The 121,541-nt window shown below is 39.1% G+C and overlaps 5 protein-coding genes across 5 annotated transcripts; 3 read left to right on the top strand and 2 right to left on the bottom strand.

The window, feature by feature from the left end:
- The first annotated feature begins 19,997 nt into the window (after positions 1 to 19,997).
- On the top strand, positions 19,998 to 44,475 carry LOC107186258 (sushi, von Willebrand factor type A, EGF and pentraxin domain-containing protein 1). Its single transcript, XM_015574088.1, has 36 exons — positions 19,998 to 20,069; positions 24,309 to 24,342; positions 29,085 to 29,166; positions 29,534 to 29,700; positions 30,413 to 30,553; positions 30,624 to 30,853; positions 31,103 to 31,456; positions 31,541 to 31,915; positions 32,007 to 32,175; positions 32,256 to 32,618; positions 32,682 to 32,864; positions 32,956 to 33,132; positions 33,197 to 33,399; positions 33,463 to 34,086; positions 34,161 to 34,284; positions 34,357 to 35,679; positions 35,760 to 36,212; positions 36,317 to 36,534; positions 36,605 to 36,857; positions 36,937 to 37,778; positions 37,847 to 38,730; positions 38,813 to 39,060; positions 39,134 to 39,265; positions 39,340 to 39,505; positions 39,566 to 39,817; positions 39,895 to 40,436; positions 40,524 to 40,736; positions 40,816 to 40,971; positions 41,049 to 41,172; positions 41,349 to 41,411; positions 42,372 to 42,562; positions 42,659 to 43,296; positions 43,396 to 43,745; positions 43,835 to 44,037; positions 44,134 to 44,247; positions 44,421 to 44,475. The coding sequence occupies exons 1-36, from the start codon at positions 19,998 to 20,000 to the stop codon at positions 44,450 to 44,452; spliced, it is 10,695 nt and encodes a 3,564-aa protein (XP_015429574.1). The 3' UTR covers positions 44,453 to 44,475.
- Positions 44,476 to 46,842: 2,367 nt separating this feature from the next.
- LOC107186196 lies at positions 46,843 to 51,988 on the top strand. Its single transcript, XM_015574018.1, has 6 exons — positions 46,843 to 46,865; positions 47,408 to 47,474; positions 48,814 to 48,888; positions 48,969 to 49,275; positions 49,360 to 49,823; positions 51,230 to 51,988. The coding sequence occupies exons 1-6, from the start codon at positions 46,843 to 46,845 to the stop codon at positions 51,773 to 51,775; spliced, it is 1,482 nt and encodes a 493-aa protein (XP_015429504.1). The 3' UTR covers positions 51,776 to 51,988.
- Positions 51,989 to 54,027: 2,039 nt separating this feature from the next.
- On the top strand, positions 54,028 to 84,682 carry LOC107186255 (cyclic AMP response element-binding protein A). Its single transcript, XM_015574084.1, has 7 exons — positions 54,028 to 54,129; positions 57,423 to 57,629; positions 79,232 to 79,568; positions 81,531 to 81,862; positions 82,843 to 83,118; positions 83,220 to 83,363; positions 83,940 to 84,682. The coding sequence occupies exons 2-7, from the start codon at positions 57,564 to 57,566 to the stop codon at positions 84,123 to 84,125; spliced, it is 1,341 nt and encodes a 446-aa protein (XP_015429570.1). The 5' UTR covers positions 54,028 to 54,129; positions 57,423 to 57,563; the 3' UTR covers positions 84,126 to 84,682.
- A 5,057-nt stretch (positions 84,683 to 89,739) lies between these two features.
- Positions 89,740 to 96,994, bottom strand: LOC107186195 (protein amnionless-like). Its single transcript, XM_015574017.1, has 6 exons — positions 96,722 to 96,994; positions 95,257 to 95,561; positions 95,052 to 95,175; positions 94,521 to 94,755; positions 93,372 to 93,525; positions 89,740 to 90,115 (listed from the first exon to the last, which is right to left on the bottom strand). The coding sequence occupies exons 1-6, from the start codon at positions 96,992 to 96,994 to the stop codon at positions 89,752 to 89,754; spliced, it is 1,455 nt and encodes a 484-aa protein (XP_015429503.1). The 3' UTR covers positions 89,740 to 89,751.
- Positions 96,995 to 98,995: 2,001 nt separating this feature from the next.
- Positions 98,996 to 113,421, bottom strand: LOC107186265 (allatostatins). Its single transcript, XM_015574096.1, has 3 exons — positions 113,231 to 113,421; positions 100,010 to 100,288; positions 98,996 to 99,421 (listed from the first exon to the last, which is right to left on the bottom strand). The coding sequence occupies exons 2-3, from the start codon at positions 100,274 to 100,276 to the stop codon at positions 99,170 to 99,172; spliced, it is 519 nt and encodes a 172-aa protein (XP_015429582.1). The 5' UTR covers positions 100,277 to 100,288; positions 113,231 to 113,421; the 3' UTR covers positions 98,996 to 99,169.
- Between the last annotated feature and the right edge of the window lie 8,120 nt (positions 113,422 to 121,541).

Genomic DNA, 121,541 nt, shown 5'->3' with positions numbered 1-121,541 from the left:
TTTCTAAAGCTGTTTGAACGTTTCATAATGTCGATTTACACGGTTTTCGATAACGACTGTCGAAATCCCGTTCACGTTCATCAGAGGCGACGATAATTACGTTTGCCCCGTACGTACATAGCGAAACGTTCAATGATTTAGAAAGTGTAACGAGATTTGTCTTCAATGACCAAGGAATAGAAATCACAGAAAATGTAAACAGCTTTTTCTAATTATCATAAGCGTTCCGTGCTACAGTTGCCAACTACTTTTTACCTCGAAAAAAAGTACCGACGATTCAGCTGAAAGTTGTGTCAAGTGGCTGAGAAAAACCGCTATGAAAACGGCGGACGGACCTATACCGAGACAAATTAAATACACAGAATGGGTCGATGACCCAGCAAGATACACTCAACTATGACCTTGTGCAAACGACAATTATTATACCTAATGATTTTCTCGTTGCTTTAGTTTCGAGACACGTAACGGTATGATTGTCTTAAATTTTGCCGTAAAGTTTACTTAATTTCCATAATTTACCTTAACTTTATATAGTAGTCGCAGGCAGAAGAAATAAATGGAATTATATTTCTTTGTTTTTTTTTTCAGTAAAAGCCGAAATTTCTCAGGAAAAAGTGTCATTCTTCCCTTTCAAATTATTTCATCACTAAAAAATATACTCTTGCATCCCACTACCACATTTTTGTAAGTTAAGATAACGATTTAATTAATTGAAACAATATAAAGATCGTTTTTTTCTTTTTTCTAGGGCGACTTCGACTTATCTGAATAGGAAACGAATTGTTTCCGCCTCTACCATTAATGAATTCTACGGTAACATTGAAATTAAAGGTGTGCAAATACCTTGATAATTGTTACGACTTGTTATCCTCCCATTAACTTCATACCGGATGTATTCATGACAGCGGCCCAGGGCTAGAAGAAAGGAAGACACGTGAGTCACGGTGCTTTATTTGAATCTCGTCGTAGATGACGTAATGAACCGAGCAATAAAATCAATTTCAAACAGTGTATGAACAGTTAATCTCTGATCGTATAAAATTTCTTTGAAAACGTAGCAAATAATAGCAGATTTCAAAAATCCATGTAGAAGATGTAGATTTTCGAAGCATTTAAGTTACAATATACGTAATGACGATAGATTTTACGAAAATTTGCATAAACGATTACTGTACTAACAAATATACAAAAGTTAGTACACTTTCGTTCTCGCTGTATATTGAGAATCGCGAGCTGCACCATCAATACCGCTGAAGAAAGTCGGGAAAGTGCGTAACTGACGCACATCGGGAGCCTTTGGTGGCCGGACGAAAGCAGTGATGCAAAACGAGAGCACCTTTCAACTTGAGGGAAGTATTCTTTCCAATAACCCTCTACGTAATTTTACTGAATCCGATAAAATTCATTTAAAATACATTTCGGTATTAAACAGTCGATTCAAGTACAACGATTTAATAGAACAAAGAAATAACAAATATAAGGGAATATAGTACATACTTACTGTTGCGACTCTCTTCGTTGCTCAATTTCATTTAACATCACCGACAATAACAACAATAAATTAGTTATACTCAACACAGTAAATATTAAATTAATTCGATCGTTCAGGACTGTAACTTCCGGTGACGTCTGTTCTCGACGAGAGCTGCCGAAGAACAATCGCTTCTATCAAATTGATATTCTTCTAGTCCATGAAGATTGATTCGTTCTTCTCGATTTTGTCTTGATACAAATAAGTCTTGATGTACGTATAATCTATACGTTGAAATCCATTAAAATCCTTCTTATCTGCGTCCCAATTACAACGGGCGTAATACTTTTTTTTCCATCGGGGGTCGTTTAGTTATGCAAGAGAAACGGTGCTCACTGGGCTGCGATCCAAAGCAATCATAATTTAGCTTTAATGAGGAAACGAACTTCGTTGGGGCCGAACACGTCGGGAACTCGGACATGGGTTGGACAATTCCGCGACAGAATGGCAACGCGTAAAGTGCATTCCGTTACCGGCTTATCGGGTCTGTTGCACTCGGAGGCGTTCAACCCGGCAACTCGTTGCACGCACGCAAGCTCGACGAATCTCAGGGCTGTTTTAATAAATAAAACGGAACACGTCTTTCATGGCTTGCTCGCCTAGCCGGAAAACATTGTCTGCGGAAATTGAATCATATTCCCTTTCTTTCTTTTTTTTTTTTTTCAAAACGCGACTTTTCGTCTCGTTGTCACTTTGTTCTCATGCCATTTATGAATATTGGATCGTCCCAAAGGTAAAATGGCTTTCTTGTTATGTGTGTCAGTCGAAGGTAAACTATTATTGTTCAGAATTAGATGGAAAATGGTATTTTATTAAGTTACTCATGAAGTCCAAAAATATAACTCAAATATAACTCAATTACTGCAAGTTCAAGATAATAATTTTGTTTACCTATTCAAAAATATCGAAAAAGAGCTCGGGTCGGATCCAACCCCACCTTACCAAGTACGCCCTTAAAAGCCACCTTACCATTCGACGATTAAAAAGACATAAGACAAAAATAATGAATAACATAGAATGTTGTTGAATAGTTTCAATCCCTGTACGCTAACTTAGAAATTAGAATCTAATACGCACGTGACACTGGTAGCAACCATATTTAATGAACTTTCAACTTCTAAAAGAAACTCTTCACTACTTATTCCGAAGTCATTTACATCCACAACCACTTGTCCCAGATAAAAGCTAATCATTGCCCATAAGAAAAAAATAGGATGGACGGTTATCTTCGATCGTGAAAGTGTAAAACAACGTTACACGGACACACGGTCGTCACGTGGCGGTGAACCGCGTAATATCGATTATTCGCTCTGAAAAAGAAAAAATGCTCCACCCGTTATGCAATTAGTCCTGGCCTACACGTATCTCGCGATCTCGGTGCTTCGAGCAACGGGCCTAGCCAGCTATCCAGTTAAGCCAGAAATTAATCGGTCGGGTTAAAGTTGCCCGACTCGCCTCCGGCTGATTATGACGCTCTGTACGTGCAACGATGCAACCCAGAGGGGATCGTGCGCGATTCTGCAGTGATCGGGGACAGACGTGAAACTATAACGCTGCCGTGGAACATCGTTCGATCGGCAACTTTCATTCGTGTTCGCCGGGAAAAAAGAAATCCTTCGTTAATATCGCGACCGCATCCAGCCGGACGACCTTTCTTATGCGTGCGTCGATGTCACCGTCTCCAGCGTTCGCTTGCCCGCACCACTAGACTCCAGTCGACTAGATAATACCGTGTTAATATATTTCATTGGAATTCCTGCATACCTTGGGAAGTGAGTCCCGGCAGTTTCATGTTTAATTCAAGATAGCACGTTATCCGCGGAGAGTTGATGTTATTTTGAATTTCAGGCCTGGAATAGAAAGGAATTTTCTCGGTTTTCTATTGTCTAAACTTGTTAACTGATGTATAGATGATGACTATATTGTGGATTTTATGGTTTTATAGTATACATGATTGTCGAAAATTCAGTGCAGTCCAACTTTTTATAAACATTACGAAGGGTTTTATTTTTCGTTGAATCTTCTACAAGCCTTAATAGATGCTACCATATTTCTGTTGCATTCAAGATCAAATTTTGTTAAATATTGTAATAGCTATTCAGTAGATGATATTACAGTGTTTGATTATTTCACTATTTTCCTGCTTTTATAATATTAAACTTCATAAACTTTAAATTCAGTTTTCTCGGTTTAGAAACTAGTGGAAAACCAGAGCAACGAATTATCGATGTACACTAGAATATTAAACTATCTCCGCTATCTTAAAAAAAATTCCGTTTTCTTTTCGTGGCAATGAGAAGGTTGGAGGATGCCACACAAAATACAGTATGCATCACGGTGCATCGGAGATACAGCCCTGGCTCAGGTTCCACACGATAAACAAACAAGGAGTCAAGTGAGCTCGGTCGTCTTCGTTGACGCGACGACCGTAGCCGAGCGTTCTCCTCCACCTTTCCCAGCGCCTACGTTCACGGTCTGGCTTCCTTTTCTCTCTCTCCATCTTTACCGTCGTCATGTGGAAGGGTATTCTTGCTCAGGTAACTCGCGCCGTTCACCTGGAGAGAGAGAGAACCGGGTCTTCAGTCTCGAACCGGTGGGCCGGAGGGAAGGAGCTCCGTGACCCTGAATACATTTTCCGATTGTTCTACGTTATTATTTGTTATTTCCTTCGTTCGTTTCATCTTCCAATCAGACACTATCGACGATCCCTCGTTGGAAACAGATTCGAAACGTGATTACAATACCTGTTCACACCACGTCTCCGTTGTCTTTTCGATCAGTGTGGTTCCAGGAGAGCTCGGCCGGCTCGTGAATCTCGGTTTTCCGTTTTGTGCAAGTGTATTGTCGTCGACACGCGGGCGTAGACCTTCATAGTGGTGTTGTACATGTACGTGGGACAAGGATCACGCCGTGGAACGTAGGGGCACCAAACAAAGTAAGTGTGTCCAGCCGACGAAAATGAAAAATCGACCACTTCCGGGCGACCGTACCACCGGAGAACGTCTGGAGGGAACACCTGCGCGGCTCTCGACCGAGACACCGACATTCCCCTTGTTGGATCTGTAGTGGCTCGATGTCGGGCCATCGGGCGTGAAAATTTAATTGTGATTCCGATTCCTTCGGCTGCTTCTTATTCAGTGATTTGAAACACCGGTATTGGGAAAAAGTAATGTTAGATATATGTATATTTCCAATACGTATTTTCTTACTTTCTATTTAGTAAAGAGAATAATACGAGAGATAATGGTAGTGTTGGATGTCAGATGTCTCGAATAAATAATTCCTTACTTTCTATTTAATAACGGGGTACAGTGTCTTATTGGGCTTTAATCGTTTCGATATTATGTAGTCTATGAATTGAATGTTTTGCAGGGAGTTTACAGTAATTTTCTGAAGGAATCTTCCTTGTACTTTGCAATGTATAATGAGTATTACGATGGATTGTCTATGGAGAATTCTGTAATTCTTAGGGTAAAAATTGTTAGATTAATAGACACGACGGTATTCGATTACGTTCGTATCTGTCTGGTTTAATTGAAAAGGAAACGATGTTTCGCGATTACCAATTGAAGGCTGTTCGGCGTTTCCTTTTGTTCTATTTCGAGCGATGCTAAACGGTACTCTGTTCCCTTTGGCTTCTTCTGGCCGTAGAATTTACACGATTTACGTTCTGCTCAGTGAGCTGTCGTATTACGTTCACGCGTGGCAACGCGAAACAGTGATCCCACAGTTTTTTGTAAATGCTTCTACGTAACAATTAAAAGACAAAATTTCAAGTAAGAACTTCAATTTACAAAGTAAGAAATATTCTAAAATACGAAATACCTATTTTCCATCGTGAAAAACATTTATCTAGTTTCGCTTTTGAGCACGAAACTTTAAAATCCATTTATTACGAACGTAGAAACACCGTGGATTCGCAGCACAGAGTGCACGTAAGAATGGTGGAGCTGGATTTATGGAAGAGAAAGCTCGTTCCTCGAATAACGAAATTCACGGTGCCCACGGCGATCTGCGTTCCACGGACACGTGAACCGGTAATGGGCTATGAAAAAATGGAGGAAATTGCTGGCGAAAAACGTTCCATTCGCCATTCAATTGATTGATCTCCTCGAGATTCAACTATTTATTTCCATTGGGATTCAAATGGATTTCCTTTATAATTTTCTTTGAAAGTTCCCACTTCCTATTTCATCGATTTATAAAATACTGTATCCGTTTTCATGCCAGTAATGTCCATGTCACACGATAATCACAGACGTAATACGGAAATGTTTTACTTGCAAATGATATTCAATTCGAGGATTTAATTACCATTGGTCACAAAGTTATAAAACTGTTCGTCGTACATAATTCATAGGGAGCAGTGTCTAAGATAAAAGTAAAAATCTTCTGTATGAAAATTACTTGTCGAGAGGTGACCAAGTAGAAAGACAAGTAGAGTAAACCGACCAGTAATTGACTACATACCACTGAATGACCATCAGGCAAAGACATGTAAATTATAAATCTAAAAATGATTAATATCCCCTATTATTAGTTCAGCGTATTAAGCAAACATTAATATGTACAATTCTTATTAAAAATATGTCAAAAATGTAGCAGTCACTTACTGGGCTTTTACAAGTTTTACACTTTATAAATAATTGTTTTTAAATTGCGATAAGAATCAATAATTATTTTTATATAAACTTCAAGAAAAATAAATGTAATTGCAATTCCAACAGCCGTTGTGTTGTTATAAATAAATACATTCAAGTATTAATCTCAGACGTCCATAAATTCCACTATTCAGTCATTCACTGGTTGGTTTACCCTCCTCTGACATTGTAATCTGCGGCATCATCGATGTAATTGTCCCGAGAAATTTCAAGTGAACGTTAAAAGCTCGAAGAAAATCACAATAAATGGGATCAAGACCTTAGATACGCGCTTCTTCGTATACAAGCTCGCATTACTGATCCACCTACACGCGGCCACTCTTGGTTCCCTACCTGCCTACCTACCTATCAACCTAACCTAAAACCTGCATAATCCTATCTTGCTTGTTACGGTCCTCCTATAATGGTACCCCGTTGCCCACGTCTGACCCGAGGAAACCAGAACTATGGTTGTTGTATCCAAGCCACGGAATTCCGTGGCAATTTATACGTCGTCCTATTTTCGCTACCCTCCTCTTGTCGGTCCATTTTCTCCAGAAAACCATCATCAGAAGACGAATACAAATTTTTATTTACATCACAAACATTAAAAAAGGAACAAGAAATTTAAAAAAATATTTTCCTCATTTATTCGTTAAAAAATAAGCACATTTCACGAACGTTTCAATGAGTCGATAATCCTAATTAGTAGACTGCGGATGTTTATGCATTTACAACGTCCACTGATTTACGAAACGTAGCAAAATAAAGATTCCAATAAAATTTAATATCACTTATGCATTATTATTATCAGATTAAAACGGATAGTACAGATAAGAATTTTCTCTGCAATTTTGAATTTTCTATATTAGTTTCCAAAATTAGAGAGTCTACTAATCAGTAACGACTTATTGACATATTTACAGTCCAATGTTTACCAATAGTACAGTGAACTCCATGATCGTTTCTTTTTTTGCGTAAATAGATGCGCGCTCGAGATTGTCCGATTTACCTGCCAATCCAGTTTTTCATTGGTCGACAAAAACGACCGATAAACGATTGGTCACAGCCGGCAGAAAATGCACCCTATGAAGCTTGAAACTCGTGCCTGGACAACAGATTCACGCGAATCAAGGCGTAACTTGGTTGGAGTACCGTTACACCTTCTGACAAGCTCCGACGTCCTAAGAAATTCCGATCGCATAACAAATTTTGACGCTCGTGGTCCGCCATCACTGGCATTCTCATTCGTTCCACGCTGTTCGACGGCCGTTTCTTCTTAATAATGCTCGTGAATCGGCTTCTACCACACGATAAACATTATTATCCAAGAAATCATAGAGTTTATTGCCGGTTCATGCAGCGAAGTTCTCTTATGGAATTATCGTTGGCACACACAAATTATCGTTGATCGTTAAACATTTTTCGCCAGAAAGAAAATAGCCGTTCCTGGAACTATATAACCACGACCACGCCCTGTCGCTACTGGTGCTCTATTCAGACTATCTATCAGAGACCCAACCGGTCCCCGTGTATCGTAAATTCGCGTGAGTGTCACACGCGATGTGTTTGAAAGACACTTAGCGATTACGGAAGCCTTGAAACGGTTTTCATTGACCAACCATTAAACCTTTAAATACAATTTACAGAGTCTTCCTTCTCATAATTCGTATTATTTATTGCTGATTGATAGACTGCATATGTTTATGCATTTATACCGCGCCTTAACTTGGAAAATGCAGTCAAATGATGATTGGCGTAAAGTTTACTACCGTTAATGTGATATTATTAACGTGGTAAAGTTTCTAGTGTAAAATTCAAAATTCCCTCCATTTTTAATTTTTAGATACTAGTAATTGAAATTGTTAGTTTGAATGGACTTCCGCAGGCTACTGATTAATGAATAAAAAGCAGAAAAATCAAATGTATATTGAACTCGTGTACGAGTTGCATTCAGGGTTAAAATCGAAATTTCCGAGGGAACGAATGAAAATGTTTCTCTTTGTTAACTTCTGAAGTGAAATAATTGAATTTTGAATATTTATAAGGAAGATTGTAATATACATAAAGAACTTTTAGATCGATAATTCAGATAGTTTTCACGTAATAAGATTTTAAATGTAGCGTCAGAACGCACGTCGCTTCGGTGATTTCAATGCCAGGGGAAAACATTGTTCGGTGATTTCAACGCGTGGCAATAGTACCTTATCTAAAGCGCTAGTATCGAGCTTTCCAATAAACTGATAACACTCGTAAAACATCAGTTTATGATGTAAGTAAATCTCAAATTGACAGTTGACACCTGACATCTAGGAAAAAAATAAAAAGTTGGTAGCAAGATGATTCCCACTGCCTTACAACCATAGGTAAACAAAAAATAATTATCCTTTCCTAGTAATTCCTTTTTTAAATACAATACTATTATAATTTTAATAATTATCAGATTAGTCCCACTTTCGTGAAATAACCTATTCCTCGAGCAAATGTGAATCTCAAATTGACAGTTGACACCTGACGTCTAGGGAAAAAACCAAAAATTGGTTGCAAGATAATTGCCAATGATAATCATAGGTAAACGGAAAAAAAGAAGAAAAATCAATGACAACATGATTGCCACTTGTCTTGTAAAGGGTTAACAGGGATAGAAATCATATTGTAAAAAGTCTCCTCGGGCAACGTTTAAGGCCGCGAAAGAAAAACACTGGTACCCCGCGCAGTTACGAAATATTTCAGCGAGATAAAAGTGCAATGCGGTCAGACCGCATCGCGACGCAATCCAGACACACCCCGTATAATACATATGCACGGTATTCGCTGCTTAGGCGCTCCTCTCGCGCGTTTCCACGTCTCCTTGTCCTTTGTGCCGAGTGATACCACGGCTTTCCTCGCTGTCGTCCACGTGGCCGTTTGTGCCAGCAGCCGCTGCTGGTTTATCGGTCGACGAACCACGAGAAATGTGAAACTCAAAGGCCCACGGATGCCTACAGTGTTGTTGCAAAAGTGCTGGGAAACGCGAAGTTTTCGTTGCTTTAGCCGATCATTTGATAAATTACCTATTCGACTTCTTAAACCTTTCGTACCGACTTGGAAATTACTTACCTCGGTAATATTATATACACTACCTGTTCTAAGTATTAGAACACCTGGTCTGTATGAAGAAAATATGATATTTCGTGAAAATGATCTATTTTAGACCGCTTTTATTAATTTATCTATATATACAGGGGAGAGTTGCCTATATTGGACGGGCTCTTAGATTGGACCATTTGTGTATCTCTATAAAGAAATATATTTACAGATTTTCCGTTGGGTATATTGATTTAAGGAGCGGAAATAAAATGTGCGAGAACAGTGAAACAGGTAATTAATTTGTTTGTCGTTTCATGTCGTCGAGATATAGAAATACGTGGTGCGTGATAAGTACCATAATTTTAAATAATACTAAAGCCGTGGGCAAAAAACTAGTAGTGTCAGAAATATTGTCCATTGGGTTTCAACGTTTCTTTCAGACTTTCAGCGATTTACTCATGCCCTATTACATTCACTGCATATTCGATAAGTGTCCTAAGACTTATACACGGGAGTGTATATATTAGGTCACTTGGAAGCTTCGCAGATAGAATTGCTGTCTACAAGTTTTCAATTTACGTGGCATCCTTATTTTGCACTTATTCCCTTAAATTATTCCAGTTATCTAATCTTATACAACAAAAACTTCCTTAAATAATGCTCTTAGCATCAATGATTTCCGGCGGAACTCGTCCAATGGTATCAATTTTAAACTTTCCTTTTGCCTTAAACCTAATTGTGAACTTATTCCCTTAAATTATTCCAGTTATTTAATCTTATACAACATTAACTTCCTTAAATAATGCTCTTAGCGTCAATGATTTCCGGCGGAACTCGCCCAAAGGTATCAATTTTAAACTTTCCTTTTGCCGTCAGTAGTGCATACACGTGGCAGTCGGTGCGCCAAAAGCGTCCGATATCACAGAGAAAAGTGGGCCACTTTTCTGAAAAGGAAACACCACAGGGACAGTCTGCCTCATGATCCTTTTTCTATAATCGTGGGAAACCGGCAGTCGTGGAAGGCGAATGAACGGGTCACTGCATGGGAAAGAATGACACGCTTCGAACCTCGACCCTGAATTTCCAACGGGTATTTATCTTTCACTCGCGCGCCCGTCGTGCTCGCTCGACGTTCACCGGCGAACGGTAAATTCACCATTTTCAAACAAAAATTCCGACGAAAGCCGTAAAAATTTTAACAATATGGAACATCAGAAATAAAAAATTATTTTCTGCTTCTTTATTCGCTTCGACGAGAATACGTCGCTCCACGTTGAGTATACAGTAAATCCTCAATGAATGTTTGAAGGCTCCTCTGTATTGATAAGGAAATGTCTCCGGGTGTAACGCTGACTTTTTCATGAGGTTTAAGAAAGTGATAGAGTTTGGAATTCTAAGGCCAATGATATTTGTTTCAGCCGCATATGGTTATTGATTTTTGAAATATTTAATGTTCAGTGGCGAGAAGCCTTCGAACACTCATCGAGGATTCACTGTATACCGTTCGAACGACAATGATCATGTCGAACTAGTCGTCACTAATGAACCAAACCTTAATGTCTTAACGGTGGTACCAGCTAATCAGGCTTCGTGTAATCGAGCGAAAGACGAATGAACGTCTAACCGTGGCAGGTATCAACGCAGCTAGAATCGCACAGACCACGATAATTGCACTGTGGAATTCAACGAGAATTTATCTGTCACATCGCTGGGTAATTATCTAATTAACCTGGCTCGAACGAGCTGTCTATTAAACTAGATGCGTGTCTGCGGCTTGTACACCTATCTGATAACTACGCTTTTTAAATGTTGCAAATTGATGAACAAAAAACGATAGATCTGCGTTCGGCTGTTAGTGGAATGGCTTCTGAACTGAATACGAGACCGTGGAGCAAGGAGGTAGAATGTGCTTACACAATTCTCGACTGCAAATTATCAGAAGGAATTAGAGTGATTTACGGTCGATCGCTAAATTCTACGAATACTAGGTTTACGCTTAATTAATTTCCGTTTCAGATGGATGAAACTTAGCAAATAATCATTATCACTCGTTGATTAAAGTAAATTGTTCACTTTTCTAAAAATTAAATCTAACCCAGACCTTGAAAAATAGATTCGAACAGGGTTAAAAAAACAATCATGCAGATCTGGACGGAAACGTAAACTCGGTGAAAATCAGAACGGCAGCAGATTTTCCCTCGAAAAATAGACTCGAACGATGTTAAGTAAAACAGTCCTGGAGATCAGAGTGGAACAGGATCAATCTGCTCCTACGTGATCTCGTAAACCGCGAAGAAAGCCGATGGTATTCTAATTGGAGTAACGTTATAACTTCATAGCGTGTCATTAAGACGATCACGTTTTTGCGAATGATAACCGGAGTGGCATCCCGTTAGGGAGGTAAAAAGACGTCGAACGACGGGATCAGGACTAGATCGATGATAACCGGAAATTGGATCACATCCTCTGACGTAGAGGGATCGCGTACCTACACTACCGACCAAAAGTATGAGACCCAAGTTCGTGATGAATGGAACAGTAACTCATTATTCTGTTACGATATACAGACTCAACTCGATTATCATCTGGTTTGTTCTACACGATTATTGTCCCGGCGCGGAACCGAGTTCGGGACGATAATTGAGAGTTTAGCACCAGTTTTAACACATCACTTGTATCAAATCTTTGTAGAATAATAATATTCTCTTTCTTTAATTATCAGATCTGGTCCCACGTTTTTGGCCAGAGATAGGGAAACTAATTATCTAGATAAAGAGTTTCGAATGACAAATAAAAGATTAAAAAAAGGTGTTTCGTACTTTTCGATCGATTAAACGTGGAAATTCCAATATTTGTAATAAAATAATATTTCTTCTTGGAATGAGTAGACACTTGGAAAACAATTATTTAAACTCATTAACTGTTTGAAGGTCAAGATGGCGATCCTTAGAAACTGTACTACTTTTCAGTGAAAAGTTTTCACTCTGCATTGTTCAAATAAAATTGTGCCCAACCCTGCTTTTGACTGGTAGTGTATATAGGGGGGGGGCGACTCGAGAAGGGTGCTTATTATGTAGTGTTACGGTAACACCGCAGGGTAATTAGGCCAGGTTGCCCTCCTATTCATGGAAAGAGGTGGAAGTCTTCACAATGGGCCATTCAAATAATCCAGTCTCGTGACTTCAATTTGCATGTCACGTGTTATATGAGGTAATATTGGGGCTACGTGGAGGATAGGTCCCACGATTACGAGTTTAATTGTGTTCCCGTGTTAGATGATACCGCTTCTTACTAAATATCATTCGCAGAAACTGACATGAATTATTAAGCTACATTAAGAAGTGGATCGTGTTGTTCACATTGGTAATTTGGTGAACGGTACTCTCTGTTTCACGAAACCCTCATCTAAATTAACACGTTCATTACGGCAACTCTTCTCGTATTACTATTATAGTCAGGTGGGCACGTCTCAATTAATGTGATTATTTAATTTCTATCGCCATGAACCGTGTTAATTTTTTTGTTGTTTTGAAGTTAAAGTGTAATTCTACCTTTCTTTAGTAATTTCGATGCTCAGTTTTCCGCTGAAGTACAAAAGTCAAAGTACAAAAATGACCGTTGTTTATTTACTTAAAACCTGTATTGTTTTTTTGCTTATAAATGAGAAGAACATCGGAGTAATAAGAGAATATGACGTAAAAGTTCCTGCAGGGATAATATTACTGTATGATATAGCTTGTAATATCCAATACGGTTATTTTTGCGGTGAAATGGGAAACCAATACCCAAGCGGATGTGTACCTACGTCGATCGAGTTCGCCAATATCCGCAACGAAAGTGAATATAAACGTCTTCCTTTTGTCGGTTGTTCATTCACCCGTGGGAGAATGAAATTAAGATCCGTTCACGGTTGTATAACTTGTACCTAAGTATCCACGTCTTATGGCTAAAGTAGTGTACAGTAATTAGAATTCTGAAACGAAACGCAAAGATCGGATTTTCCCTTAGAGTTTCATGTAAATATAATTTTCAGGGTGTTAAAAATAAAATAAATCAACGAAGAAACCAGAGTATACATACTATACATATAATCGTTCCATTTCAAAGCACAGCTATTAGTTCGATTAAAACATTCACATGTTACGGTAATAGTTTTAAATAGAAGATAAAATCTGAATTATTCGACCGAACTTTCATCTAGATTGTGATGGACATGGAATTTTACTCATTACTTGTACAAACGTTGTCATGGACTGTTTGCTAAGACATTGGGAAAAATCATTGCTATTATTTCGAAGAAGTTCGTGTGAACACAATATGAATTATTTAAACAGTATATAAATTAATTAAACTTACTGTTCGAGTTGAAATACGACACAGTAATGATTAATTAAAAAGCACAGAGAAGATAATTCATCTTAGAAATCTAAAGAAAATTTTAATTGGCAAGAAGATATTGCGAGTATTCCATCGAGTTGGATCATTAATGATTATTTAATGATTAATAAAAAAAACTTTACGCTACAGGTCATTGTCCGTATGAAGTTATGTAAAAGTAGCCATGAAGACAGTGTCTTCGTGCTTCGAATCGCGATAATGCGCTGGAACATTCTATTGTATCGATCACCAATTCAGTCCAGAGGCGGAAGTCGAGAAAGTCCATCTATGGCGCCGGAAGCCATTGCTGGACAGTACTAACCGGTACAACGCTCCGTGATAACCGTATTCGTAAAGTTCGACGACATTTCAGTGTCAAGGGATTACAGATCCAGAGACAATAACTAGCCTGCACGGAACAGATATCAACAATTTTAATGAATTATTACTGTATTTGTTATACAAACCACATCTGGTTTAAAGCAATAAATAAGTAAATAAATTTAATAAAGTACTTCTTCTATTCTTTTAGTAAAAACTTGAAGTGACCCTCGAAGGTAACAAACAAGAGAGATTAAGACTATCTATTATCTTCGAAGATCTTCTGAACGCTATCGATCGTAATAAAAAAAATGTCGATCTGTCCGTTTATAAATATAACAAGAATATCTAACTTGAGTCACCCTGTACATCGAGCACAAGATTTAAGGTAACTGTCGCCATTTCACGTTGAAAGATAGTGAAAACTAACGGTGTCGATCTCCATACAGACATTAAAGTCTCTGGCATTAGACTCGAAAAAACGCATTAAGGGGAAAGTGTGCAACAAAAGAGACCCTTAACGGCGGCTATTAATTCGAACAATTTACCCACTATATAATTACACCGTTGATATACTTTCACGATTAGACGTATGAAAATACCACGATAATAATCCAATCACGATTATGTCCTATTCGAAAGGAGAGAACGCGTGCGTTTGGAGGGAGAAAAATAGTTTTATCGTTTCTACGATTAAACCCAAGGGGATATAATGTTTTTCTGCGTGAGTGTATCAGATTCTTCATATCATCCGAGAATATAAGATTGATTAACGCCGCGTGTCGGCCGATTTACGCCGATGCAACAGCTGTGCAAAATAATATCGCCAGGGGATCCAGTTAGAAAGTATGTTTCTAGTATCAACGTAATTACCGTTTTACCAAGGCACTTCCTGGTTACGTTGAAACCGTTATTTGGCACAGTGTCTAGGAAAGATAAATTTACCCCCCTCCCCCAACAGGATGCAGATACGATACGCTGCGAGCGGCGGTGAATCGATAAGTACACCGCGAGCCTCGCTCACGATTTGCCGCGATAAGCTGGCATTGAAATCACAGAGGGATGTTCTTCCGTTAGTATTCAAGATGTTAAAGCATACTATGTAAATTCCCGTACTTTGTAACAATCGTTATAGTATCAGATTCGAGTTAACATTAAACTTTTAACATTTTGTGATCGACCAAGTTCCTATTTACCTGGCATTGAAATCCCCATGAATATCCAAACATTTTCAATTCCAAATGTACACCTGTCCAATATTCTATTCGTTGTTTATTTCCAAAAAAAAAAAAAATGTAGTCCAATCTTGAAAACATTTCCCATCACTTTCTACGCATTTACCCTATTTCTGAGCCAGTTGGCGAATCCCCTCTCGAGAAAGTGATAGCGGTCTTGAGTCAATAATTAATTGTGGGTGCCATGAATTAATTTGTACACCTAATATTTCGTGTTTCACAGAAAATAATGAATTACTTATTGGTATACACCTAACATAAGTTCTCCAGCTTCGATTACGTCCGCCATTTAGGTAGCTACCTGTTCTCCCCTGGTTCGCACAATCCAGAAACGTTTCCGTTTGGCCAGACGATCGCACGAACCGTTTCCACGAATCCAGTGAAGCAACAACGATTGTTCGGCACCGCGGGATCGCGTTTATTCGGCCCGTTTTCACGACGACGCAGCGACTGCCATGTCGAATCCACTGGGAGTCGTCAGTCGGTTTTTACGTGCGCGCGGTTCCGTGCCGGCGGCCAGGAAATCCGAATAACTTTCTATTACTGACCTACAGCTCGCGATTTCCCGACCCCCTATCTTCGATTCACTCCCTCTTGACGAACCTTCTTCCCCGTAACGAAACGCGATTACCGTGGCCCGTTAATGAACTGTGAAGGAACGAAAAAAAAAGGCAGAGATCACCTATATCCGTGGTTTAATTAGTTTTTACCTGGTTTCTTGCCCCTCTCTCGTTAGCTATCGTTGCTTCTTGTGTTTCAAAATTTCCTCTGTTACGGAACAGCCATCGCGTATCGTGATCCCTCGCGCACGCCTCGGCTTTATTATTTCCCGATGCTTATAATGGGCTAGATGCAAATAAAATCGGAATCGAGAATGGAAAGAGCATGCATACGCCGCAGCAACAAGCTTAATTTGATATACTCTGATTAACGGGGTAAGTGTGTGTTTCTGAGGAATGCTTTTCTAGCCTACAAAACGTTTATATTTTTCTCGCGTGATCGTAACTTCTACCGATCAATTATAATAAGCAAGGACTCACAGATGTGCATGGAAATGTTAATTACCTCGAGCGAAGTTTTAATGGATTTATGAAGCACGCGAATCTGCGAAGTACAATGCAACAGGAAGGCTAACGGGGCTTAATAAACTTTTATCTAATTTTCAACGCGATAAACCTGTTTCCTGGCCTGCGAGGAGCAGCCGTAGACTATTCATCAGATACTTTGACTCGCTGGCGGCTAATATTGAATGTGATTATTAACTGGCCGTATCTAATAAGAGACGTCATACACGATGATTTTTCTGCAACTTTGCTCAACTGTTTATGGGACCAACCCGAGAATTGGGTTGCTTGATTGGTGCTACTTTTAGACTACAAGGGATAAACCGTCTCAAGGGAAAAAACATCTCCGAAGTGTCCCTTTTACTTATTCGCTTGTAACTCGTAAACTACGAAAGATAAGAGAAAAGAGTTTAAATAAATTTTCAAAACAATTTTTTCAAAAAAAATTTTTTTTTTTTAATTTTTTCTTACCGATATATAAGAAACTAAAAACGATATAAAATTGATCTAAACTTTGTTTCGATACCTGTCATAATTTACTAGTTACAACCGAATAAGTAAAAGAGAAATTTCGAATAAAAAGGGTGATTTCTCCCTTAAAGTCTAATAGTAGCACCAAACAAGTACATCAAAATTCTTCGGTTGGTCGCCAGAAACAATTGGGCAAAGTTAAAGAAAAATCTGGGCGTATCACTTTCGCGAACGCATCCCTCGTAAGCTAAGATCACGATGAATACCAGTGGAGCGGTATGGAAGAATCGTTAATTACACACCGCGTATTAAGATGCAAGTCCCATCCAGATCGTCGATCAGCGACTTTTAAGACTCTCAGGAAACGAGTTATTGCACAAGGGGGCTACCCAGCGAGCCGATCTCAGAACGAGAATCGCCGAGCCCCGCGAGAGTAAACGGAACGCGGATTGCACGTGCACAGCGAAGGCAGGTACGCACGTTCGCGCGACGAGTTGCGGCTAATTGCGTGGAGGGATATATACAGGTGACGCAATCTCGTCTCGCCGTGGATAGGACGAGCGAACTCGTGGGAAATGCATCATCGTGTACACCCACAAAGTCGCATGCGCCGCCGCCGCCGTCGATGATGCGCCGTGGAAATGCCGCAGGAGAATCGCGAAAGTTTATTATTTCGCGGCACGGAGAGTTCAGCGCCGTTATACGGTCGCCTTTTATGCAACACGCTCCATTGTTCCGACTCCGCCGCGCACGGTTGCGCCGAGAAACGCCTAATCGACCACGTTTGTTTCCTCGCTTCATAGGGAAATTGAAACTATTGGACGTCTAAGCTGGACAGTTTTTAATTTTATTTTGTATCTTGAGGTTAGTTTCAGAGATGGAAACTATTCGAGTAGAATTTTACTTTAAATACAGGGAATCCTCGATGAGTGTTTGAAGGCTCCTCGGCACTGAACATTAAATATTTCATAAATTAGTGGCCAAGTGGGGCTGGAATAAATATCATTGGGTTCGGAATTCCAAGCTCTATCAGTGGGCTAAACCTAATTAAAAAGTTAACCTTACAGCTGGGGACCTCTCCTTGTCAAGCCTTTGAACACTCATCGAGGCTTTACTGTACAGTATTACTGTACAAGTCTCCTGAATCCTGAAGCGATATGTAAATCGAGTAAAGATGAAATTTTGATGTGATACTTTTATTTTGTGAGTTGCATAGATAGACTGTGGATTTTTAAAGAAAATAACATTGTATAAAGTGATTCCTGGAAACTAGAGCAAAAGTAGGAATTTCTTACCTGTCTAAAGTATCTTATTGGGTTCAGAATAAAATGTATAAAATCCTAATATTAAATATATTAAATCTAATATATGTTCAAATCCTTGGAATAATCCCCTATATTATTCTGTAATGAGTATTAATCAAAGAGGGTTGTAGAATCATTCGAAGGGCAGATTAAGTTAGTAAAAATCATCCAGAAACTGTACAGAACCAATTACAGAAAGTGAAATCGTCCAGAGACCAAAGACAGTTTCGCAATAAAACGAGAGGAACGAACGAATTACAACGAAACGTCGAGAGATCCTGCTCGAATTCAACGAGACTTTTTCGTACGATGAAAATCACGGGACAAGGTAACGTTCCACTGTGTACAGAATGTATACACCGGTTCCCATAAAATTCCTTACGGTTTCTGCGGCTGAATTGTGGCACACACCAGTTGCATACCTTGCCGCGCGTAACCGAGAAGCGTGATAAATCTCGGCAGGCAGCCGGAGTTATTATTTAATGGATGTTGCACCGTACACCCAAGCATCGTCGATAAAACGGGGTTAATCGACCTCTAGACGATAATTTTCTACGGCAAACAAAACGAAATGAGGCCTTAATCTGTCTGCAAATATTTCTCCAACTTTATAACATTTTCCTTTTCTCTCATTATTTTCTCCTCCATTATTACATTTCCTATGTATTCCAGATAATTGAATCGGTATTACTAATCAGTATCATTGATCATTATACACTGTGCAGCAAAACTATAAAACCACCCTAAAAGTTTCAGTCCTTATTTATTGTGGTTAAATTAAGAACGAACCACTTTTTTCTAAGGAATATAATTTATCCTTTTCTCAAGAACCATTATTTCTCAACACGGATTTCATACATGGCATACTTGGTTCTTTTTTATTTCAACCATAATATATAAGAATTGGAAATTTTAAGGTTGTTTTCAACAAAAAATTCATTGACAGTTTCATTATCAGATTGGACGACACATAGGGACAATGACTTCTGTTGCCCAAATCAACCCACCTGTAAGTAGGGTACGAACAATAGAGAGCTGAAAAGAATCCACTGATGATCCCCAAGAGTGAACCGTTATGCCAGCTCCGTTCGATTATGAACGGTCACCTGGTGAAGAAGGTGACGTCGTTTAACTCACATACCCAATCCGGCCAGATTTCCTGCACGCGTATAATCGTAATCCCTGGCGTGGCCAGCTTAGACGATGCAGACTTCCTGTCGATTGCGTCTAACGGGTCTTCCGGCCCGGTCGAGCGATCATCACGTGTTCGTTGAATGGCTACGCACGCCGTTCCTCTTGCACCTTGCAAACCGTGGGGGCCGTGGATCGAAGAATCCGCGACTGAATCGACGATTAGAGAAGCGACCTAATTACACGTTTCGTAGGAGAATCGCGGTTCTTCGGGGTACCGTTAATGTGATCGACCGCGCTACCAACGTGTTGCAGCTCCTTCTCTTAGCTGTACCAATAATCCACTACTTTTTTTTACTGAAGCATATAGCCTGATAAAAGGGTAAAAAATGGCCTTAACTAAATTGGAGTGGCAAGGGACAATTGTCCATTGTCATATTCGATAGCTTATCAAGAAAAAATAATTTTTACTTGTTTTCAACCCTGTATCTCGACTGGGAGGGTAGTAACTAAGAAAAACCGAATTCTCCATTTTCACACTATTTTCCCTTATTCAGTCGTATATAAAAATAGGGTACTTTTGACTCTACGTCTGTCCACACCCTCTAGCATTTATTTTCATCTGTGAAAGACGAGTCAATTGGTCATTTGTACTTGTTTCGTGTTCTCCGATACCCTAACTCACTTTATCAAGGAACACATTTTGTTCGGTTATCAAAGAAACCTACTTACCCATTGGTACACCTAACAGTTAATTCAAAAGTCTTCATTTTACTGATGAAAACGTTCAACAAATTCTGTAAAACATTCATCCGAGAATTTTACTAATAAACTTTTCCTCTTGTTGCAGGAATATGCTGATAAGAGAATTGGCGACCGTGCTGGTCGCCGTCCTCTTGTGCCATCTTCAGCTAACGGAGTCTCAGGTGAGCTTATTATTATTCTGTCAGGCTGATCGCATCATGAACAGCATTCCCCGGGAACCACCGCTGTTCATCGATCATTTCACGCTGGTTTCACTCTGCGGTTCCGGTCGTACCATTACGATTCTAATGTAATAAACAACAATACAATTCCAAGTGGAATTCACGCGTACTATTCGAAGATTGCGGTGGAAGGGAATTCTAACGGCCTTGTGTACACGATATACCCTCTAACGACGCAACAACTAAAACATTTCAATCCACAAAACCCTGTAAACGGAAACAGTCTTAAAGTGCGTATCTATTTGTTGCGTACCTCGTATCGTATCACCGTTGCATATCATCGTATCGTAACAAGCGGATACGCACCTTTAGGAAATTGAACAAAGCACCGAAAGTTGTAAAAAAAATGTGTTTGTAACAGTATGATTTCTGTGACTTCAATACGATTAAACTTTCATCTACACACTGAACTAACATTCTCTTTCTTATTACATCTCCTGGAGTACCAGTTTGTCATTTTCATCGGGACAATACCTTTAACAAGTCGAATAGGACTTCGATTTCCTGGATCTTAACAGTACGCAGTCTTGTTTACTTTGAAATTTCTCCTAAACTTTGCCGAGCCTTTCTCCGAGACGAACACTTCCTATACACAAAATGTTGCAATTTATAGACACACACACACACACACGAAACATTGTTCGCGCGTCGTCGTTCAGGGCGCACGCGTGTATATTTACCATCGAGACCGCGCTGAAATTCACTTTCACCTCTCGTAAGCCAGAGACCCACGGTTGGCCAGTGGTAGCTCCTTGCGGAGAGACTACATGCCAATTACTTCATGATCCGTGCGCGGTTCAATTTCTCAAGAATTCTAGGCAAGCTCCTTATCTCGGCTGTACGAGAGAATTCTCTTCCTTTTTTCTCTTCTATTCGCGATTTGCAATTACTGTTGCGTGAAGGCTCGCGCTCGCACGCGAACAAGAGACAAGTTGGAATCATAATTTAAAAGAATATTCTTCTTCTCGTCGGGGGAGTTCTGTTTGAGTACATTGTTGTTACACAGTTAGTGGTTACAGATACATTTTTAATAACAGTACAGTAAGGAATGTAAGAATTGCTAACTTAATACTCTTTTACAACTCGTATTCGTTGTAAGTAAATCTGTATTAGGATCTAGAGTCCAGAATTTCTTTGTGCGTTACATAGGTTTCTTAATAAATCTAGGATTGATCGTATTTAAATGTTAGTAATTATGTTACACTCAAGACTCTTTATATTTTAATATGTCTATGGTCTTGAGTCAAGCTTTCAGTCCTTTCAATAAATATATTTAACATACTATGATATAAGGAAGATTCTTTTACTGTCAGGTGAGCTGGAGTAGTCACTCGAAGGTCTCACCGTATTATTTTCACTGGTCACACGAGATTAAGTTAACGCGAGACGTGTAGATTACTTATATAACAACGTGTTTTTAATGTACACTTATGTAATAGTAGTAATGGTGTAATTAAGCTTATAATTAAAGACTACGAGAAGATATCAACTTTATCAACGTGTATAAAGTAAGAATTCTATTACACTTAGTAAGCTTTTACACATCCTAAACAGTGTGATTTGTATCTGGCGAGACGTGGTTCCCAATCCCATTGAGCAAACTCTTTTTAATGAAATTCCTAAAAGGGTTATATTACAACAAAGAGCACTAGTAATTTAAAACAATTAGACTCTTCTGATTGATGCTGTATCACGAGCACAGATTAATCGGCCACGATAACAGAAAAAATACTACACACTAACTCACGAGTTTTATGTTTCTAAAACATTTACTATCACTGAACACAAAACAATCGTATTCGAATTTTTACCAATAAACTATACAATAAAAATACACGATTTCAACATCATTTACTCGTCAACGAAGTGTTGTTCCCACATTTCTAACGCACATGATCTGAAGTTCGTACAATTACATACTTTGAAATATCAGGTTTGTCAGATGGTCCCTTCGTGTCTCGTACTTCCCATTCCATTCGTGGGTAGGATGTCAGTGTATTTTAATGTTAATCTACTTTAAACCCGCTCCCGTAGCGGGACAACCGGCTCTCTTATCGTGTCATAAACATCGAAGAACCAGGTTACTTGTGTTACTGCGTGCGTAAAAATTCGAATCCAAACAGGGTCGGGATTTACCTACACATGGGTGGATAGAATGTGGCAGCTAACGACCGGCACTTTCAGTGTTGGTTTTTATAGCGAAACTAATGAAAACCGAATTTAATAGCGGCACATTCTACAGGCTCTCTGTGAAATCCGAGACAATTTATTCCTTATGTTTCTGAAAAATCATTCTGGAATGTGAAAATACTTCTACAATTACACGAAGAATGTTACGAGTCAGCTATAATTTGGCCACTACCTATACGAGGTCTGTCTGGGATAAGTAACGAGACACTAGCATTGTTAACTTGTCTACAAAACAACATTATCACCTTCAAGATAATTCCCTTGGGAGATGCCACAAACCGTTTTTGTTATAATTCTTTTAATTTTCAAATTTTTCTTCGGATACATGTATGTATATAAAAGTAACTGAAAAAGACAGAAAATTAAAAAACACTAACATGGGGTCCAAGTCCATTTCCCAAGTTTAAGCGACATGCAGATCCAATTTATCAGTTTGGCAGCGCAGGTGGACATTTCGGTGGAGGTGAACCCCATGTTGATGTTTTCTGTCTCTAATTATTTTACTCACGTATATCCAAAAAAAACCTAAAACATCAAGCAAATTATGAAAAGAAATTGCTTTATATATCCATTTTTAGAGCTGCATATGACAGACTTTAAGGCCACTCAAACGCATATAATCATGAAATATTTAATGTTCAATGTCGAGGAGACATCGAGCACTCATCGAGGATTTGCTGTATTTTTCTGGTTACCGCTTAGTTTAGATAAGTAGTCCCAAATTTCTTTCTTCTTTCATTTACTAATCCAGAACGGTATCCAACTGGAGACACCTGTTAACTCTGCTCGCGGATATTTATCGGCATTGGGTGGATTTCAGTGGCCGCGTTGCGGTGCTGCACCCAGCAGGCGTTCGTTGTGACTCGCGCCTCTCTCTCAGGAATGCAGTCACCGTTATGTCACTGATATTCCGGTATACATGTACCCACTGGGGGACACGGATGAAAAGGAGTCGAGAGAACAACCCGTCGCCGGTTTCCACACGTACACGAATCGCGATAGAGTCGGCTGCCCTGTCCGAAGATGGGCGCAAAACCAGTGAGATCCAACGGCAGATTGCTGTGCGCCTCTTCACTTTCTCCATCGTAGGGGAACAACAATACTGCGCGGGCTGTATGTGTGTTTCACTTCAAACGGACCCGCGGATCCGCACCATTTCACGATAGCGCCTCTACGCGCTTTCGTTCGTTTTTTTTTTTCGCCGAACAAGAGAAGATCCACACTTTCTTTCACACCTCTTCCAGCGTCCCCTTCGGTTTACGTAATTTTGTCGCCATAACGACGGTTTCCCGCGGTCCTTCCTGCCTCGATTCATTCCGTTTCCCACGTGATTAACGTGCTGGATTTCGACGTTTCGTCATTGGATAATTGGGCCCCGGGCTAATTGTTCCCGGGTTCGAGAATCGTGGAAATTATGCATCGTGGCTTTAGTAGAGAAATCTGTGCTAGAAACGCGAATCGACATGTGAGATTCGTGACTTCTCGTATGGAACTAAAGTTCGAAACGTGCGTTTCGTGAACTCGCGTAATTATGTCGGGTATTTACGAGTAATTGTGTAGGTACTGTCTACTATGTAGGTGGTATGCATTTTCAAATTTAGGTACTACGTGGACTGTACAACCAACAGACGAAACTGCATTTCATTTTATTTCTTCATGTATTAGTAAATGCAAATATTTTGTCCCTAAATATAGAATTTTCCAATAGGGATGTTGTTTCGCACTGTTCTATACAATGGCAATATATACAATTGTACATGTCACATCTGAAATAATAAACATTCCTGTGAACAAAGTCAAGAATCTTTACCGATTCAATTGATATTTGAAGGTCCATCAGACCAGTACTCATAACAGAATACCATGATTTATCGCAACGTGTTCGAGTCTCTGCAATAAATTATCCGAATGTACGCCGAACGGCCCAAGTTCTTTGAGCTACCACGCTGTAAACCGTTTCCAATGCATTGGTTTTTCTTTTTGTTGCAGATTCCAGCCACGAACGTCTTCACCTGTCCGAACGGTGAGTAACAGCCCAAAAGTTTCTCTGCTTTTCTATAGAGACCTGCGTCCAGGTAAACTGGTCAGATGAACCTTCTGTTGCCTTGAAAAGGTCGCATCTGGTGGTCCTCTCTACCTGGCCAGGTAGACAGTCGAATATGTAGACCGAGGTCATACTTTAAAATGGCCTTTAGCCAGTTTCGCCTTGTGAAAATTTCTGTTCCATCGGGACATGTTCGCTCTTCGACAGTGTTTTAACGCTATGATTTATGCTACGATTACGAATTAAATTTTTAGAATTTCGTGTTATCACAATCGAGGAAAAATCTCAAGGTAAATAATGCCCAGCAAATAAATCACGCAAAGGACAATGAGGATAAGTGTTCGGCCGTTCGTAACGTTGCTCCACTTTTCCTCGTTACAGCCGGTGCAATTAAGTAGGTTGCACGTATCAGTACGAAACTTCTTGACTGTTAACCGTGTCCTGCATTCGACATACATACTTACAAGTTCGATCGACTGCCTCTAGACACGAATTCGAAAATATTCGCGGAAGAAATGTTTCAGCTCGTTTGTCGTTGGACAGACGGAGTTCCAGCATACGAAAACAACTTTATTTTAATCGAGTGCCCTCGGTCGCAGGCCTTGAAAGCGAAATGTTCTCTTTGGCTTTTAATCCTCGAAGGTCTCAGCCGTCGAGCCGCAAAAAAAGTGTAATGATATATTAAACCCGTATAATTTGCCATATCGTTGTATTATTTTTAAAGTCTAGATACATGTCCAGAATTTCCGTGACACTCTGTATAACATTTCTCAAGCGATAGTATATTAATACGTTTTGAATTCTGAGAAGCAATACTACAACACGCGTTCAAAATCTCCCGCTCGGTATTTCACCAGGCATTCAAGTCTCCGATCTCTTCGTTATGCGTTGATATCACCATCCAAAGGCGTTGGTCATGATTATTTAAATTCTGATTTTTATCACTTAATGCTAGAGTATGGAATTTTAGGCAAAATGAAATTTTAGAGAGTAATACCATAAAAGACAAGAGCAAGCAAGAAGAATTTCTTTCTTCTCGTAAGTACCTTATCGAGGCAAAAATAGAATACAAAACTCTTGTTTTGTCCTTGCTGTATTTCACACACTTCCATAGGTTATAAATGCATAAAATCCGCAGTCTACTGACCGCTGTCCTATTGTTATCGTAACATTAGGATTCAAATTTTCCATCATCTGGAACAGAATTCACCCATCCACCAACAATTAACCCTTAAGGACGATCGTGAATAGGTCATTTCTTTTTTCATAATTGTAATTTAACAATTTTCTATTTTTAACGGCAGATACTTAAAATGGAAAAAACATTTTTCGAGTCAAAAAAATTTAAAGGAATAGAAGTTTCTTTAAATACTCCGTCGATGTCCTTGAGGGTTAATAATCCCAAAGTGTGAAGTCATTTGTGCCGAGTGTCTATTAGCGTAAGAAATTCTGGTATTTATTTATCCGTACTGGCATCTTGTACCGTGTACAATCAAAGACCCGACCATCCCCGGTCGTTCCCTTCCCTCTGTGAGTGGTCAAAACCTTTGAGAGATCTGAGAAGAATCGCCGTGGATCGGCTACGCTTACGCAGACGGCCCAAAATTCTCGACCTGCTACACAATAATAGCATACCGATGCCACGGGGGGATCACACAGGTAGGTTGCACGGGTAAATGGGGAAGGAGAGAGGAAGGCCAAGAAACGAGACTGCATTCCTAAACCGTGATTCCTTCTCCTTCTCCTCCATCGCGCCGCCGAGGCGCATCCTCGTCCTGCTGGGGAACGATCCTAAAAATACACCTCGCGAATTCGCCGTCACGGTTATCCACCTTCCTCGAGGAAACTCGAACGTTGTGGTACACATAAGCGTACATTGCAGCTCAAAAGTTTCGGCACACCACTGTTTTGTATTCGATTTGATAGTTTCGCATGAACTGCCTGATTTTATTGATTAATGACTAGACTGCGGAAGTTTATGGAAATTAAGAATTTTAGATTGTAATATAGAAAAATGAAAATTGGGCACACCTTTATTTCCAGCAGTAGGGGTTTCAGTATGTTAATGGTGTTGACCATTATTAAAATCTTTATGCCAATATACTTTGCAAATCTGGACAGGAATGATTCGTTGTATTTCTTATGAATGAAAATTTTTATAATATTATAATATTATTGAAAATATTTATAAATATTAACGACAATCAATTGGTAAGATACCTTGTTTTCTGTTGAAGAATCTCTTGGTGAATTCATTGTATCTTTTGAAACCATGCCTGAATGAAATAAAAACAAAACTAAACGTATATGGCAGTATTCCTGAAGTGGTTAAAGTAAAGGGACGTGTACAGTGAATTTGTGGCAAATTTGACAACTTTATTACGCGGAATGATATTGAAAATTGTAATTTAATCTTCATACAAGAGTTTGCAAGAAAATCATTCACTGATGTGACCATCACTAAAAATGACTTGGCAGATAGGTGGAAATTTCTTCACAGAGTGTAATTACCAAAGTGAGTCTGCAATGTATCAAGGTTCTACTGTACATTTTCTGGCAACTCATTCCGAAACTTTTAAGTGGTACTGTATACATTTCCATACGCACACTGTGCTGGAACGGGATTCCAAAAAGTGGAGCATCCGGAATGTTCACGCGACAGATCATCGTCTTCGTCTTGTCCTTAACAACCTATCGGGTTGTTTTTTGTTCTTTGATTCTCTGTTTTATAAAATGAAAAACAGAACTGATTCCTGGGGAACTTCCATTCTTAGAGACCTTAAGGAACCATAATATTTCTTTCATTTTCTTGTCTTCACTACGTGTGATTTTTTTAATTTCCTTAACTTCAGACTGTTAACTTCTGTAGTGTAAAATGTTGTCGAAAAAAGTAAATGGAAGGACAGAAGCATACCGAAGCATATTCGTCGCTTTCTAAAAATAGCCGTCCACATTTTTCTAACTTCAAACTACTAAAGGACTCAGTCTCCCGATGAGGCGATTAAAAGTCATCACGCACGTTAATATCGCCGCGGAACATTCCCGCGTTGCCTAGTCCCTCGAACATGAAAATGCTAATAGCCGCGAGAGAAACAGCGTACGCGGTACCAACATGGCCGTTTGACCTTTTAAAAGAAAGGAAGGCCGTCGGTGTCTATCGCGGTGAGGCCACCTCAAATTGCATCGAGGAATCATTGGGTAAACGTACGTCGATGTGTTTTATGATTCGTAAAATATACACAAGAAAGAAAAAAATATGAAATTTATTACTCAAATATTAGCCTCGTCGCTATCTTATATAAACGGTTTCAGAAGATGAATAATGACTGATAATTACTAATGATAGATGAATACTATATTATTATAATATTAATATTATTTATCAGTAGTACATGAGTTTGTAGAAAATCATTAACTCAATGAACAAGATGAAAGCTACTGAATACAGAAACGGCGAGACACTCGTCGTTCCGCAAAAAGAATCACGGTTATTCGTGGCACTTTTGATTTCCAAAGCAGTCATCCTCTTGAGGAGACACAGAACAAGTAGGATAGTCGACGATCTCACATGACACCAATCGATTTCTTGGTAGCCAGACTGAAATACCAGTTTCCTAGACATCCGTGTGTCAGATTGACACTATCATCATCATTCCCGTTCTTTCAGAGAGCCTTGCAGACTTCCCAAAAATAAGTGAGAACATTTCGTTCAATGAACTTTGCGTTCGAATTATAAATACTTGAATGCAATGACAGTCAAGTTAAACAGTCGGGAATAATTAATATCAACATTTTGTATCGTTGTAGTTCAACACTAGAACTACCGAACAAAATGATGGATTGCGGATTTCTTATTTCAGGATTACTGAAATTATAATAGTGTTTTAGGAGAAATATATATTGGCTTCTAATTTACTACACATTTTATGTTATATTATATTACGTCAAATTGTACTGTATATTGTGTATGTTACTACAGTATACAATTTAATTTAGTGTACATTCTGGTAGTTCTAGTGTTAATAATGTACGCGTTACATTGGGTTAAGACAACGTTAGATTTCTTGTATGAGTACAGTTCTTCTCTGGTCAGCTGTATTCTTCACAAAGAAGGACCACGGAAAGTTGTCTGGAATGCAAAATTCTGTTTGCACAAGGAATGTGTGTGCTCCTGACTTCTCAATTCGAACGGTCAACAATCCGGGCGCACGCGACGACGTTTCACTCGGTTGACGGATTCTCTTTTACAATGTTACCCGTTTACCCACCGACCTACCTTTGACTCGCGTACACGGTGCTTGGCACTAAAAAACGATCGAGGCCGTTCTTCGTCCGTCACTGTCTGTACAGGTCACCGGTTAACCGCGTTTCCTGCCACCTTTGAAGGCTTCTTTCGTTGCGAATTGATCTGTGACGCCATGTAGCTGGTTTCTCATGGTACGATCGGAGGACCAACCCTACGTTAAACCCATGGTTACTTCGTCTATTGTCTATACGTTTCGTAATTGTTTCGACACGTAGGTTAATAAGTTTCGTATTTTAACCTTTAAACTTTTTTTTAATATCGCTGAAGGAATCTGAACCATTTAAATGTTACTCGTTGATGAACTATTTTTATGGGAATACGTTATCTTTTAACTGTCTAATGTTATCCAGTTAAGTACGTGCACACATAATCGGGACACAATCGAAACTAAATAAGGCGATTCTTTCTTTTGCAGGGTGGGAACTGAGGGGCACACATTGTTACAAATTCTTCAATATCAGGCACTCTTGGGAAAAGGCGGCTGAACTATGCAGAAGGTAAGTGGATCAATCGGCTATAGCTACATAACCCTCGGAAGGCGGACCTTTTTTTAATGTCCGTACAACAGTGATGTCTGGGTTTGTTCGGACCCTTATAATTCCTACTTTTTTAATATATTTTCGTACACAATCGATTGCAAGTCCTGTTTTTTTTATATGACCCAATATTAAGAACTCTTAGCTTAAACTCTATTTCAATTTTTTAATATTTAAAACGATTCAGTCGGTAAGAACTTCTTGATCTCGTCCATCATGCAGAACGAGAGATAAAAGAGAAGCGAGGCAACACGAAGGAAACCTTTGTAACCGTGTTATTACACGTTGGAACGGAGCAAGAGATCGACGAATTGGTATACGATTGCAGGTACGGCAGCGAACTGATGGTGGTGGAGTCGTACAGCGAGAACAACATGTCCGCAAGCATGATCGGCCGGCATTTGGATCGTTATTGGCTGGGACTGGCCTCCCTCGACGATTTACGGACGAACACGCTCGAATCGGCGGCTGGAATGCTTGTCTCCCAATACGCTGGTTTGTAGAATCATGGTTTCGTTCGACTCACTGACCCCAGAAAGGATTCACAATCAAACAACCGTCCCCATGGAGCCTAATTGGCCCTTAAAACGCCGACCCAGAATCTAAAGATTGACATAAAATTCATTGACCCTCCAGATATCGATCCAGAATCTAAAGATTCACAATAGAATTCACTTTGTGATTAGCCTGAAAATGTTCTACGAGCCCTGTATAGACTTTCTGATTCTATATAAGTCTACTTAGCAATTAGAAACTGTTTCGGATGGTGGACACCTTTTTCTATGATTTCAAACTCGTTCGTGCACGTGTGCGTACGCGCCGCGGCCGGTTTCCATCGGGGTCACGGAAACGCGGAACTGCACGGTATCTATACAGCACGAAGACACACTTTTCCCATAACAATGCACAAGATACCTACCGCACAGCTTTTACGTCTGCATCGCAATGAGTATCAATTTACTCGTCTGGCGGTCTACGCGTGTAATTTCGCTAACAGTCTTCGTCACTTTGACTTTTGAGTGATTCGAAACGCATCTATTAATTTCCGTTAATGAATTAGGTTTTCTTAATTTTCAGTTACTAAAAACATATTCAGAAATGGGTTGGTTTCTTTTTTCCCTTTCTATAATCTCATTACCATACCGAGCAGGAGTTATTATTCCGTTAAATAAATAGAACAGCAATGCCTAATGGTTATGGTATTCAGGTTTCTGGGCGTCGAAGCAACCGAATCCGCAATCAGGTGAATGCGTGGATGTCGCCTTGACGGACGACCGACAAACGTGGGAGTTAACCACGTGTGAATCACTGCTTCCGTTTATGTGCCGCGCCAATGCCTGCCCCGCAGGTAAATCATTTCATACGTGACGTAAGTTCAATCCAAAGATTCCCTCGGCTGAATCATAGAGTCTGTGCAGGTTCATTCCACTGTTCGAACGGGAAATGTGTGAACGCTGCGTTCAGGTGCGACAAACAGGACGATTGCGGTGATTTCTCGGACGAAATCGACTGTCCGACCAACTGTCAGTTCTACATGGCGAGCAGCGGCGATGTCGTTGAGAGCCCGAATTATCCCCACAAATATGCACCCCTGAGCAACTGCAAGTGGACCTTGGAGGGTCCCCAAGGCCACAACATCCTTTTACAGGTACACAACAATGAAGCACTTTCACAGATTAAGTACTGTTCACGAAGGGCTAGTGAACGTCCCATAATTCTTTTTAGCCATATTCCATCAAAAACACATTTCATTTTGGATTATTCCATTCGAATGGAATTAGAGGATACACTAATCCATAGAACATAATATTCCGTTTTACACATTTTTGATTCCCTAGAACAGTAGATAGCATACGATGTTCTGTTCTGTTTTTTTTTTACACAACACTTCGTTCAGTTTCAAGAATTCGAAACTGAGAAGAGCTTCGATATTGTCCAAATTCTGGTCGGCGGCAGGACCGAAGAGAAGTCCGTGAATCTCGCTACTCTTTCCGGCAAACAAGAGCTGAGCAACAAATTGTTCGTGTCAGCCTCGAACTTTATGATCATTAAATTCAGTACCGATTCATCAGTGGAAAGAAAAGGTTTCCGCGCGTCTTGGAAGACCGAGCCGCAAAGCTGCGGCGGTGTTCTTCGAGCTACGCCTCAAGGACAGGTGCTCACTTCACCAGGATATCCGCAAAATTATCCAGGAGGTTTGGAATGCCTTTATATACTCCAAGCACAACCAGGTCGTATCATGTCGCTCGAGGTATGTGACTCGAATTTAAAATCGTTTGATTCGATTAAAAATCTGGGTTGGAGGATCTCATTTGTCTCGTTTCGTTCTCCGTAGATCGAAGACCTGGATCTCGAAATGAACCGCGATTACATCCTCATCAGGGACGGTGACTCGCCGATGAGCAGGCCTATCGCTCGATTAACAGGAAAGTCGGAGGATAACCCGACGGTGATCATGTCTACCGGGAATAGTTTATATTTATACTTCAAGACCAGCCTTGGCGATTCGAGACGGGGATTCAGCATTCGGTACACACAGGGATGCAAGGCCACGATCATCGCGAGGAACGGGACGGTTCAGTCGCCGTCTTTCGGACTGAACGACTATCCTAATAATCAGGAGTGTTTATATAGGGTGAAAAATCCCCATGGAGGACCATTGTCTCTAAAATTCGTTAGCTTTAACGTTCACAAGACTGATTTTGTACAGGTAATGCATCTACTTTAGAATTAATGAATCTTTAACTACCTGTCTGGAAAGTTCTAAGTTAATCAAACACATTTGCTTTTTTTTTTGATAGATCTACGATGGTCCAAACACTAATGGACTCAGGCTACACCCTGGAAATGGATTCACATCCAACACTCGACCAAAAATTACACTCACTGCCGAAAGTGGAGAAATGTTGGTTCGATTTACTTCTGATGCACTGCACAGCAGTTCTGGATGGCAAGCAGAGTTTTCAGCAGGTGATTAATAACAGTCAAGTATTTTTCGACCAGTTGACCATGAGATTAGTCTGATACTTACGATTTTTAAACTTTCGCAGACTGCCCTCATCTTCAATCCGGCGAAGGTGCCCTGGCTTCTAGTAGAGACACCGCGTTCGGTACAGCTGTTACCTTTTCCTGTCCTTTGGGCCAGGAATTCGCGACTGGCAAGTCTAAAATCACTACGGAGTGTCTGCCAAGTGGAAATTGGTCTGTGACTTATATACCAAACTGTCAGGAAGTCTACTGTGGTCCTGTACCACAGATAGATAACGGTTTCTCCATTGGATCCTCGAATGTCACCTACAAAGGGTTAGCCACTTATCAGTGTTACGCTGGATTTGCGTTCCCCTCTGGTCGTCCTATAGAAAAGATCTCGTGTATGGCTGATGGAAGATGGGAGAAGAAACCCTCTTGCTTGGGTAGGTTAACGAAAGGATCCCCAGTGTTATCATCAGTGAAATTAATTTCCATTTTTCTTGCAGCCTCTCAGTGTTCCCCACTTCCGGAAGCTCCTCACTCGAACATTACTATTCTAAACGGAGGTGGTCGTAGTTATGGAACGATAGTTCGGTTCGAATGTGAGCCAGGATATGTCAGAAGTGGACATCCCGTAATTCTTTGTATGAGTAATGGAACTTGGTCCGACGAAGTGCCAACGTGTTCCCGTAAGTATCTATGTTATTCCAAGCCTGCTTGCAACAGATTGCAAGACTTGTATCAACAGCCTCCAGTTGCAATTAACAATGCTCTGTGTAGGAGCTAAATGCCCATTGCTGCCCACGATCAAGAACGGTTTCGTGGTCGACCCAACCAGAGACTACTTTTATGGCGATGAAGCCAGAGTTCAATGCAACAGGGGCTACAAGTTGTCTGGATCTAATATCATACAGTGTGGGCCCACTCAGCACTTCGATAACGTTCCTACTTGCGAAGGTAAATTTGAACACTTTGTAATCTTGATATGGATCCTTCATGATTCATTAATCATATTTTTTAGACATAAATGAGTGTGCATCGAGCCAATGCGATCTGGCCTCTACTGAGTGCATAAACAATCCAGGTGCATTTACCTGCAAATGCAAAGCAGGTTTTGCTCCAACTATGGAGTGCAGGCCCATAGGTGATCTTGGGCTCATCAATGGAGGTATTCCTGATGAGTCGATCACTGTCTCAAGTTCGGAGAACGGATACATGAGAACAGTAAGTATAAATATACACTGTTGATTGAATCTAATTTAACGTGTTGCAATATTCGATATTAAGGGTATACGTCTAAACAATGGCGATGGCTGGTGCGGTAACAACATAGAACCAGGTACGAACTGGGTGATGCTCGACATGAAGGCCCCGACGATCATTCGTGGATTCCGAACTCAGGTCGTTGCAAGGGTAGACGGAAATATAGCGTACACGTCAGCAGTTCGAATTCAATATACGGATGACCTGACTGATATCTTCAAGGATTACACGAATCCTGACGGTACACCGGTGGAGTTTAGAATCTTGGAACCTACTCTTTCTGTACTGAACTTACCAGTACCCATTGAGGCTCGGTTCATAAGGTTCAGGATACAGGATTACATCGGTGCACCTTGCATGAAACTAGAAATCATGGGATGCACTCGTCTGGAGTGTACTGACATTAATGAATGCACTGTTAACAACGGCGGTTGCCACCAAAAGTGCATCAACAACCTTGGTAGCTATGCCTGCATGTGTAATACTGGATACGAATTGTACAAAGGCAACGGCACTGCTGGATATTACATCGAGAAGTATGAAACTGGTGAAAGGGACGGGGATTTATACCAGAAGAACAAGACTTGCGTACCTGTTATGTGTCCTGGTCTGTCTGCACCAGAAAATGGAAAGATCTTATCGACTAAAGTAAGTATTTGATGTAATTTATATTAAATAAATTGTGGTGATATTGTGACACTTATTCGGGTTCACTTTATTAGCAACAACATCATTTTGGTGACCTTGTAAGGTTCCAATGCAACTTCGGCTACGTTTTATCTGGTTCTTCAGCTGTCATTTGTACGTCCAGTGGAGCTTGGAATGGTACTACTCCAGAATGTCAATGTGAGTACCCAATGACAATCCAAATAATTAATATTTCATAAGGAATTACTGAGGATCAAAATGTCTTCGCAGATGCAAAGTGCGTGTCACTACCAGACGACAAGAACGAGGGTTTATCAGTGATTCGTAGTGACGAGGCGAGTGTGTTGGTACCGTTCAAGCAGAATGTCACGCTAAAATGTGGCAGTAATGGGCGATATCTTCGAAACACAGCTAGTTCTGGCTTCCGTCAGTGTGTTTACGATCCAAAACCAGGATTACCAGACTACTGGCTCTCGGGATCTCAACCAGCTTGTCCTAGAGCCGACTGTGGGAAACCTCTACCAACTCCTGGAGCTGAATATGGCCAGTACTTGGATACCAAGTACCAATCTTCGTTCTTCTTCGGTTGTCAGGATACATTCAAACTGGCTGGCCAGACCAATCGACACGATAACGTAGTGAGGTGTCAAGCTAACAGTATCTGGGACTTTGGTAATCTTCGCTGCGAAGGTCCAGTTTGCGAGGATCCAGGTAGACCAAGTGATGGTTATCAAGTAGCAAGAAGCTACGAACAAGGATCAGAGGTTCAATTCGGCTGCAGTAGGCCAGGATACATCCTAATTAATCCCAGACCTATCGTCTGTGTCCGAGAACCAGAATGTAAAGTCGTGAAACCTCTTGGTTTAGCTTCTGGTCGTATCCCAGATTCTGCTATTAACGCAACCTCTGAAAGGCCGAATTACGAGGCAAAGAATGTCCGTTTGAATTCCGTGACTGGCTGGTGCGGCAAGCAAGAAGCGTTCACGTACGTCAGCGTCGACCTGGGCCAGGTTTACCGTGTGAAGGCGATCTTAGTGAAAGGTGTGGTGACAAATGACATTGTCGGAAGGCCAACAGAGATTAGGTTCTTCTACAAGCAAGCTGAGGTCGAGAACTACGTGGTCTACTTCCCTAATTTCAACTTGACGATGAGGGATCCTGGAAACTACGGCGAACTGGCAATGATCACACTGCCAAAGTATGTTCAGGCGCGTTTCGTGATCTTGGGAATAGTCAGTTACATGGACAATGCTTGCTTGAAGTTCGAATTAATGGGTTGTGAAGAGCCTGTTACGGAACCGTTGTTAGGTTACGATTACGGATTCTCTCCTTGCGTAGACAACGAGCCTCCAGTATTCCAAAATTGTCCGCAACAACCGATAGTCGTACAAAAGGGAGCTGATGGTGGATTACTTCCTGTGAACTTCACAGAACCGACAGCTATTGACAACAGTGGTAGTATCGCTCGACTCGAAGTCAAACCTCATAGCTTCAGAACACCTTTGAGAGTATTCGAAGACACTGTGGTCAAGTACGTGGCATTCGACTACGACGGAAATGTCGCTATCTGCGAGATCAACATTACTGTACCTGGTTAGTACATAATCTCAATTCTATTAGTTTGCGATATATCGATCTGCTCCCTTTTTTTCTAATGACATAATTATTTTTAGATGTGACTCCACCCAAACTCAGTTGTCCGCAGAGTTACGTAATCGAACTAATTGACAAACAGGAGAGTTATTCGGTTAACTTCAATGAGACTCGAAGACGAATTAATGCCAGTGATGCTTCTGGTCCAGTGAAGATTACGTTCGTGCCGGAAAGAGCAGTGATTCCAATCGGTAGCTTCGAAAATGTAACCGTCTATGCAACAGACTCTAGCGGAAACAGGGCATCTTGTCACTTCCAAGTGTCGGTGCAAGCAACACCCTGTGTAGACTGGGAACTTAAGCCACCAGCTCATGGAGGACTCAAATGCGTGCCTGGCGACAAGGGTCAGCAATGCATAGCAACGTGTAAAAACGGTTTCAGGTTTACCGACGGTGCTCCAGTGAAGACATTCACTTGCGATGTTCAAAAGCATTGGTCTCCTACTGCAGTTGTCCCTGACTGTGTCTCTGAAAGTAAGTTTTCCTATCTCTTAGTTCTTAGTTATTTTTTTCCATTTTTGATTAACAGGTGAAAAATTTACTACTGAGTTAATCTAAATATATCTCATATTTTATAGACACTCAACAAGCCAACTATCATGTGGTGGCTGCAGTAACTTATCGTGCTAACGGTGCAGTATCGAGGTCTTGTCTCCCGCAATACCAGGACCTGATGTCTCAATATTACATGAATCTGAATAACATTCTCACCCAACGATGTTCCGCTGTCAATGTAAATATGAACGTGTCATTTGTAAGATCTGTGCCTTATTTACTCGAAGAAAACGTCTTGAAGGTAAGTACGAGAAAGTAAAACTCGGGAAACAATATCACTATAAATTTTACACTCCATTTGTGCATTTTAGATGGACTTCATTCTGGTCATTGTTCCCGCTATACGTCAACCTCAACTATACGATCTTTGTGGCTCAACGCTGAACCTGATCTTCGATCTTTCTGTTCCTTCCACTAGCGCAGTTATAGAGCCTTTGTTGAATGTCTCTTCTATTGGTAATCAATGTCCACCCCTCAGAGCCTTGAAATCATTTATTACCAGAGGATTCACCTGTAGCATTGGAGAAGTTCTAAACATGGATACTAACGATGTTCCGCGATGTTGTGAGTTAACAACTCTCTGTTCAAAAACTACCGTTCAATATCTTTATTTCAATATTAAATGGAATTTATTGAATTTTAGTACATTGTCCTGCTGGCACATTTGCTGGAGAGAAGCAGAAACAATGTACTTCCTGTCCAAAGGGCTTTTACCAGAACAGCGATCGCCAAGGATCGTGTCTGCGCTGTCCATTTGGCACATACACAAGGGAAGAAGGTTCAAAGAGCATAGATGACTGTATACCAGTTTGTGGATACGGTACATACTCGCCCACTGGTTTGGTACCTTGTCTTGAATGCCCTAGAAACAGCTATACTGGAGAGCCACCAGTTGGTGGTTACAAGGATTGCCAGACTTGTCCAGCTGGAACATTTACGTACCAGCCAGCTGCACCAGGCCGCGATCGATGCAGAACCAAATGCTCTCCAGGCATGTACTCAGACACAGGACTAGCTCCGTGTGCACAATGTCCAAAAGACTTCTTCCAACCCCAACATGGAGCAACAACATGCGCCGAATGTCCAACGAACATGTATACCGATGGGCCAGGTGCAGTTGGTCGCGAAGAATGCAAACCTGTGCAGTGCACCGACAGTGTTTGTCAACATGGTGGTTTGTGTGTACCTATGGGGCACGGGGTTCAGTGTTTATGTCCTGCTGGATTCTCTGGAAGGCGTTGCGAGATCGACATCGATGAATGTGCATCACAACCGTGTTATAATAGCGCGACTTGTATAGATCTGCCACAGGGCTACAGGTGTCAATGTGCCAATGGATACTCCGGAGTCAACTGCCAGGAGGAGAAATCGGATTGTAGCAATGACACTTGCCCAGAGAGGGCTATGTGTAAAGACGAACCTGGTTTCAGTAACTACACATGTTTGTGTAGGTCTGGCTACACTGGAGTAGATTGTGACATCACTGTATGTTTATTTATGTTTAAATGTACACATTTAATACTTTGTTTCTTAATTGCAATCTTTGATTATAGATAAATCCCTGCACTGCAAGCGGTAATCCTTGCAACAACGGCGCTACCTGTGTAGCTTTACAACAAGGTCGCTACAAGTGCGACTGTCTACCAGGTTGGGAAGGTCAGAGCTGCGAAATCAACACCGACGACTGTGCAGAAAAGCCCTGTCTTCTGGGAGCCAATTGTACCGACTTGGTCGCTGACTTTAGCTGTGATTGTCCTCCAGGATTTACTGGCAAACGGTGCCACGAAAAGATTGACTTATGTTCAGGGAACCCTTGCTTGAATGGTATTTGTGTGGACAAGCTTTTCAGCCACGAGTGCATTTGCCATCCAGGATGGACTGGTGGAGCGTGTGAAACGAACATCAATGAGTGTTCCAATAAACCCTGCCGAAACAATGGCCAATGTATCGATCAGATAGATGGATACACTTGTACGTGTGAACCAGGATACACTGGCAAACAATGTCAACACACAATCGATGACTGCTCCTCGGAGCCCTGTCAGAATGGAGGAACTTGTTTAGATCAGTTAGAAGGTTTCGTCTGCAAGTGCAGGCCAGGTTTTGTTGGACTTCAATGTGAAGCGGAATTGGACGAGTGCCTCAGCGATCCCTGCAGTCCAGTTGGAACGGATCGTTGCGTCGATCTTGATAATACCTTCGTATGCCATTGCCGTGAAGGCTATAGCGGTACCGCCTGCGAGATTAACATCGATGATTGTGCTTCTGGCCCTTGTTTGAATGGTGCTACGTGCAGAGACGAGGTTGGCGGCTTCAAGTGCATGTGTCCAGAAGGCTGGACAGGTGTTCACTGCGAGATCGATGTAGGAACGTGTCAGAATCATCCTTGTCAGAATGATGCAGCATGCGTAGACTTGTTCATGGATTACTTCTGCGTGTAAGTATTATTAGTTACTTACGATTCATGTAATAACAAGTATATGCAATGGTGCTTTATTCGCAATTCATTGGGTTACTAGATGCCCATCAGGAACTGACGGAAAGCAATGTGAAACCGCACCAGAACGTTGTATTGGAAATCCTTGCATGCACAATGGACGTTGCCAAGACTTTGGGTCTGGTCTCAACTGCACATGTCCTGATGACTATACTGGAATTGGATGTCAGTACGAATACGACGCTTGCCAGGCTGGTGCTTGTAAAAATGGCGCCACATGTATCGACGACGGTGCTGGATTCACGTGTATTTGTCCGCCAGGATACACAGGTAATAAGACACGAATAATGAGATCGTAGAAGCAGTAAGAGAAATAAATATGAATATTTTTATCATTTCTTAGGCAAGACATGTGAAGATGATATAATTGATTGCAAAGAGAACTCCTGCCCCCCATCAGCGACCTGCATTGATCTCACTGGTAAATTCTTCTGCCAATGTCCATTCAACTTAACTGGAGACGATTGTAGAAAATGTAAGTCCTCATAATGTTTTCCTTACGAACTATGTTGAGACAACGGTCACTAAAAATTTATTATATTTTTATAGCGATCCAAGTGGATTACGACTTGTACTTCAGTGATCCAGCACGCAGTAGCGCTGCTCAAGTAATTCCATTTTTCACTGGTGGAAGAAAGAGCTTGACTGTAGCAATGTGGGTGCAGTACACCCAAAAAGATGAAGCTGGAATATTCTTCACCCTCTATACCGTGAAGTAAGTTCTTCTAAACTATAGTCATTAAACGAGATCCTAATTTATGAATTTCCATTTTAGCTCACCACACGTTCCTTCGAATCGAAGACTAATGATCCAAGCACACAGTAATGGTGTTCAAGTATCTCTTTTCCATGACTTGCAAGATGTCTATTTACCATTCAGAGAATATGCAACCATCAACGATGGCCAATGGCATCACGTTGCCGTAGTCTGGAACGGTGAAAACGGTGGCGAACTAGTCTTGATCACGGAAGGACTTATTGCTAGTAAAACCGAAGGCTACGGAAGTGGTCGATCATTGCCAGCTTAGTAGGTTCACTTTATAAAATAGCAAAATGTAATATTGTTTTGACCAATATCGAAACTACATAAAAAATATCTTCCAGTGCTTGGGCTGTCCTAGGCAAACCACAGAGTGAAAATTCGAAGGGCTACACTGAATCTGGATTCCAGGGTCACTTAACCAAGGTCCAAATCTGGAGTCGTGCCCTTCACGTGACCAACGAAATACAGAAACAAGTACGAGATTGCCGCACCGAACCAGTTTTGTATCAAGGTCTGATATTAACTTGGGCAGGATACGATGAGACTATTGGTGGCGTGGAGAGAGTAGTCCCATCTCATTGTGGACAAAGAGTCTGCCCACCAGGATATGGTGGCAGCAAATGCCAACAATTAGAATCTGACAAGATTCCACCCAAAGTTGAGCACTGTCCAGGTGATCTATGGGTGATTGCAAAGAATGGTTCTTCCATTGTCACCTGGGATGAACCACGCTTTATCGATAATGTTGGCATAGTAAAGGTACAAGAAAAGAATGGTCACAAATCTGGGCAAACATTGATGTGGGGAACATATGATATCAGTTACGTAGCCTATGATCAGGCTGGAAACTCTGCCAGCTGCAACTTTAAGGTTTACGTGTTGTGTAAGTTATCCTTTTACTATTTCGTTTATATTCTAATAGTCCAAATATCACTGTAGATGCCCAATCATGTTGTGTTTCACTTTTCAGCTGATTTCTGTCCTGAATTGGCTGATCCAATTGGAGGCACCCAGCAGTGTAAAGACTGGGGCTCAGGCGGCCAGTTCAAAGTCTGTGAAATATTCTGTAATTCTGGACTCAGGTTCTCCCAGGAAGTGCCTAAGTTCTACACCTGTGGAGCAGAAGGCTTCTGGAGACCCACCAATGACCCATCTCTTCCATTGACCTATCCTGCTTGCACAAGTAACACTATATCCTATTCTCTAGGTTGTCTCGAGTTTACATTTATTCATTGATCTAATTCATTGAAATGTTATTCCAGGCTCCACACCAGCTCAGCGTGTATTCAGGATCAAAATGAACTTCCCAACGTCGGTTCTCTGCAATGAAGCTGGCCAAGGAGTACTTAAGAAAAAAGTTAGAGATGCCGTGAATTCCTTGAATAGAGACTGGAACTTCTGTTCATATTCCTTCGAAGGTGAGTAGGAATATATTACAGAAAATAAGAACTACCTTCGTGACGATCGTAGCTCACATCTCACATTTTTGTAACAGGAACTCGCGAATGTAAGGACCTCAATATCGATGTTCAATGCGACCACCGTGCACGCACGACACGAGAAACGAACGAAGAAGATGGCGGCACCTACATCATTTCCGCCGTAGTACCAGCCGAATCGTAAGTCTCCTCTGTTTTTCTTATTTGCGTACGCTTTTTTTATTAGTAAATTTCATTTCGAGTTCCAACGTGGAATCTCTGAGTTACATATAATTAGCTGCGGTCAAGCTTCGATCAGCTTATATTAGAGCAAATGAACTAGTACTGAGCAATATGTTACTTGTGTTGCATCGTAGAACGAGACAAGCGCGACAAGGCAGTGATACCTACGAGGTGGAGATCTCGTTCCCGGCGATAAAGTAAGGACAGCTAGATTCACGCCACGTGCGAAACGTATCATTGTACATATGTTTTCGTCATACGGGGCTCGGTGTTATCCGACATCATCTCTCATTTTTATAAATCCATTTGTGATCATGAACACACATCATTTTTAGATGCATGAGTGTCGCACGGAGAAAAGTAAACTTGTTACTCTGTTATAACATAGCCATAACAAAACTTACCCCCATCTGTTCCTATATGGCATAAAGATGGAAGAAGTGATCTTCACCAAATAATTACGTTTGTTCCGTCTATTCGAGTCAGATTTCCTGAGATAACAAGACATTTTCTCCGTGTCAGTGTAGTAGGAATAGGTTGACCATGGTCAATTCTAATAAGCTATTGCTTCATCAATGAAAACATGAAAGAATCTTGCCTACGATTAATGTACGACTTTTTGGAAACTGTTAAATCAACTCTAACTGACTGGTATGCACGTTGTTACTAACTGTTCACACACGACCGACTAGCATAAATGGGTCACGATCATACGGGTACTTAACTAGGTACCGACGAACTGATATTAAAATAACAGCATAGGGCGAACTATATAACACCTGATTTGAAACCGAGCTGTTGGGTTCACATGTCATTAAACTCCAAAAGCCTTTTAATTACTAATGGCCACTAATTTGTAATACCAAACAGCTCAGGTTTTTCATTAAAACGGAACATAAAATTTACAATGACATTCAGCATTCGACATGTTATATATTGGAATTCCAGGATATCATAATCATTAAACATTACATACGTAGGTACATAATTAATAGGTGTCGATTACGGTCTTACTCAGGATCCAATGGAAATGCTGCCTGGTTACCTTCGCCTAAAGATAACGGCTGTACATATTTGCGCATACTCTCCTTCATCTATCGCTACCAACAGACGATCTAGTAACTACCAATTCGCTAATAATATCCTATTTTTTATAGCGATCCAATTTTGAATGCTAACTCGAACGAGAGAGCAACTGTTCAGACCTTATTAGAAAGACTGATCCTGGAGGAAGATCAATTCGATGTACACGACATTTTGCCGAATACGATACCCGATCCAGCGTCTCTGGTCCTGGAGTCTGATTACGATTGTCCAGTGGGTCAGGTAGTCATGGCGCCGGATTGTGGTAAGTAATTTTTAAAAACAGATTTTTCTCTGATACACCGTTCAACTGTATGTCATCTATCCCGGATATTTAATGCCGATTTATTCATGATTACAGTGCCGTGCGCTGTTGGGACCTATTATGACGAAGAAACGAAACAGTGCCTGTCCTGTCCAGTTGGTAGCTACCAAAGCGAGTCAGGCCAACTGAAGTGTAGTTCCTGTCCTGTGATAGCCGGACGTCCTAGTGTGACAGTAGGTCCAGGTGCTCGAAGTGCTGCAGACTGTAAAGAACGTTGCCCCGCTGGAAAGTATTACGACGACTTGGCTGGCCTTTGTCGAAGCTGTGGTCACGGTTTCTATCAGCCCAACGAGGGTAGCTTCTCCTGCTTGCTCTGTGGCCTAGGAAAGACTACCAGAACAGCCGAAGCGGTATCCCGCGAAGAATGCAGAGACGAATGTGGATCAGGACAGCAACTAGCCGTGGAAGGCAAGTGCGAGCCCTGTCCACGTGGTAGCTATCGTACACAAGGAGTCCAGGCTGCTTGCCAGTCATGTCCTACCGGCAGGACGACACCTAACATGGGATCAGCGTCGATCGAAGAGTGCTCTCTTCCTGTCTGCGATCCGGGTACCTACCTGAACGGAACCTTGAACGAATGTATGGAATGTAAAAAGGGAATGTACCAATCCGAGCCACAACAGACCTTCTGCATCCCGTGTCCACCGAACACAAGTACCAAGGGAACAGCAGCGGTAAGTATCCTTCTGAGATATTGTGTCTTGCTCCCCTGATTTCTTAAGCTTAACGTCTTACAAAAAAATGCTAATTCGTCACGTACTTGTTGCCATTAGACCAGCAAAGCTGACTGTACCAATCCTTGCGAAACCAGCGACGCAGAAATGCATTGCGACGCAAACGCTTATTGCCTGTTGATACCGGAGACCAGTGACTTTAAGTGCGAGTGCAAGCCAGGGTACAATGGAACCGGCACCGAGTGTACCGACGTATGCATGGGCTATTGTGATAACGAAGGTGTGTGCTTGAAAGACACACGAGGACAACCGTCGTGCAGATGTAGCGGTAGCTTCACTGGAAAACGGTGTACAGAAAAGTCTGAGTTCTTCTATATCACTGGAGGCATCGCTGGTGGTGTTATCCTCATTATTTTCGTTGTCCTCTTGGTATGGATGATCTGTGTCAGGTCAGTATACTTCACCCAGTTTTTATAGTCCAAGTGTTTAGACTCGTTTCTGTATAAACAGCCGTGTAACCTGATGTTCTTGCTTATAGGGCTTCTCGAAAGAAGGAACCTAAGAAAATGCTCACACCAGCGACTGATCAAAACGGCTCGCAAGTTAACTTCTATTACGGCGCGCCCACACCGTACGCGGAGTCCATTGCGCCGTCCCATCATAGTACATACGCCCATTATTACGACGACGAGGAAGATGGTTGGGAGATGCCTAACTTTTATAACGAGACTTACATGAAAGGTAAGCACCAAGAGGCACATCCATAAAACACTGCGCGAAGTTTGACGAGTCTTTGGAGGAGATATTTAACGAGGCATTTTCCTTGGACCTTTTCAGAGAGTCTTCATAACGGTAAAATGAACAGTCTCGCTCGTTCGAATGCCAGTATCTATGGCACGAAAGACGATCTTTACGATAGACTGAAGCGTCACGCGTACCCTGGCAAAAAAGGTTAGTAACTCACAATCAATGAGTAGCTGAAAATACTGTCAGTGAGGCGCGAATTTGAACGATTATATATTTATACATATATATATATATATATGCATATATAATCGTATTAGACCACAGACGTGTAGCGTTCCCAGAATGCAAAAGTAACCTCAATAAAAATTTTGCTGCAGACAAAAGCGACAGTGATAGCGAGGGCCAGTGACGCCAACGAACAACGACGTTCTACTAGCGTAGAGTATAAAATAAATTATCAACGTGTCCCAATGTACCAACAACGGAAAACGTTGCTTCATCGTCGAATCCAATTATTTATTATTCCCGAGACGAAGATTGTACCAGTAGCGTGATCTTCGGAGAGTATCACGACGGTTTTACCAGATGAATCGCGTCGAGCCCACGATATCTCTGGGACTTGTGCTGTACGTGTGTACAATACGGAACCGGTTGCGGATTAATCGACGGTGTAACAATCGAGTCCTGGAACGATGATCCGTACATGGATCATTGTTTCGGCACCCAATCGGTCGATTAATCGCCCATGTGAAATTAGGAAGAGATCACGCTTAGACGTCGCGGTTTAAGATAAAAAGACTATGTACGCGTGAGGTTGTAATTTTTTGTAATTTAATACCGTCTTAGCCGTTAAGGACTTATTTCTATTAATTAACTCCTACGTTTAACGGTGCGAACGTGAGAGAAGTGTGTGCATGTATGTTAATACATTTATCCCATAAGTGAATTTATATTTTGTTACGAATAGATATTTGTATCACACGCTGTAAAAATAATATCCACGTAGGCGCGTGAAGACGCAATATATCTGATATAAAAACAGAGAAAAATATTTTAACATGAAATTTTGAGTTTTAAATTTAGCGTGTAACAAACGTAAAGAGTATTTGCTCGACTGGAGAATGTCGGGAGAAAGTTCAGGTCAAAATCAATTGGCCATCATACCATCCATTTGCCCCACTCCTGCCTGAAAGAGTGGATGTTGTAACCGGATCATGGGGAAGTGATTTTTAAACGGCCAATTAACTTTGATCCAACTGATAGTACGATTTTCGGGGAGAAATCAAAATCAACAAGGATGATCCGAGAACACCGCGAATGTGCATTCGACTAAGCCTACGAAGCTGTTTTTCACTTTGTATTGTAAAAACTTTAACAACGGTTGTTTTCTTTTTTTTATTAATAAAATGTATTTCGATAATATACTTTGTCTAGCGCTGTACTAAACCAGATTTGCAATCCTGTTTTCGTTTCGTATCAATTAGATTCTTTAATACAGGTATTTTCTGATCTAGTCTTATTGGGATAACTCTGTACATCTTATCTTCGAACTGAATGTCATTCTGAATTTCATTATTCATATTCGGTGGTAAACACTTCTTTTTGTTTTGTATATCTTCGAAAAATTGATGCAAGTGGAAGCTGGGGTCAAAATTGTCTTCATGTTGCTCCAAATCAGGGTAAATGGATCCATTTTCTTCAGTCTCTATTTCAGATTCGTCCGAGTTATCAAAAGAATCCGAATCTTCAGAATTACTATCGTCTACTATGAAACGAGATTCGTTAACAAAAAAATGTGAGTAACACAAAACTAATATGTGTATGATACCTTCTGTACATTCCTTAGTCATTATTTCCAGCAGTAACTAAAAAAGATTCAGTTATACATTATACCCTATCTTTTTTTTGCAATTGTAATAACCATTATGTACCTCGATACGGTCTGTCAGGTCCATAGAATCGTTTTTATCCATCGGAGCCTATTGTGTTGAATTATATTCTATAGCTGATTACTTAACGGCCATTTTTAATCGTTGTTTTTTCTTAATTGAAATTGCAGGCATGATGATTTTGTTAACAGTTTCAAACGTGACATTTTGATTTATATTAATAATTCCAAACGGTGATCGACATTTTGACAAATGTTGACTGTTTAGTACATTCATTTGTTGTTCTGATTATCGATGCATGCTTCATCTGTTCATTCAAAATTTTCACAGAGAAATGCAATGAATCAATAAATTATTCGGTTCAAATCGGTTATAAAAAACAAAACGCTAAAAATGATGCTTATCCGTTGAAAATTTATAATCAATTATGCCATTTTTATGTAGAACAAGCAAATGAACAGTTGCTCAACTAAATGTAAGCAAATTGAAACCGGTATATTATCGTATAAAACAACCGTCAGCTCCATCTAGACAAGAAATAACATACGTATCTCCGCGAAATCGATGCGTATCTTTAATAAAAATTTCCTTCAACATTCTCAAAGAATAATATGTCAGATTCTTCAATAATCGCTCTACTGTCACGTAATCCTTTGTTACGTCCGTAACGAATTGCTACGACCATCTCCTGTTCCCGGGGATAAACTATTAAACTATTAGAGTGGTTGACAAAACCCAGAAATTGTCCCCGAGTGTTAGCCAGGCGTTTCCACACTGTGCATGCTTGGGCCACCCAGGGTTACCGTAATAAATTAAGTACGGACCGAGACGTACCACTCGGGGTGCGGAAATCTTCGAGGACTTGTCTTTCGGAAATTTCTGAACATCGGGTCCACGTTGGAGAATCACGATGTCCTTGCAACAATCAATTCAGCAATACAACACATAATTCCCATCTACAAATCCATTAAGCGCAGAAATCTTTAGTGACTTTTAACGTTTCTCGGGTTCAAGCTTGAAACGTCTGTTCCTGCAAAATCAACAGCAACGAATCATACGAATTAGGCCCGTAAAGTGGACCGGAAACCGTCGAAAAAAAAGAAAACCCGATTATCGACTGCGAATGTATCATCGGCGGGCCGGTGTCGCGCGTGTGACGTGAGGACGGAATTTTCCCGACGCAGCTACGGATAGTCTGCAGCCATTGGTCGACGGTGAGGTCATGCGACTCCGATTGGCTGGCGGTGACGCACACCACAAAGCATACTAGTGGAAGTGGAACCGGCTTAGCTCGTGATGAGCATGTCCCGTGACGTGGGTGTTTAATCCGGCACCGTCGACAGTTCCAGATCGTATTCCGCGTAGAAGGATCGTAGAGTCACGTCAGTGCGGTCGGATTTCGGTGCGTTACTTAACGAAACATTACTAGTCGTGTGGGAATATAAACTTTAGACGCCCTAACGTGAATCGATTAGTTCGACCATACGAATTGAACTCGCGTTCCAAGTGGAAACTACAAAACCACGGATTGTTTCAAGGAGGGTGAGTAACAAAGGATTCCGCGCTCGCATGTGCGTCGATCCCCTCGTGTGTGCTTTTTTTGCTTGTAACGTTGTACGACACGTGGCTATAACTCGATTATATAATCGGTGAATTTAATTCCGTCGTCGCACGGTCGCGGGAACTGCTTTGGAAAATTACCACTGCGCCACGGATCGATCAAACGCCCGCGCTAATGTTCCCTGGCTATATATGTATTTTCGTATCCTGTAAATATAGGATTCCAGAATCTTCCGAATATGTACCCGGTGTTGATCTTGACCCCTCACGTCACCCATTTTGCGGTGCGTTTGCTACGCAAATTCCGACGTTTGGCGAACGAAAGCACCGCGGGACCGGTTCCGCTGCGAAAATTCCCTCGCCGATAGAATTCGCGTTACGTAATCGAGGCGCCAGATAGTAACGTAAAGTTAACGTTTTTCAAGCGTGCTACTGGTCGATAAGAGGCGTGTTGATAGAAGAGGAAAATAACGGCTCGATAAAAACGTGGCTATTGCGTGTACGAAATATCGATCGTGGCTATACATATACGCGTCCCGCCCCCGGGTACGTTTGGATACGTTCACCAAATAACAACGTCATTGTTCTATCCGTGCTCCGAATATGTTACCACCAACCGCATAGAATTTTCCGATTAACAATGCATGACAGATTCAATCCACGAATTTACTAGCAATTATTATAAAATGGGGTGTATATGCATGCGTCGTACAAAAATATTTGCTACATATATCTACATATTCGTGCGCTTTAGAATTAAGTTGTATCATTAAGAATTATTATAGACAGAAACCACATCTGAAGTTCATTTAACATTACTACTAATTGCAAACGATTATTTGATTTTTGTTTCAGATAAAATTTTTTAGAGGCTGTTTTTAAAATGGTACATTTGTAGAAACGTGTAACTACCCACGTTTCTGTGTCGTGATCTTGCCTTTCGATGAACATATATATATATTATTTTTTACCGTAAATTCAATTTTTCCGCTGTACACGATAAGACTTAACGTACTTAAGAATATTGGTGTAATCTCTCATTCACGATGTGTTATCTTTTCCGAAAAAACATTTTAACTGTTATCATGATAAATTACCATCCTGTTACTTTAATATCACGTCGGATCGAATAGAGTTACTGATATTTCGTATCCGTAATATCAGCGAAAGTAAACAAATTGGAAACTAACGATAATTGTTAATACCGCCTTGAGTAACCTTTGTTGCTAATGGAATGTGTAAAATGCTATGGAAGGGGGGTAGGGCTAGGGGGGGATATATAATGCGCCGTATTTTCATACTTTGTTATTTTTTCTTGTAGATATCCAAAATCCCTCCTATTAACAAACGCTCGACGGCCAGCAACATTTCATTTGCGACGGGAGGCGTGTATAACGTGTGTATCTTCTTTCGATACACCATAAACTAAGTGCATTGTAACAATCACGAAAATATTCTAAGATGAAGAAATTTCAGGAATCGAAGCCATGCAATCGTCAGCTGCATCTGTCATCTGTTTCTCGTGGCGTGAGATTGCAGCCACTGGAGGAAGAATCTTCAAAACTGGACACAGTTCCTTTATTGAGTCCGACCATGGAGTCAGAGTTATTAAAAGAGCCATGGGTATTTCCACAGTCCAAGGTGAATCAAATAAAAGAAGAGGAGAAGGCAGCATCCTCCATCTGGGAGGAAAACTTTCAGGATCTAAGCGATTGGTGCATGGACAAGTTCCAGGGTCATTGCGATTTTCATATCGGTGAATCGCCTATTTTTAGGGTATCAGGTAAGTACGCGAAATGACATTCCAATTTTTGGAAATAATCGTGGTCGAAATTGTTTCTATCACTTTCCGATTTGATTTTTCCAGGTACAAAATACGAGGGTAATAGTGCTTTGTCTTCAGCAGAGAAGGGGGTACTGCAAGAGTTAATGAGTGTAGCGGATAAGGAGAGGTGGAACGTAAAAATGAATAGTGCTGGGACAACCGAATATTCACACACCAATTACAGCTTGCAATGTACATCGAAAATAAGTAGCAGAAGCCCGAGAGAAGATAGTACCGTTCTATCGAACACATCCAACACATCCAACACGCGGTTAAAACTATCAGACGGAGAAACGTCCAGCACAAGTACAAGTACATGGAACAAGCAGAACACTACGGACGTTGGTATACCACTTCAGTCCAGATATAAAATAGAGAGCATAGATTTGGATGATTGTCTGACTTCTTTCGATTCCACTAATAATCAACGCGAAACTTGGGACGTTTTACGCACAGTTGAAACTACTGGGTCGGATACATTTGACTTGCTGTCATACCTTTGTGATGTGAGTTGATACATGATAAGCGAATGACGCATATAAAGCACAAACGAGATGCAAGGTAGACCTAATGTAGCACCATGAAATTCACAAGGGGAACTTTGTTGAACACTTTGGAACGACACTAGGGGCAAATTGTAGTAAATATCTAGTGTTACAAAACCGTAATAGGATTTGATTCAGAAATCCGTATGCGTCTGGTAGTTTCGGTTACATAAAGCGTATAACCAAGAAGGAATCGTGGGTACACAGGTAGAGTACTCGGCTACAATGCTGCGTGTTCCGGGTTCAAATCTGCATGCCACCACTTTTTTCCTTTTTTTTTTTTGTCACTAATAAAACTTTACATTGCAAATAATGTTTCTTTGCAATATCAAGTTTACTAATATCACTAGCACGACGAATGAATGTGTAATGACAACCAAACACACAAGACGTTTTGAAGCCTTACGTTCAAGGAGCAGATATTCGACCAGGTATGTACTTACGATACTATTCTTGCAGTCAGATATGGCCGTGACTAACTTTTGCAGCAAATCTATTCGACAATTACAGGCATCGATACTCCTGTACTGAAAGAGCCAAACAAAAAAATTGTTTTGCAGCACATATACACAAAATCACTCGTAAACCCAGCGAATAGCATGTGTTACTGTGCACGTATTTGTTAAAAATGCCTTTGTGATCTTGAAATTACTGCGAGATAAAACAAAAATTATTACAAGGATTTTATTAAAGTAAAAAAAAATTATGGCGACATATACGTATTTAGACCCGGGACCCACAGCGTTCTAGCCGAGTACTCTACTGCTGTACCCACGTTTCTTTCTTGGTGATACGGCTTATGTAACCGAACTACTAGACGCATATCATTAGGGTAGGACCATTCTAACAAACCCTGTTAGAGTTTCGTAACACGACATGTGTACTATTAACAACCTTCGCCTAGTCTCATTCCACAAGCAATTTATGTCTTCTCCTTGTCAGCAAAACAAGATTACAGGTCCGTCAACGATAAAAATAATTGAAATACCACATAATAATTATACATGGACCTTAAGCTTTCTTCTACTCATTTCAGTAGTCAGGTTGTATGTAGTTCTCAATATCATTGCTTATTATCACAAGAAACATAACAGTATTATACACTTCAAATTAGAAAGAGTTCTCATCAGAGAGCAAGCTACCTTGCAACCCATCTGTGTGAAAAGCATCTCTTACTTAACCTTTAGAGGATGGAAAGCCTATTTTTTGGCTCCAGAGGGATCCTTTATTTTTCGTGGTATAACACAATAACAAATATGTAAAAGTTCCAACTCAAAAATATAAAAAGTCATAAAAAAACCCTACCCGTCCTCTAAAGGTTAACATTGTTTTAGATTAATCTACCATAGGCTGTCCATATGTTACAGGATGAAATGCGTTCACCAGAAGGCAGTATTTCAACAGATTCGTCAGTCGTGTCGAAACCATGGTCACCCGCTAAGTCTATAGTTAGTCCGCAATCTTGCGGGAAGGTGAAGTCAGAAGAAACTAAATCACCGCCCATCGAGGAATACATGCAAAGTCGAGCAGCATCAACTGTAACTTCATCTGCTATAGAAAAACCCATAGCATGTTCACGAAAATCGGAGAGGATCAGAACAGCGGCGAACAAAGTGGATAAGGCCTATAATAGGATAATGAGGCGCGAGAAACAGGCAAGAAAACGTTTCATTGAAACCGATTTGGAGGATCGAACATTCGCTTTACATTACCGTGAGTCCCGAGAAAAGAACAACGAAGCTTCGAGGAAGTCGCGTATGAACAAAAAGGCGAAAGAATCGGAGATTACTGTGAAAGCGGTCGAATTGGAACGAGACAATAGGATATTGAAAATGAAAGTCGAGGAACTTGAGAAACTCGTGACATCGATGCGCAGTGCGTTACTAAGATCTGCTTTGAAGAAAGAGTTTTAATCGTTTCTTCAGATCGTTTTAATTGTTGTTCGTTGTTCGTCACACATGTCGCGTGAATAACTTCGTTTTACGTCGCTTTTCGTTTTATTCTCTTTTGTTTTAAGTGTTAACGTTTTCTGATGCGAAACAGAAGAGCCAATATTTCCGAAGCATTAGTTCTTGATATTTTGAGGAGTATCACAATTAATGCCAGAATTATTTACTTAACGTTATGCGTTACTTATTCATTTGTATCATTTATATAAAAAGAAATTCTTAAACATTTCTTTATCGTGTGTAGAGAATAATTCTCACTGGCGAGGAGTATTTCCTAAAATGTTATGTAAATTATTGCACAATTTTTAAGTTTGTCAAAGACATATTGTTTATGATAATTTATAATATTATGCTGGAACATTTTCTGCTCTATGTTATTAACTAACACATTGTACTAAAGATATACAAAGGCAAAAATTAATGACGGGTAATGTTAAAAATGTATTTTGTGAGGAGTATCGAAAGAGAAGAAATTACAAATATTTTTTACTGGCGTGGGCAGAATAGTGGTATGATGTACAATAATCTTCAAATAAAGAGCTTGCTTTGAAATTTACCACACAATAGAAAAAATTATTTTTGTAGTATATTCGTATCATGAATACTACTTTAATCACCAATATAGTATATTTGAAACAAACACATTTATCTAAATGTAATAATTCCTACTAAAATATTTTTGTTTTTAAACAAATTTTAATCTCAACATGATGTTTTGATACACGTTCTGAATAGAAAATAGTTACAGAACAGAACATAGTAGTTATAGATTGAAGAAATGCCTCGGAAAGTCAAATTCAGTTTAGTATTATATAAAAATAGTAATGTGTGCATGTGCAAATCTTTTTGCACTTAGCTCATTATGAGTATTGATAAGTATGGATAATAGATTTTAAACATCCATCGCCTTCACAATACTATGGCAACAACTTTACTTTTGCTTGAGATTTTATTTCTTTAGATGTATCAATATTTTTATACTTTACTTGCTTCTTACACTTAAACTATGAAAAGCATATTTTTTGTGTACATTATATATTGATAGTCTATCAAATATATACTATAAATTCTATAAATGTAATGAAATTATTAATAAATGTAATAATATCTTTTAGAAACTAAAATTGGAAATAATTTTTACACCCCACAATGTGAAACAGTAAAGAGCTGCATTAATTGCTGCGAAATTTCATTATGTACTTTTGAAACTTTTAAAAATTCCCGCCATTGGAAAATCGATCTTGCTAACCACGTTGGGGTCAATAGCAATAAAGATGCAACAATCACATATAACCATAATTCAATTGACAGAAAGTAATAAAATAGGAATTGCACTTACCATTACGCGTAAAGGATATGAAAGGAAGTAATCTCGGAATGATAGATCATCAGGAGAAAGGAAGACATTCTTCACATTCGCTCGTCAAGTAAGAGCAAAGCACAAACACTCACACACTCAGCTCTATATACATTCCTTAATACAACAATAACTCCCCACGATTATTAAAATGTATTTTTAACTTCGAATTCATTCGAAAAACAATCCAATAATGATTCAAAATGAAATTATATAAAACGGGAGAAACGCCGGTAAGGCAACAGTCTCCTGCCGCGAACATTTTAGTCTATTACAAATCAAAGTCATATTTTTATACTACTATTATCATCCAAACTACTTACAAATACTCAGACACCATTTATACGACTACTTTCCTCTTAAAACTTTGGAAATGCACACGTAAAACCACCACGGGATCGCGACTTCAAACACACCGAAGCCATCAAAGCGCGGCAAACCAAACTGATGCGCGCGCAGCCCCGTTTCACGGAAGCCAGCACAGTACGCTGGTAACAGGTGGTCCACGCTGATTGGTCGAGGAACGGGAATAGGACAGGTCCGCTTGGGCAGCACGTGCGGCCGGTCGCACATTTACTCGGAGGACGTGAACGTGCGTGTGTCGTTCCTTCTAGTCTCGACGGAAGTCCACTTTACCGATCGAAGGTTATCCTGCAAGCTACCGTCGTGAGCTTACGCCGAGTTCAGTTTTGCGAGCGCGAGACCTTCCCTATTGGTAGTCCGATACGTTCGTAGATGTACGGGTGTTGGCTATCGATCCCGCTGTCCCGATTTCCCGCACGTTCATTGGCGCCTCGGTTGCTAACAGTGCGTCGTATGGTACAGTGCGGGCTCCGTTCGATCAGTGCTGTGGCCTTACTATTACGCTCAAGATATTTGTGCAATTTTTTCGGTTCTCTCGGGGGTGATTGTCTCTCCCGCAAACTCGACCGAAACATTGCACCGTAAACTTTCCTCCTTGGTAAGCATCGTCCTGAACTTTCATTCCTTTTCACTGTTTTCTTCTTTATAACTCGACGCCCACGGAGAGGCATAGCACACTGCAATCGTGTGCACGTGCACGCGCTTGCATGTAACAACTCGGTCACATTAAGCCGGTGCTCCGTTCCATCTGGTGCGTTTCGATTGCATGTGATGGATTTATTATCGCGCGGAGGATTAATCCTCTTCGTGATCGATGTAAAAAAACAACCTGCACGGATAACCAGTTGACAGTTTTCAGTGGAATTTTATTATATCGAACGGCATACGGGCGCACGACCACTTGTCGCGTCTCGTGGAAGCTCATAACTGTTAATCGTGTTTTCACTTAAGAATTTAGTATCTTTTGTAAATATTCTTAGGATTCTGATATTTTTCGAATATGTATGTTGATGTGATCGGTAAGCTCCGAGAATTTCGTGGTATTATTGTAGCTGGAACGAACAAACTTTCCGCGTTGAGTCATGCTATATCGTGTAGGCTTTTAACGCAAATGTGAAACCGGCGTTGATGATGATACCGGCTGCGTTATGTGGAAACCAAATGCGGGTAGGGAAACGTACTGCATCCATGCGGTGTTTCGTATTTAAGGGCGGTTCAGGCGACCGGAATCGGGACAGATAAACACTCGCCGATAGTGAGGAATATTTAAATTATCTTCGGACGCAAGCTGTTCAGTTTTTCGAATGGTTTTTATTACAGCAACAACTAAGGCCTCTGGTAGTTTGATGTAAGATAAATATTAGAGTAACTATACTTACATCAAGGACTTGGATAAATACAGCGGACTATTTTAGTTTACCAAATTTCCGGCTAAGTTTAGGATAGATTATTTAACTTTTCGAGGCGTAAAACAAACACTTCGAAGTTAATACCAAAAGCAGAAATTTAAACATAACTACAGTTCACTCTGTTTGAAATACAAGACACGTGGTACGGACTGATTTACGACTAGAAACGAATGTAAATAAAATTCCTTTTAATAAAATACTAAATGAATTTTAGTAAGCAACGACATTTCTCAAGGAGGAGTCTACAAGATCACTAAGAACTTTCATTGTAGATGGCAGTTTCGTTTCCGAAAATAACAAAGGGAATTAGAGCTCTACCAGAAACATTTAACTTAGCCATAAAAATACCTGGAGTTTTATACTTGAAAATGGGCGATATATTTAGGATCAAAGTAGTATGCAGAAATAAAATTTTATTACCTTTCGGGACAGGTCAACACTCCAAGAAAATATATGCTCGTGAAATATACCTGGGGAACAAGATACTGCCAACTTGCAGAATAGGGCACTTCCGGAGCATGAAAAATAGGTCCGAAGTTACTCCAAAAAAAAATTGTACGATTCCGTTCTATCTTGTCCACTGGGTACAGTAATGTTTGCAAGAAGCAACAGTCTGTAGGGCTCGTAACAGCGTAACGCCTAATATTTGCACGCTCCGTTTGCGCAATTCCGACGAATTATCAGCAGCTGCGGGTGTAAAACGGTGTGTGTCTGTTTTTCTGTCCTGAAAGTACGGTGTGTCCAAATGTCGTGTCGATTCGAATTGTTGCACGGTCGAATTGTTCGCCGCTGTCGCTTTCATGCAAATGATAATAGCGTGGCCGACCTTTCGCTCTGGTAAAAGATTCCGTTGGATCGTCGGTATCGATCGAAATCGGTATCTCAAGGAAAATCGGGTGCAGAGAAACGCCGCGAAATATCATTCGGCCAAAATCATGTGCGAAAATGTCTGTTCGAAAAGTCGGTATTAGCTTATTATAGATAGCCAGTTAACGTGTAGCAAAGCCTGGAGATAAAGTGGAATGATATTTTCGAAACTAATCTGCTCGACGTAGAAGGTAAATACATACATTGCGATTACACGAAAGAAACCGAAACGATTCGGTGTAGTCTTAAATTATATTTATGACTCGAAACAAATGCGACAGGCCTTCTAATCAGGAGCGATTACTTTCTCGACCCAGGCATAGAATCATTTTGCTAATGACTCCGGCGATGCCTCAGCGGTTTCGGTGAATTACGAGAAAATTATGACGGGATATAGACGGGCTTTCTAAATTGTGCGAACGTTAAACGGACATTCGCGAGTTAAAAACATATTTCGCGAAGACGCGCTATGGTAGTGGAATCGGCGCTGAACGTCTATCGCGAAACTGCCGATATCTCGTCAGTTAGATTGCGTCCGTAAAAAATTCGGTCCTATGAGCTAATATCCGTCCTTGAGGCAGTGTTTACATGCGATCGGGCAGACATCGAACGATATTGAATCGACGTTCGATTAAACGAAATTAATACGGTCCGGAGAACCATTAATTACGAGCAGACATGATCTGTTTGAATGTTAGGGTATATAACGAAGATCGTTAGGTATATTATCAACAATCGAATCATGAAAGAGTTCAATTATCCAAAAGTAAAAATGAAATTGAGTTCTCAACCTAAGATTCCTTAATTTAAATAATCGAAGTCAAAGTTTGAAAGTAGCGCTTGCTAATCTAAAGGCTCCTTTCTACAAGGTGTTTCGTGACTGATGTATAAAATCATTTCACTAGTTTTCGTTAATTCGATTTTTTTCTCGATTGGTATATTCAAGACACCCGGTACGTGGTCGATGGTGTACTTAACCCATAGAGACAGGTCCATTGATCTCGTTAGAGTGCGCGGTGGCCTGCAATGCAGTCGTGCATCGTGTTGCAATCTGGAACAACAGAAGGTATTAAATGCCAAACCGTGCGCGCTCATAAACGCGACGCAATTTACATTCTTACTATTTGTCAGTCAGTTGTACTGTCGCCAGAACACATAGGTTATATACCTGCATATGTCCCGTCGATTTTCCTCGCACGTTCGACAAGGAACGTAGGTGTACATCGTTCTGCGCTCTTCCCCAAAACTTTGCGTACTCTGCCACCGAAAAGACGTATCTTCGAGTTTAATTATCGCGTCGGTTTGCTTAAGATTTGCACGTTTGAATACGGAAACTGTTCCACGAAACACCCTCGAGGCGTTGAATATATTCGGAGAAATTCCCGACAATCTCGAGCGACAAACAAACGTCGTAAAAATCAGTTTTTCAATTTGACAGAGTGTGACAGTGAGAGAAATTTCGTTCTGAATAAGGTTGAGATTGTCGGAGAAAGAACTTGTGGCTATAGGACGCAATGAAATATTACAGATAGAAAAGCAAAATGGAGGCGTGATACGTATGGAGTAAAAAGTTATAGACCCCTTTTCTCGACTAATTGAAGAATTACATTTCCAGGCTGTATCCGTCATCGACAATGGATACTCGAAGAGAGATCGCGTCCGAGCTCCTTTGATCATCTCCATCCTCCATGGGCAGATATTACAATACAACGTCTGGCAGCAGAACCACTAGGAACGATCGAGGAAACTTAGGATCATGGAATTCTACGACGTGGGAACCAGCGACCTTAGGGAGTTGTGGGAGTCTTACCTCTCCGAATCGGTGAGTACAGTCTCCTGATTTCTCCGAATAATGTGTGTTTCGTTGTGCGAAATCTCGACATACTCTATCCATATCCAACAATACTCACACCTGTTGTAACTGTAAGATGTGTATCTATAGTCTACGTTAAATATTTCGTTAGTTACTGAAATGAATTTTAGTAAGGGAGTGGACCTACCTTTCAATTCGAAGTCAAACGTTAGGTATAAAACAGTATCGAAAAGATTTATCAAGAAATTATACGGTAACGAATACCATTGTTTGTGAAATACAAAATTATAATTTTAGATAAAAAATATGTTGAACGTATAATATTAATGACGTTTTGAAAAATAAATTTAGTCACATCCTTGAAAAAGAGGCCAGATAGAGACGTATTAGAACATGATCATTCTGCGAATGATTAACGATTTTTACATGTCTGTGTGTACTTTCCTTAAGTAAGATTTACTCGTGTCAGAAAGGATGAAACGATCCAAAAAGCTGATAACATCTGACTTTGTTCAGCAAGCAAAAGATTTACCGATACACGTGTCATCAACTCTCGTTCCTTAAACTGCCTGGTCACTTGATAATAATTCTCGATGCTTAAAAGCAACAGCTACTGAACTATTCGAGAAAAGAGTTTTACTCTCGATAGCAATACATCCAAGTCGAGACGTAGCATTACTTGTAGGACATTTTCCACTTTTGAATCAACCTGTGCACAATGGGTGTTCTGTTTCTCTCACGTATTCTATTCTTGCCGAGAAAGTGCTAGTTTTCGATCACGAACGAAAGGAAACTAGGCGCAGGAAAAATGTCTCGGAGACGAACCAGCGTTTGCGTTTCCTGCTCGTAGGAAGAACAGAAGGCGATTGTCAAAGCTTGTTAACGTGTAATTAGTTATGTCTTATGAAGATGAACGCTCTCGCGATTGGTATCGTGTATTTCTGTTCTAGGACTATGGAAATCTTATTTTCATGTTTACAGAGATATTGGAGTGAACATTTTTTTACCTTTTTTAATGATTGAGATTTGTATTTTTTACTTATGTAATTATAAAAAGTAGAAGAGAATATTTTGGAATTACAGCCATTAAATTCCAGTTATCTTCTGTTTCTAATATTGACAAATGAATTCTGAGTCAACAAATTATGTTAGTGAACTTCGAATCCTCTACAAGTAATCATTCAGAATTCTTTTTGCGCACAAATCGTATAAGACACGGATGTTTTCGGGGTATAATTTAAAACAGTAGGTATGTTTTAAAGATGCAACTCTGATGTTTCGTTGTTTCATGAAATAATTTTAGTATAGAAAAGATTCGTGGTACAACAGCACCGAAATCGTATGTTTTAAATTAGAACGACAGGATGCGTTACCATTTCAACTTGAGTCTGTCCAGGTCTGGCAATCACTGTATGTAAATGTTATCTCTGATAAAACTCGCGGGGACGCGCGCGTATTGAATTTCGTAATACTCTTAATTAAATAACACCACTATTCCCTGAGTAGAAACGTTGACGTAATATTATAGCGCCCGATGTGTCTGCTATAATTATTTCACCGAGCAAGTTTACGCGAGTGTGTTCGCCGCAGAGGATCTCTGTTCCATTACGGTTCAGTTACGCTTCACAAACATAATTGAAAGGAATATTCTTGAAGTAGTAATACCGTTCGACGGGAGATGTTCAGCGTTTGAGGGTAATTCTGCACGTATATTAATATCAGCTTATTCACCTGTATAAATAAATTGTCGTCTACCAGAAGCCTATATGTATACCTGCGCCTGTAACGGCACGGTACAAACATTGTAGCATTGGGTTTATACATTCGTTTACAATCTTCTTAAGCCATTGTTTAATATTCAAAAATTGAGTAAGTAGTTGGAACTCGTTTATCAATTAATGTTTGATAGCGCGTTGGATATTGGATTATATCAACATACGTATAATAGAAGTTACTATTCAATTTCTAATTAATTTCTCATTTTTGACATTGCCTGTTTTAGTAAAAAATTAACAAGATATGGTTTTTGCTAGACATGTACAAAAATTCAAGAACTTTTAATATCTTGAAAGTACCATTTGACACTCATATAACGCCAGTGTCCAGTCATCGACCACTAACAGTTGGCACCTAAATGACGCCACTGTGGCGTCATCGGTTGTCATAGTTTTATTACACTACGTATACTTCAGAAACAGAAAATTTAGGACACGATAGTACTGATTAGTGATTAACTGGATGGAATACAAAAGTAGTGTTCCTTAAAAAGTTCGTCGCCTAACTGGGGTGAATTTGTCACAGTAATTCCAAGTAATTAAAACTGTATGATTTTTGTTGTTACAATACAAACTTACAATATTATTTGTGATCCCTGCATATAAATTATGGAAGCCTGCTTTTAAATTTTGTAATAATATTTAAATAGAGATGGCGACAATGATCCGTTTAATGCCCAGAATTCAATGTTTGCCCGTTACGTTCATCCTGCTTAACTGTCCCGTCATTTATACAGTATTCACGGCTCTATTAGTCACTCGTTACGTTTCGCGTACACCCCTTAAGTCGATAATCGCATTACCGTTTACTAATTAGTATTTGACGACCCCATCAGAATTACTCTTATTGAATATTCATCGCATAATTTCCTTACACCCTGACCTGTCGTCCCGTTTTACGGTGATTCTTAATGACGCTGTTTTTTCGAGTACGAAATTGCAACACGCTCGAGCAGTTATCTCTATTCATAGCGTCAATGAAGCCGCTCCGATTAAGTCACATTATACTTAGATCGTAATCTTGGGAACGGATTGCAGCATTGGTGAAACTAGAAAGAATACACCAATTAATGAAGTGGATCATAAATTCCATTTTTACTTCATCATATATACTGATACAACATCTTTCGATTTATTAAGAAATGCATTTTATTCATATACAAAACTTCTATTTACTTCTACGCTTCCTTTTTTTTTTTTAAAAAAAAAGGTTAGCACACATAGAATTTGTACAAGTATTACGTGAAACTGACGATAATTATACATTTGTCACCACATATGCATTAACGGTACATAAATTTCCGGAAAACTGAGACAATACGCACGCAACCTGTGAAAAATTTACTACAACAATATAGATACGGGAACCTGTCGTTCTACTGCATCTGTTACTCGCTGTTTATATAACTTATCTCGATAGTAAAAATTATATAATATAATCTCAATCGGTCCTAAATACACCCCGCAATATTCCACTATATTCCCCTAGAATGTTGACTTTTATTTCAAGTAAAAGAATCAAGAAACCCTCGTACGGAAATAATCAAAAAGGAGGCTGAACTCTATCCCTCTCCTAGCTCCTCCATTATTCGTAATAACCACTTGATCATCTACGCCGCGTAATCTTCTGCAGACATCAGCAATGGCGTGCGTGCGTGTGTGTATGCCAGCGACCGAATATGTATCAGAAACAAAAGGATCCGCTCCTTGTCAAAAGCTGTTGCGCAACACGAAGGAAACAATTGCACATGAAACTGTGACAATGAATGGGTTGGCTTGCCCTTGTCGAACACGAGGAAGACAACGTTGGAAATGGTCCTGATCCGTGGTTTACACGTGACGAACCACGACGACGAATTGCGTTATTCGAACCCCAACAGTGGCCAGAAATCTGTTCGTGATAGAAACTGAAAGGCAGTCCAACGCCGCGCCTCCGCGGATCTAGCCGGATGGATCGTCATATTTAGGGGAGGGGGTCAATCCCCTTTTACTCGATTACGTCACCACACGGGACTGTATTGTAGATACACGAATACCGACTTTCCAGCGAGAGAGGAGTCGTTAAACTTAACGGTGGTTCCCGGTGGAAAGAAGAGAACTCGTACGGAGGATCGTTGTTCTGTGAAACACACGACGGACCCTACGGAACAGGTCTAGGGAACTGTAATGGCGGCCACCAGAATTTGTTCACGATTAGAGTACAGGTCACATCGCGGTCTTTTTGTGATACTCGCACGGTGCTTCTTTCGGGGATACATTTCGATTGTTTCTTCTTCGTGATGTAGGTCCTAATTGTTTGAATGGTATTTCAATTGTCGTCATGGTAGGTCTGTATGGAATGGTGTAGTAGGAATTTTTATTAGGTGTATGTAGTACGTAGCCAGCAGAATTGGACAGATTTTTATTTAAATTATAGATAGTGAAAAACGATAGTATCTATGAGCGACATCCTAAATCAAGTAATTGTTTGCCATGTGTCTACACAATCAAAAATAAATATTATTTTAGTTTTATTTTTTTTAGCATGGTCCTTAATGGGTCAACAATTTCTTTAAATATTTATTACTGAAAATTCAATGTATAATGGCGTGTACTAATTTTTCTAGAAATTCTTTGAAACCATCGATTGCTGGATTATGATCTGTACAATACTCTTGGAAACTTGATTCTAAATCCATCCAAAATCCATGATTTGAATGATTAGATTTCAATTTTATTACATACTTTGCACATTCCACGCTTGCAGAAAATACAAGGAATGAAAATTCTGTCGTTTCAACCTTTCGGAAAACCCCTCAATAGTCGGGAATTAATAGTAATCTTTGTATTGTGTATAGTGTTGCGTGAAGGAAAGTCACTTTTTAATTCACAGTTCGTTGTTCAACAATAATATTGTTTATACTATAACTAATACTTAAGAACGCGTTTCCATACAATGTAATGTTCAGTACCTCCGAAGTGGCCTAATCCAATTAGCGTAAAGTATTTGAGGAATTGAATTCAATGGAAAACGTCAACTTACGTAGTCCATTTTAGTCGGTACGGTCTACTTTTGGTCTCAATTAGTTGAGTATAGTCCCTAAGAAATAACTGAGTGCATATATGTAAACCGGACGTTACTACATAAAGAAGGTTTGTGGAGGTCTTCCAAGTACTCCAGAATAAAAGCAAGTACCAAGAAACGAAGAATTGAGAACAAAATGTGTATCCATCTGTCAATCTACTGTGAGATAAACTTGGTAGAATATTATTCATATCGATATGTGAATTCTTCTAAATTCTCAAAAGATTTCTTTCATTAATTTTCCACGTGATTATTTCCATAATGTTGCAATTCTTCCTTAAATTTATGAAAAATTGGTTAATAATGTATCAAGATGAAAATTTCTAAAGTTTCACAAGTGAAACTCCTGGCCCAAGAACAAAATTTGATGAACAAAAATTAAAAATGATCTCAATCGGTCGTTTTTGCTCTTCATTTCTCTTTGATCAAAGACACTCCCTCCTCCCAGTTTTGGTATTACTGGTTCCTCTGGTCGCTATTTTTAGCGGGCTTGTGTAAGCGATGTCTGTAGCGATTTGAAACGATGTGGGACGTATCGCATATACGAAATTACAGTAAAACTAGGGTACGAGCCCGCCCAAGGACTCGATCTGCAGAGATTACAGTAATAGCGACAACAAGATCGTGTGTACCTGCGTCTGTTAGCTTAAGAAGAACTTTGTAACGCAGTAAGCCTAGTAAAGCATTCAAAATTAAATTGAGTATAATTACTAGACTGTGAATTTTTATGTAAAATGACATTTTATAATGTAATTGATAAAGACAAGAACAAAAGTAGGAATTTCCTTCGTCGAAACTTTTGTTTTTTATTATATTTCATAGAACCCTCTAAATGCACAAAATCCACAGTCTAATAATTACTTATATTTGAATATTCTAGTCTACTAATAAAAAAGAATCATACAATCGAGTCCTTATCAACTTTCTTCGTAGAAAGCATCTGCTTGGACTCCATCAAATCTAATCAGACTTAGGTAACGAAATTCAATTCCGATTTTTCTACGAGATTAAAGTGACACTTGCAGATTAAAATCTCAAAAATGAACGAAAAGAAATAAAAAAAGTGATAAAAGTGTAGATAATAATGTAAGATAAAATTACAAGGGGAGCCATACACTCGTCGAATTACAAATTAGATAATTATCTTTTGATTCCTATGATTCTTACATTAAAAATCATAGCAGCAACACATCAGCTATTAATTCCATGGCTTTTAATTATCTTTGTGGTCTAATTTCCCTTTTAAAACGAGAACCTTCCCTTCTTTCGTGTTTCATTTATTCACGCCTGTTTCTACCGCAATCCCATGGCTCGGTCACCAGGATCACAGTGACATATAAATTCAGTAATTGTCGATTAATTATCTAATCTAATTAGGCTAGCGATAACACCGCCGCTTCTTGTCGTGCACTGTCAGTGGCAGGCTCTACGAGGAAAGTCGTGGTCGGCTGGTTTTCGGTGCAAAAGCCGGAAGTAAGTACCCGTATACCGGGTTCACGACCGGAAACCTAGTCCAGGAGGAAGCGAACGGCCACATTTGCGATACTACGAAACTCTCCTTCTGCATATACATACATACCGTTTGAAAAGCCAACCAATTATATGTTCCATTAATAGCAGCCGTATGGTATTGAATTGATAAAACGAAGTTGCAAAAACGATAAGATGCCTTTTCCTTGAATTGTCAACGGTTACGTAATATAATTCGAATGCGTCTTTTCAGTGGTTGCAAGATCTGTGATCGACGTGAAAAATTACAATTATATTTTTAGTCTACAGCATAATGATGGAAACCATCAGATTAGATGTACCAAGACGTAATTCACTATTTTTTCCGAAACTCTGTATACTTTTCGAAATAATTCAAATACATATCCTATTTTAACAATATTTAGTTACTGGTTCCCGAAGATTAAAAAAATATTCCACGAATCGATTTCCAGATATATTCTATAAAATCGGAAATAAAGAAGCGAATTATTTATTGGTACACCTAATAGGTGTCATGAAATAGATTTTCAAAGTATGTTTTATTGATCAAATTTCTTCACCATATAACATTCTGTTAAAAGTTCTCAATTTCAATACTAAACTGATACAAAAGAAATTAATTGTTTTCTTCACTTTTGAGCACTTAATAAACAAAACCCTTATTTTTTCAACTTACCTGCTGCGTGGCGTCCTCCAAAAATAGCATGGAATTCCGGAAAGAGTATTCAACAGAGTGTCCCATCGTTTCGTTCGATCAATAAAAAAATCCCGGATTTCGTTCACTGCTACCGCATTCATTCAGTCCCCGCGATTGTTGTTGTTTGCCTGTGTACTTTTTTTTTTGTTCACGCTCGTTTCGCTTCCGTGATCTCTGTCACGCATCAGTACAATCCATGGCAACAAATTGGAAAGGATGAAGGTTGTTCGCAAGAAGTTCACTGTACCGTGGCCTATAGTGCCGCGGCTGCCTTCCTAGGATCTAGATGTCGCGGAACCCGGCTTTTCCTCGAGCGGGAAAGTCGAACTAGGCGTTTTGTGCTCGCGACGCATTCTTTGTTCACTCGAACAGGTGCTAAAATGCTTGTTTACGAAACGATCTTTTATAACAGAATTTAACAATAATAACATTTTAGTGGGTGAATTAATAAATGATCGAATATTTATTACACTCGCATATGCCGTGCAGTGACGAGCAAACAAAGGCTTCCGCTAGGGGAAATAAGGGCGTGGGAGAAGGGCCTCCTACCATTTGGTCTTGGAAATTACTTGAAATAAATTTACATACCAAGTGGTAGAAGGTAGAGTTTGCTTGTCAAGAGACATCGAAGGAAATCAAAAGGTTATAGTATACAGTGGTTAGCACAATTATGCGAAAGACAGTACAGTGGACGTCGATTATTATCACAATGTCGATTATCGGAAATGCCGGTTGTTCCAGATACCGATTATTCGAACACAGAACGGGTCACGAATGTTTTCTGAAAGAGTTGGTTTCGAAGAAGTACAGGAAAATATATCATTAATTATTATTGCGCAACTTTAAAGTAAATTATACAACGCTTTAATTAGAAATAAATATACTGGATTTGAAGTAGGAAAAAGATAACACGAAAGAAATATGATAAATATCCATCTCTCAGAACTACTTCATTTCTAATGATTTTATGATACATATGAAACTTTGGTTCTCCTGGGCCTAGATTATTTGAACAGAGTTGTCTCCGTATTAGTTCGGATAATTGGGGTTCTCCTGTATTATTAGGATAGATAGTACTCGTCACATGGTGAAAAAAATGTCCAAATAAGCATGGGTCGGAAAATTAATATTTTCAGAATTATAATAATTTTTTGTTTTGCTAAGAGTTATAAAGAATTCAAAATTGTCCATAATATAATTTTCAGAATATTCATTTTCCCATCTACCCTACAAGTTATGAACCCTTTTTTGTATCACCCTGTAGATACAATAAACGTCTTCCAATTGTAAGTACGCTGAGAAAAAGAAGACACTGTAGACACACTTGCAACTATGTCACTGGCAACAGTTATCTGCATCGGCGCATTTCATTATCATCCTGTCCTTGTCAAAGCGATCATGTCCAATAATTATAACCGGAAGGCACACTTGTATCATCAACATATTTTGGATCCTTCGACTGACCGGTTTCTCTGGCGAGAAAAATATAAATGTAGCTTTCCTCGAAATTCTATTCTGTTTTCGCGAGCTACAACGCAGTCGTTTCGGTCAATATTTGTCCCGAAATCTTGTTGATACCCTCCATAAAACAGGAACAATACAAATGGATTTATTTTTCTTGCAACTGTAGACACGTGGAGGAAACCGTGGCTGAGGACGTATGTAGGTGGAGACCTATAGATTATTCGAACAAGAGGCAATTAACCGATCGATTATGTTTACCTGGTACTTGTTCGAACTGTAATTTAAGGTATAGAATAATCATATTCGTAATTTGTCGGTTGACGTGCGACGAGTCAATAATAACACAGGAAAGATGGGGAATCTCACGAACTTCTTTATACCATTCTCGTCCCGGGGAAATTAAGCATCGCTCTCGGTTGGTAATTTATCGTGGTAATTTCGCGTCAAGTGAAAACCGAGAAAGTAAAGTTTATCATTCCCTGGATGGTGTTCGGTGCATTATTCGTTTCACTCCGTAAACGTCCCAACGATGGTTTTTCACGCTCCTTTTCAATTTCACGCGCGAATTGAAGATTCTGAACGTATCGTGTCAACGGACATAACACAATTTGATTTTATACGGCGCCACTAGTCGGCGAAATCGATTAAAAATCGATCAAACAGATAATCCGCAAGACATTTTTACGAGTCATAATATTTATTGCTCTATCAATAGAAAAATTGATCTATGTACGTGCAAACGTTGACTGTTTTATCTGCTTCCTCCGATAGTGTTCTCGTTGAACGGCTGATAAAAAGCCTTGACAGTAGAGACGTTTCATTCGATTGTATACGAAGCATTTTGAGAAGAAATAAAGGTATAAATAGACGATAGGATAGCAATATTGATCAATGAATAATTATTAATTGAATACATCTCATTCGTAAGTAATAGAACATAAATTGTGTATTTGTATATCTAATTACATTGTAAATTCTAATTTAGTATTGGACATTTACAATAATTTTATGATCGAACGACCCTAGAAACGTCGAAACAAGTGTCTGATAATAGGCACACAGACAAATTGCTATTCCGATGAAGCGTGAACGATTGTACATATGTGCATATGTATATTCGACAGGTGTCGACTATGACAATCAACAGTTCATCAATTAAAACGTTCATTACGAAAGTCGACAGTTGATCGACCAAATAGCTAGTTAGACCATCGAGATCGACAAGTTTCACTCGGAGACACGCTCCTTTTCGCTCGGTTCCGATCTTTCTTTCCTGGTCTTTGTGAAATAATGAGAATTTACGAAGCCACAGTCGACTTATTCTCATCGATTTCCGGAACAATATCTTTCTGATTTCTTTTGTGTACAGATATTTATAGCTGGTTAATATATGATCCAAAAAAGAGGGATCATTTCAATGCAGTATACAGCGAGGTTTAGTTTATAATTTGCGTTTTTCTCTCATCACGCTTGTACTTCTCAAAGATTCAGTATTAATAAAATTCTGTTGATATTTAGTCGATGCCTACATTATACTTTAAAACTATCTACTAAAATAAAAAATTAATTTTCAAATTCAGCACTTGCAAAATAGTTATTTAATATTATCAAATTGTTTCTGTACTGCTCCGTACAATTCAGTAGAAAGAACGTATGTAATAAATTACATGACACGCCGAATCTACAAGTGACTACAGTGTCAAAGAATTTAATGTCCAATATTCCCAGATTGTAGCCCAACATTAAACTGGATTGCGGCACAATGTTACGATATGGTTTTCGTAATCGAAGATACAGGAGATACATTATCACGCGTATCGAGTGGTGGGAAAGGGAAAAGTCAGTGTGATACAATTTAAGAAAGAATTCCGCACCTGTAGGAGAAATTCACCGGTGTGATACGTCACATCCGCTTCATCGATTTCCTGCATGCTTGAAAACATAAATTAAAAAAGTAGTTCTCTCGATAATACAGTTGTTATCTATAATGTATCACAAAAAGTGAAACTATAAATATTAATTATTGGATAGCTTTCGAAGACCTTGAATACTTATACGATTTTTAACCACTAATTAAATTTTAATTACCATTATTTTATAACTATATCAATTTTAACTTTATCTTCAATGTTACGAATATTATTTCCCTTTCTGATTAATCTTCATTCCATAAATCTTGAGATGTTATTTCCATTAAGATATTTATACGGGGATAATAATGTTTTTTAGTTTCGATACTTACATCATTCCTATTACCAAGATAAAATTTACGATCGCGATAAAAAATTAAAATACACGATCCGTTGGCTGTTGTAGTAGTTGTACGATCGGGGTTACCGATCAATCCGCCATTTTTTGCACGGTAACCAAGCGTCCCGAACCGCGCGCAAAATGGATCGCATTGTTCCGTGGCCCATTTTTTTTTTCACTCCTTCAAGAAAGGGACGTATATACGTACATTTATCGGTCGCGTAAAAACGAAACGTGAGCAATGAACGGTGCAGGTATACGACGGCGATAAAAACGGAGGCCGCGGAACGGTCCAACGTGAAATTACGTACTCGTGTAAGTACGCACGCCGGCCGATAACGGCTTATCTACCAGCGGTCTTTATCGGGCTTGCTCGACTTTTCCGTTTTCCTTTCCATTAACCCTTCTTATTCGACCCTCGCGATTTTTTCTTTCTGTTTTTGGATACCTGTCTGACACCGATAGCGGTCTGTGCGCTCCCGCCACCATTTTCGAAGCGGTGTTATATTGCACCGTCCTTTTCCGGTACATTAAAGCTGCAAATCGAGTGTTGCTTTATCAGAATCATTTTAAAACGAATGGACGTTTTTTTCTCGTACCTCGCAGAGATCACGACATTTGGAACCGCTCGAGCCCCTAGTGGTTTCACTTGTATAAATATTTCACAAAACTCCAATCCATGGGACGAGCAGTTTCAACTATGTCGTTTGTTTTTAAAAACAGTTGTGTCAATAGAACGATTCCTAACGTTTTACGTGGGAAGTGTCTTCGATATTTAATCCTCGTGCTTTGTTCGATAAACTATTGCATTACTATTCCATGAATTAAATTTGGCCTGAATTGGAATCGAATTAAAGGAATATAATTGCTTGTCGCTAGATAGGAATATATGTAGGGTTCTGGTGTCAAATTAATTTACAAATTTCTGTAATAAAATATATTATTAAGGATCAAACATTGGGTTAATAGTGCACAAGGGTTAAACAAATTCTCCCTCGTAATGGGGAGGAGAATTTAATGGAGTGGTTGTCACAGAAAATAGATGTGCAATATATCTATATGTACCTACTTCATTTATTTAATGATCTTGTTAGCATACAATGGATACAAGTATTGAGAATAATGTGCAACTAGAAATGTAATATTCAGATACGGCTTTTGCCTCGATGAATGGTCGACGTTCAACACCTGTCGTTCGAAAACTTATGATTAATGTTACGCTGTAGCGCCAACGAGATCACATTGCTGTGTTTGTGTGTGTCTGCGTTAGTACATACCCGTGCGTTATTGTTGTACTTGAACAATAGAAAAAAAATTCAGTTCGCTTTATCTTTTACAAGCGACGACTGAAAATATGCCTACGAGTTTTCAGATAATTCTTCAGTGCAGCTCGGAAATTATCGGGCTTCGTGTTCGGGCATAAATAATTTTCTACGGTTCCGTTTCGAAGTTAATGCACCTCTTTCCGTACTATCACCGTGTTAACGACACGTGGCACGATTATTATTCCTCCGGTCGATTGCGTTAATATCCAATTTTTGAACGGTTCAGATATTCATTTCGAGGTGAACGGTAAATATACGTTCGACGCAAGGAAAGAGAAACTCTTCTGAATCAATAACTTGCGACGGTATACGTTGTTTAATCTTAATAGTTGCAAATTTATTATCATATGAACGCTCGATCGCATAATTGTTAAAAATACCGCGTGTCACAGGCGTTTGGGAAAAAACAGATACAGGCCGAGAGATGTTGGATCAACAACAGTTCGTGGAAACGGAATTCGACGGCACGCAATTGTATTAATCTGTTCATCGAGGGACAGATTTACAAAACCGTGTCGTGTTTCCGTTTCCTACATATATTGTTCCGCCCTATGGGCAAAATTCTCATGGGAGTAATTAAAGGATGAGATTTTTCGGGTCGATTTTTTAACTGCCATGTTACAGAGAAAAAAATTTCAGACAATTTCAAACGATGGTTCTCGTTACATATTTATTACTTTTTCTTAACGATTGACTGTCTCGATTTATTTCTTGGTTTATGTAATTATAGAAGTAACGGTATCAAACTGTTTTGCTACTAATAATTAAATTAATGAATAGATTACCAGAAAAATGGTGTAGCAAAGTAAATAAGAATCGATCAAACGTATTAGTCTTTTTATGTTTATTACATAATTATTATAGTGAATTTGAAGATGCCTCTTCGAAGACACTTTTAGCTGGCATCTTTTCACCGAGTGTTGTCATCATTTAAAAGTATTTTTTAGCAGAAATTTATATGCATATTTATGAAGTTTATTTATGGATCTTCAATGCATATGATGGAAATGATCGAATGATCGAATTTAACTGATAATAGAACTAATTTTTTACCTTTCTTAACTGCAGTATTTAACATGATTGATTTTAGTGCTATGCTAAATAGTATCTTGAAACGAGTCCAGCACATTATATAATTTTTCAATAAAAAAAACGTGCTATATTAATAATTACCATTCATAAAAGTAACGTCAAGTACACAAATCAGTAAAATCTGTCTTCATGCGTAACGACCTAAACCACTCATTACAGAAATAAATCGATTAATCAAGAGTAATTCAGATATAGATGGAAAAATGAATGGTTGAGTCAATAAGTAAAAGAAACGCAAAGTTATATTTTTACAGTCTGTCGTTCTCAGGAAGCAGTGTAAATTCTTACTAAGAAGTTGATCGGCTTAGGAAGGCAACTCCGTGGAAAGCGTCGTATTTTCCACGAGTTCTCTCTATACAATCTTTTGCCGGGACTAGACCCATCGACTACCTGTTGAATATCGGTCTGTCTGCCGTGCTTCGGGCGGGGGAAGTGTTGTCCGTGTTCCACCGGGAGAAAATCAACGCGTAAATAATTCCCAAAGGGCCACGTGAGAACTCGTCTGAATTCCAGAGAGCTGGCGAGTAGAACGAGCCAGTCAGTGACTTGCACCTCGGTCTGTCCGATCAACCTGTCCCGCCTTGACTCAACGATTTTTGGGCAGGAAGCTCGTACCTGTCCCTTGAAATCCGTCCAACCCTCCTGTGGGAACAGAACATTCGGAATTTTTGGCTTAGTAAGCTACCCGTGCGTGCATTTGTTACCAAACCACGAGGTTATCTTCCATTATCGTCATTGATTTATTAAATACTTCTTTACAATTACAAAATGGTTAGAAAGAAGCATTTTTTAAAAACAATTTCGAGATATTTAATTCGTGTATTTTTGAATGGGCTCCAGGTGACAAGCATCCGGTTAGAGTGATGAACCTGTTAGACTTGACATGATTTTTCGACACGATGCTCTGACCTATCCTTTAAAATTCTTTCGATACTTTTGATCGGAATGGGACGGGTAGAATTTATAAGAGAATAAATACGACTATATCTTTCTGCAGAATTACGAACATACTTAAAAGGAGAAATTTATTAATAATTTCGTAATTTCTGTTCCATATCTTTTTTAAAACACATAAAAATTACACCTAAGAATTATATTTTAAAAGTGGTCCACTATTTTTTCCAATTACCAGGCATTTTAAATTAAAATACCTATCATCTCAGTTTCTCACCGAATAACAATGGTGTTGTAAGATGTTTGAAAATCATTATCCACAAAAGTGAAACAGTATAGATCCTTGCTTTCCACAGAATCTAGTTCTAATTTCGTCAAGAAATCGTGGATCATTTATTGTTACACTTAATAATACTAACTATCAGCCATATACTCGATAAGCGAACGTATAAAAACAATTTGTTATGTTTTCTCATATTATTCATAACAGTACTTCAAAGAATCCTGAATTACCATTTACATTATATGAATCAATCGATATAATGTGCTACGCATAAATTCGATCGTTGACTAGAAAAATAGTCTCACCTACACAGTTTAGCTTTAGGTAGTTAGCCTACGATCAGACATAAACTGAGACCTAAATGTCGTGTGTGTCTGTGTGCAAGCCAGAATTTTCCATCGTTTCAAGGTTTCTAGAGTTTCTCGACTTTCCTGGGATAGTTGACAGGGAACGACGAGTGATACCAGTTAGGGAAGGGATCAGGTTTTGAAACGAGTCGTGCACGCTGTCCAGGGACCTGTCGTCGTCTTCATCGTCGTCGTCATCGTCGACGTCGGCTACGTTGTCGTTCCGTGGCCTGTTAAACGTAGAGAGGGGAGTATAGAGCGAAGTGACGGGACGGTTTCGATGGGACTCGAGGACGTTCACCTTTTTTCGTGACTTCGTCGAGCCTGGTACACGCTGGTAAAAGTGTCTTCCGCCGACTAGAATCCTATAGGTCGCCCTCTTCTCTCTACCACGATTCTCTCGGAGGGGAAAAAAACAAGTCACCTGGTATATCTGCTCGGGTCATTTTTCGGTACAACGCGAACTTACGTTTCGACGGGCGTTATGTAAAACGCCTCGTAAAATGCCACCAAACGGGATCCTGAACTTTGTACAGGTCGAGCCTGGTGACGTTTTAACGATTTTCGGTGATCTTCAAATTACGAGAAGTTTCGAGCTTCGAATTTTTATAAGTAGAGATTCATGTTTATAGGAATTTGGTAACTTTCAGTTGTTCAGCTTGAGAGTGCAAATTGATTGGGATTCCGAGGTTGTTCTGAAATTCTCTGAATTTCATCTGTCAGAATTTAAGAATTCTTCGTGTACCTGGAAACTTTACACTCTAAAGACCCTGGAATATAGCAAATTGTACTGGAACGGACTTTTTTACATTTTTCAAACATAGCCAAAGAGTAAGATAAAATTGACAAGTGCGAAAATAATCGAAAATTTGATGGTCTTAAGCGGTTTTTATACTTGTCGTAAACTTTTTTCTGCAAGCGAATACTTTATTCTGGTATGATTGGCGCGCGAATGCCAGGAAGTTCAAGAACTTATGCAACACTGAATATTTGATCGCGCGACAGCAACATGCAAGGTGTTTGCCACGAATAGCTGGATCGTTTCTATGTCATGAATCGAACGAACATTACCAGGGATCGGACGACGAAAATCCGTGGCCGATTGATCGGAAACATTTGATCAACATGAGAATGCAGAATTTCGGACGCGATATTTACGGCCCGTGATTTTGCACGTTACCCAAACGATGCCGGGCTCTTTGAACGATAACGAGGTCAGTGTTCCGTGAAACGTGCGAAGAGTGTATCGAGAAGAACAAAAAAAAAACAAATGTATTATTAATTTCGAATGAAGTCCATGATGTGGTGTGTGTCCTCGCTTGTTTCTGTAGTAAATGGAAATTAGTCACGTCCATAACTCACTAGATAACGTGTAGATGTATGATCATTTTCTGCATTAAATAGTGTGTTCAGCCTACAAATTGTGGTACCTTGCCAAAAAGTGAATTCCTTAGAAAAATGAAGATATCTCCTTTCTGCTCTTAGAATGAACATCTTTTAGTTCTTTCTAAGTTTTCGGTGATAGGTAATTGCGTTGAATATTTAATTTCATTGGTTCCGGTGTGATGAAACATGATCTAGGTTCTGAGAATAAAATTTTCCTTGGGCATATCAAGACGGTTTTTATCTTGAATAGAATCTTCGTTTACTTCACCTCTCTACCATAGTGCTGGTAACGCCGACAATTTGATTAATTGATACGATATAGGGAGTTTTATTGATTACTCGTGGGACATACTATACTTCAGGCGTGTAACAGCGGATTTCAAGGATCTTTTCGAGAGACCTCGATGTAGAGAACATTTGCATTTGGCAGCATACTACACTAGTAAATTTTTGAAAATATGAAAATGCACACTTATTGGTGCAATTATAATTGATCAATAATCGAATCATTAATTGAGTTATATAACACCTTTCGAGATAATATTCATTCGATATTTTCCATTTTTTATAGGGGAACAATTTTAATATTCAAAACGCTTTCAACCAATTCGATATTACCAGAACTGTGTTTTTATTTCGTTTTGTACTTAAACATGCTCTTAGACATTAGTTGTTACCCTCTCGAACATTTCAAAAACATAAATTGTCGTAATATTCGTTGTGTCTTTGGTTCTTTTACAAAACTCCGTGAAATTATCAACTTTTTCCTCCTGTTGAGTTTAATGTGAATGAAATTATTTTACATCTATTTTTAAAAGACTTGTATCTTTGGATTTGACTGATTATTCCCAATTTCAACTATATTATATTAAAATTCCCTTTCTTAGCTACCAAATGACAAAAATCAGAAGATCAATAAAATTAGACCTATCGTGTTTTTTCTCCGTGATTTTCGTATGTTCACGAATTTCATTCTACAGATCGTCTGAAAAGTATAACATACATATATTTCCTACTTTGCGTCTGAATCGAGTCTTCGTTTCCGTGATCAATTTTCCTCTCTAAGGACAGGTTTTGTCGTATTCTGAATGGATAACGATAGTGTTCTGTTGCGAAAGATTCAGTTCCGTAGAAAAATATCGTTTGTCGCAACAGCCGAAACGGAAATTGGCAGTTTCTAACCGTCGGGATCTATGGTTTCGCGAAGGCATTGACATGAACGGGCTGAGCCAGCGAAATAACCGTTGGAGAAAATTGCTGAGCTACGGGATCCGTCGGCTCTTGCACTTCCTATATAGCTTCTCAGCGAATTAATATCGATGGTGAAATTGACGAGTACTTTCTAGAAGTGAATCCCCCCGAATACTTTCCTCATCACGAGGTTATCAATTGTATGCCCCACAAGTAATAACAAATTTTTCTGGTACAGTTGAACAACGAATTCAACGAAACTTAAAATATAAAATTTTAATGCTTCATTAACAATACGAATTTTTGCTATATTTCTTATGTATCCATTCGAAAGATAAAACAATTCGTCACTCTAGTTCTTAGTTGTTTCTAAACTGAGAAAACTGAGTTCAAGGTTGACGAACTTTAATGTTATGGAAGCAGGAAAGTAGTGAAGTAATCAAAAACACTATAGTATCATCTACTGAATAGCTATTTATTACAATATTTCACAAAATTTTGTTTTACTATCAACATAAATTTTTAATTGTTGTTAGTATTCGGGAATACAACTATTAAGAGAAAAAAAAACTTTCAATCTTTCGGAGTTAGGATTTGAAAGAATATTTGTTGCTTTCTAGGTTGAATTTTCTTTATATTATGGTGAATTTGTATTATTTGGACTAATGAGAAGTAGATTGATTAACTACATTTTTTTTAAAAATGGAGGTAGAACAGTTAAAAACTCGGGCGACGAACTAGAGAGATGATTTCTATAATTCATGTCAGTTAAGTTCGATTTTTCTGCATTTCTGAGGCGTTAGAAGATTTTTCATTGGTGAAATCCATGTACCAGCGAGAGATAGAAAGTTTTCACGAGAATATTTACAAATCATTGAACGACTCGTTTATAAGTGGCGCGGAAGGAAGGAATTCGTAGAGGCTATATCGAAGCACCCTTATCTCCCGATGGACGAAGAAGAAAATGACCCGTTACCGGCCACTTCCGCCGGAAGTTGAAGGTGGTAGGCGTGAGATAAGCGGCGATACTGAAGCATAACGGAGAACCAGAGGAGGGTTGGAAACTGACGAAGAAGGAGGAAGAGGAGAAAAGGAAGAGTCGTGTCACGACCTTGGATCCGAGTTCCGCATTGCTGAAGCGCAACAAATCACCGTGAATCTGGTTGTTTCTGGGCAGTTTCGAATCTTTCACCCTTACTTCTCAAGTGGTATTTTATTTCAAGACTTTCGAATCACTGACCGGTCGTTTCAAGTCTTTTTCCAATGCTGATTGACTGTTTCGTAAATTTCAAATTATCAACCGGTTTTTCTGTTTCCTCTCACTAGGGAATGATCCCAACTCTCCGGCTTCGATTTTAACGGGATCTTGTAAGATGATAGTACGTAAGCTTGTAATGATATGTATGAAATATTGCATGTAGATATTCGATAATTTTAGAGACGTATACAATTCAAGTTATAGACCTTCAAGCCAGAGAGAGAATTGTCAAACGAGCACGGTCCCAGATTGTTGGTAGCTAATTATCTAAGGAAAAATAATCGTCTCCTTCTTAAAAAAAGAAACATCACCGACTTCAGTCTCTTTGCCGATTAAACGAGCCGTGACGAATAGGGCCGTGCGACAGACACTACTTCCGGACACCGATTCTAAAGTCCCACTGCAGCTCCAACTGATCAAACATAATTCAAACTGACTACACTACCGGGCAAAAGTATAGTACCAGGTCTGCTAATTAAACAAAAACAAAATATATTATTCCACAAAGATTTTATAACAGTAATATGCTAAAACTAATCGAAAATGATTTGTATACGCACAGATTCCATATCTGTTCATTATATCCCAACACAACAAATGAGTTCATGTTCCATCAATCATGAACTCTGGTCCCATATTTTTGGCCGATAGTACTCGACAATCAACAAACCTCATTTCCAAAATATGAAGCGAACACATACCTACTCAAAAAGCATCGTATTCACCTAAATTCATTGGATCCCTGAAATTAATGGCTACAAATGTCTCTGTATCTTCAAACGCACATTTTCTTTGTACATTTCGAGGGGACGACAGGAGGATCCAGCCGTGACGAAACAGAAGGAAAAGACCGAGGGGAGTTGGACTCGGTCGAAGAGGTAGAAAAAGTAGAAACCGCTCTGCTGGGGCTGACCTTGGCTCGGGAGTTCCGCATTGCTCGCGAGCAGAAGGGCCTCCGTGTGATCGTCGGGCCCAAGCGGGAATAAGGGCGCAGTGGGACCGCGGCTGGCCTGGCCATCGGCTTTTCCCGCGTCGGCCGACCTTCAACTTGACCGCTCGACTCGTCGACGGAGCGCCCTTCTCCTTCGTCCGAGGCGCAGCGCGCCGTGACCGCTTCGGGATACGCGCGCGTACAATTTTAGAAGCGCACCGGGGTCCTTGACACCTTCGTAGCCGAGACAACTGGCAGCCATTGACAGCCTCGAACGTTGCTCTCCCCTCTTTCACCTCCTCTTCCACAGTCGTCCATTGATTTGCACCGCTCCTCGTCCACACGATGCCCTGGCAACTAGGCGCGCGAGCGAATCGAGATGAAACCTTTCTAATGGCGGGCGGAAGGCGATTTCCCTTCGGATGTACATTATCTCGATTACTGCCCGTTGGGAAAGGCGCCACTATTCGATGTGGAAAGTTTAATGTACAGAGTAAAAATGATAGTTTAATCGTTTATGTAACTGGAATGGATTGACAAATATTTGGGAATGTCTGGTGGTACACCTCAAGGATGAGTAACTGTACCTGTATCAACCATGGGTCTAGATTCTAGCCTCTAGACGGTTTTCCTTAATCAGATGTGAACGGTTCTTTGCTTGCCTTTGTAGTTTATCACTGAATTATAATTGTATTAAAGTAGGAAAAATGGTGAAGTGAACCGTAGGTGGGACAGTTCGTATAATGATGATTGAGGTCTAGGGCCCAAGAATAATCTAGTTGTACCTTCCAATCACGTATTAGAAAGATCAGAGTTCAACATTGCAAAAGAGACTGGAAATTGGAGGAAAAAGTGTTCTTATTTATTGGAATAGAATTACGAACAGATACAGGGAGCCAATAGTCTTCTTTGGAGTCGATAAGCTATGACGATGATTGACACTGAACAGTTTTTTTCCTTCTTTAAGGACGGTCCTAGAAATGGCCAAGGCAAGGCAGATAAGCGTAACTTGTTCACATATTCACTCGTCAGCTACAGGGTGATTCATCCAACTCGACGACCTTGAGTCACTGGCAGGACGTTATGGAAAAGTTGTTTAAACAACTGTTGTCTGCTATCAAAGGGGACATGGTAATCAGGCTTTGGCGACTTGGTCGTCTCCTCGAATTCTACGTTCAGGTTAAATCGAGCGAAAGGCAGTATGGTAACTGAAGAAGCCCCAATTTGAATTCAAACCTCGGATCTTCCTCATTGAGATTCTTGGCATTGACTCCGTAAGTGCCATGGTTATCGAAAGTAGTACCAACCTGGTCTGAGATAGTCGTATAGTACAGGAATTACGTAACAGAAAATTTGTCGACGCCTATTTGCTACTGATCAAAAACATTCACCCAATTATTCTAATATATAATTTTCATTCATAGAAGCTCTTTCTAACTTCTGTTCCTATCAGTCTATAGACATCTAAAGCTTCTAATTAACCCGAATATGCCCACCGCCCTGCTGTAAGGGCACCCAACAGGTGTCTGTATGCTATTGTTTTTTTCACGTTGCGCGGCTAAATGATAAATGTCGCACCACTTACTAAAAATTACTAAAGTACACTAAAAATAGAAATGATTCAGCATAAATATTCTAAAATATATTATACATGTATATGGACTTGGTTACTATACTATTACTTAGCTCCCATTCATCCTTTTATTCTTCAAATACATCCCACTCCGTGTCCTATCCATCCTCTTCTATCACTCCCTTTCTTCTCGAAATCTCTTTATTTTATTTTCTACCTTTTCTAACCAATCTACTACTTACTCTTCTTTCATTTCACATAATACTTACTCTAACGTGCAGTTCGCTCTTTCCAATCCATAACAGTACCCTACATACACACTATCCTCTAACCAATATCTATTGTACCTTTCTAAATTCCCACATTTTGTCCTAACTATTACCTTTTGACTATTTTTGCTTCCCCTTACGGTCAGCTACTCTGGTAACTTATAAATCTCTACATCCTAAAAGATATTAAATAGAGTAATGGTATAATGAAAGAAGTATATTTTAGACAAAAATTTCGGCTATGTCAGGATTTCACGTATGATTTGTAAATTCGAACGTTGAACATGTTATATTTTTCATGTACGTTTTTTACATTTGCAGGCCCTGGGTCAGGACGTTTTATTGGGGGCCAAGGAAGAAGAATGGGGGAACGTGCTCTGCGTCCGGGACAAATCCTCGTTGGGAGTGGTCTTGAGGGATCGTTTGATGACCGACGCCGCTCTCGGTGGTCCGAGACCGATAAAATCGGAGCACAGTTACAGCCTCCTGGCGTCCAGCCCTCCGCCGAGCCCAGCAACCCCCGGTGCCAACCCCCACACACCGAATTCCGGGTCGTCCGCCGACACGGTCGCCGCATCCCTCTCGAACACCAACTCCTCTATAGACCCCAATAATCTGGATCACCATAAATCGTTGGATATTCGTAGCAGAATCGACGGTAAGAAATCACAATCAATTCTTAACGCTACTAAAGGAACAATTATTTGAAATATTACTTTAATATTCAAAAAAGATTATTATGTTGTTCTACAGATATTTTAGAAAGAGACTTATTTATAAGGGATGTTATTAGGACTATTCTTCATAAAGAATTTGTCTTCTTAGCTTTTATTCTTCAAGTTCAACGACCTTTTTCCAAACCCACTATACAGGATAGTTATGAAGCAGAGACGGGCACAATTTTATTCGAATAATACACAGTGAAAAGTTGCAGTATCTAGGGGCATCATTCTGAGCTTTAAACAGTTAATGAGATTAAATAATTGTTTGCCAAATATCGACTCGTTAAAGAAGACGTATTATTTTATTATTAAAAATTGGAATTTCTATGCTTAAACGAAGTACTTTTTAAATCTTTTCTGCAAACGCATCGATGCAGCAGTAGTATTTTTGTTTAGTGGCAGAATATACTTTTTTTATATTACATTGGTACAATCTATATTCTACAATTTCTGTACTATTCCAGACCTAATATAATGAAAGGTCGTAAAATATTGTGCCTTTTAAGGCAGCGAATACCTTCTGTAGTGGGAATAAAAATTGACCGATCAGAGACTCAGCCCACTCTCCGACACAATGGTGGGCGAAGCACTTCTGCCTTCGTCGAAAGAATAGGAATTCAGTATTTTTCTGTATGTTCATTTCGTATCTTTTCCATTTGTGACGATCACTCGATGATAATACCGTTTTAATACCGGATCTCTAAAAACCCACCGCATAAAGATCTTTAATGATAGGGTGTATTATAACAGGATTCGGGGGAAATGTAATACTCGCCATTCCAAGGAACTAACGTAATAATGGGATATATACCGATATCAATGTCGCATGATTTATTACGGCCACACGTAGTTGATCCATTAAGTACTGAAGACGACACCGTTCCGCGTGGATCGCGACGTATCAGAAGCGCATAATGATCGGATCTGATTACCACTGTTGCACGATTTCTCAGACGAGGTTTCTATCGAACGTTTTCGTGCACACTAGAATGTTTCAACGTTTGATTAAAATTGAATCCACTGTTTTTACTGACGACTGTACAGTATTATTCCATCGGTTCCAGAGAAAATCGCATATGGAACAGTTGTTCTGGAAAATATGCATATGTTTTACGATCATGTTTTAAGTGCTTGAGAATACTATACTACTTATGGCAAAAAATATTAATAATGAATGAAACTGAATGAACGTTAGTCGTATAAAATAATAATAGAAAAAAAAACATTCGTATTTAAGTGTTGTTGGATGTTCAATTAATAATCATTCATGAATTATGAGGAAAACACTTTATTTATGTAGATATATTAGAGGAGGTGGTCTAAATATAGATTGGTAATTTTACTTCAGGTCTTATTGCTAAACCTGTTGAAGATTTTTAGTTTCCATTACGATACGGAGTTAAAATAAAGCTTCTTTGTTTCATAAGTCGTGGTTTCATACTATTCCCGGTAGGATGAAGTACCTAATATGACTCTGTACATTCAACTAGCCCATATTTAGACCCTAACCTGCATTCAGACCTCTACTGATTATTATACAATTCAACGATGTATACGATTACAACGAAATTCCATCAAAGTATGAGTCTTAAGTAAGGGATGAGGTGTCTAATCATTCAACTTAGTCTTCCAGTAACTGAAACCTGGGTGACTAATTAGGGAAAGTTCGGGTGACCAAATATTAACGTCGCAGTGACTAATACATTTTGGACAAATTCTTATCGTTAGTGATTTAAAATTAACAGCAACTGATTATACAATAATATAAAATATTTGCAAAATACAGAATTGGGAACAATAATCAGTAATAATGTTCAACTAGGTCGAAGGATTAAAGAAAATCTAAAATATATAAATGACTATTCATAGTGATGATCGAAAAAAACGTTTAATTTCAGACATGGAAGAGGAATGTTTCCCGGTGATCTCGATGAGCACAACCTCGGGACGGGATGAGCTGCCTTCGTCGTCGTCATCGGCAATGACAGCGTCATCTACCTCAACTATTATCCTAAAGAGAACCAACAATCTAGTACCTGAAGACGCGGAATGCGCCGAGATCAAAGGGGAACCGCTAAGCGCACCTAGTAGTCCCTCGGAGTCCTGTCACACGACGATGGTCGACGACAAGAGCACGATAACCATGGTGTTCCCTCAGACTCTTCATTTCTCTAAGAACCACCTGTCTCAAACCAGCGACAGTGAGGAGGACGACGAGGAATACTATCAGGTTAGCACTGGAATTCTTCGGAACACCTGTAATGTCTCTAAAGCCACGGGAATCGACAAATCCAACATCATTTTGTCCTATTTCGTTCGAACTGACATTTATATTGATCCTTATAACATGGTTTCAAGTGGTTGCACGGCACATGTACTGTTTTTAGAGTGAGAATTGAGTACACGTTAGTTCCAAGAGCAAAATGTCCAATGGTGGGTTATCCTCTTGATCAAAACTGCTTGACAGACTTTGCCCATAATAGACCCGTACCCCCTATTATCTTCTATGACTTTTATTCTTTGCGAAGCTCAGTTGGACATACACTACCGTTCATTAGTATTTGCTCTTCCATCAAAGAAAAGTTCACCCGTTTCTATTCTACGTATTCTGGTTAAAGTAGAAATGAACCAAGTATGCCTTGTCTGAAATCGCGTTGAAAAATACTGATTCTCAATAAAATGCGTCTGTCTATACTACATTAGGTATACAGACTAATTCGTGGCCTTATTTCCATAGATTGGTTTTTTTTACTTACAAAAACTCAAAATGCAGTCTAGTCTTGAAGATATTCCTCATCACTTTCTATACATTTACGTCATTCCTTTGGGCAATGACTGATTCCCATCCCGTAAAAATAATAGCGGTTTCGTGTCAATAATTAATTATGGAGGCCACAAATGAATTTATACACCTAATACTTGTAAGCAGTAGTATACCCATCTTAAGGTGCGTATCCTTGTATCGTACCACCGTTGCATATCAATGTGGACGGGCAAACGTTGCATATGAAAATGTATCGTATGGTGATATGATACGATGATACGCAACGGTGATACAATACAAGTATACGTAACAAATGAATACGCACCCCTAGAGCGCATAAGTTCATATGAGTACTGTAATTCGAACCGTGGATGAAGCTAAATAGCTCATTATACAGTTGATCTTTCATGCGTTATTTCAACCGATATTTCTCTGTTTGTCCCTAGAGCATGGAGGTAGACGACTACAACGGTGAGGTTTGCGACGGCAAAGAAACGAATTCACGAGGATCGAGACAGGGCCTGCCGCCAACACCGCCCAGCAGCGCGAGCTCCGACAGCGAGGGTACCGCTTCCGCTTCCTGCTCGCCGGAACGCCGAGATTCCCAGAGCTCCACGCACGCACAGAATCTCAGGGGATTGCTGACGCCCAGGCTGTACGTGACGAACAGCACGCACACCACCAGACAGCCGATCCACACACCGTTGATTTCCTGTCAGCCGGTGAGCATACCTACCGCGAGGAAAGAAGATGATCGCCCGGCTGGTAACGACCGGCCGCCAGTCAACGTTCTCGTTAACGTTACGCGAAATCGATTTTGCAGAAAGGATCGACCGGTGTTCTCACGCTGACCGAGGAGGAGAAGAGGACGTTAATAGCCGAAGGATATCCTGTTCCGACGAAGCTGCCGTTGACCAAGCAGGAGGAGAAGTCGCTCAAGAAGGTTCGGAGAAAAATTAAAAATAAGGTAAGATCCGAGCATTCGGCTTTATATACCTATGTTAAGTCAGAATTGAGAATGTTTCGTTAGCTATTAATCAACGATATGTCTTTTAGCTTCAGTAGTTAGTAGTGGATTTTGACCTGGCGCAAGGTACATTGGTCAAAAAAGTAAAGTACTCTGCTCGTAAATATGACGTATATAATCTCCGAAAAGTTTTTTGTACAAGTATATCTAGATGTTTACAGCATCAGTTTTCTGTGAAAAAGATATTAGTTTATATATGCATATTAATTTTCACTTTTCCGGTGCAACTGGACCGTCCACATTAGCAAACCCCTAATTCGTTTGAACAGTGTATAAAGTATTGTACTCCTATCGGTTACATGTGTAAAGAATATTAGTTATAATTCATTAATTCTAATTCTAGACAGAGTTTAGTTTTAATTGATGTCTTTGTCACCTTTATTGGGTCGCAATCGTTAAATCCGGATGTGTATGGTGAAGGTCGAAAAAGTGAAGCTCTAACTGAAGACGTGGAATGACTGTATAACGTTATTCTAAACTAATCTAAACCATCGGTCATTTGCTTCCCTATTTCAGATATCCGCCCAGGAGTCTAGGCGAAAGAAAAAAGAGTACATGGACGGTCTCGAGCGACGAGTGACTCTGTTGACGAACGAGAATTCCTCGTACAGAAATCGATTAACCGCATTGGAGGACACGAATCGCGAGTTGTTGAAGGAGCTGCAACGTCTGCAGGCTCTGCTCCAGCTTCAGAACTCCTAGAGATCCTGTTCGATCGAACGGTTTGTCAGACGAGCTCGATAATATCGGGGATCGTCGTCGTTTCGGGAGGACAATTTGTGACTCGACGTTACTGAGGTTCCGTAACTGTTTTTTTTTTATTTAAGACTGGAGACGTAAGTTCTATAGTGTTCCTGATCGAACGTCGAATTAAGGACCCTACCCCTTCTTGATTTCTCGCTAGAGAATGAAAGCGGTCGATTCTACGTCGGGCCCCGAGGTTCGTTTAGCTTCTAAGTCAGAGACGAGAGGTTTTTGTGGAGCTCGTGCAATTCCCTTTACATTCCTGTGAAGTCTTCCTTGCGTAGAGGCCGGGTCCAGTATTTCAGATCGCCGTTCAACGACCAATATTAACCTAAGATTAGCTACCGACTCCGAGGAACTCGTGTATTGTCTTCCCGGTTCCATCGCGGAGGGAATCGAAGAGGTTCGGTATAAACTATAACCGGGAGTGCCTTTCTTTTTCGCGCTGGTTCCGATGTTCTTCTTCCCTTCGGCCGACCAGAGACACATACTTACGGTCTAAGTCGTGGAATTTATGGTGCGTTGTTTGCCACGGTCCGCCGTACGGTCACGTGAAGTAAGTTCGAAAATTGTGTAATTTTTTCTTATGGTCACTAGCTCCCACCTTCTGCGCTTGGTCAGCTTGATGGACGATCTTTGGTGGTCTCTTGCGACCAATTATCTTTGTTTTCACATAATGTATCGAAATTGATATTGTTATTTGAACAAAGACCGATCGATAGACGGAACTGCAACCAAGAATCAGTCCTTTTTTCTTCTTTGCAAACGTAATTTCACATACGAAAGTCCGATAAACGAAGTAGGTATACAAAATGAAGATGACGTTCGATTTCGATTAACAGGTGACATCGAAGGTGGTTTATAGATTAGTGTGAGAATTTATATTAATTATTAAAGTATTTAACGGTGTGTCCGAGCAATTCTCGAGCGTCCATTGCTCGTCGATATTTAGAATCGCTGATAGCGGTGGAAACTATTCAATTTCGTCCAAAAGTCCGTGTTCTTGCTCGGACGTTCGTGCAATTTATTATACGGGACCCAATTCGAATCCCGTCACGTTGTGCATTGTGAGAAGCTGTGCGTTATTATATATAGGTAATTTTATGAGTCTAAAAAGTCGTGTGTGCGCATGTTCTCTTCACGGACGTTATATATTATTTTATCTACGAAGTTAAGGTGTGCTGCAGGGATAATTTAACTCCAGACACAAATTTGTACATTGTATTTGGAAAACGAACGATTGGTTTTCCGAGTCTCCACGCGACAGAGGGAGTATCTCTTTCCATTAAGGTTTTAATAAGATAGCGTGCAATGATAGTGGCCGCTTCGATCTTCTTTCGTTAAGGTTCGTTTTTTAAACATCGCGCCACGGAACGTAGGAATAACTCTTTTTCTTTTTTTAATCGCGAGTTTTAAAATGAAGGGTGAGACGTAATTGTTTGTCAAAACATAAGTTGAAAGTGTGCAGAGAACTATTTTCACAAGGACCTTCGTTATTGAGAAAAAGTGAACTGGAAGTGAAAGGTGTATCGGATCAATTCGACTGATTTTTCGAGTGATATCTATCCGTTTTTAAATCACGTCTCACCTTCCGTCACGATCGACTTCAGTGATCCACGAATAGACACCACCGAACATGTGATCATTACCGTTTCGTGACATCTAGGTACAAATATCATCGATCACGATCATTCAAGTTAGAGTTATAGAGAAACACCGACGAAGGATTTAAGGAAGAGACTGTCTCGAGGAGAGAACGAGGCTTCCATTAGATAATAATCGTCTAGAATGATACGGTAAGAATTATTTCGACAAAATATCCGGAATTTTAACAAACGTTCTGTCGATTGCGTTCAACTAGATTGTACATCATTCTGCGATAAAAAAAAGGTAAAATAAACATTGCAAACCATTGATATAAACGTTGTGAGTCCATTACAATTATCACTGGACTATTTATGTTTCCATATTTCATCTGATATCGTACCGTTTTAAAATAAATATATATATAATATATATTATGGCCGAAGGTTTAAGGAATTCATTGATACTTTTTATCACGGGATGATGCAATCACGTGTTGCTGAGAAAAAAAGATTTATAATGATCGTTACGAGACGTCTTTCGAAAAAATCGCAGGGACCATTCAACGAATCCGTGTCTCCCATTCCTCCGTTTAATCCTCCGTACGTGAGGATAACGCCCGTTTCGAAAAAAAAAGACGGTATAGCCCGATCACGTTAGTACGGGACACGAAATCCGAGAGAAGCTCTTCGTACGACCCCTGTCATTCGATTTTATCACGTGTCGCGCGGAGCTTTCGCGGTGCGATACACGTGGAAAATTATCATTCTGGCTTCGTTGATCTCTCGATCGCGGCTGGAAATGCAAATGGGATCTCGCGGGAGGCTCAATCGAGTTTACTGAAAGCTTTCCCGCCGTAGGCGTCAACGAAATCGATCGAGCGAGGAATTCGAGGTCGGTTAGGGCTTAAAAAGATATTTCGTTTGGACGAAGGTAATAGTGTTTGGATTGAAAGAAGTATTTTGAATCGTGTTTAATTACTTTGGAGCATGGTTTTCTTTCAAACCAATACGATCACTGACTCTTAATGTACCGTTACGGACCCATTCCCTGATCATTTAAGAGTACCTATCGTGATTTTTCTTGACGTATAAGTAGAACAATTAGCCGGAACCAAAAGTATTATTGTTCTTGGAATAAGTCTATGTTTTATCTTTAATTTCGTGTAACAAAAGTGGAGAAATAGTAATACAATGAAATTATAATTTAACTTTTAAAGTAAGAAGTGCAAAGGGAGCAATTTCTGATGACTTAAATTATATATTTACATCACGCTCTGAGCTATCAAATTTTATGTGTAAATTTCCAAATAGTTAATTTAGTAATTTTTTAGAAAAAAACCTTCATTTTAAGAAACTTATTATATAGTATCTATATACTAAACTGATCAGGAATTGTGTCCTTCACGGTATTCCAGTTTAAACCAATTTCGAGGGACCGTATTTGGTTGACTGTAAACTATGACACGTGTGTTTGCAGTACCGAAAAAAATACGGGATCGTATAGTTTACTTGTGATAAGAAAATAGCAAGATGAGCAGAAAAGAATGTTGACTCCGTGACTGTTGATTGCCCCTATCTGCACACGGACGGGATACCACTACTTTTTCGAAGAAACGTGCTTCTACCCTTCTTAAAGTAGAACTATCTCCGTCCACTCGGAACATTTCCATGCAGTCCTGTTTAAGGAAGATGCCTTTTTGCATAGTGCAATCAATGTTTAACCTTAGAAGTAGGTAGACAGTGTAGTTACTATTTATAATATTCCTGTGTAAAATTCTAACATTTCTTTGATGATGAAGATATTGATCACCTGAAAGTCTTTTTTTCTACGATCTTTACATGGGTCAGTTGACCAACATATTATATTCTGCCGACTTGTACTCTTCCCTTGTTAATTTCTATCTACAATGCAATATATTAAAAGCGATCGTATACGATTTATCTAGACAGTTAAGGAACACGAACGAATTACTAAGAGTTCAATAGCCAAACACAATAGAAGGTTAAACGAATACTCACTGTTAAGTATCACATTCTCCATGATGTAATCTTTTTCATCGATACATTCACGTGCCTCGAGAAATCAACGATTGTTACTCAAAAAATAAGTGTCTTGCAGCTTCAAACAAAACTTAACCCTAAAATGGAATTTTTTTTAATCTAGTTTCATAAGAAAAGTCACAGAAAATTCAAGTTCTTCGATCTTTCTATTTTCATCCTCCCAAAATCTTCAAAAAGCCGATTTTTAAGTACTTGGTCCAAATACCGTTCCCGTCCGAAATATCGTACGAAGAGTCTTCGTGATTTTGTCCTTAAACAAAACCAGATCGCTGATCGTATTTGTGTACAAAAACGCCAATTTATGCAGTTTTATTGAGAACAGAGAGAGAGAGAGTTTAATATATTCTATTAATAAAGCTTTATATAAATGGTTATATATATAAAGAGAGAGATAAATATATATATATATATATATGTATACATAAAATGTTTCTATATAAACAGATAATATATGTATACACTAAATAAACGTAACATGTTTCGCGCAACGATAGAAGTACGCGTGTGCGCGTAGCCTGTACGCGGCGGTTGACTTCATTATTATCGCGAAAAGGAACGAGAGAAAGAAATCATCATTCGTAACTCATTCACTGCGTGCCCGTTTTGCATACATATGTATCGAGTGTATATTCGTAACCGCAGAGTCTTTATGTGTATATCTGTATACGTGTCCGTAGTTGTGCGACGGTTTATCCTATTACGATCGTCTTCGAGTAAGTGTCTACCCGCGATGACAGTACGCTGGATGCCACGTGGTCGGTCCCGCACGTGAGTCCGAGTTGAAAAAAGTTGTACGACGAGGAATAAACACATGTGACTTGAATTATCGTCCACAGTTTCGTCCCTTTATTTAGCGCTAAGTTTAAATTATATCATAGTTGTAATTTAGCAGTAATTTTGTTCCCCTAGTTCTTGGCTTTTTATACTATCTAAGAACATCTATTAGGAGTGTAACAGAGGCATCTGAGAATTTTTGTTAGACTTTCTATATTTTTATAGTATGTTTGAGAAATGGTGAAACTGACGTATAAGGTTACCTATTATTCTAATTGGTCCTTGTCAATTTCCTACTCGTTCGATCTGATAGTCCAGGAAAACGTCGATGAAGAAATTTCACTGTTTAATTAGCTGGAGAATCTATTTAAGAGTCGGAGAACCTCTTGAACGACGTCTATTCCACTCCTTTTCATTTTCCAATCCTCGTTTGATACTTTAGGACCTATCAGTTTCAGAGCAATGCTATCCGTTTAAGTGTATCAGGATATTCTGTAGGTAATATGAATTTCAAAGAGTCGGTTAATACCTTGCCACCGCAGTCTTCGAAGCTTACGTTCCTTTATTGTTATTGAAATATCATTGTAGGACAGCACAGAATAATATAAAATTGTAATTACTACTAATCAGAAGTTGACGGGTTTTCTTGGATAATTTTACGCTGAACATGATCCATGCGTTAATTAACAATGCTGGACGAACGACAATGTAAAATGATTATTAATGACATTCTATCTACTATTCGAACGTTTCTAGAAACATCTTTGTTCTGTCGTGTCCCAGATGAGTATTCAACAATTAAACTGGAACTTTGAGATACTAGATTGTTCTATAATAAATGTCGTTTTCCAATACACTTTATTTCAGGCATCTTAAAATTCTTAAATCAATTCAGTAAGTTCACAATTTCTGATACGAATATCTATAAGTTAAAACGAGACAGAATTTTGAATCCTGCAGTAGAGTCTTAATTACCTTAATAATAACACATAAATAGTACTAAACTTCATTAAAATCTTTATTTTATTACATTTCTCAATAAATACATAAACGTCCGCAGTCTAGACTCATAATCGTTCATATTCTGTTATTTAAAAACGACATTTATGCTGCAACAATCTAATATTTAGCTGGCTAGATTAAATGTCAACCTTAGAATTGCATCACTCATCGATATCCACGTCCACTTCCTCAATACGATCTTCTACTTTGTCCTTTAAGGTGGCCATACTGATTGTGAGTGGGGAGTTCATATCCAACACCTCCTCATCTTCCTCCTCTTTGCGTCTTCTCTTCGATCTGTACAAAGGATTTTCGAACCTACCCCCGGACGCTTCCTCGGCGCCATCCACCTCATTTTCGGTCCCCTGTTCGATGTTGCCCGACACGTCGGCGATTCGCACGTTGCCCTCCAAGACGTTCTCGAAACGAGCGAAACTGAATGGTTTGCTGCCCTGCGGGGACTTATTGTCCACGCGAATGCCGTCCCGAATCGAGGTGAAAATTTCGCCGCAGCTTGAGAGGATGCTACGAAAATACAGGTTCGTGGATAAAATTAAATTAAATTATTAATTACATTGAATACTTTTTTTCTTAAACCATATGATTTAGTTTAAGAAAATTATATATTAAGGTTACATTTGTAGTGTAGGTGTATCAATAAGCACTCAAAAATTTCTTGTTAATGGTAACATTGTTTGAATTTAAAACATCTTTGCATCCTTTTCTTCGAATATCGAAGAACGAGGACAAATACCGTAGAATAGGGCTTTGATTTCAAGGCAAGTATTAAATTTGACTAAATACAGTGGTTTACTTATTGGCACATCTAATAGTTATTCTAGTTACTGAATTGAATATAGTATGTCATAAATGATAGTTTCGATCAAAGAATTGTGAAATCATTATGAAGTAATCTAAGTAGTTGATCATCATTAACTAATCTGAAGAAATTATTATACAATCTAATTTATAGATTAATAATTATGTAATAATCATTGTATGCCAATGACACTATTTATGACACTACTATATAAATAGAAATTAATGAAATCATGTCAATGATATATAAGTAGTTGCATTTATGTAGACAGAAATAAATTGTGATTTAATTATCATTAAGCAGGAACATCTCCACCACGAAGAGAATAATTCAAGTGTCTCTATATTTTCGGCCAGTATATATAGTATATTCTCCTTTTCAAACGTCCCTCCCGTTTAATCCCCATCGCGAATTACGCTGCTCGTTCGCTCTCGCGTGAAATAATAAACTATTTGACTTGATTGGACAGGTCGAGGTAATTAAATGCTACGAGCAGCGAACGAAAGGGTCGCCGGGTAACGCGACGGCGAAGAAACTGCCGAGTGTAAAACGGTAAATTGTAAACGGCACCGAGTTTCACGGGTGCTAGGTGCTAGGTCGTTGCCACCGGCGTTTCGTAAATTGAATCAGTCTCTTGTATTAAAACGATCCTAATTACAACTCTTTTATTCAATTCTATAATCAAACAAAAAATTCCTTTCGTGTACAATATGAAAATTTGTATAAGTATCGTCTTCTAAATACGAATGGTGCCTCGGCATTTATTTTCCATCAGCCTGACAAGTTAAAGGGATATCACACCTTGTAGGCCTAACTGAATACGGAAATTTAACATTTCTTTTTCGGGTAATTATTGAGTAAAATATTGAGATGTCTTCAAAGGGCGTTAAGCAACATTTTAACTTTATTTTCATAGAATATCTATTATATAAAGTTAAAAAATGGCGGAGTTATGTAGCATTGTCTACTGTCATGTTAGGAAGGACACCGTCAGCCGGCATTCAGTAGTCCGAAACTATTCGTTCGACTAACTTCAAATTTCGACACATTATTCCGTATAAAATTATCTACAATGCAGCGTACATTTATTTTATATTCTAATTTGGTGAATTTTTATAAATTTTCAGAGTCAATATTTTTCAGTGAAAAAAATTTGTTTATAAAGCTCCAATTTCCTCATTTCTTAAAATTATTCTACATTCTAGAGAATTTTATAAAGAATAATGTTTCTAAACTTGAAGTCAATCTGGCTGACAAGGACATACTATTTAACTCAATAATTACCTGGGGAAAAATAATTTTTTTACGTATTCTTCTAAGAACGTGTGATAATGTGGTGTACTCCATTAAAGCCTAAACATCTGAATTTTTCCCGAATGTTTCGTAGTGCACGTGTGTTGATTCTAATTTTCCAGTTGCAACGTCTACGCCTCGCACCCTCCGTGTTCGAGGCAAATGGCCGGAAAGGGAACTTTCTGTAACTTCGACGTGTCGTAGTTCACTTCGTGCCCAATATCGGTGCAACTGCAGTTCGGTTTACTGGGCGCAAACACACCAGTTCGCCCTCTGGAATTCAAAGCAACCACCGCTCGACCTCCCCCGTAACCCAATGCCACGTGTGCCATTTCATTATCCGAATGCGTGTGGGTGCTTATGTACAGAGAGATTTAGGTAATAATTATAGCGAAAATATCGCAAAATTCGAAGGCGAATTCATACAAATTCGCGTTTAAATAACATATAAAAATATAACTTTTACTTTTAATCCTTAAGATTATATGTTACCAAGGCAGTCAGAACAGATTCATTAGATCATTGATTTGCGTATTTTTAACAAGCTTTTACCAACGTGTTCGAAATATCAGATAACCGAGAAGATTTCATGCCGTTTTACTCAATGGAGATACACAAAGTTGATCAAACAATACTTTATTAAGAAAAGTAGTCACCTTCTGTTACCTTTTTCCAACGATCTAACAATTTTTCCATTACTTTTTTAATTTGACAGTGATAAAACCTAGAAACGGCACGAACTTTCTTGGTTACTTGATAGAAACACGTTCGTCTTCCGTAGTTCCAGTGTTAGTTAGTTAACTCGAAGTTGTCAGGTGGTTCGTCGCGTTTACTAATTAAAATACGAGAATTTTGTGATTACATGTCTTAGGTAAAAATTGATATGAGGAAAGACGTTTTAGAAAAGTGATGATAAATTTTTCCACTGCCACTCTCATATTCGACCGACATACGTGGGTGTCCATATATCTAACGGGGGCGGAAATAGAGATAGAAAAAAAAGGGGGAACACGATGGAAAAAAGTAATTACACGGAATATGAAAGACGAGGTTGCAGTTTGCAAGTGGCCTCGTTCCTCGTCCTTCACCCCCTTCCCCCCAAAACTCGGCGCCCTTATATATCCAACGGACCGGAAGTCTGCGAAATTAACTTCTCTCGCGTGTATTTTGCGCGGTAGATTTCCTAAAAGTGTTTTCACTCTTCGTGGTTGCTGTAATAACTTGCTCCCTTATTATTTAAGATATTACGAAAAGATTTGCAAAAATATATTCGTCCTTCGTAAATATCAATACTGAAAGACATAGGGGTATATAAGTTTCTTTTGCAATGAACATGTTCACGATATGTTCCCTATTCAACGTGATAGTATTATAACTATAATGGTATTATAGTACTATTCATTGAATAGTATGCCACTGATTAAGAACTTTTTTACTATTGATGAACAAACTATCTGCTTCAGCTATAGTAAAATTTGTACTCCTATATTTTCTAAGTTTTATTCAATTTAAAACTATCACTTTCAAGAATGTTTGTTTGTTTTTTCTCGTAGGAATTTATAATGTGAGAACATTTTTTAAAAATGTTCCACGGTCCACGTTTCAAATAGAACCTACTAAACAATTCCATAACTATTTCGATCCTTATTCACGAATGATTATACTTACTATCTGGACGAGTATCCGAAGTACGTGAAACCAATGAAAAAAAGTCCTAAAATGATTAACGGTGTTCCGAAAAGCGGAACCAATGCCACGACCACTCGGTGATCTCTCATCGCCGCGCCAGCAGTCTCCGTGCTTAGCACTTCGATCTTCATACCTGTTTCAATCAGAAACGTAGATTTTCAATTTTCACACAGTTAATCAGTTTATTTTCGAATCGAATCGTTAACTGCAAAACTCCGCAGTTTCTTGTTCACGCGTGGAATCGGTCATGCAATAACACCTTCGAGACTCTAAAGTTTCCTGGAAAGAAGTATTCCTATTCGACTCCCACAGCCTCTATATCGAGAACCAATTTTTCTCCCTATTACTGGAGAATGTCATTAGTCATTAACTTATTGGGAAACGACGTGGAAGACTGGTGGAATCTACAAAAATACTTTCTAAAGGTTCACTCGTTTTATCGAGGCTTCAACACCCTATTCTCCGTAACTACGGCTTCTGTACGATATTCTCTAACAATTCTGCATCGCAGAATATATGTTGGTCAATAAAATTAACGAAATGAAGTGCTATATTATATTCATCTAGTAGCTTCATTGTTTCGTTAAAAGAGCCTCGGTATCGAAAGACCACGATTCACTGTATACAGAGTGTCTCAGCTAACTTGATCACGTCACTATGATTATTTTTACTGGAATGACCTTATCTTGTACCAAAGATCGATAGAGTATCAAATTCTGAGTAAAAATTGGGTTAGGAAATAATCACTGCATTGAAATCGCTGTATTGAAGTTGAGGGGCATCAGTTCGACCACCTATAGCTTCCAGATAGTAAGTATGTATTCAAAATTATTTTGTAAATATCTCATTAACTGGGTTTAGGACGTATGAAGATCATCTTTACTCAGAATTTGATCAAGGTGAAAAAAATCAAGGTGACCTTGTAATCTCTGAAATGCCTCCACCCACAAAAAAAGCACGTACCTTACAAGATGTGCATTTTGATGCCATTTAAGTTCCCCCACTCAACACTTTCGTAAAATGTACCCGTGAAGTTATTATTCGAGGTGATCAAGTTAGCTGAGACACCCTGTATGTTGGTCTAAGCTTTAGAGTCTAAGGGGAGTGTTTCTTACGAAGGAATTTTACTTAGCAAGGTCCTCCTCATATTCTCGACCGCTTCCAGAATATCGATTCCGGAATAGTCGCCCTTTTCCTTTATCAGAACCTCCGCCGTTCCGTCCCAGCAACGTCTTACGTGCCACGCGACTCTTTCCGCATATCCTTCCAGGGCTTCGCTCGCCGCCGCTCGTACCATCGACAAAGACGCTTTGCTCGACAAAGACAGCCGGCCGCCGCAGTACCGACAACAGTGGCCCTCCACCTGGAATATTTCAAAAAATTGAAATGCTCACTTATCTTCCTGTAGTCGAATGCACCATAAAATCGGAAAATTTGAATTCGACAAATTTATGTCTGAAAGATTCACCAATTCTTTAAATAATTGTAGACAGAAATTTTATTTAATTCAACCGATTTCGAATTAATTAAGCAATAGAATTAAAAGGATGTCGCTGGTTTCAATTCACGGTAACCTTGGATAAATGCTTAAATGATATTCGAACTTTTATTATCATTATTTCTCCATGTAGTATTATGAGTATTAGACGATAAACCTACTGTTAAGGGAAATTCGCAAGGTGTAAATCCGCACTTTGGTCTCTGAATCGCGCAGATCTCCTCCAAGTAGTCGCCTTTCGGATCGTTCTGACAGGGACACTTCTCACAACTGTAGTCAGCGTATCTGAATATTTACGATATCTAATAAATTAATTTTCATTCAATCACAATACCGTATATTTTATAATACAGTAATTCAACCCACGCCACAGTAAATATTCCTTTATCGAACTCCCTTTGGTTTTCCATTTCCATCCACTGCCACGATTCCAACGGATTTTTCTCGTCCGCTATTCTAACCGATCTCACCTCGATCTTTCTCATTGGCATAAGAACGCTGAACGTTCGTTGTTTACTCGGCAGAATTATATCGTCCTGACGACAGGGGACTTGCTCGAGATGAGGTGCAGCTTCAGAACTTCCGTTCCAGTTCTGAGGATCTGCCCAAAACAAATGACCCTCCTTTAGCCATCGACTGATCCTCTTTGGAGATTTTCGTAAATCATTTAACTGCAACGAAACATTGAACTTTTTATCATTTCCTTGCAGCCAATATTATATGCTTTATTTAATGTTACTTTTAATACTAATAAGATTAGGAAGAAAAACTGGTTTAATTGTCGTTTTACAAATTAATGACAAGAAAAGGCATTCATGTCATCATTGGATGAAGTCAAGAGTTCTAGCTCAACTAGTATTCCAAACGCAAGTATGGGCCCAATGTTAATGTTCTTTAATATTTTCTCATTGTCCAAAATCTTTTACACATATCCATGAATTAATACACTATATGGCATAATTATAAAACCACTTTTTTCCAGGGAACATAATTTGGCATGGCATATTTAGCTCGTTTTTATTTTAACCACAATACATAAGAATTGAAATTTTTAGGGTGGTTGTATAGTCATGCCACGCAGTGTATTTCTCATTTTTATGTTCTATCCACAAAGAATTCATTGACATAATGTGAAGAAGTTCATAAAAGGTTATAGTTTGCTCAGCTATCTGTACCTAGTATTACATTTACCCGTCATAACATAAATAACCTTTCGACGATACGAAAGCATCAAATTTATGTATCCCCATTCGATTGAGTTTTGAGCGTGCCGGTAATATGCAGCTGTGCAGTGTTAACTCAATTTCGGAAGTAATTTACTACGTGTTGCAGAAGTCCCGTGACAAGTCGATATTTTCATTCTTCGTCTCGATTGAAATTATACTGAAATCTCAGTTGCAGCAAATAGCGGACGATTTACGATTCATTACAAACGAATATCGATCTCTGAAACGATGACATTTCGCGACACATAGTAAATGTAGTGACGAGCAAGTTCGTCTTCCGTTAGGGGGAAAAATAGCGTAGGGGAGCACTTGGTCTCGAGAGTTACTGAAATTTATGCCAAATTAATATTCAGTTTAACATTTATTTCAGTACTTGAAATAAATTTACCACCAAGTAATAAAAGGCCATTCCCCTACGCTGCTTGCTCCCCTAGCGGAAGCTGAGTTTGCTTGTGAATGTACTTTTACTGAAGCTATTGTGAAGCCAAGTGTCGAACTGACTTAATGTTTCATGATAATTCAAGAATAATATCATATAATTCTGTCATAATTCTCAATCATTTTATTAAAAAATATTTAAGTTTCTGGACATAAATGATACATACCTGTAGGCTTCCGTCTCTAGGTAAAACCAAAGACCCAGACCTAGCCAGATCGATCTCAGAAAATCGATGATCGCCAGAAATCGGCATACCCACGGCGTGTCTAGTCTCTAAGGGGAAAATCACGTGGTTATCGTCTTCAGGTACCCGATTATCCATCCAATTCTTTACGGTTCGCCATTCCAAATCTGGCAGCCAAGATTTCTGTATTCCCAAACTTGGTGCCGTTGTAAACGCAAACACCATTAATGTTCCATAACAAATTTCAACCTTCATTTTGTGAGGAATGGCTTGAACGTAACAATCTCAAGGTTTCTTTAAAGGAAAACAACTCTGTCCATCGTAAAGACTAGATTTTGTAGGTTGAAATTATTACTTGAGAAGGCACCAATATTTTCACTGGAATCTTTGATTTTTTTATAAGATTGGGAACACTAGTTTCGAATTGAATTCGTCGACTGCTTATTTGAAACTTTGAAACTTTATAACTGAAGGCACCAATTTTAAATCCAATCTCTGGAGATATTAAGAAATTCGTCTTTCCATTGGAGTTACAGCGTAGTTTCACTAACAGATACGAGTGATTCTAGGGTCTGTCGATCGGAAACTGGGAACAGTATAATCGAAATCCAAGGGGGGCGTGTCCGATTCACGGTGGCCTGCAGCTAAATCGCGTTATTTATCACGATCGTGTGTCGGTTTCAGTGAAACTCTCGGCTGAACGACAGAGAAGGGAACCGATTTATTAATATTATATTGCTACGATAACGGTTTAACGAACTGGAATTTCTGGACTGTTCGGGGTTTTCAATCAACAACTCGCATATTATTCATTTTCTTTTCTCGAAGAACATTTATTCGATAAACTATCGAGCACAAGTTCGACACGATTCTATAAAGAGGCTTATAAGACAGAAAACGCAGCGAAAATTCGGTTTTCGCTCGGCAATTAGGCGGAACGCTTAAAGGACCTTTTAATTAACTCGCAGTAGGTGGAATAATTCTTGGATCTTCGAACGACGATTCGATCCGCTGATTGTACAGATCAATGACGACGTTTCACAATTTGCGTATTAACATTAACGTTCGCTCCGTCCTTAAGCATTAGAGGTTCGTGAAAAATAATAAATTGTACGTAGGACAATATCCTCGATTGTTAAATTTAGTTCACCCATTATAGAGATACAGAGAGGATATTTCACAAGAGTTTACAAGTTTCACTCGAGCGGAATATCGGAGAATTAATTAATTTTTCTCGTTATAGTATTAAACCCTGCTGTTCGCCTGGGGTCTACATCACTCGAAATGAAGATTATATTTCAATAGATACTACGTTTTTAAATATCTGTATTTAATCTTCTAATGGTAAAGTCCAGGTCGTATTCTCATTTTGAAATGTTTTTTATTATTTCGTAAACGATTAATACTTATATTATTATATATTATACAACTCAATTATCATTCCTTATTATATAAGTAAACAAACATTCATATTCAAGATAATACTTCTTTTTACCCGTTTGGAAATAGCAAACAAGAGCTCGGGTCGGATTCAACCCCACCTTACCAAGTATATACGACCTTAAAACTCACCTTACCATTCGAGGGTTAAATTTCACGTTTCTTTTTGTGTATTTTCCATTTCTCAAGAACAAATAATTTCAAAATTCGACATAATTGTATTCCAAGGGATACACACTTGAAAAACAAAGGTGGGGAGAACAGCAGGATTAACAAATCTCGATTCCAAGATTCGATCGTGCTTCAAATCGGTCGTGAAAAGGATTCATTTTATCTAACTCCCATTTTGGACGCGCGGTGTATGTACAGGATCGACCACGAAACGTGGACAGCTTAGATTACTCTACTGTCATAAATACAATTATTTTATAAGATCATTGTACGTTATAACTAAAACTAAGCAGTCGTTCAGTATTGCAGCAAATGGACACCATGTTAAAAATCGTTTTAATCAAGGTAAATGATATTTCCTTAATGTTTTTTGCTCTAGAAGAAAAAAATTACATATGATGCTTTCCGAATGCGTGTTCTCTAAAAAACGGGCGTATAAAATATGTTTATGCACAAAAACCTGAAGGTGACCTAGAAAAATCTGGGAAGAAAGGATTCACAAAAAATTTCATGAATACCAAAATCATGTAATACCAACCAACAAAATTTTCGATCGAACAGCCAGCAGTAGAACAATCTAAGCTGATCACGTTTCGTGGTCCACCGTGTATGTAAACCAAGGAAAGAACAGATCGGTCGGAATCGTTGAAATTTGAAAACGTGTCTTTATTTGGTTGCGTCAATCGTTATATTTCATCTGACAACAGAACTCCGTGACATCGAAATAAAGCTACGTCGTTCAACGCGGGGCTAAAACATCGCCATGGTCCCGCTCGAACGAACCTCCGCCGACGGAGCTTCCTCGACCAGAGGTTTCCTTTATTCCAACGTGTCCTCCTCGTCCCCAGACATCCTCTTCCCCAGTCCCAGACCGAAGCTGTACGGCTGCATGCCACGTTTCTCTTCCAACTGGTCGTCCTGGAGCTCCTGAGAATGGAAACCCAATCCACCGATCGGCACATAGTCCAGGTTCATCCTGAGTGGATAGTCCACGTTGTCGTTTCGCTTGCCCAGCCCGAAACTGTACTGTTTCGTGCGTTTTCCTAAGCCAAACGAGTATTGACGACCCCTCTGAAAAAAAATGGAAGTGATCGACTGGTCATTGGGAGGTATAGATTGTACGTATTTATGGGAATTTTTGGTGGCTGAAACCAATGGAACTACCTTTATTGTTTATTTATGGATGTTATTTTTGGATTATGGATTATATTTTATTATGGATCCTTTATTGTTTATTAATGTTCCTCCTACAGGGGTTGGGGGATCATTTTGACGTAGCTACTGAAGTTGTAGTACTTTGTAAAGACGAGGAAGGTTCGAAAGGGAAAGAAGAAAATAGTATAAATAACATGACGTAAATAGAAAAATGGAAATTGTAACTCTATCCTTAACAGCTACAAACTTTCCGAACAATCCAATGTATATAAAATTTTATGCACAGTTCAACCTCCAAATCGACGTACAATACAGTTTTAGTTATAGGTCAAAATGATCCTACAACCGCCTGGAGCGCGCCCCTGCCTTCAATTTATTCGGGAATTAAACACATGGTAATCTTCTCAAGGGTATATTCGAATATTGAAAGTGAAAATAAGTCGAAAGGATGAATTGGAGGTAAATATTTACGTGAAAAGTCGGTACCCAATATTTCGAACTTACCTTGTCGTCATTGTTGTCCACCCAACGTTTCCCAATGCCGAAATTGTATACAGGTAGCCTTTTGTATTCAGAAACGTAAGTGTACGCTCTTTTCTCAGGCAGAGTATCGTCGAAGCCAATCGAGTCGAGGGAGTTGTAGTGTTGAAGATTCAACGACGATGCTGGTGTCTCCTCCATCGCCGCAGCTGATCTCCCGACGACACCGACGACGCAAACGAAAGCGACGCTGGACGTTAGCAGGCCGTATCTCGTCCTCATATTGAACATCGACGAGTGAGTCTAAACAGAACGATCCTTTTTTTTTACCATCGTTTCAATATTATTAAACGTCGTGGAAACCGAAAAATTGCCGGCTGCAATATTTTGATGGGGGTCAGAAACTCTACGGTATTATCAAAATGATGATGTTTCTCGGCCAGGAATTGAGTTTCGAAGTTCCCTCGACGAAATAATGAGACGACCGGAAAATTGATTTCTCCTCGTTCGAAACTGACGGAAGTTTGTCTTGCTTTGCTTCTCAACACATTTTGAGTCAGTGTATTGTTCAAAACAAAAAATTGTTTATAACTTTCAAAATATTAATTTTTCGACCCATGTTTAATTGAAGAAAGAATGCAAAATTCTTTTCCATCATTTTGTAAGTAATATCTACCCCAGAAGTTATCAACTCTTTTTTGAATCGCCCTGTAACCGAAGCTTAAAATTCTTTTAATAATTTGCTACAGAATCATTTACTAACATTTGCGATTGTATGATTACTTCGTATAATATCGAATACATATGATTAACAAACGTTAAAACATTAATGAATTCATGGGGGAAAAGCTGTATTTAGGGTTGTAGCGTTGGAATAAACGGGAATCGCATGAAATTTGCGATTCACGATCGATTTTAGAAAGAGGAGAGCTACAAAGCGATTAAACGTTGATCTGTCGAGGAATCATTGGAACCGCAGCTGCTGCCTGTTGAATATTTTATCGGAATCGCGGTCCACTTTCATCCTATTCGGTTTACAACCGCGTTCCCCCGGTTTACTGGGATTCGGCCGGACGGATCAAGCATCGCGTGGGAGGAAGACATTGAAATTCAATTAGTCGGAGTCGATCAGAATCCACAGTGCTTTAAAAAATCGAGTTAAAGGAACAGATTAGCGAAAAGATAAACGAAATAGGATTATTATACGATACTTTTCTTCCGGTTCCGGCACGAATTCGTTCGTTCTTCAATCTTTTAATACCCAGACCCTTAAATCGTTATTTCAAAATTATGGAACTGATAAATATATATGCTGTATATTGTGAATTTGAAATCCAAAATATCAATTTTAAACAGATCTATTGTTTTTCATTTGTTTCATTTATTTTTCAACGGAATACTTGAATATCTCACTTAAAAACCTGGAGATCTACTTCACAAGTTAGATATTAGCCGGTGACAGTATTTTACGGATGTTTAAAACGAGTGTTGCACCTGTGCAACATTGGACGTTACAGGGCTAAAGAACATCGATTAGACATCGTAGTGCCTGTCGCAGAACCGATAAAATTTTCAGTGGGAACATTCTGCCAGGGCGTTTCATTTCTCGTCAGATGCCTTGCAAATTAAATCGTCCTCGATTTAAAGTGGCAATTCCGTCGGGGGTGAAGACCAGTATCTACCTACGGGAAAACTCGAACGTTGCTTCTCACGTCTCGTCTCTCGTTTAATTTTCAAGGGTAGCGATCGCCAAGTTGGAGCTCCAGAAATTTCGAAATATTTCTCTGAAATGTTTGCTAAGAAGACTTTTTTTCGCTTAGCTTTTTAAGTGGATGAAGTAGTGAACATGCAGGAAGAAAACAGAACAAGGAAATTGTTCTTTACATTGAAAGATCAAATGTGTTCTATCGGGAGATTAAATTAAATTCAATTAAATTCATGGACCAATACGGATAAAATAAGCGGAGAAACTCTTTCTTGAATGGAATCGACCGTCGCAACAGGTGACTCGATCGCTAAGCGTTGAAGGGAAAGGCGTTTGGTAAATTCTTTTTTAATTATATCCTACCTCGTATTTTTGTTTCGTAGCCAATAACAATCCGTGATAGCTTTGTCCTGGTAATCGGAGTAAATTCAAGTTTGTGATCGCTTTTCTCCTGGTCTTTACCATTTCCCATTTAACACGAAATATCTGTCACGTGGTTGAAAAGAAAAGCCCAGAAAATGCTATGGACGAATTTCAGATAATTTCAAATTTCCACGAATCATTGGACCTTGCTTGGACGTTTATCGAATTTTTTACACAGCTTTTTTGATCTATTATGGGATATTGCGAGTCAATGAATTGGACGATGTCATAAGATATTGAAAAGAGCTTCCGGATATAGATGAATGATCGAGAGAAACGGTCTGACTGACATGTTTTACATACATCAATCACTGCGAATTCCGATTGATTGGGAAGAAAAGATCAATACGTGTTTGTATTAGTATTTTATTTACGAAAGAACTGTTATTTTGTTAGATTCGATGAATATTGAGGACAGATTTGATTAACTTACGAGAAGACAGAGAACACCAAGACTCTTATTTTCTACGCAAAATTAAAAAGGAAGAGATCTGCGTGACGGTGTCATTCGTGAGCTTAAAACTGCAGATTAAACAGTACCTACTCTCAAAAGTCCTTAACGAGTTGCCAAGGATTAAAAGACTTTCTTTCAAGGATATACTTCACAGGCGATTATTATATCCTTCATGGAATATCTGAAACCAAAGTGTCTGGCGTCGAGCAAGCTTTGCAAAACCGAATTAAATGGCACGAAGACTGATGAAAGTTGGGATCAGTGGAGGATAAACGGAAGGATATTCACCCTGGAGGATATTGGATATTCCACCAGATTATAAGGATACTTCCTAAAGCAGATTCACCATTTTTCACTCGGAACTATTTCTTCCTTTTTTTGTGATTGATCACGCGTTTACATAATGCGAACTATAGCTAATCGATCGTTCGAGGCAATACGTCCCGAGTGCCTTGTGGGGTATCGCAGAGGATCGTTTCGAAATAGCTTCCGGTCTAATTGAAAAGAGGACAAGAAATAAATGCCAATTCTTCTGTAAATCGTATAACAGTCAACTACTGAACACGCATTTTTTTCTTTTTGCAAAAGAACGGTTTGAATCGTCGTGTCGAAAACGAAAAAGGAAAATTTGAAGTACAATATAAAATAATATATTTTTTATGACACCCATATAAACTGAGTAACTTTCATTTCAAACATTTTTCCATACAACGATTACTTTACACGTAATATCGTAAAAGGTATGTTCCGAGCAGCGAATATCGAGGGGCTGTTTCATCCCCAGGAACCATTCTTTTTTAGCAAAAACAAAGAACCACGTGTTCAATAATTTTTAATTCTCTAAAAATTCATGACAATTTGAACAAGAAACAATTTTCGCTGCGGTCAGTTAGAGAAAATTCTAAACTATAGATCGTCATCTAACTTTAACATTCAACGACGCAATCAACAATTAAAGCGTTTCTCCGCAAAAAAAAAAACAGGAAATAATCCAGTGTCTAACAAGCGAAACAAATAAAACGATATTGTCGTCGTTAGATACTTTGACATTTCGTTGACGCAACTAACGAAAATCCCGGGGTGGCCATATCAATCACGGATCCACGAAACCGAAACAGATGACCCGCCCCCGCAATATTCTTTTCTGTTCGTCGCGTTTACCAGCACAATATCCGCGTCCATTCGCGATAAATGGCCGTACTTCTGACGAAAACATTCACGATATCCCGCGTAACGAAGTGGATTATTACTAGTGTGTGCAGACGTGTATGCAAACAAGCGACACTGGGGGGTCAGAGCGTCGGATCGATACCAAAAAATTACAAAATATCGAAGCAAGTGACGGAGGATAATTCAATTATCCTTCCAAAATGTTCCGCTGCTGACAGATATATGGATTTTCGATCCAGGAATAGGTAATTTCAATAAATAAGCATTATTGTTGGAGAATCCTGACGTAAAGAGATCAATTTGATTCTCAGTAGACAATGATCAGCATAACAATCAGTGGGCGAACAAGGGACGGACCGCAATTGTCCGATTTCGATTTTACCGGAATTTTTAAGATGGTATACCTCTTCCTGATGAATACACAGACTCCTCTCGATTATTGTCCGAACTTGGGTCCGCTCCGGGACAGTAATCTTATAGGAAGGAATGCTTCAGTTTCTCGTAAATTCGTTTTTTGCACTGACAGGTTCCACAACTTCCACCTCTCAATGGTGGGGATAACGCCTGGACAATAATCGTGTAGAACAAGCCAGACGATAATCGAGAGGAGTCTGTATGTGAAATATTATTTGTAGACACTCGATAATTTTATAAATACAGGCAAGTAAATTTACGAACCTTCAAAATATGCCATGAATATAAATCAGAGTTATCGAAGTTGCGTTAGCACAGTAAAATAAAAATATTTCGGTGAACGGGAATCGATCCCAAAACCTCCGATTTACAAGCCAAACAACCTTATACTTGGATATGTGAAATTCCGTGGGTTCAGTTACCATCGTACAGTCGACCAGAATAAAGTTTACAATTTTACTCGAGCGAGAAATCAAATTTATTCGATGTACGGCGTCCTTGTTGAAACATGCACCTTTTTTACGCGTGTCACGTTCAATTCCCCGTTGGCATACGTTCTGCTCGACCGTATATTATGGCTGTTACACGCCGATAGGAATCCGAATTGTTGACCCGTAGGCTCCACGAACTGGTCAATGAAAAGCATCGCAATAAACCAATATATTCCCTCCATTCAATATTGTCAATTGAACGACACGATGTCTGCTAATGTTAATTTCCATTAAAAAATCAAGAACAAGATTAACACAATAGCCTAGTATGTAACATACATGTTATTTCAAAATCCTGTAAAAAAAAATAGTTAGATGTATTGTTTCGTGTAATTCAACACTAAACTTCCAGAACCCTTCAAAATATAGAAATTAGAACTCCAAAATCGGTTGTAGTTCTTTTAATGTTAATAGCACCCGTTACTGGTGCCTTTTATCAATCTTAAATCAACATCAATCACCCCGATAAATTTCAGTAAACGATAGGACTATTAATCTTATCATTCTCGCCAGTCAGATCTTCTTTTCAAATTACCCCGCCAATTTTTATGGATTACCGGAATACTACAGTAGGATGGCAATGGCGTTAGACGATTCGTCGTTCTTGAACATGCCCGTCTTTACTCCAGACGGGCGTTCCGACGGGAATGATTTAGAACGGCCACGGACGTTTCCCAATGACCGTGGTAAATCAGGTGAAACCAGGCCGATCCGCGACGGAATCTGCAAACGGAAGTGCGCGACGCTCAGACGCCCTCGGAAAAAGGGGTGGGGAACATTTCATGGATCACGGGGAAGGAAGGAGATCCACAGGCTCCCCTGACAGGATGTCGAGTTTCTCGAGTATCGTCGTCGCTCATCTATGATCCACTCCGTGGCCGGAAATGAGATTAACGTGGCCCTCGGAGTGCCCGGGGCTGGGCTATCGGCGATTCGCTAATTAAATTTTAAGCCCCCTCTCTCTCTCTCTCTCTCTTATTTTCCCCGGCGACACTTGTTGTCGGACACCCACGTGTTCTTCCTTTTCTGGCTAATGAGTATTACGGTACTTTTCTCGACTAGATCCAGACCGGATGCTTTCGATAAATAGTAGACGTTCAGACAGATTCATAATTCCCCATAGAGATGGGTCGAGATATCGTATAATTGTTAGAACACCGATTTTACAAATATTATATCATACCTTTATAAGGAACATTTCCTTCATGTATAAAAAAATATTGAATACACTGAACACAGGATAAGAACATATCACAAGACCCTTTTGATTAAACTTATACTTTTCTATTAAAAACTTCTTAAAATGTTTAAATCATAAATTCCTACATAACTATTTTTCGCACTTGCGAATGGAACCACTCCCTTAACTGGTAAAGTGGGGTCTCAGGAAACCCATGAACATTTTAGAATATTTAATTTTTATTCGATAGTTGCTCAAAAAGATGCATAGTTATTTCGATATTTTCTTACATGAGAATGCAAAGCAAATAGTTCTATAGTAAATATAATAAGATTTGTGTATAGTGAAATTTCTGTAAGGATTATTAAGATTTCCACCTGACCAGTTAAGGGTTAAATCGATTGGCCCAGCGTTAACAGATTTTCGCTCGCGTTCCCAGTGACGAACGAAACTATATACGAAAAGGGGATAGTTAGACGGAACTGCGAGCGGTCACGACCCCAAGCTTTGGGATACGTTATCGTTATTATCATCGATCTTATCGGGGAACCTGTGGACAGGTACCAGCACTTCGTAGCCCCGGAAATGAGATTATCGTCACTTCTCGGTATTCCTCCCATGGGAGTACGGTAAGTTAGTGACATAACTTGTTATGATAAATCGTTTGTAACTTGTATACAGGGTCAGTCACCTAACACTTTCATGTAAAATATCTCCGTTGTTCTCAATGATACGTTGTATGATGATTGTTCTATGATGAAAAGGTTTGTTCCTGTAGGGTAGTTATTGTGATAGAGAAGATTTTCTTCACAGGATCATATTTTCTAAAATTTCAAGGTTATCGTCGTTTTTTTTATTAGATTTCTTTCATATATTTATTATATATATATATGTATATTTCTTGGTGTTCCATTCGTATTGGATTGAACGGAAAGTTCGTGTGTTTTTCACGCGATAACTCTATATCATTCGGCTACGTGATTCCTTAGAGATTATTCTTTCGTTTTCGTAACTTTGTTTAGTATTCTACCTTGTGCAGTAGTTATGTGCAAGTATATTTTGAGTGTTACAGTTGTGTTCTTTATTGAAAAAACCGTCCAGATATATCGGTTTTGTGAAATGTACAGAAGAAGATGCCGTGAAGACTTCGAACGTGTCAAAAGTGGTTCCGAAAATTCTGATCAGGTGAATGTGTGAATGAATTTAAAGTACCTCGAACATGTATTGTTTGGAACATTTCGTCGTCTTTTAGAATAACTGCAAAATTCGATATGTGGGTATCGCACACGATGATTAAGGAAAACAGGAGTCATTTTTTTAGCAAATAATTATTACTGAAAAGTCTTATTATTGATTAAACAAATCTTTGTTTCTACAGAAACAATACTGGAAAATTGTAATAAAATAAAAACACACGAATTTTCCGTTCAATTCAGTGGATGGATTCGAAATTGCGAAGGAAAAGCCACGAATCGGTTCTGTTTCGAGCAACGGAGGGTGATCTTTCCACGGTGGCGTACAGTAACGAGATTGGCATCGTTTTCGTGTATGATACTCACGGTATAAGGCGGACCCGATTATTGGAAATGTCTCGTCGTGCGTGAAATTCGTCGATCGACGCTCGTTACCCGAACGGTCGACATTGCCACAGGACATTGCAATTTTTATAAGTCATCACGGTCCAAGTATTGTCCTCCTACTCCGTACGTTTAATGCCTCGATCCTCTGATCGACGATAAAATTTACTATCAACGTCTTGTTGCCTCTTGTCGACGGAACAATCGAAATCTTAACTTTAATTTTCACTCCAGGCTCGATGTTCAGGGAATTCCACAGGCTATATACACATAATTCCATATAATACACTGCGTGGCATAACTATTATATAAAACCACCCTCAAAATTTTCAACCTTAACAGGTTAAGTAATTTTTCTTTCCATCAAACTTTCGAAAAATTAATTCCTATTTACACAAATATATCTGCGATCCAATTTCCCTGGATTCCCGTTCCAAAATCTCCGTCACACGAAAACAATCGTTGGCACAATAAAACTGTCACTAGACCGCCGAAATAATCGCCATCTGTTACGAAAAATCGGCGAACCTAATCGATCTAAACGCAGATTTATTTAGATCGCAGCTGTGCCGTACTGATTAGCCCAGTTTCAGATTTCATTCGCGCGAAATAACACGGTGGGGTAGTAATACTCCGTAGTTATAGGGGCGCTAGACTCGGCTTATAAGCTACAAAAAGTGTGGTAATAACAGCGCTCTAATAACCTCGCCTCTGATCCTACGGTCTCTCTTTCTCTCTCTCTCTCTCTCTCTCACTCTTCCGTTTCTTCCTCAGTTCCGTTGCTTCCCCGCCTTGTGCCATCGGTCTTTCAACCTCGTCGTCGCCGAGACGCCCGGCAAAATAGCCCGCGGCACATGCGTCGCCAAGCTATTACACGATCCTCGTCGACTCCCTCCACGCAATTTTCGCCTCTTCCCAATTTGTCCTACACGCGACTCGAATTACGGGGACGACACCAACCTGGCCCGGGACGGCCGGCGCGCGATTTATTGCCGGCGTTTAAGCGTCCCAAGTGTGTCATTGGGGTGGAATCGACCCATACGTAATTAGGATTCTCTCTTATTCGCGACTGTCCATACCTGTTGTCTGGTCAACGAGACGAGTCAGCAGAAATAATCAAAACATTCGTGTGCTAGGCCCAGGTATTGGCTGGTAACTGTCTCTCTGACCCTGTCCTATCTCAGAGATGGACAAATTCGTTATTTAGATAAAGAGTTTCGAACAACGAATAGATGATAATAACATAGTTCATTATTTTCAATCGTTTAAAACGTGGAAATTCCAGTTTTTATAATAAAATAGTACTTCTTCAGTGAATTTGGAAAACCATGATTTGATCATAGTAAATATTTAACCTGTTGGCTCCGAGGCTGATACTGGGAATCCATTATGAATTTACAGTTAATTGTCTTTTTTTTTAAGTGTAAATAACGTGTGATAATGTGGTTGGTTTTAATTAAATAAATTTCGTTACCACACGTGCTAGAGGAGAATATCGTGAACGGTACTCTGTTTTATCCAGACTATGGGGTAAAATCGTAGACGCAAAGTATATTTAAATTGGCTACTTTTTTACATTTTTCTGTTCCCTGAGAAATTCGATGTAAGCTATTGTTTGGTGAAACGATTGTTTTAACGAACCAGGGAGTTATGAAATTATATTCTTAGAGTCCCCGTTTTACCCTAATTTCTCCTAAAATATAAATTGTGATTTTTTGTAGCATTTCTAATACATTTGGAAAGAAGATTAGTGCTTTATACGGTGTAGTAATAAACAAACGAAATTAGACGTCTGAGGATCGACTGGTAAGGGTTCTAATCTATATTTTCGTCTTGTCAGACCAATAAACGTTTAAGTATTCTGTGTGTCATGGTCCTCGTACACCTTAATTCGAGTAAGAATCTTGTGTTTGGATTCCCGTGTTGTGTTTGGACAAGTTGTTAGGTGAATTCAGTGTCCCGAGCGTTGAATGTGTCAGACCTTTTGAGGATCGTAGGAGGTAGAAGTGGAAGAAAAATAAAGAGATCGAACCTAATGGATTAGAAGCATTTTTGCTTGTACAGAAAAACAGTAATCAACTCTCTTTTTCGTGATTATTTTCCCATGGCAATGTAAATACAGACCTGGAAACAATTTAGGATTAATTTCATGTCATGTAAAGGATGACAGAATATTGACCAACTCCACTTTCTTGTGACATTGACTCGTACTACTGCGATCTCCAATATTTTTACTTCATCTTTCATGTATGATACTGTGACTACTATTTCGTTATTTATAGTGAGCAAACACATTGTTTACACAAAAAAAATATTTTTAAAAATGCTTTAAATAGTCTTAAGATGACTAATTGGTTCTTGATTTTATGAAAAAAATTTGTATACCAGAATACCAAAAAAATGCTGTGAGTAGATTAAATCATAATCGATTTTAATTTAGCATACACTCAAGACAGGTAGTTCTAGTATTAATAACCAACAAAAAAAGTCTTTAAGTGCCACTTTAGTGAATCAAACCGACGAATGAATCTTCAATGAATTGAGTCGCTTAAGTACGTCCTTCCTAAGTTTCAGCGATTTAATCGTAGCCAAGTGGAATCGACGACGATCGAAAAGGATTTGATGCACGAACGCGCGTAATTTGAATCGCATCGGGTGAGACACACCGTTCTCAGCCTCGCGCATTTCCCAATCACAGTCGGTCGAACTTTCAGCTAATAATTCCGAGTATTCTGACAGCCGGCGAAGAAAGTTTCATGTTCAAACGTCGTGTTTCACGATTATTTTCCCTCCATTCGGGCGGAGGAATGCGGAAAAGAAAAAGCGATTTCACGGGGATAGGGCAAAAGATTCCAGCTGACGACTTCTTCTTCGACACGGGGGAACTTCTATGAAACGTTGAAGTTCTGATATCAATTTCCAGCGACTACGACGGTCATAAACGACGAACCTGGGTCTTTCGTGAAGACACTCGAAGTTCCATTGTCGCGTAATACTAGACTCGACGGTCTACATATAGTGGTCCGTATCAACTGCCAATATTTCGCATTTCTGTCTCGAATTCCGGTAAAATTTAGAAGAAAAAACACATATTTTTGTTAGATTTTATCCTGACGATTGAACATTTAACAGGTCACTGCCACGCTCCGCTTCGAAAAAGTTTTCCATGACGCCAAAACGTTTTTTTGCAGACATATGTTAATTTACATCTATATTAAATGGTTGATGAAATTTTTTGCAACGGAATAATACGTAAAAACAGGGACCTCGCTATTCCTTATGAAAACATAAGAAATAAATATAGAATAAAATTTAAAAATTTTAATGGATACGAGTACTAATGCAGAAAGAAATACTGTTACTTATTTTCTATCCTTTATTTGAAACTTCTGATCTACATAACAAATTTGCCATCTCTCGCGGGAGCGATATTACTACAAAAAGGAAATAGAAACTGAAAATAAAATATATCCATCTGGAATTTTTAAAAAAAGTGACGTTGAATATGTATCTAGTTTTGTGCTTTAAAATATACGTCTGTCTGACGTGTCTGTCTAGCACTGACCGTTTCTACTTAGAAGAAACAGAAATTTGCGAGACACGATCGTTCTTTCATCAATCGTATTATCATTTTTAACAGTAGCAGTCAACTTGTTAAACATGTTATTATTGTTATCATAATGTATCGAGAATAAATAAATATTAACACAGAATTTCAGTCGCCACCGTGTCCACTAAAAATTCATAAACGCTTGAACCATCTCTATATGCGGAATCGTAAACCCGTACGGAACGACTAGCGTAGAGAAATTTGTCGCGTTCGTTTTCCAAACAATTTTTCAGACGATCGAACAATATTCCGACGGCTGAAAAATATTTGCATGACTCCGGGCAAGGTGAACAAGTATATGAACAAAAATGGAATCGTCAGAAAATGACAGTGAAAAATGTTCAGAGAGAGATTTTCAGGAAATTGAAATTATCCAAAGAATGAAAGATGATTCTACAATAAACAATGGTGCTGATTAGACTTGAATTTAGTTCAACTTTACAATTCAGTTTCTCTGGTATTGTTGCTAGATACCCGACAATTTCGTCGATGGAGAATTTCGTCGCAGACTTCGCGGTAGAGCATTGGAGGCGTCGGTTCTCCTCAAAGCCTTTCATTAATTCGTTCGAATAAGAGGCCAACTTCTCCTATTAATTAAATAGATTATTGGTCTCCCGTGAATGGAAGCGACGGTGTATAGTTAGACGAAATTATGCGCTTTAAAAATACAGGGTATGGAGATAATAATGTCAACTCTATGTTTGTAGGCATACATACATATATGAAAATGAAATCACTTATGGTGAGACTTAATAAAAGCAGAATTCCTTTCGTGGAAGGTCATTCACTATTCTCATATTAATTAATAACTTTTCTCTCGCGTATTTATATTTATAGTGTTTCTCACTAACTATTAGTATTCATAGTAATGTCGTTTGAATATTTTCCTATGATGTAAGTGACAGCTGGATATTATTAAATTGGGTTGTCTCTTCTAAAATTGAATTGTCTCGATTAAAAATTTCTGTTTGGCTTTTTCATTAGCAATAAATGATTTTTAAACACACTATTGTGAATGTTGTTTGTACTCTGACGATGTAGAATATATCTTAAATGTTAGGGTATTCTTACTGGAGAAGGAAACTATAAAAAAAAGTTACCAAGAAACTTTGTTAGAGCACTCAAAGAAAACGGTATTGAAAGTGCGGTAATGTTAGTTAAGCGATGAAGGAAGTTGGCTGTTTTTAATTCACGAGAACCGGAATTGCGCTCACCTGTTGCACGATGAAGTAAATCGAGTATACGGTGGGAAAACGGGAATGCTCATAAATTATAGTAACACTGCACTTGTTAAATTTTGAAAATGAAAAATACTCTGATATCGTGGCAATAAGAATAAAGTACGAAATGTCACGTATTGTACAGTGTATAAAGCATCAACCGGTTAGATAATTATTCTCTTCTTGTCAGATACACCGAACACACCAGAAACTCTTTGAATAAACAATGTATCTTCCACCATCGTACCCGCGTTCCATTTTCCAGGGTCATTCAGAAATGAGATTCTCTGATTGTTTCGGTACAAAGGCTTTACCATTCAACCACAAACTTGAAGCTCGAAACAAGGACACTACTCCGTTACTATCTTTCCACCCCCACACTCCCCCCTGCCCCCTTCAATGAACAGTAAATTCTTACGATGCTATTGGACAAAGAAAACTCACAAACTCATGGAGATTAATGGATCTGCATTCCTGTTAGAAATTTTGGAAAGTAGATTCTATATTAAAATTCCCTACTTTTAAATACACCCTCGAACAGACACGATCATTTTCCAATAATCAGAAATGCGATTCCCTGATTGTTTCAGTACAAAGACGTTACCATTCAACCAGAAACTTTTAGCCCGAAACAAAGACATTCCATTACTATCTTTCCACTCCAAAGAAGAATTATCGCGATGCTATTGCACGTAGAAAACTCCGAAACGCATCGGGATCAAACGATCTGCATTCCTGTTCGAAATTTGAAACAACGTGCTAAACCTCGTTAAAGATTCAGTGTTACACCTGGGGACCTCTCCTCACCTGAGGAGCTTTCGAACACTCATCGACGGTTTACTGTAACGACCGAAGTTTCGCCCGTTTTCTCAGTCTACAGAGTCCACAGTCGACTCGATTAATTATTTCTCGCACAAATCACGCACTAACGACAAAATGAAGAACCAAGGTCTCGAGGGTTTCTCGCGAGGCCCGTGTGTTTCGCGAAAGAAGCGGCTCACCTGTTGCTGGAAATGCGACGGGACAAGTTGTTGTTGGCACCTTGGAGGGGGTGTGTGATCGGATACCGAGTAGTCAGTTGTCCTCGCCGCGAGAGTACGCGATAACTGTTCGTTCCTCTGCTCACGTGTGATTCGCAGCCGAAGGAGTTTTGGGGTTGACTGGTAGTCGTCGCCTGGCACCCACGACTTTGCTGTCTACGCGGGAATGGCGATCGTGGCGTCGCGACGCCACCCTTTATACGTATGTAGCCTGATGTAGCCAAAGTGGTGTTTGTCCCCGGTCCTACGGGGTGTGCGTGCGTACCACACACCCACCCCTCTTCTCTGCTGTCCCACTCACACTCCTGAGGACGCTCGAGCCAATTGTCTGTCTCTGTTGCGCGCTCGCGACGTCGTCGTCGTCTGCACACCTTTGCGCATACGCGCGATCCACTGATGGGCATTCAATTCTCTTCGTGTCGTAAGACCCTACGGCCAAGGTGCCTTCTCGTGAATCGAGGAACCTGCTTGAACTAACCCTTTCCTTTGTCCCTTAACCTTTTTTTGGTAAATTTGGGAATTGATGAAATTTGCGGGGAAATTGCATATGCACGAATTTTGTTTCGTTGGAAGAGACCTCTTTGAATGTGGTATATACATTATTATGGAATCTTATAGCACTCTATGATTATTTACCTTAGGTTTATTGAAAATGGTACCATATTAGGGAGAAGTTCTTGAAGTGTAGATTAGGGTTTAATTTGTGGTCGTATGATTGGGTATACCAATAAGTAATCCACTGTGGTTTCGATAACAGGGTTATTAAAATTATTTAAAAAAAAATGGATGACTACTATATTGGTATACTCAACATAAATATTATTTTGGGTAGGTGGATTTTAACAGTATACTGCATGTGTTTACAAAAAATGTCTATGTCTTGCAGATATCTGAGCGATCTCAATTGATATTTAATTCATCCGTTTTATTAGTTTCTTTTTCGAAGAACTGTCTCTTCAGAATAGTTTATATTAACGTTACATTATATGTGAAAAAAGTACGAATAGTGTAATTTTTAAACCATTTCCAATTTTTAGCAATCTTCGAAGCAATTCTATTATTGGAGAAAAAGTAGGGTATCTTTTTCGAGGACCAACTGACACGCACATATGCATTTCCGTGGACTTTCTTCTTCCTCCTTTTTTTCACAGCAGCATACCCACGCGTGACCGGGTTTTTTTTCGTAGATGAATATCTTCGTCCCTTCGTTCCCCGGTATTTCGCTTTCGTTGGTACAGGCAACAGGTCGATCGTTTCGCCCCTTAGACGAATACCACCGACCTATTCACCTTTACCCTCCGTAAAGTGAATTTTCGTGGTATAGTCAGACTGCTTGTGAATGCTCTGATTTACATGGAGGATTTACTGAAAAGTCATTTATCTAAATTAAACATGAATCTTCGTTTAACCTTTTCACAGGTGTAGCCATGTATATGTATACAACATTCTTATGTGTCCTTTAGTACGCATGAAAGCCGATAAATTGCACATATTGTTAGTATAATATATTTATTGTTTCACTAAACCGATATAATGTTATTTTTATTATAACGTTCTATAAGTAGTGATGTCGAATTTTGTTATTCTAAAGTTCATTCAAAATTGAACCGTTTCCATACGTAACATGCAAGAACTGAAAATAGAAGTGACTTTAATGTAACCATCGGAGTAAAAACAGTGCTCGTAAATTATAATTAAATTTCTTCAAAATACTTCTCCTTTTACATAGTTAAATTGATATAAATATGACGGTCCTATATCATCTATTAATAATTAGACAAAAATTATAGCACAATTATTCTAGTAAACATTGAAAACATATCACTACACTATACAAATTCATCTTTCTTATAACAATATTCGATGCAAAGTTTCCTACCACCCAGAGGATACAAAGCTTTAATTTCCAATAATCAACTACACTTATGCCAGATCAAAGAGTAAGAAGACATCCATTTAGCCGTCAATCATAAAGCAATAATCGTCTCCACTTAAATTAAACACCCATTACCGTTTTTCTCTCAAACAAATATAAATCCAAAATCGTTCCTCGAACCATAAACCGGAAGGGCGGTCATACGGAGACAAAAGTGGACTATAAACACCAAGGGAAAAAGAAGCTATTCCAATTTTCGATGGAAATTTGTCGTAGAATTTCCCGACCGTAAAAGAAAACTCGGAGCAAGACCAACGATTCCGCGGCAAGGTTATCCATAATACGTTCGCTCGCGAGTACACGTCCACGTATTCCACTTCCGGTGAACGCGGCCCACCGCTGCGCCGGTGGCGGAGCTTGCATAAGCATGGGAACGCTGATCGCACGGATTTCACCGTCGTCCTTTTGCCAGGGCTTTTCGCGGCCCGGGCATTTACGACTTTTCCTGTTTACGAGCGGCCACGGAAATCTCGTCGCCGGGAACACGTGGCTGATGGCACTCGTGGTTTCCGGTACGGACGTCCGTGAACGTCGTATCGCGTTTCACCGCTGCAACTTCGACCGTATTTGATACTGGCAAGGATATTGTCGTTGCAACACGTTATTATTATTTATTTGAAAGCACAATGCGTATGTTTGTTGATACTCGGTTAGTCCCAAAAGTTTCCGAATTGAAGGTTTCAGCAGAAATTTTTGGTAGGATATTGACACTTTTTATCAGCAATTATTGAAAGTACTTTGCCCCTGAAGTGGACTGTAAAGCAAAGTGTGCTATACTTAGTTGTGAAACGAGCTCTTATCAAATTTGTTCAGTGACGGCGGGGACCATTTTTAGATCTCAGGATTAGGATGTTCGGAGACATTTTTGAAGCTTGGAAGCTTGTGCGGAATCGTAGGAAATTTATTCAGAACTACACTGTGTGGCATAACGATATAACCATCCTGAAAGTTTCAATCCTTATTTATTGTGGTTAAAATAAAAAGGAATCACTTTTTTTTCTAGGGAATCTATAATAATATATTCCTTTTTAGAGAAGCATTATTTCTCAGCACTTTTATTCCTAATGCATAATATTACATTCTTTCGTTACAAATATTTTTAACCCAATGACAAATGTTCATTTCATTCCTATATTTCTTAATTATTACTCACTCGTTCTATTATTTAACCAAAGACGCAACTGTATCGGAAAATTGTAACGGTGAACGAAGATTTATTCGACTACTCCCGAGGATGATATATTCTACAGGAACATAACGCCTCGCGCACGGAAAGCAGAAAACCACCATCGATTTTGAATTGCAAGCGGGAAACCGCCGTAATGGTTGGCCGTCTTATGCATGAGAACCTGGTGCGCATTAATGCGCCTAGGAAGTGTATCTTACATCGTAAGACGAACGGGAAAACTTTTTCGATAAGCCAACGGCTAACTAGGAGATCACGGGATAAAATGGGATTAGAAGTCGCCGGGGCGCCATTTTCCATGAGAGATCGAGTAAAAAGATCGTCACCTCGTTGAAATTATCGTGGACCTGACTTTATATAGAAAGATTCAACTGCCTATAGTGAAGAGCTACAAATGATTCCCGATAAGACTGTTTATTAATTCGTCAGTTGTTATCGTTAATTGCCATCCGTCATTTTGAAGAACTGGTAGCCGACTACCAGACGGTTTCAGAACAAATTAGGAAGTCTTCTAAATGAGATTCGCGAAGATTAAAGCTAGAGGATATTCTCGCTGAAACTTCTCTGTGGGAAATGTTTAAGAAAATTTATTTCACAGGGACAATCAGTTCCACTATTGGAAAGCTACAAAGAGGATAGCACGACGCTTTTAACTTTGCAGGATGAAAAAAGGGCTTTACCGTTCGATCGTAAGCATCAAGTGCGTTGTTTCGTCAATGAATATTTTTCGGACGCGCTCGAGAATCAGCGAACGAACGGGAGGAGACAGAGGGGACCCGATTTGCTGTCGGATTTTTCATGTTTCCGAACGGACACGCCGTTACACGAGCGCTGACACTTTTCTCTTCAACGGAAAAACGGTATGCCGTCGTTCCTCGTTACACCGGCCGGTTATGAGAAAACGATTTTTCCCGGTTAATTGACCGGCTACGAAAATACTATTCCGAGGTTGCTCTCGTAACGGGATACTGCGGAACATAGGGAAGAACCATATATTTACTTTTCATTTCTATCAATCATGCCGGAGGTATCGATAAATGTCGCCCCTATGTAATCGATATTTCGATATTTCGATATATCAATAATATCATTAAAATATTGTTAAGGCGAATAGAAACTATTCAGGTAGACTATAGCACATTAATTGTAATAAAACCATTTAAAATCTATTTATTTTTAGTTGAACGTATTGCAGACAACATATTGATGTATTTTTGGCTGGAATCTTGTTCTTCTGTGTGAAAGAATTTGTATATTTATATAGATACATACAATGTAAATTATAAATATAACACACACATATATTGTTCTCGAAATTATATTTACATTAGAAATTATAAAAATGCCAATTCATATTTGATGACATGTTTCTTTTCATTTATTTTGTGAAAACTCTGATAAAGAATATATTTGGTTGGACAAAGAGGTAATGTTAGATTTCTCCAGTAGGTGATGCCTTTTTTTATTTCAAGTACAAAGCACGTTCAAGACAAAATCATTACGATTCAGTTAAATTTTCTTAATTGACCTTGTTCTGAAAATGTGTGACGAAAAGGTGTACTTTCAAGTAATTATGCTTTTTCATTTCGTGGAAGGGAAAAACACGGTACAAGCAACAAAAAAAGATGTCCTATATGCACACGGTGATGGTGTTAGAAACGAACGGACATAAAAAAGAATACGTAATTGCTCAAAAATACATCTTTACATCACTCACGTTCAAAACAAGGCCAATTCAAGAAAATTTAATGTAATCGTAATAATTTTCCTTTTTGTCTGCTTTAAAAATTTGTGCAAGGTTTAATAAAAAAATTTCTGAAAATTTATATCTAGTTTAAAAAATATTTATTTGGTCATCAATATTAATGTGGTCCCCTTCGAAGTATTCCCCATCGGACATAACACACTTACGTCAGCGTTTTCTCCAACCATCAAAACACTATTGAAAAATATTATAGTATTGATACAACAAAAAAAATCATCCACTAATGCAGATATCCGACATTATTTTTTTGGTCGACCTGATCATTTAAAAACTAAATTCTGAGTTTGGGTGAAATCGATTCGAACAGTGGCACAAGGGGTAAAAGGGAGTACGTAACAGGTTAACCAGACGTATTCTATAGGGAAAGGGTTACGACGAGATCACGTAACGATAAGTGAATTCCATCAGCGACGAAAATGTTAGAACGGGGCAGGGCAGACATTCTGCAAATCCTGGGCTCGGAAACGGACGCACGACCCTACGATTATCGCGTAATAATATTTCCCTACGCTGCATTGCCCGCCACCAGAGAGAGCATCCCTTTTCTCTCGATATTGTCTATTCTTTAACATCTCTCTATGCAATATAAGTTGCACACGGTCTGCATGTATTTTACGCGGAATTGAGTTTCCTCTCTATTGGTCTTCCCCCGCGATATACACTTTTTCGCGGGCTTCCTACGACATTGCGTTTCTGATTGAACCTCTCCATCTGGGTAAACCGACGCAATAATATTCTCGTCGTGTGCTCTCATTGTTTTCACACAGCTAGTTCTTTTTTTCGAAACCCTTTGCTCTTTTTCCCCACTATGTACTTATTCCTCCCTTTTTCTTTCATACTGTGTTTGCTTTGCGATCGATTCGATCGTCTCGACGACATAATTATCGTTCTAATTTGGTTTATTCATAACGGAGGAATTAATTTGATGGAAAGGAAGATGTACCACGAATTATCGTCTTTATTTTAACGGTTCTGTGAAATGGGTCGATTGCAACGAAGTCTGACTGACGTTCTGTTTGGGCCTGCTGGCGGTCATCGGCATTGTTGACTGTTGCGACGTAGCGCAGGTACAGTGACTTTCATACTTCGGAACAATTAACTGTAAAAATTTATTTATAATTTCTATTTTTGTATCCTTGTTGTTCGTACTTTTATCATACTTTTGTGATAATTTTTTCTTAGCCTTGAAATGAATTTTACAGTCTTTCGTGAACAAATTTGTTAGTCACTCTATAGACGATTGACACTTGATTGGTGCTTAATTTGGTATAATTAAAATAAATTTCATTAATCGCTTTTATAGGCTTATTAGAAGGAGTAAATACGTATTGAATTCGTGTTTCCAGAAAAAAACGAATTTCCACCAACCATGTGCTCCCTCTCGCAGTCTGCGAATACTAAAAGCAGTGTAAATTTCAACGGTGTGTATATTATATTATACAGCGATGAAACAGGGAGGATTTTGTAATTTGCACACCCACGTGTGTTCATTGTTCGAAGATTTCCTTTAAATTCACTCGGAGGGTAAATTAAATTCGTAATATGTATTTCCCGGCCGAGAGGAATATTTATTTATTTATCACGCCATTCTGACACTGGGTAACTCGATTGCCCGTGTTCACGATGTGTCTCAATTAATGTTATAAATTTTATTGTACGTGCAAATTGGTATGAACGAATTTTATTAACTCGAGCGGGTTGACGGGCGTTGCATCAGCGTGATGTACAAATGTGAATTTAATGTATTAATCGAGAAACGTGGATTATCGTGTAAAGGATTTGAAGGTGTCGATTGTAATTACCGTTTCATCATATCGGGTAATTATTGCTCAATTATCCAGTATCGATACGTCGATGGTAAATACAAAAAAGGAACGGCAAAGTAAGTTAGACAGAAAATAATTTTCCAATGTTCAAGGTTCTGTTATTACGATATTAGATTTACTTTAATAGATTAAGAGTTTAATATGATTTCCCTGCTATTAAAGATAACGTGGTCAAACACACGGTTCCTGAAACTTATCGCAAACCAAATCGACAAACAATCGGGCGACACGGATTTTCACTTTCCTCGACGTCATTGGTTCGATCAGATCAAATATCGGAATCATATAAGACAGGTGGGGTACAAGGGATTGATATCGTCGCATCAGATACCGAAATCACCATGAACCATAAACACAAACTTAATAAATCCGTCTACTTTTAGCAAATAATAATAGAATCCGACAATAAAATAATTTGTCCATTTTAACCAGGATTATAAGTAACAACGTAGTCCCAATCACGTTTTTGTTTGCATGAAAATCGCATCAGCTGATTTTTCTTCCCCCGATCATTACAAGATGTCTATCAAAGCAAATCCTAATTATCAAGACACTTGAGGATGTCGTATAGTAGGATACCTTTTTAACAGACTGTATTCATCCGTGATCGCATCATTCCACATGAGATCCATAACGAATTGTATTTCTTCGTGTATTCCACCACAAGCTGTTCGTCTTTCACTTGAAAAAACTTTTCCATCTCTCAATTCTTTCGTCGAATGACGATCTAACATTAGAAAAAAGTTTCCACTCATGGTTAGACTATACCAGATGGGCCAGAAGTAATAAGACCTTATTAACAAATAGTAAATTTATGTAAAGAATATGCTACTCTTTTCGAAATCGAGTTGATATGTGTTTGCAAACTCGTAGTTAACATTTGGAAGTTACTTTAGTACAGTAATGAGTAAACTGAAAGTTTATTTAAATTCACAATTGTAGATACTAATATTGAAAAGGTAAAATGGAGCAAAATTTTGAATTCTCTACTGGAGGATTTATTACGTTAATGATAACAGATAAATAGTATTAAATATTATTGAAACCGATATTGTATTGCATTGTCCAAGTTAAAAGATGCTATAAAGTGTATAAAGATTCGCCATCTAGGGATGGGCAACCTTTTTTGCGACATGAGCCACAATCGAAAACCCAATAATCCCTATGGGTCGCGACGACCGCAACCGCAACCTTAAAAAAAACTAATTTATTAATTGTTCCATAGATTGCTGAACGCAAAAATCTTTCACTTTAGCTAATTGAAGTCGGTCGCGTAAACAAAGCCGAAGGGCAAGCATCGAATTGCTCATCACCGGTTTAATGCATAATATGACTTTTGGAACATTAACACTGGAACTACCAGCGTTAAATATATGAATAATAAACTAAATTGTACAGTGGTGGGTATGACGCCCTGACAAAGATCGTGTAGACCCATGATTGGATCATGAACTAATGTCAATGATCGACAGAATACTGTATGTATGTATAATATAAGGAAAAGTTGCTGAATTTGAACCATCGCCTAGGTTGAATCACTACTGTAATAATATACGTAT

The sequence above is a fragment of the Dufourea novaeangliae genome, unplaced genomic scaffold (genome assembly GCF_001272555.1).
Source record: "Dufourea novaeangliae isolate 0120121106 unplaced genomic scaffold, ASM127255v1 scaffold64, whole genome shotgun sequence".
NCBI classification, from domain to species: Eukaryota; Metazoa; Arthropoda; class Insecta; order Hymenoptera; family Halictidae; genus Dufourea; species Dufourea novaeangliae.
This window is presented reverse-complemented; position numbering and strand designations above follow the sequence as displayed.

What these genes read in the sequence shown, in the direction of transcription:
- LOC107186258 (XM_015574088.1), top strand. Translation starts at nt 19,998, where the DNA reads ATGCTGATAAGAGAATTGGCGACCGTGCTGGTCGCCGTCCTCTTGTGC. An exon ending in GCAAGCAGAGTTTTCAGCAG is followed by an intron (nt 32,176 to 32,255) that starts GTGATTAATAAC and finishes AAACTTTCGCAG; the next exon opens with ACTGCCCTCATCTTCAATCC. An exon ending in GTACCAAGGGAACAGCAGCG is followed by an intron (nt 43,297 to 43,395) that starts GTAAGTATCCTT and finishes TGTTGCCATTAG; the next exon opens with ACCAGCAAAGCTGACTGTAC.
- LOC107186196 (XM_015574018.1), top strand. Translation starts at nt 46,843, where the DNA reads ATGTCCTTGCAACAATCAATTCA. An exon ending in CGACGGGAGGCGTGTATAAC is followed by an intron (nt 48,889 to 48,968) that starts GTGTGTATCTTC and finishes AAGAAATTTCAG; the next exon opens with GAATCGAAGCCATGCAATCG. An exon ending in TGCTGTCATACCTTTGTGAT is followed by an intron (nt 49,824 to 51,229) that starts GTGAGTTGATAC and finishes CATATGTTACAG; the next exon opens with GATGAAATGCGTTCACCAGA.
- LOC107186255 (XM_015574084.1), top strand. Translation starts at nt 57,564, where the DNA reads ATGGAATTCTACGACGTGGGAACCAGCGACCTTAGGGAGTTGTGGGAG. An exon ending in TATTCGTAGCAGAATCGACG is followed by an intron (nt 79,569 to 81,530) that starts GTAAGAAATCAC and finishes GTTTAATTTCAG; the next exon opens with ACATGGAAGAGGAATGTTTC. An exon ending in ACGACGAGGAATACTATCAG is followed by an intron (nt 81,863 to 82,842) that starts GTTAGCACTGGA and finishes GTTTGTCCCTAG; the next exon opens with AGCATGGAGGTAGACGACTA.
- LOC107186195 (XM_015574017.1), bottom strand. Translation starts at nt 96,994, where the DNA reads ATGAAGGTTGAAATTTGTTATGGAACATTAATGGTGTTTGCGTTTACA. An exon ending in CTTGCGAATTTCCCTTAACA is followed by an intron (nt 94,756 to 95,051) that starts GTAGGTTTATCG and finishes GAAATATTCCAG; the next exon opens with GTGGAGGGCCACTGTTGTCG. An exon ending in TTCGGATACTCGTCCAGATA is followed by an intron (nt 90,116 to 93,371) that starts GTAAGTATAATC and finishes GTATTTTCGTAG; the next exon opens with CATCCTCTCAAGCTGCGGCG.
- LOC107186265 (XM_015574096.1), bottom strand. Translation starts at nt 100,276, where the DNA reads ATGTTCAATATGAGGACGAGATACGGCCTGCTAACGTCCAGCGTCGCT. An exon ending in TGGACAACAATGACGACAAG is followed by an intron (nt 99,422 to 100,009) that starts GTAAGTTCGAAA and finishes ATTTTTTTTCAG; the next exon opens with AGGGGTCGTCAATACTCGTT.